Here is a 144179-nt window from a genome sequence, read left to right as displayed (position 1 = left end):
GGGCAGCTGCATCTGCTGCCACATCTTCGCCAGAAATCACCGAATTTTGTAAAGGACATTTCCTTGTCATAGGAGGCACTCTGCGAAACCAAGGGAGTCCGATATATTATTCGGCACAATGTGGACGGTGACTCTGCCGGATCAGCGCACGCGCAGATACACGATGCGCCCAGTACGTGACTCGCTTATATATATATGGGTGTTGAACGATCGATGCCGTTTTCTATGTATGCGCACCCGACGAGCGGCGAAGGGGCGTAATTTGACGCTTCGCTAGCCTAAGCCTGTTTCTCCGCGACACTTGATCCACATTTGCGCGCGTGCGGGCGCGCACGCAAAGGTTCGCATATTCGGGAAAACGTGCGAATTACGCATGCGCCTGCATTTCAGTTGCTATACGCACGTTTGCGCGCGCAGTTGCCTGTATAGCTGCCTGCATACCTGCTCGAGCTACTAGTGCGTCTGTCTGCGCATGTTTACCTTAACGTGTCTGCATCCGGATGTGAGCGTCATGGCGCTTCGTGCAGCTTGTGGTGCCTAGCATATACACCGATTTCCGGCCGCGCGGTGGCTTGTGGCTAAGGCGGTCTGCTGCTCCGATCGAGGGTTCGGCTCCCTGTCGCGACAGTTTCGTTTCGATGGGCGAGAAATGCGAAGACGCCTATGTGAGCTTCAATTGAGGTGCTCGTTAAAGAAAGCCAGTTGGTCAAGACTTATTTCCTTCTGTACTACGACGTCTCTCATGCACCCGATGTTGCTTTGGGGCGTCAAAACCCGTAATTCGCATATGACCTATATACCACGAAGCGAGCATACTTACACTTAATTACAGTCGTTTATATGCGCAATTTTCAAGCCGCACTCCCTACGTACGTTTAAAAGATCAATCGGCAGGCAAAAAATACCCGCGGTCTGATGTTCTCCGTTTGTTTTGTATTCTTACGTGAGGAAGCAGAAATTAAAATTAATATATGCAGCCTTACATATCGGAACCACGATCTGATCACGAGGCACGCCGTAGTGGGGGATACCGGATTCATTTTTACCAGCAGGGGATATTTAAGGGGCAGCTTAATCTAACTTAGACGAGTATTTTTAATACGTATAAATATTCCTTCGCGTGCAGCCCAGCAAAATCTGTATGTCACGCGAGAAGTGTCCGCAGAACATGCGTAATTTACGAAGACATTTAATCGCTATAATAGTCTAAATGTATATGATCGGTAGCTTTATAAGCGATAAGTAACAATTGAAAACTAAAAATTAATTGATCAAAGAGAATTTTGTTAACAAAATTGTGTCCATAACGCGAGAAGCGTGACACCTTACTCATAGGGATACATAGAGCTCCATAGAAAATGGATGGGGAAGCCTATAGTAGGGGTAGGCCAACTTGACATTTGGGGTTGGGCTAACTGAAATTCGGGAAACAAAAGCAAAAGCTAACAGCCGCGAGCAAAAGAATGCTTACGCATTTGTAGACAGTTCTCAGTATTTCGGCATACCTTTGGATTTCATACCCGTCTAACGAGGCAGCTGCGGCCGGAATAACACCCGCGACCTCAGCAGCGCAATGGATGCCACTAAGCTATATTGCTGTGGGATAAGGAGAAATAGCGGCCGTGGTAAGCAAGTTCCGCATGGGTATCCAAATGGGTTCCATTTGAACCTCGACCCTCTCTATTGTGCAGTTCGCGAACCAGTCGACGAGGGACACACCTAAATATAAGTGCATTTCTGTCTCCAAAGTATGCACTACAGGAACGTAGTTCAGAGATACAACATACACAGATGCTGGACGTCAGCATATCTAAATACCTCGAACGAACTATTTTGGCATTTCATGTGGGCCCAGTGTTGATGATGGCAGAGCCAGTCCCTATACGTTGGCTTTTTCTTCTTCTTGGTTTTAGCCGAAAAAATAAACGCGCACACCTTGCAGAACTGCCCCAATACCCGCCGCGGTGGACCAGTGGCTCAGCTGCTGGAGACGAGGTCGCGGTGGCCGCGTTCACATAGAGGCGGAATGCAAAAAAAAAAAGAAAAAAAAATAAGGAAAACGCTCGTGCAGCGTGCTTTGGGTGCACGTGATAGAACCACGAGTGGTTAAAATCAATTCGGGCAGGCCTCCACTACAGCGTCTCTCGCAACACACTGTGCAGTTTTGGGACGTTCAAGCGACAGAATTTACACCGCACCGACGAGCCGACGTGGCCAGCCACGGCTCGTGATCAAATGAGGAGCAAAAGAAATCACGCGAACCATTGCTCCTGGTGCATATAGCGGGCAACATAACAGAACACACTTGCGCGGTTTAGCTGCGTGCCTTACGTCAGAGGTTTTGTTCCGTTCTTACCGAAAGATTAGGCTGATACTGCAGGACTCGTTGCGTATCGGAGGAAAATTTTACTACGAAGGTGAACTTGTCTCTGCAAGGACAGAAGAAAAGCTGTAATGAGAATTGGTTCGCAGCAAGTCGGCACGAATTGCATGTGGATTGCACGAACAGTAGGGAAGACGACAGAAAATAGGTGCAACAACAGAGTGTTCAGCTCCGCTGGCCCCCTGCCGCCATCACAACTCTGGCAACAAGGATCTAAGCACCTGATACAGCTTAATCATAGCCGAGTTATAAGACTGAAATATTTCTGCCTCTCTCTCGCGTTCACATGTGTTTTCAAAGGCGCCGCACCGCGACTCGGAACTATGATGATGGTTACAGAGGGGCGGGGGGGGGGTGCCAGATAACTTTAGCCGAGGTATAAAAGGGAGAGAGACACGTTTATATATATATATATATATATATATATATATATATATATATATATATATATATATATATATGTGTGTGTGTGTGTGTGTGTGTGCGTGTGTGTGTGCGTGTGTGTGTGTGGAGAGAGAGAGCTGTTGATGATGAGGATGCTCGGGTGAACTTGAGCCTTCAATATTCTTCCCACTCTCAAATCTAGTCCGCTCTGGTGCACGAATTCGATTATAGCCTTGTCATGATTTGGGGCTCAAACGCTCGTCCAGTCATTGTAAACATGCCGCCTCTCCCCGGGACGGCTTAAACACACACACGCACACTCACAAAGGGGCTGACCCCCGCAGCGCGGCCGGGTGCCCCTTTGTCTTGCGTCTCGGACGGCGTGTGGGAAGGAGCCGCAGACGACGTTCCCGCGGCATCTCCTCCGCTCGCGGCCGACCCGGTTGGCGGTGTCGTGTTGCGGCACAAAGCCTGCTTCGTCGAACTCATTCAGTCAGTACGGCGACGAGGCTAGAGCGTAACGCCAAGGAAAGTTGCCGGCCCTGTCGCAAGTGGCTGGCAAAACTTGCACTTCAGCTGGCCGTTCTTAACAGTCTTTACAACATCGCGCCGACAAGAATGCGGCCAAAAAGTACGCTCAAGCATTCTAGGAAGATGCGACCACGTTGTTAGCTATATTGTATGTAGCAAGTCACGCTACTTTTGGCATTTTGCCTAATTGAATAAATAGTCACTTCGCAACTTCGCCAAGGCCACTTCGCAACTATTAACGTTATGGTCAATATTTCAACGATACAGTTGTGCAGCGTTTTAAAATTATCCAATTGAAAAGCTGCTACCGCCCTACTTGTTAAGTGTTAATTTCTTCTGCGTCGTAAAGAAAGTCCGCCAAATATGAAAAAAATTAAAATAAAACAAAGCATGTGCCGTACGTGCGCGGATTGCGCGCGGCGAATGCAGTGCTCTCAAGCGTGCATGCGTATGAACGAACACCGCATTCATCCTGGTGCGCTGCCTGATCTGCGTGTCGTCGCTGTTACGAACCGCTGCGAGCGAAGCACATCACTGGCGTAAATTGCGCAGTCAACGCTGTTACGTTTCGCCTAAGACGCGCGGTTTAGCCGGCGCGGCTGCAACGGACGCCGGGGCTTCGTTCAAAGCGGCAGACATTTTGGCCCGTTCGGCGCCGCCGCTACGCCAAGCGCGTCCAGCCCTGTTCCAATGCCATGTGTCTTCATGTGCGTGTGTGTGTGTATGTGCATGTTGGTGCCCACGCTTGTCGAAGCGCGGCAGCCGGGGAGAGGAGCTCCCCCAACTGTGAAGCGAGGGGGTCTGACCGGCGCCGACACGACGTATGCGCCACCTTCTCTTCACATTGTGCCCGAACGGCGCCGGCACGACGGCTGCGCCACCTTATCCCATTGTCCCCGAGCGGCACAGTCACGTGCTCGTCTATAGAGGGGTTCCTTCTTGCCCTCAACTGCGAGAGTATAAAAGCAGCTGCCCCCGGACGCCAAGAGGCTCCGATTTCTTCTGTTGAGTAACGTGCACTCCCGTCTCTCTACTTCGGTCGACCTGACCGCCAACTCTTTGCGATGTTAGAATAAACAAGTTGTTTTGTTGTTACCAGTCGACTCATGCTTTGCCGGGACCTTCGGATGCTTCCAGTTGTGCCCCAGGCCGCCAGGCCAACGCTACCCTTGGGGCTTGCGACCCAGGTGCAACAACGGGCGTCAGCGCCGAGTTCCCAAAAACTCGTGCCACCGGTGCGATTCCAAACAACTGTCTGCCAGCGGTGAGATCGCGACAACGGAGGCCAGCAGCAAAGATATGCAGATGACTGTATGCTAAGTAGCTCAACGACCATCCGGGAGCAGTGCAACGAGCCCTGTGTGATGACTGTTTGCCTGCAGCGGAACGACTGCGCTGAATTCTTGGCTGCGAGGTTTGGTGAGTGCGGGACTTTCTTCTTCTGAGCTTTGCCAGGCTTTTGTTAGTGTCAGAAACAGAGCTGGTAATTGTGGTTGTCGTTGCTGCCGGGTTAGTTTGCGGCAAGACAATAATAGGCAGTAGAGAAAGCAGCATTCAGAGCAGCCATGGATTTGAAGTCGTTGCGCAAACCGAAATTGCTGGAGCTTGCAAGAGAGTTGGGTCTGGATGTCTCGGACAAACTCATAAAACCAGAACTGCTAAGGGCTATTCTTGAGTTAGAAGCTGAGGATGACGAGCTGTCGGAATGCCTTGAGACCATTGAGGAAAGGGAGACTGCAAAAAGACAGGAGCACGAACTTAAAGAACAAAAAGAGAAAGAAAAAGAAGAGCGCGACTACGCTTTGGAAATGAAGCGTCTCGAGGTAGAGATGGAACGCGCTCGTAATGGAAGTCAGGCACACGGTGCAGGATAACGCGTATTGTTCAATATGACTGACCTGATGCGGCCGTTTAAGCTTGGAGAGGACATTGGTTTGTTCCTGGTTAACTTCGAGCGAACGTGCGAGAAGCAGGGGTTCTCTCGGGAAACGTGGCCACAGCGCTTGCTCACTTTGTTACCCGGCGAGGCGGCCGACGTAGTCGCTCGCTTGAATAGAGAGGAGGCAGAGGATTTCGACAAAGTGAAATCGAGTCTGCTAAAGAAGTACAGGCTGTCAGCGGAGGCGTTCCGTCGGAAGTTTCGGGAAAATGAGAAAGGCAGAAGTGAGTCATACACAGAGTTTGCGTACAGGCTTATGTCAAACATGCAGGAGTGGCTCAAAGAAGAGAAAGCGTTTGGTGACCACGAGAAAGTTCTGCAGTGTTTCGGGCTAGAACAGTTTTATAGTCGGTTACCGGAGAACGTGCGGTACTGGGTCTTGGATAGGCCAGACGTTAGTACAGTGGCTAAAGCCGCCGAGCTAGCCGAGGAGCTTGTGACGCGTCGGGCTCGCGGAGCTAAGGACGGTCAAAAGGGTGAATTTGGCTCCAAGTTTGAGAGGCCAAAGTTCACACCCGTGAGAGCAAAGGGGAACACACGTAGTGCGGATGCGAGTGAAAGCAGTGCGACCGAACCTAAGGAGACGGCGGCAGCCGAAGCCGAACGCAGAAAGCGGTTCGAGACGAGGCAAGCGCGCGTTTGTTATACGTGCCAGAAGCCGGGTCACTTTTCGGCGCAGTGTCCGGAAACAAAACCAAAAGTTGTGTTTTTGTCAATATGCAGCACTGACGAGAACATGAAGCTTCTCGAGCCTTACATGCGAGACCTCCTCGTGAACCGGAAAGAGTGCCGAGTGCTTCGCGATTCCGCAGCTACGATGGATGTAGTTCACCCCTCCTACGTAGAACCCGATATGTTCACGGGCGAGTGTGCATGGATCAAGCAAGCCGTGGAAGCTCATAGCGTGTGTCTGCCGGTAGCAAAAGTGCTTATTGAAGGACCTTTCGGAGCGCTTGAGACGGAGGCGGCAGTGTCATCTATGCTGCCCCCCCAGTACCCGTACCTATTTTCGAACAGGTCCGATCACCTCCTGCGCGAGAAGGGGCTTTTGTTTGGTGAGGCTAGTGTTCAGGCCTTAACCAGATCGAAGGTTCGGGAGCTCGCTGCAAAGGCGGTAGTTGCGGGGCCGACGTTATCAAACAATGAAAAAGGGTCAGAGGCGCAGCAAGCCGATATTCAGAGCACGCCCGAACTGAATAAAATTGAGCCTGTAGCGTTGAAGGCGCCAGATACTGGAGAGGAAATGCCCGACACGGGAAAGTTAGAAGAGCTATCTACAGATTTGCTCATCGCGCCTACGTCAGACGGACTTAATAGGTTGTGTTGCGTTTCGCCTGCGACACGTGGTTTTGCCGGCGCGACTGCGGCGGGGCGGCAGACATTTTGGCCCGATCGTCGTCGCCGCAACACTCATCGCCAGGTGTTTCCAGGCGCGACTGCGGCGATGCGACCGCCTAGGGATCATCCTCGCATTCCAGTCATTGTGCCCGAAACAGGCGATGCCAAAGCAGGGATCTCATTCCAGTCATTGTGCCCGAAACAGGCGATGCCAAAGCAGGGATCTCGTTCCAGTCATTGTGCCCGAAACAGGCGATGCCAAAGCAGGGACCATCCTCTCATTACAGTCATTGTGTCCGACCGGCAGCGCCACGACAGGGTGCTACGAGATCGTGCTCGACATGGTGCTACGGCATCGCTACGACAGTGTGCGTCACCATTAGCCCATTGTACATTCACGTGCTCGTCTTTTGAGGGGTTCCTTCTTGCCCTCAACTGCGAGAGTATAAAAACAGCTGCCCCCGGACGCCAAAGGGAGGGCTCCGATTTCTTCTGTTGAGTGAAGTGCTCTCCCGTCTCTCTACTACGGTCAAACCTGACCGCCAACTCTTTGCGATGTTAAAATAAACAAGTTGTTTCGTTGTTACCAGTCGACTCATGCTTTGCCGGGACCTTCGGATGCTTCCAGTTGTACCCCAGGCCGCCAGGCCAACGCTACCCTTGGGGCTTGCGACCCAGGTACAACCACGGGCGTCAGCGCCGAGTTCCCAACAGATCGTACCAGCAGTCCGGATCCAAACAGTTGCTAAAAGTCAGCCGGTCGGCTTTGATAGCCGAGCAAAAGAAGGATGGCAGCCTAGAAAACATACGCTGCATTGTCAATTAAGGTATCGCCAAGAAAAATGCTCGCTTTGTGGAAAGAGGTGGGGTCCTGTACCGGAAGTATCTAGACCGCAGGGGAGTGGAGTTCGATCAGCTGATCGTGCATCAATGCTATCGTCAGGATCTGTTGCGCTTGTCGCACGGGGGTTCGTGGTCCGGACACCTAGGAGTTAAGAAAACTAAGGACCGTCTCTTGCAAGAGTACTATTGGCCAGGGTGTTTTCGGGACGCAGACCACTTCGTGAGGTCATGTGACACTTGTCAGCGGGTGGGCAAACCAGGGGACAAATCGAGGGCGCCGTTGAGATTGGTACCTATCATTACGGAGCCTTTTAGACGGCTCGTTATTGATACAGTGGGACCTCTGCCGGTAACAGCCACGGGGTACAGACACATTTTGACTGTGATCTGCCCAGCGACAAAGTTCCCTGAAGCAGTGCCGCTTAAAGAACTCAGCTCAGTTGAGATAGTCAATGCACTACTGTCCATATTTGCACGAGTTGGTTTTCCTGCGGAAATCCAATTAGATCAGGGCACAGTGTTTACTAGCGCTTTGACGACAACTTTTCTGCTGTTACACAGCTCAGTGTACCACCCACAGTCGAATTCCGTTGAGAAGCTCCACTCCGTCATGAAGCGCGTGTTGAGAGCATTGTGTTTTGAACATCAAACTGACTGGGAGCTGTGTCTGCCTGGGGTGATGTTTGCATTACGGACCGCGCCGCATGCGGCTACGGGGTTTTCGCCAGCTGAGCTGGTGTACGGTCGCTCGCTGCGATCTCCGCTTCGCATGCTTCGAGAATCGTGGGAAGGCAGGGGCGACGACCCAGTCGTGGTGGAGTACGTGCTTAAGCTCCTCGAACGCTTAAGAAGGGCACAGGAGTTGTCAGGTGAAGCAATGGCAAAGGCCCAGCAGAGGGCCAAGGTTTATTATGATCGGACCGCCAGGGCCCGTCGTTTTGAGGTGGGCGATGAGGTCATGATATTGCGCACATCGCTAAACAACAAACTAGACGTGCAGTGGGAGGGCCCAGCACGAATTGTTCAGAAACTGTCGGACGTTAACTACGTGGTGAATCTGCCACGAAAGCAGAAAGCACAGCAAGTTTACCACTGTAATCTGCTCAAACCTTATAGACAAAGGGAAGCAGTGGTGTGCATGATGGTAAACGTTCCTGAAGAGCTTCCGGTCGAGCTTCCGGGACTAGGCTCAGTGACGAACAGGGAAGACACCGATCAAGTCATTAGTGACTTAATCAGTAAGGCATCGCTGTCGCCTGAGCAGAAAACCGAACTACACCAGCTCTTACAAGAGTTTCAAGGTCTGTTCTCTGAGAGGCCTGGTAGGACTTCTGTACTTACTCATGATATAGAACTTACCTCCCCAGAGCCAGTACGATCCAAGGCGTACCGGGTGTCACCCCGCCAGAGCGATATTATGGAGGCTGAGGTAAAGAAAATGCTACAGCTCGGCGTTATTGAGGCAGGTGAGAGTGATTATACCTCCCCTTTGATTTTAGTTGAGGTACCGGGCAAGGAACCTCGTCCTTGCGTCGACTACCGCAGGCTTAATTCCATCACTAAGGATCAAATTTATCCGATCCCTAACATCGAGGAGCGCCTTGAGAAAGTTAGTAGCGCTCAGTTTATTTCCACCCTAGATCTTGTCAGGGGTTATTGGCAGGTTCCACTTACAGAAGAGGCTAGTAGGTATGCGGCGTTCATTTCACCAATGGGAACATTCCGTCCTAAAGTGTTGAGTTTTGGTTTGAAGAACGCGCCATACTGCTTTTCAAGCCTCATGGATAAAGTGTTGCGGGGACAGCAAGAATTCGCTTTACCGTATCTAGACGACGTAGCGATATTCTCCGCATCCTGGTCTGAGCATATGGCACACTTGCGGGCAGTATTAACCCGCCTGCGCGAAGCGGGCTTGACAATCAAGGCTCCCAAGTGCCAGTTAGCACAGGCCGAGGTTGTCTACCTCGGTCACGGGATTGGTCAGGGTCGTCGCCGCCCCTCAGAAATAAAGGTGGCCGCTGTGCGAGACTTCCCGCAACCGCGCACGAAGACCGATATTCGGTCGCTCTTAGGTGTCGCCGACTACTATCAGAGGTACATCCCCAGGTACTCTGATATCGCGGCTCCCCTGACGGATGCTCTAAGAAAAACAGAGCCCCAAACAGTCGTATGGGACGAGACAAAGGAAAGAGCTTTTAGCGCCCTAAAGAGTGCCCTAACAAGCCAGCCGGTGCTACGATCGCCAGACTATACAAAAGGGTTCGTTGTTCAGTGCGATGCTAGTGAGCGAGGCATGGGCGTTGTACTGTGCCAACGGGAAAATGGAGAAGTAGAACACCCCGTCCTGTATGCTAGTCGTAAGCTGACCAGTCGTGAGCAGGCGTATAGCGCCACCGAGAAAGAGTGTGCGTGTCTCGTGTGGGCCGTTCAGAAATTGTCATGCTATCTAGCCGGCTCGAGGTTTATCATTGAGACGGATCACTGCCCTCTCCAATGGCTGCAGACCATCTCTCCCAAAAATGGCCGCCTCCTGCGCTGGAGCCTCGCTTTGCAACAATATTACTTTGAGGTGCGTTACAAAAAGGGGAGTCTCAACGGTAACGCCGATGGCTTAAGTCGAAGCCCCTAACGTAGGAATCAGCCTCAAAATTGTTTGTTACTGATGTTTTTCTTCCTGAGGCAGGATTTTTAACATATTGCTTTTGTGTAGTGTTTCAAAGTGATGATATGCTTTCTAGTGCAATTTTCCAATTTGTGGACGCGTTCTGAGTGCTGCTGGACTACTGTAAGGAACTAGGCAGTGGTATAAAAGGGGAAAGAGCCTGGCAGGGCTTAGTGAGGGTTGTGCCGTGCTTGCTGACTGAGCGGTTGAGTTTCAGCGTAGTTCTAACGCTTGCCGGGAACGAGAACAAAAATGTGAACTCTCCCGAAGTCACTTTGCAGTGTCCTGTGCGAACCTGAACGAGAGAACGAGGCCTTCTCTGTGCGCTGCGCTCAAGAAACGTCGAGGGACGCCCGACTTCGGTTATGAGCATCATCGAGCGACATCCCTCCGGACAGCGGATGCAGTCCCCTGACCATCGGGATCTCCTTCCCCCGGCGGGGCGGTCTGTTACGTTTCGCCTACGACGCGCGGTTTAGCCGGCGCGGCTGCAACGGACGCCGGGGCTTCGTTCAAAGCGGCAGACATTTTGGCCCGTTCGGCGCCGCCGCTACGCCTCCCCGCCAAGCGCGTCCAGGCCTGTTCCAATGCCACGTGTCTTCATGTGCGTGTGTGTGTGTATGTGCATGTTGGTGCCCACGCTTGTCGAAGCGCGGCAGCCGGGGAGAGGAGCTCCCCCAACTGTGAAGCGAGGGGGTCTGACCGGCGCCGACACGACGTATGCGCCACCTTCTCTTCACATTGTGCCCGAACGGCGCCGGCACGACGGCTGCGCCACCTTATCCCATTGTTCCCGAGCGGCACAGTCACGTGCTCGTCTATAGAGGGGTTCCTTCTTGCCCTCAACTGCGAGAGTATAAAAGCAGCTGCCCCCGGACGCCAAAAGAGGGCTCTGATTTCTTCTGTTGAGTAACGTGCACTCCCGTCTCTCTACTTCGGTCGACCTGACCGCCAACTCTTTGCGATGTTAGAATAAACAAGTTGTTTTGTTGTTAACAGTCGACTCATGCTTTGCCGGGACCTTCGGATGCTTCCAGTTGTGCCCCAGGCCGCCAGGCCAACGCTACCATTGGGCCTTGCGACCCAGGTGCAACAACGGGCGTCAGCGCCGAGTTCCCAAAAAGTCGTGCCAGCGGTGCGATTCCAACAACGCATGCGCCGTTGACCTGACGCTTTGTTGTAGCGGCAGTGCTCGTTGTCGAGCCTCAAGTGAGCGCTGTTTGTACTGTTGAACAAGAGCCAGGGCGCAAGATGGCTGCACCGAGATCTAGCATGGGATTTCCTTGCGCCGATCCGACGGCTCACCAATCGTGACACCCCGTGAAGGGACTCTCCTAAGGGCGCGAGCTTTAAATTGCATTCATTATCGCTCTTACTTTGTGAAATGCCTCAAACTATGAATTTAGGGTTCAATGAATGATATTTTTTTCTTCTTCGAAAGGGGCAGGTCATCAGCGCAGCAAGTGTACGCCTCGAAGCGCATCATTCATTTCAGAGGAAGCGTTGGCCCGGGGGTTCGTGTCTAAATACACGGGAACGGAGAAGTCGTTTTTATCGGCAACCACTTCTCCGAATTTGATGAGGTGTCTAGCATTTAAAAGCAAAAGTTAAAATCAAGTTACTGTAGGAAAGGCATTCCTTAATCTAAGCCATCGAGTTTTTTTTTTTCACAAGTATTGTTCAAAATCACGAATTTGAAAAAAAGTAACGTATGGCGTTTACAAGTCTAAATCAGCAATAAAAGCGATATTACAATTTTGTCAACTGCACCGAATACTACGTGTGAAGCGCACAAATAATAAGACTGATGTATTGCAGGCTGCCCTACGATATGCCACTAATTTGTGAGCGGAACTTTTGCAAAACCCTCGTAAACACTGTAAAAGTTTTAGGTAAGCTGCAAATTCAGGTATAAATTTTTTCTCTTGAGATTGTTTAACAGATGCTGCTTATAGAACTGCGAAATCAGTTTCTTGGTGCGGAGTTACAGCTTCGTAAATTTCGTGGTTCAATTTCTTTTCTTTATTTAGAGCTTACCGAAGTTTAGGAATTTTCGCGAACCCTTTAAACCCCGAAATCAAAATTTTCCAGGCTAGAGTCAATAGAACTTATGTTTTTTTATTTATCTGAAGTAGAACACACTTCATTTAGATGGTTCCAGCGGATGTCTAACAAAAGCATTTGTACGTTTCACATTAGCTTGAGCAAGGAAATTGGAGTTGGCATTGGAGTTGAAGGTTCCTCTTAATTAAAGTTGAAATTCGTGCTGGTTGGTTTGTCATGATCTCCAAATACCAGCGCGTAAAAAAAAAAAAAGGGACGAACGTAAGGAGATATACTCAGCGCCGTGTATGCGTCTTAATATTAAGCGATCTTGCATGTGCCATCGTATACAGGGTGTTTGTCGCGTCTGCTGGGTCGTTTTCGCGCCGATTAAAGCGGGCCAAACCCAGAGATGGTGCAAAGGCTACACGTACACATATATAGGCCGATCCCGGAGATGATTTAATGAAAACTGGGACGATAACCAGAGACAGTTAAATCCACGGGCCCGTGGGTCGCTTGAGTCATCTGATTTTGGTAACCGCGTTCTTGCCGCCTTGCAAGGGTAGGCACGCACTCGCTGTGCTCCTAGACTTGGTGCAAAACAAGAACAGTTACACGCATGTTATCGCGATGACAAATGACACAATAATACTGCGACTAAATAGTAAAGCGCGAAGTAACGTTAGAAGTAAATTAAATTTGCACACACCAGTTGTCTCTTTTTGCACGGCATATAACTGAAACGAAAGCAAAAGTGATAGAGCGGCCATAATTTTTTGTATGTCTGAGCTATTCAGCACTGCTGCAACATCAGCCACGACCAGCAAAGCTCAAAAAGGGTTCTCAAAGAAAGCTTCGCTTTAAAATTTCGGGACCAGGGATTGAATTCACAAAGCTTTCCCCTCTTAATTAACTGGTATTTTCCTGTCCGCCTTCGCTAATCACATATTTCCAACATCACGAGTGACTGACAGCTCAGTTCTAGCGTACGAACTTTTCTGCGAAGAGATTGCCTCAACGGCAACGCCACCACCGTCGGCAAGGTGCCGGTTGCATGCAACCGGCACGTTGTTACACGAGTCTCCTTTTTGATTCATTACGGTGTTGGTGTTGTGTATTGTGATGTTTATGCGGGAGGTGTGCATCATGTGGGAGCGTGTCTTATGCTGTGTGAGTGTGGGCGCAACGGTCCAAAGACCACCCCGGCATCTTATGGTACCCACCGTGTGGGTGGCGCTCGAGATGCGCCTGATGCCGGGGCGAATGGTGAAGGCCGTCACCAGGCTAGCACCAGTGTGTGTCGTGGGGGTGAGTGTGTTCGGTCACACGACCCACCCCGCATTGTATGGTACCCATCGTGTGGGCGGCGCTCGAGATGCGCCTCGTGCAAGCGGCCTGTGTCCAATGCATGGACAGGCTCATTAGTGTTCATCGCCATCATCAGGCAGTGAAGCATGGAGGCTCCCAGCTATGCCGTGCGCCTTTTATAGGCTGGCTCAGCTCACGCATTTGATGGTGTGCTCCGAGTCTGCGTGTGCCCTTGTGTAGGCTGGCTCAGCTCACGCATTTGATGGTGTGCTCCTAGTCTGCGTGTGCCCTTGTGCTGCCGGGTTCTCGCGCTGCCTCGCTCGTTCCGCGGCTGCGCTCGCGCGCTCACGTTCGGTTGCGTGCACGTGATGGTACACTCACTTCTTCCTTCTCCTGAGCGCACACCATTGTGGGCGAAGAACTGATTTTTGCATGTGTCGTACGGAATGACGCAGTGATTAATAGATGAAAGCTAAATGTGCTCATCACTACAAAATATACGTCATCAAGAGCAGAATTCTTTTAATAAAGCGAACCTTCGTGTGCCTACTTTGCAGGGTTTGGGGCTTGTCTATCTACTTGATCGGTCTTTCGGCGAATAAAGTGCACTTTACTGTTGCTCTATCTCCAGGATCGGGGGCTCTAGTCGGCGCGCCGATCCTGGATGCGCTGTCATAGCAAAGGCGGCCACTACCGGAGACACTATATAGCGCGTGATCACGTGACTCACGTGGCGAGGGATCTCCGCGTCTTGCCATCTTCACTGGCAGGTAGATAGTCGTTATGGCTCAATAGGCTGTGTGCAATATAATCAGAAAATAAAATACGTTATGGGGTTTTACGTGCCAAAACGACCATCTGATTAGGAGGAACGCCGTAATGGGGGCCTCCGGAATAATTTGGACAACCTGGAGTTCTTCAAGGTGCACTTAAATTTAAATACACAGATGTTGTCGCATTGCCCACTCCCTTCTTAAGTGCGTCCGCCGAGGCCGGGATGCAATACAATTAGTTGCATGGCATTTATGTTACCGCTTAGCGAAAGCTTTATTTCAACACCTTGGTTAAATATGCATAATGTTCTTGCAAGCGTGTAAACGCTTATTTGAATGCCATTTAGCGAGTTTGGAGAGCTCCCATGTAACACATAAGGTATTGCAACAGCTAAAATGTTACACTGCTATACCGGAAATTTTGAATATCATGCGGTTTTACGTTAACACCGACAGGTATATGCCTTGGAAAGCATATTTAACGCCGGCGAACAAGACAGAAGGGAGACGACACCACAATACGCTGTTCTTGGACTTGGCCCCAAGTAACGCATTGTGATGTCGTCTCCCTTCTGTGCTTGTTCGCTGGCGCTAAGTATGCTTACCAAGTCAGTTTACCAACACGCCCAACAAATGGCAAGGTATGCCTGCTTTGGATAAACCTAAGGTGGTGGTGTTGCAGGAGGCGGGGTCAGCCTGGCATACATAGCCGGCAATTGTTCCGCCTGAGCCTCCTATGAGCGTCACAGTGTGTGTCACCAGGTGTCGAAGATCCCTGTGCCTCGAATGAAGGCAATCAGCAGTCGTTGCGCCCGCTTCCTGATTGCCGCAGGCCCTCCGGGAAAAAATGAAAAATATTACGGGGTTTTACGTGCCAAAACCACTTTCTGATCAGAAGGCACGCCGTAATGGAGGACTCCGGAAATTTCGACCACCTGGTGTTCTTAACGGGCACCTAAATCTAAGTATACGGGTGTTTTCGCATTTCGCCCCCGTCGAAATGCGGCCGCCGTGGCCGGAATTCGATCCCGCGACCTCGTGCTCAGCAGCCCAACACCATAGCTACTGAGCAACCACGGCAGGTACCCTCCGGTGAAAACGACGTCTTCAAAGGTCCTGTGCGCAATACCATTCTTTTGCAGGCTGTCGAACATCGCTTTCCTTTTTGTGTCGAACTGCGGGCGTATCCAAATGTGATGTTCGATGTCGGCGATCTCGCCACAGAAGGCACAGGACGCGGAAGCGCATCGTCCAGTCTTGAATAACCAAGCCGGGGTGAACGCGGATTTGGTTCATGCAGATGCGGCACAACAGCGTTGCTTCTTCCCGAGTAAGTCCATGAATCACACAGGCTGAGTGCGGAGCCTGGTAGATCGCCCTAAAGTGATTGCGGATTACGTTCTTAGAGTTCTGGAAAGTCTTTGGCGCTCTTACTTTTGGGACACATGTCAGTGCCCTGCGTGCAAGAGCGTCAGCTTTTTAATTTCCTTCAATTCCTACGTGGGATAGGATCCATTGAAATTTTATGGTAAATCCCTTGCTCATTAAAACTGTGATCAGTGCCAGATATTGCCTCGTAAATTTGTCTCGAGGTAGGCCACGGTGTCACTACGACACGCGATCCAGGCGGCCAGGCCAGGACACATTAAGGGAGGGTATGCCGAATGCCGCTGCGCAGCTGTCTGTCTGTGCACACAGCGACCCGTCTGTGTGCACTTGTAGGTGGCCTTGAAACACTACATGTGCTGAAGTGGTCTAGCACAAGAAACTTTGCTTCGGCAGTTGGAATGGTGCGTTTAGCCGGTAGATGGGGTACACTGGGGCTGCAAATAACGTCCGATAAAGACAATGGCGGGTCGAGGCGACTCCGTTTAGGCCACTCCAATCCTAAAAACCGAAAGGTGTTCAGCGCCGCATGGAAATGATAGCGAGTTATTGCTAGCCACCGGAGAAGCGCCGCGCCTGCGGAGGACTCGCCCAGCCTTGAAAGCTGCATCAGCAATGCCTGAGATGCCAAAATGCGGATTGGAAGAGACTCCGCTTCATTATTAACCTTCTTGTTTGAAGCCGCCTGAGGAACTCCCATCGCCAAGCGAAGTCCCTTTCTGTAACTGCCTCCAAGCACTCGAATTAGCTCGGTGACGGTGATATCAGCGACAGCTGATATCGCCAAAAGGTGAAAAGAATTTAGTCAAATCTTAGTTGCCGGAATGACATCGTTATCAAGGAAGCAGATAAGGGTGGAAGTATGGCTATTTGCCCAGTAGTAAAGTATAAGCACGAGGCTTACAGACAACTAAGTAGGCTATGTAACGATGCGACATTATCCTACACACTGACAATTACCAACAGGCTGAAATCACTTTTTGCTGATGAATTAATAACACCGTCAGAATGCACATTTCTTAAACCAAGGAACAGAACTGTCGGGCGCTTCTACCTCCTACCAAAAATGCATAAAATTTCATCCACAGAACTATGCACCACTACTATCGCAGTACGCCCGATAGTATCAAACAACAACACTCCGACAGAAAGCGTCTCCACATTCCTTCACTACTTCCTCGGTGAATTTCCGAAAACACTTCCGTCATTTGTACACGATACGCCCCACCTACTGAGAATTACAGATGACATTAATACTAAATGTACACTACCCCAAAACCTAATTCTCTCAACACTAAACGTCACAGCCCTGTACACCAACATTCCAATCCCCGATGGTTTATCTTCGATAAAAGAAACGCTGTCCAAACACAATGCACAACACTCTATTGAAGACGACTTCTCTCTCCTTGAATTAGTTATAACACATGGCTACTTCGAATTTGAGGAGAGTTACTGTCTACAAATACATGCGACAAGTATGGTTATGCCTTTTGTACCAACCTACCCGAACCTATTTATGGGAATTCTAGAAACAGATTTGCTATCGCGCTCCACAGACAAGCGCCATACATACCCATGGTACATAGACGGCATATTCATAATATGGGGACAGGGTCAAGACAGTCTAGATAAATGTGTAGCATTTCTAAATTCTTTTCACGCAATAATAAAATTCACATTATAATTTTCGATGGAGTGCTTAAACTTTCTGGACACAACAATACACATTGACAATAGGACACCAAAGACAAAGCGGTATAGGAAACTTTTAGGCAAACAACAGTACCCAGAATATACGAGCCAGCATCCCGAACATTGAAAGCAAGGCATCTTTAAAGGCCAAGCCACACGACTACGTCGCATTTGCGTTGAAAACCAAGACAACAAACAACAGACAACAAACATCTAATTTAGCAGCTGCTATCTTCCTACTTGGCATGTATTGATATTTTTCTGCTTCGTCAAGAAAACCCGCGAGATATGAAAAAAAATGCACGTGTTCAATGCGTTCAATGCATAATATTTTTTTTTTTTTTAAATGAGCTGGTCATCACTGCAGCAAGCGTGCGCCCTGAAGGGCATCATTCATTTCAGATGGAGCGTTGGCTCGGGGGTTCCTATCTAAATACATGAGAACGGAGAAATCGTTTTTCTCGGAAGCCACACTGCAGCGAACTAGATTAGATTTGTTGCATTTAAAACGGAAAAAAAGTGAATCTAGTGACCGTAGACAGTGAATTTTTTCACTTACGCCATCAATTTTTTTTACTAAAATGTCTGAAAATCGCAAAATTGAAAAAAAAAAACAAAACACGTATGGAGTTTACAAGTCTAACTCACCAATAAAATCGATATCACAATTCTGTAAACTCCACCTAATGCTAAATCTGAAGCGCATAAGATTGATGTAATATGCCCAGTTTTCAGATCAGCCACTATATTTGAGCGGAACCTTTGCAAAACCCTCGTAAACGTAGTAACCGTTTCAGGTAAACTGAAAATTCATATATCAAATTGGTTCTGTTTAGATTATCTGACAGATGCTGTTTACGAAACTGTGATATATATCACAGTTTCTGCACCAAAAAGTGATATCACTTTTTGGTGCAGAGTTACAGCTTTGTAAACTTCGTGGTTGAACTTTTTCTTTTGCACTTGCCCGTTACTAAGAATATATATATATATATATATATATATATATATATATAGATATATATATATATATATATATATATATATATATATATATATATATATATATATATATATATATATATATATATATATATGTGTGTGTGTGTGTGTGTGTGCGTGTGTGATGGGCTACACCTTTCATTTAAATCGGGCCAGCGGATGTCTAACGAAAGCACTTGTACGTTTTACATCTGTTTGAGCAAGGAAATTGGAACCCGCCGTGGTTGCTCAGTGGCCATGGCGTTGGGCTACTCAGCACGAGGTCGTGGGATCGAATCCCGGCCACGGCCGCATTTCGATAGGGGCGAAATGCGAAAACACCCGTGTACTTAGATTTAGGTGCACGTTAAAGAACCCCAGGTGGTGGAAGTTTCCGGAACACTTCACTACGGTGTGCCTCATAATCAGAAAGTGGTTTTTGCACGTTAAAAACAAAAAAGGAAACAAGGAAATTGGAGTTGGCGATGGAGTTAAAGGTTCCTCTGAATTAAAGTTGAAATTCGTGCTCGTTGGTTTGTCATGATCGCCAAATACCAGCGCGTAAAAAACAAGGGGCGAACGTAAAGAGATATACCCAGCGCCGTGTATGCGTCTTAATATTAAGCGATCTTGCATGTGCCATCGTATACAGGGTGTTTGGCGCGTCTGTTGGGTCGTTTTCCCGCCGATTAAAGTGGGCCAAACCCAGAGATGGTGCAGAGGCTACACGTATATTCCGATCCCGGAGATGATGTAATGAAAACTGGGACGATAACCAGAGACAGTTAAATCCGCGGGCCCGTGGGTTGCTTGAGTCATCTGATTTCGGTAACCGCGTTCTTGCCACCTTGCAAGGGTAGGCACGCATTCTCTATGCTGCAAAAAACGCGGTGCAAAACAAGAACAGTTACACGCGCGTTATCGCGAATTCGAATGACACGATACTGCTGCGACTACATCGCAATGCGAGCAGTTGTTTGGGCAGTGCTTGGAAGTAAATTTGCAAGCACCTCTTTGCATAGCGCTTAACTGAAAGGTTCCATGAGAGCTTCGGTTAACGTTGATTCCAGCAGAAGTGACACGGAGCTCCCAGTGACGTTCGCGAACGCCTTTCTCCAGGACTGACCGCTACTGAGAGAGCCGGCTCTTGTACGGGTCACTGATGAAAGGAGACTCAGACTGGAGTGAATGCAATTCGTTTATTGCACGATGCGCCCTCGGCGCATTCTGAAATTCGCCTCCGGAGACTCTCCCCTAATGTCTGCTTAGAACCCCCCCCCCCCCCGCCCAAGCCATGCGAGAGGTCCTCTCCAGTTCATTCACGGCTCACTCGAGCTAGTCACGGTCACACGCTCAAGGCACGGTACAGGAACGCCTCCAGCCGCAGTGATGTACGCCCATCGTAGTCGTCGGGCCATGACGCTCGGCAGAGTCGCAGTCTGTGACGCGCACTCGAACACCACGCCGAAGCAAGCCGTGCCTTGTGCCTGCCACGGCATTCCGTCCGTAGCTCGGGTTCGTTTACGGGAGTCGCCAGCATCGACGCCTGTGCCGCTGTGTTCGGATATTGTCACAGACGTCCCATCGCTCTGCCCCACACTGTGCTTAGAAAACGTTTATTTCGACTAGAGACGATACGAACACTGAGCCACCAATCACGTCATAATTCCACCAGGACGATAACATATAAAAAACGAAACACGGCACGTTTTGAAAGTGATGTCCGAGTCCTCACTCACCAACATATAATCACATAGACCCACGAAAAGGCACAGTTACACATAAACTAAATGTCACATGCACTGCCCTAATTTTTTTTTCTGTGTCGAAGCTATCCGCAGTACAGCAGCAGCGACCAGCAACCGCCACAATCAGCAAAGTCCCTGGGGTTTCGCAAAGAAAGCGTCGCTTTAAATGTTTCGTGTCCAGGGACTGAATTCCCACAGGTTTTCGTTCGTAAGTGGACTTTTCCATCGACCGACTGCCTTCGCTGATCATGTATTTCCAACATCGCGAGTGGCTGACAGCTGCTCTTGGGAACAGGTCTAGCTTAAGAACTTTTTCTTGTGTGTGAATAGATTTCTCCGGTCAACGGAAACGCCACCACCGCCGGCAAGCTGCAGGTTGCATGCAACCGACAGGTGGTTACCCGAGTCTCCTTTTTGATTCATTACGGTGTTGGTGTTGTGTATTGTGATGTTTATGCGGGAGGTGTGCGTCATGTGGGAGCGTGTCTTATGCTGTGTGAGTGTGGGCGCAACGGTCCAAGGACCACCCCGGCATCTTATGGTACCCACCGTGTGGGCTGCGCTCGAGACGCGCCTGATGCCGGGGCGAATGGTGAAGGCCGTCACCAGGCTAGCACCAGTGTGTGTCGTGGGGGTGAGTGTGTTCGGTCACACGACCCACCCCGCATTGTATGGTACCCATCGTGTGGGCGGCGCTCGAGATGCGCCTAGTGCAAGTGGCCTGGGTCCAATGCATGGACCGGCTCATAAGCGTTCATCGCCATCATCAGGCAGTGAAGCATGGAGGTTCTCGTCTATGCCGTGCGCCTTTTATAGGCTGGCTCAGCTAACGCATTTGATGGTGTGCTCCTAGTCTGCGTGTGCCCTTGTGCTGCCGGGTTCTCGCGCTGCCTCGCTCGTTCCGCGGCTGCGCTCGCGCGCTCACGTTCGGTTGCGTGCACGTGATGGTATAATCACTTCTTCCTTCTCCTGAGCGCACACCATTGTGTGTGAAGAACTGATTTTTGCATGTTACCTACGGAATTACGCAGTGATTGAAAGATGAAAGCTAGATGTGCTCATCGCTACAAAATATACGTCATCAAGAGCAGAATTCTTTTAATAAAGCGAACCTCTCTATGCCTACTTTCCTAGGTTTTAAGGTGTGGCGCATCTGCTCGATGGGTATTTTGCAGTATAATGTGTACTTAACTGTTGCATAATCTCCAGGATCGTCTGGCTGTAGTCGGCACACCGACCCTGGATACGGCCAATCCCGGTGTCACTACAAAGCGCTGCCACATGGTTCAGCTGGTGGGGTTCTCCGTGTCTTGCTGTCTTCACAGGTAGGCAGGTAATTGTTATGGTTAAATAGGCGGTGGAAAATATAATCAGTTGCATGGCACTTATTTTACCGCTTTGCGAAAGCTTCGCTTCTCGGATTCCGACATCTTAGTGGGATGTGCAGAATTTTTTGTATGCCTCTTTGGATGCCATTCAGCGACTTTGACAAGTTCCTGACACTGACAAGTACCTAAGGTTTCGCAACAGCTGAAATGTTACTCTTAGGTAATGAAACCGTTCAATATCACGCGCTTTTACGTTAATACTGACATGTATGTGTGCCTTAGGTATACCTATCGACCGACTATATATATACAGATATTATTAGGTTTCCTTGTTTCTCCAGCAATATTTGAGTAAACTACCCGTTGACGACCCGTTTCGCGGGAAGAATTCTGAACACGACGTAAGATATCTCGCACAGAATGAAAACAAAATCTTATCCGCCTTTTCAGTAGACATAAAAGACTTGTATTACTCGATACCACAAAATGAATTGATGGAATCCGTCACTGATTGTATCGATAAATTTGGAGCTGTGCTTTCCAGAACGCTTCTGGCATAGCAGAAGGTTCTTGTTTGGAACTATTGTCCATGAGCCTGAAGTCTGCGCACATACAATGGAATGGTGACATCTTTCTACAGAAAGAGGGTGTGTATAGGTTCATGTATAGCGCCTGTTTTAAGCGACAGCTTTTTAGCTTCAAAAGACAAGGTGTTAAAGCAGTGCTTATCAGGGACAAATGTGATGCAGACCTTTAGATTTGTGGTGTTCTTTTTTTTAGTTTAGTTAGATTTTTTTAGTGTTCTTAGATTGTAACAGTCCAGAATTGGAAACACAGTCATCATTAGTACTGTCAGAGTTTAAAACAGCCTTGCATCCTCTAATCCTGACTCACGAGCTTCCGGCCGATAACTGTTTAATGTTTTTAGATTTGGAAATTACTTTCTCATCATGTCTTGTTTGCTGGCAGTTCAAGCCAAGGGCTAGCAACCCATACCGTCCCTCAATTCAGCTCACTCAAAAGTAATAAAAAGAAGCATAATTCAATTATGTCTAACCAACGCACTTAACAAGTCATGTGTGCATCGGCTGCAAAGAAGTTTTCATTATCAGGTCAGCCGCCTCAAAGGGGCACATAACCTCACCATGTGATCATATCTGTTGCAGTAAAAATGGTCAGGCAACTCAAGGAACCTAACATTGTAGACCAGGGTCGAGCAGACACTTCTGGAACCAGGTTTGCTATTATCTCATATGTCCATGGCATATCTCACAATGTGAAAAAAGTAGGCAAATTAACAGCTTTTCGGGTTTTATTTTCCCCTCCGAAACGTCTTGCTTTGATGTGTGCCCACATGAATGCAGGACATCATGAAAATAACCAGGTGTGTGCAAAAAAACATGGGCAGAAGCAGGTCGGATGTGTAAAGAAAGTAGTTTATTCTGGTCCCTTGTCGTGTGGTTCATCATACGTTGGCCAAACGGCCAGATGTCTGAATGACAGATTGTATGGGCATCAATATAAGATGGAAATCCAGCTCTCGGGTCACATTAGTGCTCATTGTAAGGCTCACAAGTGCACTCCAGATTTTGATAGAACCTGTGTTTTGAACAGGGCAGATGATGAACTGACTAGGGAGATATTGGAAGCGCTTGAGATCAAGAAGCGTGGTGATGCTTGTATCAGTGAACCCTCAGTTTCTGTATCGACAAAGGAACTGGCGTATCTTGGGAACGGCGCTTAAGAAGCTGTTGTGTATCGTGTTTTCGTTACGTGATGCTCATGACGGCACTGTTTTTTTTTTTCTCTGATGTTTTGATTCCTGGCAGCAGCTATTTATTCCCGTGTCAAGAAATAAAACGCTCAGTCGCTCGTGCGCCTTCGTGGTTGTCCCGTGTCGTCTTCCTTCGTCCGTCGTTTTATTTGGCGCCTTCGTTGCAAGCAGCTATTATGCACGGATTGTTTCATAACGAAGAGCAAACATGCCCTCACGCGCTCTCTATACTTGTAATGCGAAAAGCCGGCACATTCGAGCAGCCCTCGCACGTTTCACATCTGCTCCCTCACCTGCTTGGCTCATGTGAACAACCAAGTCGGCAAGAAGGCTACGTATATGTGCTCGACCCTTGTGGAAAAGAAAACACTCGCGGTCGAATTGACGCGGCAGATTATCGCATTGTTTTCTGACGCACGCCCGCAGCACAGTGTTATTTCAGATATCAGTGAGGTCAAGGTCAAAATACCTAAGCGAACTGTTCGCTTTAAAAAAAGTTTCGATGATACTCCCTAATGCGAAACTTGGTCAGAGCTTGACACGTATTTTAAATGAATTAAATTATCGTGTTCTACATGCTAAAACCGCTTGCTGGTTATGAGGCACGCCGTAGTGGGGGGACTCCGTAAATTTGGACCACCTGGGGTTCTTTAGTGTGCAACTAAATCTAAGTATACGGATGTTTTCGCCCCCATCGAATTGCGGCCGTCGTGGCCGGGATTCCAAGCCGCGACCTCGTGCTTAGCAGTCCAACACAATAGCCACTAAGCAACCACGGCGGGTGATACGTGTTTTCATTTCGCAATATATTGAGACAAAAAATTTGAGACCGAAATCGCCGCACCGACTGGCAGCGGGCCATTGCCGTCAGTGCCTTCGCAGAGAGAGGGGCAGTATGGGAACGCTGGCATGATGAGCGGCATCGGAGCCAGCGGTGGAAGAAGACGACGACGAACGCGCGAGAATTGGCATGACCGTGTAAGCGTGTTCACGCCGAGGGACGGCGACGCTCAACCCAGGAACGGGCGCCTAATAACTGCGCTCTAAAACAATTAAAATCATTAATGTGTGATATATATAGAATGCAACACCATTAGTTCCATGTGCTTTATGCATGGGTAATGTTATGACACAACTCATTATTTACCCGTTCATTACATGCACCAACCAGCCCAAATTATCACTGTACTAGAGCTTATGGACGCATCGCAGTGCACTGCTTTGCACTTTATTGTAGCACAGGGGTTTGCTATCGCCAGTAGCGAATGCTTTGGTTGACCTCCCTGCCTTTCAGCTTTTTGAATTCTCTTTCCCTTTGTATAAAACGCACTAACTTGTGGGAGAGAAAGCGTTCTCCTCTTTTAGAATTCAATTAATTGTCAAGCAATTATATTGCAGTTCGAGTAACTAGAGCACAAATGCGAAAACGAAACCGATTCTGTTCGGTTCTCCGCGCTCAGAGTGCGGCACCAGGGGGCAGCACGCGCTGCGCGTCCGTTGGAGTGGCGGACGGAGCTGCACATGTGTAGTCAGCCGGCATTTTTCGAGTCGTGTTGTAAGTGTTGTTAATTCGCCGTAAATATCTCTTGATTTGTACTCAAGAGTGGAGCAAGACCCCAAGGAAGAGAGATTGACGCATCGGGAGCGAAGAACAGAAACGATGGATGGTTACGCTGCTTGGGTCTCGGCACGTTCGAATTGGCAAAGTTTCGAATTTGTCGCTGTGTCGTGTACGCTTGTGCGCTCGTCATTTGCCGTCATCGCGCGGAGATATTTGCGCTGGATGTCTTTCACTTCGTGTACAAAACTCTGCACGCTGCGGCATCGAAGAAGTTGTCCTGTGTTTGGGTGCACGTATGCGCTTGGACACGGATAGCCTGCTTGCTCTCAACGGGTGTTCAACAGTCTACGCGCGCTCGTAACTTGCTCATGAGGTATGCCCATTTTAATCTTATTTGGTTTGCATAACGTAGGTGTTAAAATGATGTGTGGTAAGCCGGTGTCGCGAACAGAAATATTGTTTCAAAAGACCACTATGCAACGTCTTAGGGCAAAAATGACGCATGAATGGGGAAAGGGATCACCCTATCTTTTCAGATCGATTCCAGTCGTAGCGCGATTGGCTCGATCGCAATTTCCGTGAGGTACTTCTAACCTTTTGTTCACTCGCGTTAAAAGCGTAGAATAAAACTGCGTTCAGTTGAGCTCTTGTATTGACGCTTGTATTGGCTTGAGAGCATACTGTATCCGATACAAGAACTTCTGTTAAAATACGGAAATAAATGTTCGAGGCAATAGCAGTCGCTCACTACCTGTGATCGTTACTTTCTTGCTTGGGTGCACGTTTTAATTGTGACCAGAAAAAAAAGTTCTTTGCTCTGCTGTGTTTCCTTGGTGCAACTTTTTGCGGTGCAGCAAGACGTGTTCCTTCGAATGATGTCTGGGCAGTCAAGGCATTCGTGTCAGTAAGCAAGCAGTAAACGGGGTATCAGTGCGAAAAAATTTGGACCTACAAGAGAAGCGAATGGTATCATCATAGACTCTTTTATTTGACGAATAATTCAGTTGTGTTACTAAAGCGGAGAGTGGATATGCATGAAAGTCAGATTGTATTGATACTCAGCAAAAACAAGGTAACTTATCATTACTAATCAATCCTTTTCTTTTACTGAAAGGCAAGTTGCTGTTGTGCTGGAGCTGAGAAGAGGTCTGCTGCCTGCAATGGGTCCATCTCTCTCAAGTTATTGCAGTATTGTAGCTCTCAAGGTGAGTGGATTTTTTTTCTCTTAGCTATTTGCCACCTGAATCATGACCGTTTACTTAGCTGTGTAGGTGATCACTGTTAGTGACATTGGAGTGCTGGTGGACCAGCACTCCTTTATGATTGCAACGCATATAACAGAGTGCAGCTGTGGCAGTATGCAAAGGTGTTAATCTATAAGCCAAATTAGGTTCTTTGAGGTAATATGTTAATATATTGATGACATTGGATTGTGGTCTAGCAGGCAAAAATGCTAAGCAAGAAGAAATTTTAATTTGCACTTGGTAAGATGTGCAAGCAATTCAGGCTGTTATACATGAAATGGGACATTTGTAGATGTCTTCTACAGTGCTGCAGTCCTGAATTGCTTCAGAGTTGAGTGATACCACTATAATTTCTCTGTAGAGCATGCAGCACAGTTTAGCATTGGGGGAGGCTGGCATCAACAGGCATCTACTTACTGTGAAGTTCAAATGAGGTGTTGCTGTTAGGGTGAATATATATAATTTATGGTTTAATTCTAATCTTGTGTCAGGCAGACATAGTTTACCCACTTGGTTAAACAATAGAGATGTAATATCTATGTATACAAGTATTACCCATTCATTTATGCCATTTAGACAATGGCATAAATGCGTGGGTAATACTTGTGTACATAGACAATACATCACTATTGTTTAACCAAGCGGTGCCCCTGCATGCTAAATTTTACAGGGCTATTATTAAGTAATGTCAGCTTTTGTTGTAACATTAAGGCACCTTTTATATTATTACAGATTACCACCATTGTGCACCATCATAGTGTGATATTTACACTAAATGTAATTGACTTTGCTATAAAACCCTGCACAGCAGTGCATCATGAAATTTTTTTTTTATAGTTTCTGGCCTCAGAATGCACTTCACGTTATATTCTTGTTTGCAACAAGACTATAATGCAGGTTTCTCTCCTTATGTTTTGTGGCACTTCAAACTGCGGCGAGCTAAACCACTGGGCAGCAATACTGGATACGCTACTGCGTGTGGAGCTGTCTTCAAACTCACACAAGGAATACATCATTGCTTTTTTAGCTCAAAACAACGGACACAAGAAAGACGACAGAACAAGGTGCTACTCTCAACTGACATCACTTTATTGCGTCCCTCCTTTGTAGACAGCAGAATCTAGAAGAACATGCGCTGTGAACACCCATGTGCAGCAACCACCAACATCTGATCAAAAAAGCACACTCATGCGACAGAATCCAAAAAAAAAACATATTGAGCACTGTACGAGGTTAAAGAAAGCACACTAATGCACTGTGACCCCAATGACTGTATGAAGAAAACTTCCGATAACTCTCTGGCGGAGGTATCACGGCTCTTTTTCAAAATCATAGCATCACGAAACATTGCGAACCTAAGCGATCCATACCAACAGGCACAGGTTCCCATTTGGCTCAACATTGTAAAATATGGAAGTGCAAAGCCATGTTTCGTGATACTTCGATTTTGAAAAAGTGCTGTGATACCACCGCCCGAGAGTTATCGGAAGCCTTCTTCATACAGTCATTGGGTTCACAGTGCATTAGTGTGCCTTCTTTAACCTTGTGCAGTGCTCAATATGGTTTTGTGGATCCCGTCGCATGAGTACACTCTTGTGATTGGTTGTTGGTGGTCTCTGCACATGGTGCTCACTGCGCATGTTCTTCTAGATTCTACTATTCATAAAGGAGCGACGCAATAAAGTGATGTCAGTTGAGTGTACCGCCTTGTGCTGGTCGTCTTTCTTGTGTCCATTGTTTTGCGCTTAACAAAGTATTTATGGATTCACACCAACTAGCCCGCCAACACATTGTGTTGCGGGCACTTCTGAAGTACTGTCTGTCCAATAACCTTGGTGGCATGGAAGCGCCGTCCACTTCTATGCGTTGCTTTCTGTTTCATTGTGGCATCACATCACATTATAATCATAATGTGTATGTACTTTTTCCAAGAGACCCATATTCCTATCCTTGTGTTATATTTGCTGTCGCATTATTTATGTGCAAATGACTGACCAGTGCTCCAAGCTCCATTTTATCGCAAAGTAAACTACTGGTACCTAAACAGTTCTGTATATCAGAAAACCAAAGCTGAACTGCCGAACAGTACCAAGCGGCAGCCTTAGTGCAGTGTCAAGTAGTCAGATTTTATTGGTCATGCAGAGGTGCACAGGATAGCTCTTTATTACTTGCTGAATAATTAAGCTGTGTGAAAACTGAGTATTTACGTAGCTTCAACCACATGCTATTGGCCATTGCTCCTGCCCTCATCAAATGTGGAAGATTATCACGGCATTTCCTATTCTCTTTTTCCTTATTACAGTGGGATTACTGCATGCGTAAGTAGGAAACGGATCACATAGGCAATCAAAAGCCAACAATGTGTAAACATGGAACATTGATTGTACAGTTTGATGACCCAGAATAAGTAGAAATACACCATAAATGATTGACAATTAACTTTTACTTGACACAGGGCTAGAGCATACAGTAAGCATACTGTATGCTCATACGGTGTCACATCAATTTAAATTTTAGTGTAGCTTTACAGTGTACGCTTCTATTGTTGCATTCTGTCAGAGGAATGGTAATGTTTCGCGTGTATAGCAACTAGACTGTCTATATACAGTAGTAAAAATGTGTGAACTGTATTTTTTAATGATTTGATAGAATGTGTAGCACAATAAAGCCAGACAATCAATGCACAGTGATGTGACTTTCTCTGCACATGTTGCAGGTTCAAAAAAAGTATGGTGGAAGCTGTTGCCAAGGTTCCGACCAGAAAAGACAGCCAGTATAAAAGGGTACACGCCACTGATCTCTACTACAGGGGATGAACAGCACATTGAGCGCCCTCGACTGAAGCTGGCCTTGTCCCGGAAGTTGGTGCTTCACAACTTTGCGGCAGCACTTTGTTGCACGGGTGTGTGGCATTTCTTCCCCTAACATGCCTGCCTGATGTGCCATAACCTACCCAAGCAGTGTTTCGAGGTGTCCAGAATTTTTCCATTGTAGTGTCTACAGTGTCGCTAACATAAGTGGCTTGCAATGGAAACACTGGTAAATCAGAAAAAACTTGATGTAAGAGAACACTATCGTATACGGGTTCAGATTGTCATAAAAGTGCTTACCAGACATGTAGAGACCTCCTAAAATGTGAAAAACCACAAAGAAAAGTTTTTCGGCAGCAATATTATCTGATCGCACGCACTAGTTAGTCCACCATATGCCCTGCTTCCAGGACAAGCGACTGCATGACATCACATTTCCACTGGCTTCACCTGCATCCGGTGCGGTGTGCTGCATCCAGCGAAACATGTTAGAAATCAGTGGTGCACAGTGTTTTCTGTCCCCTTTCTCGACGCCTACTGAACACATGTTAAACTGTTTCCAAAGCAGACAAACAGAGGGAAAGGGCTCTGAACACATTGCATTTTAAAGCGGCTGGTACTGGGTAACGCAAGTACTGTGGCATAGTAGATTTGCACCAGGCAACCTGGGCGCCCAAAAAGGCTGCTGTTTACTTGCAAATGGCCAACATATTGTGAGCATGTTGAAGTACTTTTTTTATTCTCATCGCTTATTTAGCTAATGGAGACAGCTTTCACAACTGAAGAAGCCTTGGAAGCATGAAACACTTCACAAAACCAGCTTCAATATATCGTGTCTGCATCACAATTTCATGGCTGCATGAGTGAACCCTCTGGTTAACATGTAAGAGAGTTCATGATGTTTGCCATGTATTATCCACTTTATTTAGAGGTCAACCCTATCTTGAGAATTAAGCTGATGTTGCGTTTAGAGAAATTATGGCCGAGAGCCAGCTTTTGAGAATACAGATTGAGCTTGACAGATTAAATGCCAGAACAAGTCGTTGAAGATTTCAGATCAAGAATCTTCAAAGGCCAGTTCATTTAGTGGTGTTAATATTCTGCTCGAAGTTGTTGATTGTTACGTTCATATGGTGCCCAAGCATTGCGGTAACAACTTCACTTGGAGTACATAGCAAGGGTGTATTCGATGTAAGCTTCTGGCTTTTTTTCTGTGTTTTCAAAAACTGGTTTCTTGTTCAGTTTAAATTTTCAAATTTTGCATTGTTGATTAGGTGTTGTGTCCTGTAGGTGTTGTGTCCTGTTTCCTTTTCCTGCAGCTTCTTAGTCTGAATAGTGAACATCTGAACAGTGAACATCTGAATAGTGAACACAACTTGACCTTTTGCTTGATTGTCTAGATTACATGCCCTCGATGCAAAACAATTTCACTTCAAAACTGCTTGTACCATACTGAAAGAATAACTTTGAAGCAGCCATAGCCACCAATAACACGCAAGAGATGATTATGAAAATTTTAATATTGTTTTTGAGGGTGTCTTAACTATCATGCACCAAGATTTAGAAATATGTAAATGCGATGTAACTAGACAAAATGAAGGTGATGTTTGCCATCGCTTGGAGATACTCTGATTATATTGTGCATTCTGCCTAATTACATAATTCTTAATTAGTTATTAAATATCTCATATAATTAAATGAAATGTGTCAACGAAAAGTTGTAGAGCAATATGAAAGCCTCCTGATACACTTTTTTGTTACTCTTACTCATTGTGTGCTACATAAAAGTGTTTTTCCAAGGAATAAGCCTGCGAATACACATAAAGTGTCTTGAGTGGCCAGTCATGTGTCAGTTTTGTGGTGCAAAGCCACGAATACAACTTAAATGGGTTCTTTTAAGAAAAAGACTTAGCTCAGCAAATTATCTTTCTATGTGCAGCCTGTGGAGACAAGGTTTCTTAGACATGGCCATGGCCCTCAAGGAAGATGCCGAGGCCACAGGCAGTTCCTCCAGTGACCGTGAAAAGGTCCCCTGGGGCACAAGTCTGGTTTGGCACCCCCACCTTTCTCCTGCAGCTTTTCTGTCTACTTAGCTAACCAGGTGGGTCAATGATGGCAAAGGGAAAAAAGAATCAACAGCATCAAACGCAGAACTTGCTCAAGCTCAATGCATTTTTGGTGTGAAGTGTTTCCCTTATCATTTATCAAAAAACGGGTAATAAGTATATGATATGGTCTTCACACGGACACCTCTTTCCCACAGAGAATTAGCTGTAAAAAAAAGCAGCTTATGAAAGCTTGAATATTAGCGAAGATGATGTGGCATAGATAGGATAATGATTACGAATGTTTCTAATGAAGGTAGTGGCAGTAGAGTGAATAATCAGAGTTTATATATAGATTGAAAGACATTTCATTCCAATGCCAGAATTTTAAATCATCCCAAATAATTCTTGCATTTTATAGTCTTCATTTTATAGTTCTTGATGCTTGCTTCTTGCTGACATCATTCTTATGCTGCATAATTCACCTGTTATAAATTCCCTATTTCTCCCGTTCAAGCAACTTTACATTCATCATAAGAAACCTCGTAGATGAGTTCCAGAAACTTGCTGATGAGATTAGGGGGCGGCGTGTACCCCAGGCTTAGATATGCATTCAAGAGCCTCATATCTTGCAAATGTTAGAAATACTCCTGCTAAGCAAGTTCTTGGTGTCATACAAGGTTATTTGCGAATACGAATTTGCCTAAATTTAGGAAACAGTCAATATAAAACATGTCAAGCGATATCGCTGACGATACACACACATTCCAACTGAACTAAATACAAATAAATATAGCACCAAATGCAGAATCATTGGCATGATGCCATTCTTTCAGTGGAATAAAATCTGTCCTGCATTGTAAATCTGGAATCCTTTATAATCCAGACTACTAAATACTTATAAGGGTTGTGACGTAAAAAATGCATGTATTTATTCCTCGTTTTTTTACTTTAGGACCCGATAATGCTTAAACAGCAGTGAAAGAACTGGGATCACAGTACCTAATACTTTATATTGCTCCAGAAATCCGTTTCTCTGCCGATCGCAGCATTCGACACTAACAAGAAGGCACATAACACTTAGGGTGGTGCTATTCACTTTGATTGTTTGGGAACGAAACCCATAATGTACATGTTATGGCCCTGCGTGTCATTACGTTTGAACAACAAAAAGGTAGGGGGTTTGTGTTTTGCAAAACTGCGTGGAGGTTTTCACTGTGTGCAATTAAAATTAGGAACCTTCCCAGCTCATACTAAATGCATTCTCCAAAGCTTTAGGTTATACAGGTGCACTACTTTACACAGAACACACTCTTTTCCCTCGTCACGGCTCACACTCTTAGGCAGAGTTACACCCTTTGAAGTGCCCCTTCTTCCACACAACGATAATTGTCATCTGCCTTTATGCATTTCCTTTCTTTAACGCTGCGAGCCCTGTGCTTTCCAGTAACGAACGGCATGCGCGTTATCAGCATGATAGCATTCCCGACAGCAAAGTAGCGGGCGTGGCGTTTTCAAGAAAGGAAACGCATCAAGGCAGATAACGATTATTGTTGTGTGGCAGAAGGGGCACTCCAAAGGGTGTAACTTTGCCTAAGAGTGCAGGTGGTGATTCAGATTCTTCAAAGGTGTTTCATTGTATGGGATGGCACATCGCGCTTCACTTATTTGCAGAATATTGCATTCCAATTGTGTCATATGAGATAAATCCATTAGAGAGCTTTAGCTTGGCCTAAATTTATTACAGCTGTGTACTGGTAAACTGGCCGCAGCTTGCAGTGCTTGTGGAAAAACAATTGTAACTGCCATATTATATGTAACTGTTAGTGCACAGGCATCGGCAGCAGCAATGGTTAGGGTACACTTGTTTCTTCTATTCTGCGGTATGCATCCTCCACCAGAAAGTAGTTTTTTTCGTCTTCCTCTTCTACCATATTGGAATGTGAAATGGGGTGTAATTTGTAGGATATACTCTTGCATAAACTTCATGAGCATTTATTCTTGTCTGTGCCACAGATCATTGTTGCTACCACTGTAAAAGCAGGGTGCCTGTTTACAGCACCCGTAGGGAACAATCTGTGAATCTTTAACGAACAGTAAGGATAATGAATAATCGAATAATTTTTAGTAATTTTCAACAAATTTAGCACTCTTTGCTTTCCACTATGGTGTTTTTAAAACTCTGATCTTGGCACAAGGTTTGAGTGCAGGATGTCATTTTGTGTGAAAGAGTACACTTGTGCGCATAACACCTCATCGTCAACATTCTGCTGCACAGAATGTCATTAGCTTTCGTATGCATTGGTCACTATCTCACAAACCGGTTGCTCCTTTGTTAGTTGGAATGTAGCATTTATGTAAACCACATTTGATGTTCTAACAAAAAGCATTGTGCTCTCTTATCCCCTAATTCACCTCATTTGATGCCTAGTGTTGTAATAGCATGATTGACACCATAAGAGTCAGTGTGGTGAATAATTGTGTCTGGTGGAGTAGGGGGTGTACGTTAACTTAAGCAACTTTTCTAGATGACTTGAATCAGTATTGTGGAATGCTGTTCTTTTTGTTCAATCACTGTTACCAAGTTTCACTTTGGTTGTGGCAACAAGTATAATGTAGTTCGCTAGCACTCCTGTCAACACATATAATGTGCAGGCATCTGTGTTGAAAAAAAGACCAGCTAATGGTTCGCCAGGAGCTAAGGTCCATTTAGACCATTAAATTTTGAACTTACACTGGTGGAAATAACTGGTGAATGAAAGCACACCCAGGAGAGCTGACCATAATATTTTCTTTCATTATAACACTGCTGAAGCTTTGAACCGCATTTGAACTGGCTTGTTTAAAAAATGACCCATTTCCTTGTTCAAGTAAGACAAAGGTTCCACAGGAAGACAGAAACTTGAAGCCGTTAACAGCAGCATGAATATAAACAGCGTTCGACGTTTTGCAATCTTGCACCTGGTTATATTATCCATCCCATTTTTTCCCACGGGCTGTTCTTTACTGTTTTATGGTCATACCTAGTTTAATTTTAATGTCCCTATTTTTTAATATTTGGTTAATATATCTGTTCTTCATTGGCTTTCAACAAAATATATATTCATAATGTGCCTTCATTTACCATTTGCAGTGATCTTAACCAGATGCATCTTGATACAAAATTTATTTTCCTTAATTCTTCGTTTTCCTTTTCCAAAAGTGCAAACTGTTTATCTTGATACCTATTTTGTCTTCTGGGAAGATTGGGTCTACTGGATTAATGACTGCTTACATGTGTACATCGTTTTCTGTTTTGGTCACCCCTACTCTTGGCAAGTACTGACAGCATTGCTCATACCCGCTCCATCACAATCACCACTGCTAAGCACACCCTTCCTTCCTTTATTTTAACACTTTGGCTTCTCTTGACCTATTATATGCACCAGTTACTTCTCCCCCAATGAGGCTAGGGGCCAGTGAGATATGCACAATCCAAAACAACACAGCCAAGGAAAACATTTGCTACCCTAATGACAAGCACCTATGTCGAAATGTTGGCTACAGCAACATCCCTTGTTCCAACAATGTTGATCTACTTACATGTTTTTCTAACACAGAAGTTACTGCTTTGTCGTGTTCTGTGATTATACTTTTTTGCCGCTTTCTTTAGGATGGATATTCACGAATACTATTTGTTTCTCCTAACAGCAGCAAGTTTATCCTTGCAAGCATTTGGAGTCAAGAACAACTTTCACCAGGAAGAAGTGCAAGACGAGTGATTGAAGAAAATAAAGTTGCTTCTGTGATCTAAGAACTTGACGACTGAAATGTTGCACCTTTTTGTATATATGCTATGCCGTGCATTCATATCACTAAGTGCAAAGTGTTTTATCTCTGCAGCCATGTCAGTGTGTTGGCAAGACAATTTTCTCAATGGTAACCTGCTGCTTTGACTATGAGCTGCCTTCATGACATTTGCATTAAAGCAGATGTACTATCGTGGACAAAAGTACCCTGGAAGTGCGAGCGTTGACCAAATTGCATTTCTGCTCAAGACTGCTGAAAACAGTGGGTCACGTATGCACATTCCGAACGCAGATGGTGGCACGGCTGATGCCAGCAAATAGCACACCAATAAAATTCGGTCAACTCTCGCACGTCCTGGGCAATTTTGTCCCCGATGGCACATTCTTCGAATAATGGATATGCTCTGCAAGATGAAATACGGGAAGCACCTGTACTTTAACGGATATAGTACAGATTTAGCATACGGAGTCTTTCGTTTTCTGAATACGGCAAGCACCTGTTTTTTAACGGTTATAGTACAGATTCAGCTTACAGTGTGTTCCGTTTTCTGAATACGAGAAGCACCGTACTTTAACGGTTATAGTACAGATTCAGAATACAGAGTCTTCCGTTTTCTAGATACAGAAGCACTCGTATGTTGTATTACGGTCTCTTTTCTACAGTTGTCCGTTCTACGGAAATGACCGTTCTTAATTTACGGAAGAGTGTTCGGTCACAAATTACCAGCAAATTTTCTGTAAAGTAAGGCAAATTTTTTTTACAGTGTAGTACGCTAAGTGCAGTATGAACGCACCTCACTGCATGGACACCAAAAGTGCGGGAGGAGATCACTGTTTCCGCGATATCGATCTGACGAATCCAAGTAGGACTCTTTCCAACCAAAATCATGAGGTCGCTAGCTTTCTCAGTCATAAAGGATGATTGATGTACTTAAGTTAGCTTTCCTGCATAAACTGCTGCAGATATAGTAAATTATTCGTGGGGACGTTGAGGCCAACTGCTGTGTATGACTAATTTTGTAAGTGCTAATTTGGCTATATACTCCGTACGCTTTATCGCGAAGGGATAGTTATTTGACAAAACTGGGAGGCAACTCAGGTGAAGCGGTTGCTGTAAGGCTGACGCCTGATGCCTATGCCGTGCACTGACTCATGGAACAACCCCGCTTCCGCGCTTAGGCGATATATTCAGCGAATGAGGCAGAGACTCGGAAAATTTTTAAGTGAGCATCTTTCGTACTACTACGTTTTTTTTTCACTTCCTTTTCGGTTGTGTATTGTTCTCTCCCCCCCCCCCCCCCCCCCATAAAGTCGGATATCGTATCTCGGGACAAGCGATGCGCTTGTTGAACTTGTTGATTAGGGGGACGAACTTCGTGGCTATGACACACAACTTGAGAATAAGTATATACTATTGCATGAAATGCTGGTTGCCTCGAGCATTTATACTCAAAAAGTGTCGATAGTACCGGCTTCACATTGCTGATGGGCATCGTTGCATGGAATGAATTGATTTTTTTTTTGCCGCTTTTGATATCCAAGAAAAGCAACCATAAACCGCTTTCTTGTTTTTATTTCGCCCAGACCTCGCATCTCTACTACTAACCTACGTGTATAAACAGGACCTTCCAATGTCAGTGGGTAAAAGCCGTTAACTTGAGTATGTCGAGCCCCTAACTGCGCGAAGAAGGCAGATTTTCGCCGTGATTGAGAACACGTTCTCAAACTCTGACCAGTGTTGGTGCCGACCGACGGAAGAACTTCACGGGCGCCCACTTTAACCCGCATATCAAATTTATGATTTAACTTATTAGAAATATTTATCCAGCAATGAATAAATAAATACAAAATACTGCAAGTTCAACTGGGCCCAACCATAAGGCTGTAAAAGTACACAACAAGAAAAATGCAGAGGGGCATTCAGAGAACAAACAAGTCACATTCTAATTGAAAAAGTGTATCATCAATAACTAATGCGCTCTGAAGAATCAGTATCGCTTAGCAATGAGAATGGTAGATCGTTTCATTCCCATATGGACCGTTTTATCGGCGAGGAGGAACGCAGCTTGGAACCAGCGCGGCGCCTCGGTCTCCTCCTCGCACTGGTATGCGCGGACGGCCGTTTCTCCCAGCGGCAGCTTGGAAAGGTAGCGGTGTCACTGGAAATTGGTGAAATTCTAACGTGTTTCGTCTGTGATTGCTGCGATGGCTACCAAGGTGAAGAAGAATAAGAAGAATAAGAACTATTCATTTACATGTCACAAAATACCGGCAAGCAAACACTTGTTGGAACTGTAGCCAAATGCTAGTTGAAGGTCCGATAAAGAAAATACAGGCAACACCTGTATTTTGTATCTACAGGGAAACCTGTAGGCTGCATTTGGCTGGATAATTAGCTTCTGGAAGCGATTGTGAAGTGCATCTTCAGCCGCGCTGGCTCGGTGGACTCCGCCACTGAGGTTGGAGACACGCGTCGGCTTTGGAATGCTAGCATAAACAGAAAGCACTTGAAGTCGTGAGCTTCGTCACGTGTACGTTCAGAAGATTTTGCTTCCGGTGAAGCAACGACGACGAACTCTGCACCTATGACCAAACTAGGACGTGAACGAAAGGTGCGTGTTCGAGTCGGTGAACTTGTGCCAATGGACGAAGTCAACTGTTCATTCGTACGAGCACATTAAAAATTTTCTGTTAAAATGTGTTCTAAGATTATTATGCTTGGCAACAAAAGTACTGGCGGAAGTTGAGTGGGAACGTAATATGGAAATAGTACGTGCCGACGAAGAAAGTGAAGTTGTGTTCTTTTTCGCTCTGCATGTGGCACCACGGCGAAGAAATTCTCGTTAGATTCGTAGGACATAATAATTAAGCTCATCCATCATTCTCTTTCACACACAGTTGTTATAAATCAGCTCTAAACTTTCTTGACGTCGCTGTACAAATTATAGATAATCGAATATTCACAACCTTATGTAAACAACCAACAGACCACGAACATTACCTTCATTTCAAAAGTAGCCATCCACAACATTGCAAGAAAGCCATCCCGTATTATCGACATAATGTAGCGCGAAGACACAATTACACAGAAGAGACACAGAAAACGTCACAGGCGCTACTAACTTTATTTGAAGGGCAGCGAGAAAAGTATATATTCTCTTTCCCACACGTAGGCGCACCTACCACTACCGAGGGCGACTATCTTATTAGCTCACTTATTAGCTTATTATCTTATTAGCTATTAGACATTAGCTCACGCGCAGTTTTATATTTACTTAGTAGTAATCTCTTTAGCTCGCGACCCTCTCCCTCAGGTGCTTTCTTCTTCGTGTTTTAAATTTTTTCCGTTTTTCTCGTTGTGTACACACACGCACACACACACACGCATATATATATATATATATATATATATATATATATATATATATATATATATATATATATATATAGATATATATATAGGGTGTTTCAGCGAACACTTTCAAAAATCTTTAATAAAAGTTGCCTGTGGCAGATGATCACAATTTTAGTTCGTGAGCTGGTCTACCCGAAGTGGCGGACGATACTAGCACAAAAAATTTAGATGAGAAATTGACTAATTCATAAAAAATTCACTTATTACGTTTCAACTAATTACATTATGGCCCGTATTGCAATTTACAAATTATAGCCGTGGAGTTCGCAAGGCGAATCCACTTGGAACCAATTTCCAAGATGAGACCAGCTTCGAGATATAAATTCCCGAACTTTGCGGCGAAATGCATTGGCGCTCCAGTTAGTTTGTTAACAAAACGTCGTTTCTAATAAAGGGAAAATGAGTCATCCACCTAACCGTAGCTAAGTGCTACAAAGGAAACCCATACGGGTTCTTCGAAAGAAAAGCTTCGCAGTTGAAGAAAAATTAGTCCTGGTCCGGAACCCGGGGCCACCGCTTTTCCGGGGCAGCCCATCTGAGCTAACCAGGCGGCTAGCAGATAGCAGGCGAAGTCGAATTTATCGACCACTCAGAATCAAAGGCGGGAGTTTGACGTAATAGTTCTGCGGAAGCCCTCAAGGTGGAGAGAAGTAATATCCCGGCACCAGAGGACCATTCACACACTAACTACTGCAGAACAGAAGTACTCGATTAACAGAGCAGGAATGTCTATCTGTAGGTTGGGCCGTACAAAAATTCCGGCCGTCGGTTGGGCGGTATATAGCTCCGCAGTAAAATGTTTCAGTGTGGATATCCATCAGTTTATTATGTGCTATAAGCAATTGTAGAAGCATGAGACAGCGCTGCTTGCTTGCTCAGAGCAGTTCGTTCAGTTTCGCAAAAAAAAAAACGAAAAAAAAAACGCGGCAGCTGTTTCACAAAGTGCATTCTTCCTAGTCACACAGCCGAGCGTTTGAGGCGTACAACCGCGAGCGTGCGCGCTGCTTGATCTATGCGTGCGGATATAGCGTTTCGCCGTCCTCCAGCCGACGTCAGCTGCGTGAGAAGGCCTCAGAAGCGTTGCTTCAGCCGGAAGACCCTCACGGCATCGTCAGCTGCCTTCACTCTGCACAGAAGGAAAGGGTGCAAACGGACGCATCTGCAGGCCAAACGTATATACGCTTACATGTGCTCGAAACAAATGTTTTACCTGAGGATCGCACAGGCCCAGTACTGGCCCTTTTTATGCTTCTCTTTTTGTCACACTGTCATAACAAGTGTCATATTTATTTATTTCTCTCTCTCTCTCGATCTCGGTCTCCCTTCGTCGTTCTCTTCCGCTTCCAATGCATATTAATGTGCGGAACCATCCATAAATGTAAAACAGGCAGCAAAAAAAAAAAAAAAAAAAGGTTACAACCGCTAATGTACTTATCAACGGCGCTGATTAGCAAATCAAATTGATTTATTTTGACGTAGAATCTAATATAATGCGCAGTGGGCGCGACAATTTTCGTATCGATTTTTCACTGGCACAGGAATGCGTACCGTATAAAGCAGGCATTAAAATTAATTTTAATTATTTATGTCAAAATTATTCGTTGAAAAAGTTTATACTTCAAATATTCCATTCCACTTTACCGGGAAAAAAAGACAGAAAGGTGAAAGTTATATATGGGGTCTGCATATAGACAAAGACATAATATAGCGCCAGATTTAATTTCTTCTTAGTCGAGCAGTACGCATTTGCTAATAAAAAGATCGGGAACTATTTTATTATGGAGAAAACACTGTTGTACTGCTGCTGATCGAGTTACGGCTCAGCTGTGCAATGACGCCTGAGACGACCTTCTACCTCAGCAAGGTCGGCAGTTGGGCCATTCGGTTGACATCCGTTTCGCTTTGGCCGTGAAACGGGGACATAAGCAAACATATGAGGAAAGGGGACAGACGCTAACTGACATGTTTTTTAAATGAATCGCGGAAAGCAAATACAAAACTAGAGCATGCGCACACATACACATTCAGAGCAAAGCTTGCTCCGAAAATCTATTTCCCATTCGGAATAATTGACACTGATGCCAAATTATCAGAGTTTCTTTCCAATGTGGAAACGCTCGCGCGATCTCGTTGCCACGCCCAGTTATTTTTCGTCTCTACATGTAGTTAACACACACGTGTGCACAAACAAAACGACGTATAATCGGCGCAGAGATGCGAACAGGGTATTATAATTTCAATTTGTTGTAATGTTCGCGCTAGCCGCTCATTCAGGCAACACGCTCTTCGCCCAGTGGAAACATTTCCACTGGGCGAAGAACCCTTCCATATCTATACATCTATATCTATACCTCTATATATATCTATACATCTATACACCCCCTTCCACAAGAAGGGGGTGTATAGATGCACACTATATGTATACACTTGCAACCACAGGATACAAGATAATTTCTGTGCTTCACATCATAATGACCGCCAGCCGAGACGTCCTGCAGCAAATGGTAAGGACACCACTCACCTCTGCATTCGCTTCGCTGATATTTTGGCCACGTGCGCTTCAAGATTAAGGAGCACCGATAGCAACGAGAATCCCAGCCATATTCCGATGTATCCTCCGAAATAGCCGAAAGCTTCTACTATCTGCAGTTTACAAGAGAAAGGGGGATAAAAGAAAAAAAAAAGCTGTAAAATAGATGAGGTGTATAAGTTGGCAAAAATAAACAGCCGCACTCCCTCAGACTAAAATGTACCAGAAATCGGAATCAGGCAGGACCACTCACACTCGTGGGCTAACTCACACGCACGGAATCGTGTGTTCAGACTAAGAGCTTTATGAATGTGATGGACTTTAAAAAAGAAAGTTACCGTGATCTTTCACTTCCCGAGAGCAGGTTGCGCCCAAGCGTGCGGGTGATAATCCCCTTTTCTCTACTGTGCGTAGAATGTTTTAAAGCTGCTTTGATCGTGTGTAAGTGTGGTGGTTTTCTTCAAGGCTTATTCTTTGTTTGTTTTATTTCCGTTTTTCAATCTTTATGAAGTGTAAAGTAGCATTAGGAAAGATGAGGCACTGTAAAAAAAAAAAAACAGTCTTGATTATTAGCAATTTGTACTATTCGCACTATTCATTTTCCCTTACTATCCTTCTTCCTCTTCTGGAGTCTCCTGGGAAAGCCAAGCACGCGCCTTATGCCGGACTTGTTCAGCTCGTGCTCTGCGATTGGCGACCACTTCAGGGTCGGTACGCTGGCGCTCGGCCTGCCGCCGCTTGCGTCGCTACTCCGCCTTTTTCGCTCGGCGTCTCGATGACGAGACAAACCCGGTAGAACCCTGTGCGCCATTCCCTCCTCCACCTCCAGGCACCTTCCTGCTGTAGCGCTAACTTCGCTCGCGGCAACGCGCATAATTTCACCGATTTCACACACGGGGCATGTACATTTGCGCGTAAAAAAAATGCATAGGAATTCCTCAGGATCAAATCAAGTTCGTCGTCTGTCTGTCTGCGATAGGAATTATACGAGTGCTCGAGAGGCAATCGCACCGTCTTGCTTTCACGGTATCAAAGCGCATGTGTGACCCGCGCGTGGCGAATTAGGCCTCCAGAGACGCGGCTGCAAATGCGGCGCACCATACCATACGCTCCGCTGAATCGACTCTATACCCGAACCAGGGCAGCGTTCTGGCTTCATATGCTGGACGCACATGTGACATTATCGTTGCTCCTGAACGGTTGTGCGCGCACCACACTTGTGCTACACACATTAGTCTGAGCGGAACAGACAGTAGTGTGAACGTCGAGCTAAATCTATCGAATCTTTTCTTTGGGCGCTGACCAAGGCCAGCAGTTTTCCTTCGGTCTCGTCTTCGTGCATCGTAGAGACGCGACGCCCATACGACGTGGCTGGCAGGGGACAAATCAGTGACAGACGGTCGCTACACCTTGCTGCTGCTTTCAGTGCTTCGCCATCGGGGTGAAACTGCCATTTTTGTAATGTAATTGATAAGTTATCGATTACATTTTTATGAATTATTCAGCTATATTTATGGCAGTAGCAGGCGACTGCGAGCAATTGCATTTCAAGTTGAACGAACTAATTGTAATTGGTACTGAGTAAACTTTTTCCCTGTAACGTCTACAAGATTGCACAGGGCATAAGAAAGCTCCGAGCACACACAACGTACACCGACATGGCACAAACATATTGATGAAACTGATGATGATGAGCGGAACAGAGAGTAGTGTGAACGACGAGCTAAATCCATCTAATCTTTTCTCTGGGCGCTGACCAAGGCCAGCAGTTTTCCTTCGGTCTCGTCTTCGTGCATCGTGGAGACGCGACGCCCATACGACGTGGCTGGCAGGGGACAAATCAGTGACAGACGGTCGCTACACCTTGCTGCTGCTTTCAGTGCTTCGCCATCGGGGTGAAACTGCCATTTTTGTAATGTAATTGATAAGTTATCGATTACATTTTTATGAATTATTCAGCTATATTTATGGCAGTAGCAGGCGACTGCGAGCAATTGCATTTCAAGTTGAACGAACTAATTGTAATTGGTACTGAGTAAACTTTTTCCCTGTAACGTCTACAAGATTGCACAGGGCATAAGAAAGCTCCGAGCACACACAACGTACACCGACATGGCACAAACATATTGATGAAACTGATGATGATGAGCGGAACAGAGAGTAGTGTGAACGACGAGTTAAATCCATCTAATCTTTTCTCTGGGCGCTGACCAAGGCCAGCAGTTTTCCTTCGGTCTCGTCTCGTGCGTCGTCGAAACGCGACGCCCATATATAGACGCCTTCAGAACAACGCCAAACCATGCTATCACTTTCAGTGCTTCGCCATCGGGGTGAAACTGTCATTTTTTTTTTACATAACGGATAAGTATGTCGGTTGCATTTAATTACTCAGCTATATTCAAGGCCGTAAAAGGTGACGGAAATCAATTACATTTCAAGTTGGGAGAACTTATTGTGATTGTAGCCAATTTCTTCTGCTGTGCAACACGTGTACGAGACTGCACGGGGCACGCAGAACACTTCGAGGACACATACCCACACCGCGAGGACATTTTATACACAACGCACGCCGACAAATGCATGCAACATTTTGCTGAAACTTCACGAGAAAACCATATAACATAGCTTTTTTTAAAAAAAAAACTCTTATCTAAAACTGCAATCGAATTTCATAGCACGTATTTATCTATGCCGAGATCACTCCGTGGCCGAGATGGAGGAGACAGTGGGCATTTTGGTGGGTCAGAAATGTTTTACAAGACGCTTTCTTTAAAAGCGCGCATTTCACGTGTGGCGGACATCGTCGCAGTTGATTGCTTTCGCTGCAGCACTCTGTGTTGCGGAGGATGGCATTTTAGTTGGACAACCCGCAACACGACTTGTGTGCGCGTGTGTGAGTTGAGTTCAGTTGAGTTTATCTACTACGTGTATAGAGCCGTACATAAGCGGTTGGGACGGGAGAGAAAGCTGCATTACAGCAGCTTGACTAGATCCAGGTCACCGTTTTCCGATGACAGCATCGCAGCAATAAAAAAAAAATGATATGTATGTGGAATAACACAATAGGTATTGTGCGCTTTTGTTCGATGAAAGAAACCATTGTTGTCTGTACATCTAGAGAAAATAAAAAAAAAGCTCGGTGCTGCTTCAGCAACAATGAAAATAAAAGCGAGCAAGCACGCATGCGTGATAACTGTGCCGAAGAAAATAAATGAAAACAAAATTATAGGTGCTGAAAACAAAACCTAATGGCAACCAATGTAGATGCTACTGACCTTTGCTAAACTCTCCATTTCACAAAAATGGGCCTGCAAAGCTGACTACACAATGCGACACTTTGTACATATATATATATACAAATTTTGATCTAAAGAACACGAGTCTTTTTTTGACATGACCTCGCTCAGAATTCGTATTACCAACTGTCCTCGCTCTTAGATGCACAGAATGAGATTCACGGGGGTTCACGTGGAATGAGCTTATAATATGGCAATGCATGCTGTCTTGCGGACTCGAAAACAATTGGAATCACGCGTGATCCAGGTTTACTTGAACTCACTGAAGCTTGCACAAGCACCAATTCACTGCGACTCATACAGACCCGGGCTCACGCCCCCTCGAACTCAATGGGGCTCAGACGTCGGACTCGGACTAGCAGTTGGCTGGGAGTCTAAGTGAATCGAGTCTACGTGTGACCGAGTCCCATGCACTACTTGGAGGTGTATGTCGATGTGCATACATGTGTATACAGGCGTATGTAGAGACGAATCAAATTCAACCACCCGATGTTAATTGCACTGCATGTAAAGTATGGCATGAGCGTGCTTACATTGCGCCCCCATTGAAATGCGGCCGCCGTGGTCGTGAGACGAACCCGCGACCTCGTGTTCAGCAGCAGAACGCCTCAGCCGCTGAGCCACCGCGGTGGGCCGGCGCATGCGCGCAAGCGTGGTTTCATTATGCGCTTTAAAAAAAATTATTATTATTATTATTATTATTATTATTATTATTATTATTATTATTATTATTATTAGTAGTAGTAGTAGTAGTAGTAGTAGTAGTAAATGTCCGACTCGACTAGCGTCTGTTTAACTGCGAGTTCCACAGAAGGCTACCAGGTAACATTGACCTTTCCTCGTTTCTGCCTCTTTCAGCAGGCACTTGTCTCTCCACGTGATTGAAAGTCTGTATAACTCATTTTTCTCCATTTTCATGTATTTCAAAACGCGTTGTCTTCTTTCTGTTCCGAGCTTCGCACTTTTTCTTGAGCCTTCTTTCTAGCTGCACTCCCCTCTTCTGTCTTCACATAGTTTCTCTCCCCTTCCGCATGTTGTCTACTCCGTCCAGAAATTATGTGTTATTGGTTCATTGTTGCTTAAAATGTAGTTGTTTATCCAGTTGTTCTTTTGTGCCTTTTTGTTTCGTGAAATTTTCTTATGTCTCATCTCTTGTTGCAGTTGTCTTACATTCCGACATATTTTGTTTTTGTTTCACTGTGTCCCTGCACTAAGACTTTAATGTTGTTCTAGGGCACATAAATAAGCTACCGATCGATAGATTGATTGGTTGATTGATTGATTATGCTATTTCACGCTGTCGTATCTCTCGGTAGACACTCGGAATTCCACAGCATTCCTTTATATCTGGTGAAACGGGTTGTCTTCGTCCTGTTCCCAGCTTCGTGGTTTCTTTCGGGCCTTCTTTTTATAGTTGCACTCCTCGCCGGTCCTCTCACTTGATCTCTCCTTTTGTATTTGTCACCTCGCAGAAGGTGCACTATTAGCTATCGACTGGTGTTCAAGCACCATTATTCACTGTGCCTTATAATATACATGTCTCTTCTCCGTCTCTCAGTTTTGTCTCCTTGCTGAATTCGTGCTGATTATGTACCTGTTTCTCCTGCCATTCTTGTTATTTTACCGCTCATCTCCACTAGACCGAGTCCCTCTCAGTCCTGCGCGCCTGGACTCGGAGTAGGAGCGCGAGCGACTCAAGCTCCAATCAAAACGAGATCTGAATGCGAAGGTACCGCACAATGCCCGCCATTTCGCCAATGGGCTTCTTCGGGGAGCGCATGTCCTGGTGGGCAAGGCCACGACGGGCGCAGCCCTCAGAGAAGACGTCCTGGGTGAGTGAAGTGCTTACGCCGATTCAGGAAAGATGCGGGCGCATCGAGGAGGAGGCAGAGACAGAGCCGAACGCGGTGTGCTTATATATAACATAATGCTTTCGCATTAAAATAGATTGGAACAGTATTTCGTTATACTGGCCCACACGTGCAACGTCACGCGGCAAACGACGGCGAACGGCAACGTCACCACCGTCGGCAAGGTGTGGGTTGCATGAAACCACGAGTCTCCTTTTTGATTCATTACGGTGTTGGTGTTGTGTATTGTGATGTTTATGCGGGAGGTGTGCGTCATGTGGGAGCGTGTCTTATGCTGTGTGAGTGTGGGCGCAACGGTCCAAAGACCACCCCGGCATCTTATGGTATCCACCGTGTGGGCGGCGCTCGAGATGCGCCTCATGCCGGGGCGAATGGTGAAGGCCGTCACCAGCCTTGCAACAGTGTGTGTCGTGGGGGTGAGTGTGTTCGGTCACACGACCCACCCCGCATTGTATGGTACCCATCGTGTGGGCGGCGCTCGAGATGCGCCTCGTGCAAGTGGCCTGGGTCCAATGCATGGACCGGCTCATTAGTGTTCATCGCCATCATCAGGCAGTGAAGCATGGAGGTTCCCTTCTATGCCGTGCGCCTTTTATAGGCTGGCTCAGCTCACGCATTTGATGGTGTGCTCCTAGTCTGCGTGTGCGCTTGTGTAGGCTGGCTCAGCTCACGCATTTGATGGTGTGCTCCTAGTCTGCGTGTGCCCTTGTGTAGGCTGGCTCAGCTCACGCATTTGATGGTGTGCTCCTAGTCTGCGTGTGCCCTTGTGCTGCCGGGTTCTCACGCTGCCTCGCTCGTTCCGTGGCTGCGCTCGCGCGCTCACGTTCGGTTGCGTGCACGTGATGGTATACTCACTTCTTCCTTCTCCTGAGCGCACACCATCGTGTGCGAAGAACTGATTTTTGCATGTTTCCTACGGAATTACGCGGTGATTAATAGATGAAAGCTAAATCTCCTCATCGCAACAAAATATATGTGATCAAGAGCACAATTCTTTTAATAAAGCGAACCTTCGTGTGCCTACTTTGCAGGGTTTGGGCTTGTCTATCTACTTGATCGGTCTTTCGGCGAATAAAGTGCACTTTACTGTTGCTCTATCTCCAGGATCGGGGGCTCTAGTCGGCGCGCCGATCCTGGATACGCTGTAATAGCAAAGGCGGCCACTACCGGAGACACTATATAGTGCGTGATCACGTGACTCACGTGGCGAGGGATCTCCACGTCTTGCCATCTTCACTGGCAGGTAGGTAGTCGTTATGGCTCAATAGGCTGTGTGCAATATAATCAGAAAATAAAATACGTTACTGGGTTTTACGTGCCAAAACGACTATCTGATTAGGAGGAACGCCGTAATGGGGGCCTCCGGAATAATTTGGACCACCTGGAGTTCTTCAAGGTGCACTTAAATCTAAATACACAGATGTTGTCGCATTGCCCACTCCCTTCTTAAGTGCGTCCGCCGTGGCCGGGATGCAATACAATTAGTTGCATGGCATTCATGTTACCGCTTAGCGAAAGCTTTATTTCAACACCTTGGTTAATTATGCATAATGTTTTTGCAAGCGTGTAAACGCTTATTTGAATGCCATCTGGCGAGTGTGGAGAGCTCCCATGTAACACCTAAGGTATTGCAACAGCTAAAATGTTACACTGCTATAACTAATATTTTGAATATCATGCGGTTTTACGTTAACACCGACAGGTATGCCTTGGAAAGCATATTTAACGCCGGCCAACAAGACAGAATGGAGACGACACCACAATGCGCTGTTCTTGAACTTGGCCCCAAGTAACGCATTGTGGTGTCGTCTCCCTTCTGTCCTTGTTTGCTGGCTCTAAGTATGCTTACCAAGTCAGTTTGCCAACACGCCCAACAAATGGCAAGGTATATGCCTGCTTTGGAGAAACCTATGTTGGTGGTGTTGCAGGAGGCGGGGTTAGCCTGGCATACATAGCCGGCAATTGTTCCGCCTGAGCCTCCTATGAGCGTCACAGTGTGTGTCACCAGGTGTCGAAGATCCCTGTGCCTCGAATGAAGGCAATCAGCAGTCGTTGCGCCCGCTTCCTGATTGCCGCAGGCCCTCCGGGCAAAAAGGAAAAAAATTGCGGGGTTTTACTTGCCAAAACCACTTTCTGATCAGGAGGCACGCCGTAATGGAGGACTCCGGAAATTTCGACCACCTGGGGTTCTTTAACGGGCACCTAAATCTAAGTATACGGGTGTTTTCGCATTTCGCCCCCGTCGAAATGCGGCCACCGTGGCCGGAATTCGATCCCGCGACCTCGTGCTCAGCAGCCCAACACCATAGCTACTGAGCAACCACGGCAGGTACCCTCCGGGGAAAACGACGTCTTCAAAGGTCCTGTGCGCAATACCATTCTTTTGCAGGCTGTCGACCATCGCTTTCCTTTTTGTGTCGAACTGCTGTCGTATCCAAATGTGATGTTCGATGTCGGCGATCTCACCAGAGAAGGCACAGGACGCGGAAGCGCATCGTCCAGTCTTGAATAACCAAGCCGGGGTGAACGCGGAGTTGGTTTATGCAGATGCGGTACAACAGCGTTGCTTCTTCCCGAGTAAGTCCATGGATCACACAGGCTGAGTGCGGAGCCTAGTAGATCGCCCTGAAGTGATTGCGGATTACGTTCTTAGAGTTCTGAAAAGTCTTTGGCGCTCTTACTTTGGGACACATGTCAGTGCCCTGCGTGCAAGAGCGTCAGCTTTTTCATTTCCTTCAATTCCTACGTGGGATAGGATCCATAGAAATTTTATGGTAAATCCCTTGCTCATTAAAACTTTGATCAGTGCCAGAGATTGCCTCGTAAATTTGTCTCGAGGTAGGCCACCGTGTCACTACGACACGCGATCCAGGCGGCCAGACCAGGACACATTAAGGGAGGGTATGCAGAATGCCGCTGCACAGCTGTCGGTCTGTGCACACAGCGACCCGTCTGTGTACACTTGTAGGTGGCCTTGAAACACTACATGTGCTGAAGTGGACTAGCACAAGAAACTTTGCTTCGGCAGTTGGAATGGTGCGTTTAGCCGGTAGATGGGGTACACTGTGGCTGCACGTAACGTCCGATAAAGACAATGGCGGGTCGAGGCGACTCCGTTTAGGCCACTCCAATCCTAAAGATCGAAAGGTGTTCAGCGCCGCATGGAAATGATAGCGAGTTATTGCTAGCCACCGGAGAAGCGCCGCGCCTGCGGGGGACTCGCCCAGCCTTGAAAGCTGCATCAGCAATGCCTGAGATGCCAAAATGCGGATTGGAAGAGACTCCGCTTCATTATTAACCTTCTTGTTTGAAGCCGCCTGAGGAACTCCCATCGCCAAGCGCAGTCCCTTTCTGTAACTGCCTCCAAGCGCTCGAATTAACTCGGTGACGGTGATATCAGCGACAGCTGATATCGCCAAAAGTTGAAAAGGTGAAAAGAATTTAGTCAAATCTTAGTTGCCGGAATGACATCGTTATCAAGGAAGCAGATAAGGGTGGAAGCATGGCTATTTGGCCAGTAGAAAAGTATAAGCACGAGACTTACAGACAACTAAGTAGGCTATGTAACGATGCGACATTATCCTACACACTGACAATTACCAACAGCCTGAAATCACTTTTTGCTGATGAATTAATAACACCGTCAGAATGCACATTTCTTAAACCAAGGAACAGAACTGTCGGGCGCTTCTACCTCCTACCAAAAATGCATAAAATTTCATCCACAGAACTATGCACCGCTACTATCCCAGTACGCCCGATAGTATCAAACAACAACACTTCGACAGAGAGCGTCTCCACATTCCTTCACTACTTCCTTGGTGACTTTCCGAAAACACTTCCGTCATTTGTACACGATACGCCCCACCTACTGAGAATCACAGATGACATTAATACTAAATGCACACTACCTGAAAACCTAATTCTCTCAACACTAAACGTCACAGCCCTGTACACCAACATTCCAATACCCGATGGTTTATCTTCGATAAAAGAAACGCTGTCCAAACACAATGCACAAGACTCTATTGAAGTCTACTTCTCTCTCCTTGAATTAGTTATAACACATGGCTACTTCGAAATTGAGGAGAGTTACTGTCTACAAATACATGCGACAAGTATGGTTATGCCTTTTGTACCAACCTACGCGAACATATTTATGGGAATTCTAGAAACAGATTTGCTATCGCGCTCCACAGACAAGCGCCATACATACCCATGGTCCATAGACGACATATTCATAATATGGGGACATGGTCAAGACAGTCTAGATAAATGTGTAGCATTTCTAAATTCTTTTCACGCAATAATAAAATTCACATTATAATTTTCGATGGAGTGCTTAAACTTTCTGGACACAACAATACACATTGACAATAGGACACCAAAGACAACGCTGTATAGGAAACTTTTAGGCAAACAACAGTACCCAGAATATACGAGCCAGCATCCCGAACATTGAAAGGAAGGCATCTTTAAAGGCCAAGCCACACGACTACGTCGCATTTGCGTTGAAAACCAAGACAACAAACATCTAATTTAGCAGCTGCTATCTTCCTACTTTGCATGTATTCATATTTTTCTGCTTCGTCAAGAAAACCCGCGAGATATGAAAAAAAAAATGCACGTGTTCAATGCCTTCAATGCATAATATTTTTTTTTCGAAATCAGCTGGTCATCACTGCAGCAAGCGTGCGCCATGAAGGGCATCATTCATTTCAGATGGAGCGTTGGCTCGGGGTTCCTATCTAAATACATGGGAACGGAGAAATAGTTTTTCTCGGAAGCCACACTGCAGCGAACTAGATTAGGTTTGTTGCATTTAAAACGGAAAGAAAAGTGAGTCTAGTGACCGTAGACAGTGAATTTTTTCACTTACGCCATCAATTTTTTTTACTAAAATGTCTGAAAATTGCAAAATTGAAAAAATGAAACACGTATGGAGTTTACAAGTCTAACTCACCAATAAAATCGATATCACAATTCTGTAAACTCCACCTAATGCTAAATCTGAAGCGCATAAGATTGATGTAATATGCCCTGTTTTCAGATCAGCCACTATATTTGAGCGGAACCTTTGCAAAACCCTCGTAAACGTAGTAACCGTTTCAGGTAAACTGAAAATTCATTTATCAAATTGGTTCTGTTTAGATTATCTGACAGATGCTGTTTACGAAATTGTGATATATATAACAGTTTCTGCACCAAAAAGTGATATCACTTTTTGGTGCAGAGTTACAGCTTTGTAAACTTCGTGGTTCAACTTTTTCTTTTGCACTTGCCCGTTAGTAAGAATATATATATATATTCTTACTAACGGGCATATATATATTTATATATATATATATATATATACGTGTGTGTGTGATGGGCTACACCTTTCATTTAAATCGGGCCAGCGGATGTCTAACGAAAGCACTTGTACGTTTTACATCTGTTTGAGCAAGGAAATTGGAACCCGCCGTGGTTGCTCAGTGGCCATGGCGTTGGGCTACTCAGCACGAGGTCGTGGGATCGAATCCCGGCCACGGCCGCATTTCGATGGGGGCGAAATGCGAAAACACCCGTGTACTTAGATTTAGGTGCACGTTAAAGAACCCCAGGTGGCGGAAGTTTCCGGAACACTTCACTACGGCGTGCCTCATAATCAGAAAGTGGTTTTGGCACGTTAAAAACAAAAAAGGAAACAAGGAAATTGGAGTTGGCGATGGAGTTAAAGGCTCCTCTTAATTAAAGTTGAAATTCGTGCTCGTTGGTTTGTCATGATCGCCAAATACCAGCGCGTAAAAAACAAGGGACGAACGTAAAGAGATATACCCAGCGCCGTGTATGCGTCTTAATATTAAGCGATCTTGCATGTGCCATCGTATACAGGGTGTTTGGCGCGTCTGCTGGGTCGTTTTCACGCCGATTAAAGTGGGCCAAACACAGAGATGGTGCAAAGGCTACACGTACACATGTATAGGCCGATCCCGGAGATGATGTAATGAAAACTGGGACGATAACCAGAGACAGTTAAATCCGCGGGCCCGTGGGTCACTTGAGTCATCTGATTTCGGTAACCGCGTTCTTGCCGCCTTGCAAGGGTAGGCACGCATTCTCTATGCTGCAAAAAACGCGGTGCAAAACAAGAACAGTTACACGCGCGTTATCGCGAATTCGAATGACACGATACTGCTGCGACTACATCGCAATGCGAGCAGTTGTTTGGGCAGTGCTTGGAAGTAAATTTGCAAGCACCTCTTTGCATAGCGCTTAACTGAAACGTTCCATGAGAGCTTCGCTTAACGTTGATTCCAGCAGAAGTGACGGAGCTCCCAGTGACGTTCGCGAACGCCTTTCTCCAGGACTGACCGCTACTGAGAGAGCCGGCTCTTGTATGGGTCACTGATGAAAGGAGACTCAGACTGGAGTGAATGCAATTCGTTTATTGCACGATGCGCCCTCGGCGCATTCTGAAATTCGCCTCCGGAGACTCTCCCCTAATGTCTGCTTAGAACCCCCCCACGCCCAAGCCGTGCAAGAGGTCCTCTCCAGTTCATTCACGGCTCACTCGAGCAATAGTCACGGTCCCACGCTCAAGGCACGGTACAGGAACGCCTCCAGCCGCAGTGATGTACGCCCATCGTAGTCGTCGGGCCATGACGCTCGGCAGAGTCGCAGTCTGTGACGCGCACTCGAACACCACGCCGAAGCAAGCCGTGCCTTGTGCCTGCCACGGCATTCCGTCCGTAGCTCGGGTTCGTTTACTGGATGAGTCGCCAGCATCGACGCCTGTGCCGCTGTGTTCGGGTATTGTCACAGACGTCCCATCGCTCTGCCCCACACTGTGCTTAGAAAACGTTTATTTCGACTGGAGACGATACGAACACTGAGCCACCAATCACGGCATAATTCCACCAGGACGATAACATATAAAAAACGAAACACGGCACGTTTTGAAAGTGATGTCCGAGTCCTCACTCACCAACATATAATCACATAGACCCACGGAAAGGCACAGTTACACATAAACTAAATGTCACATGCACTGCCCTAATTTTTTTTTCTGTGTCGAAGCTATCCGCAGTACAGCAGCAGCGACCATGGCAACCGCCACAATCAGCAAAGTCCCTGGGGTTTCGCAAAGAAAGCGTCGCTTTAAATGTTTCGTGTCCAGGGACTGAATTCCCACAGGTTTTCGTTCGTAAGTGGACTTTTCCATCGACCGACCGCCTTCGCTGATCATGTATTTCCAACATCGCGAGTGGCTGACAGCTGCTCTTGGGAACAGGTCTAGCTTAAGAACTTTTTCTTGTGTGTGAATAGATTTCTCCGGTCAACGGAAACGCCACCACCGTCGGCAAGCTGCAGGTTGCATGCAACCGACAGGTGGTTACCCGAGTCTCCTTTTTGATTCATTACGGTGTTGGTGTTGTGTATTGTGATGTTTATGCGGGAGGTGTGCGTCATGTGGGAGCGTGTCTTATGCTGTGTGAGTGTGCGCGCAACGGTCCAAGGACCACCCCGGCATCTTATGGTACCCACCGTGTGGGCTGCGCTCGAGACGCGCCTGATGCCGGGGCGAATGGTGAAGGCCGTCACCAGCCTAGCACCAGTGTGTGTCGTGGGGGTGAGTGTGTTCGGTCACACGACCCACCCCGCACTGTATGGTACCCATCGTGTGGGCGGCGCTCGAGATGCGCCTCGTGCAAGTGGCCTGAGTCCAATGCATGGACCGGCTCATTAGTGTTCATCGCCATCATCAGGCAGTGAAGCATGGAGGTTCTCGTCTATGCCGTGCGCCTTATATAGGCTGGCTCTGCTCACGCATTTGATGGTGTGCTCCCAGTCTGCGTGTGCCCTTGTGCTGCCGGGTTCTCGCGCTGCCTCGCTCGTTCCGCGGCTGCGCTCGCGCGCTCACGTTCGGTTGCGTGCACGTGATGGTATACTCACTTCTTCCTTCTCCTGAGCGCACACCATCGTGTACGAAAAACTGATTTTTGCATGTTTCCTACGGAATTACGCAGTGATTGAAAGATGAAAGCTAAATGTGCTCATCGCTACAAAATATACGTCATCAAGAGCAGAATTCCTTTAATAAAGCGAACCTCTCTATGCCTACTTTCCTAGGTTTTAAGGTGTGGCGCATCTGCTCGATGGGTATTTTGCAGTATAATGTGTACTTAACTGTTGCATAATCTCCAGGATCGTCTGGCTGTAGTCGGCACACCGACCCTGGATACGGCCAATCCCGGTGTCACTACAAAGCGCTGCCACATGGTTCAGCTGGTGGGGTTCTCCTTTCTTGCTGTCTTCACAGGTAGGCAGGTAATCGTTATATTTAAATAGGCCGTGGAAAATATAATCAGTTGCATGGCACTTATTTTACCGCTTTGCGAAAGCTTCGCTTCTCGGATTCCGACATCTTAGTGGGATGTGCAGAATTTTTTGTATGCCTCTTTGGATGCCATTCAGCGACTTTGACAAGTTCCTGTGTAATACCTAAGGTTTCGCAACAGCTGAAATGTTACTCTTAGATAATGAAACCGTTCAATATCACGCGCTTTTACGTTAATACTGACATGTATGTGTGCCTTAGGTATACCTATCGACCGACTATATATATACAGATATTATTAGGTTTCCTTGTTTCTCCAGCAATATTTGAGTAAACTACCCGTTGACGACCCGTTTCGCGGGAAGAATTCTGAACACGATGTAAAATATCTCGCACAGAATGAAAACAAAATCTTATCCGCCTTTTCAGTAGACATAAAAGACTTGTATTACTCGATACCACAATATGAATTGATGGAATCCGTCATTGACTGTATCGATAAATTTGGAGCAGTTGCTTTCCAGAACGCTTCTGGCATAGCAGAAGGTTCTTGTTTGGAACTATTGTTCGTGCGCCTGAAGTCTGCGCACATACAATGGAATGGTGACATCTTTCTACAGAAAGAGGGTGTGTGTATAGGTTCATGTATAGCGCCTGTTTTAAGCGACAGCTTTTTAGCTTCAAAAGACAAGGTGTTAAAGCAGTGCTTATCAGGGACAAATGTGATGCAGACCTTTAGATTTGTGGTGTTCTTTTTTTAGTTTAGTTAGATTTCTTTATTGTTCTTAGATTGTAACAGTCCACAATTGGAAACCCAGTCATCATTAGTACTGTCAGAGTTTAAAACAGCCTTGCATCCTCTAATCCTGACTCGCGAGCTTCCGGCCGATAACTGTTTAAAGTTTTTATATTTGGAAATTACTTTCTCATCGTGTCTTGTTTGCTGGCAGTTCAAGCCAAGGGCTAGCAACCCATCCCCTCCCTCAATTCAGCTCACTCAAAAGTAATAAAAAGAAGCATGATTCAATTATGTCTAACCAACGCACTTAACAAGTCATGTGTGCATCGGCTGCAAAGAAGTTGTCATTATTAGGTCAGCCGCCTCAAAGGGGCACATAACCTCACCATGTGATCATATCTGTCGCAGTAAAAATGGTCAGGCAACTCAAGGAACCTAACATTGTAGACCAGGGTCGAGCAGACACTTCTGGAACCAAAGTAGGCAAATGAACAAGTGTTCGGGTTTTATTTGTCCCTCCGAAACGTGTTGGTTTGATGTGTGCCCAGATGAATGCAGGACATCATGAAAATAAACAGGTGTGTGAAAAAAAACATGGGCAGAAGCAGGTCCGATGTGTAAAGAAAGTAGTTTATTCTGGTCCCTTGTCGTGTGGTTCATCATATGTTGCCAGATGTCTGAATGACAGATTGCATGGGCATCAATATAAGATGGAAATTCAGCTCTCGGGTCACATTAGTGCTCATTGTAAGGCTCACAGGTCCACTCCAGATTTTGATAGAACCTGTATTTTGAACAGGGCAGATGATCAACTGACAAGGGAGATATTGGAAGCGCTTGAGGTCAAGAAGCGTGGTGATGCTTGTATCAGTGAACCCTCAGTTTCTGTATCGACAAAGGAACTGGCGTATCTTGGGAGCGGCGCTTAAGAAGCTGTTGTGTATCGTGTTTTCGTTGCGTGATGCTCATGACGGCACTGTTTTTTTTCCCTGATGTTTTGATTCCTTGCAGCAGCTATTTATTCCCGTGTCAAGAAATAAAACGCTCAGTCGCTCGTGCACCTACGTGGTTGTCCCGTGTCGTCTTCCTTCGTCCGTCGTTTTATTTGGCGCCTTCGTTGTAAGCAGCTATTATGCACGAATTGTTTCATAACGAAGAGCAAACATGCCCTCACGCGCTCTCTATACTTGTAATGCGAGAAGCCGGCATATTCGAGCAGCCCTCGCACGTTTCACATCTGCTCCCTCACCTGCTTGGCTCACGTGAACAACCAAGTCGGCCAGAAGGCTACGTATATGTGCTCGACCCTTGTGGAAAAGAAAACACTCGTGGTCGAACTGACACGGCAGATTATCGCATTGTTTTCTGACGCACGCCCGCACCACAGTGTTATTTCAGATATCAGTGAGGTCAAGGTCAGAATACCTTGTTAGCTTAAAAAAAAAAGGTTTCGATGATACTCCCTAACGCGAAACTTGTTCGGAGCTTGACACGTGTTCTAAATGAATTAAATTATCGGATTCGATGTGCTAAAACCGCTGTCTGGTTATGAGGCACGCCGTGGGGGGGGGGGGGGGGGGGGGACTCCGTAAATTTGGACCACCTGGGGTTCTTTATCGTGCACCTAAATCTAAGTATACGGGTGTTTTCGCCCCCATCGAATTGTGGCCGTCGTGGCCGGGATTCGAACCCGTGACTTCGTGCTTAGCAGCCCAACACAATAGCCACTAAGCAACCACGGCGGGTGATACGTGTTTTCATTTCGCAATATATTGAGACAAAAAATTTGAGACCGAAATCGCCGCACCGACTGGCAGCGGGCCATTGCCGTCAGTGCCTTCGCAGAGAGAGGGGCAGTATGGGAACGCTGGCATGATGAGCGGCATCGGAGCCAGCGGTGGAAGAAGACGACGACGAACGCGCGAGAATTGGCATGACCGTGTAAGCGTGTTCACGCCGAGGGACGGCGACGCTCAACCCAGGAACGGGCGCCTAATAACTGCGCTCTAAAACAATTAAAATCATTAATGTGTGATAGTACGCTAAGTGCAGTATGAACGCACCTCACTGCATGGACACCAAAAGTGCGGGAGGAGATCACTGTTTCCGCGATATCGATCTGACGAATCCAAGTAGGACTCTTTCCGACCAAAATCATGAGGTCGCTAGCTTTCTCAGTCATAAAGTATGATTGATGTACTTAAGTTAGCTTTCCTGCATAAACTGCTGCAGATATAGTAAATTATTCGTGGGGACGTTGAGGCCAACTGCTGTGTATGACTAATTTCGTAAGTGCTAATTTGGCTATATACTCCGTACGCTTTATCGCGAAGGGATAGTTATTTGACAAAACTATGGGAGGCAACTCAGCTGAAACGGTTGCCGTGCACTGACTCATGGCACAACCCCGCTTCCGCGCTTAGGCGTTATATTCAGCGAATTAGGCAGAGACTCGGAAAATTTTTAAGGGCGCATGTTTCGTACTACTACGTTTTTTTTTCACTTTCTTTTCGGTTGTGTATTGTTCTCTCCCCCCCTCCCCCCCATAAAGTCGGATATCGTATCTCAGGACAAGCGATGCGCTTGTTGAACTTTTTGATTAGGGGGACGAACTTCGTGGCTATGACACACAACTTGAGAATAAGTATATACTATTGCATGAAATGCTGGTTGCCTCGAGCATTTATACTCAAAAAGTGTCGATATTACCGGCTTCACATTGCTGATGGGCATCGTTGCAAGGAATGAATTGATTTTTTTTGCCGCTTTTGATGTCCAAGAAAAGCAACCGGAAACCGCTTTCTTGTTTTTATTTCACCCAGACCTCGCATCTCTACTACTAACCTACGTGTACAAACCGGACCTTCCAATGTCAGTGGGTAAAAGCCGTTAACTTCAGTGTGTCGAGTCCCTAACTGCGCGGAGAAGGCAGATTTTCGCCGTGATTGAGAACACGTTCTCAAACTCTGACCAGTGTTGGTGCCGACCGACGGAAGAACTTCACGGGCGCCCACTTTAACCCGCATATCAAATTTATGATTTAACTTACTAGAATTATTTATCCAGCAATGAATAAATAAATACAAAATACTGCAAGTTCAACTGGGCCCAACCATAAGGCTGTAAAAGTACACAACAAGAAAAATGCAGAGGAGCATTCAGGGAACAAACAAGTCACATTCTCATTGAAAAAGTGTATCATCAATAACTAATGCGCTCTGAAGAATCAGTATCGCTTAGCAATGAGAATGGTAGATCGTTTCATTCCCCTATGGACCGTTTTATCGGCGAGGAGGAACGCAGCTTGGAACCAGCGCGGTGCCTCGGTCTCCTCCTCGCACTGGTATGCGCGGACGGCCGTTTCTCCCAGCGGCAGCTTGGAAAGGTAGCGGTGTCACTGGAAATTGGTGAAATTCTAACGTCTTTCGTCTATGATTGCTGCGATGGCTACCAAGGTGAAGAAGAATAAGAAGAATAAGAACTATTCATTTACATGATACAGCACTTCTAGCTCAGAAGGAAGAAATATTAAACAATTTTGAAAATAAGTTAATGACATTGGGTATACTCTTAGACTTTAGCAAAGCCTTCGATCGAGTCAACCATCCAATATTGTTAGATAAATTAGAGCATTATGGGTTTCGTGGCACAACACTACAACTTATTAAATCTTGCTTGAGTGCGCGCCATCAATACGTCGAACTAAATAAGCATAAATCTCACCTACGGTCTATTGAATTTGGAGTTCCACAGGGTTGTATACTGGGACCAATTCTCTTTCTTTTCTATATTAATGACATTGTAAAAATATATGAGGATTGTAGATATGTTATTTATGCCGATGATTGCTCGGTGCTCGTTAAGGGAAAAAAACATTGATACTGTAAGACAAAAGGGAAGTGCGTTCTGTCACAACTTGCTGATTTGGTGCCAGAACAATAGGCTCATTCTTAATGAGTCAAAAACTAAGTGTGTGTTGTTTCGCACCCCAGGTACCTTAGAAAATATAGACGACCATATTGCTCTCGGGCCATTCAAAATTAAAATAGAAAGGTTTGTTAAAATTCTAGGTGTCATTTTTTCAGAAAACATGTCTTGGAATGAACATGTGAAAACTTTATTACCAAAATTAGGTAAAGCCGCCGGTGTATTAAGCCAGAACCGTCGCACTTTTCCTGTCAGCATTAAAAAGATGTTATATTTTGCACTCTTTAACTCTCACTTACATTACTGCATGCTAATATGGGGAAACACGACAGCATTGAACTTGCAGAAACTCTTCCTTATTCAGAAAAAAGCACTTAGATCAATAGAAAATTCCTCGTTCTTAGAACACACAGAACCACTCTTTCACAAACATAAAATTCTAAAAATCCACAATATATACAAATACAAATAATTAAGAACCTATAAAAACGCCACATTAGGTAGGGCGGAACTATTCCAAGAATTATCAAATCTCAGGAAAAGTACAATTTCCTACCCATTCCAATATCAACCGCCATACTACGTTCCCTCCTCGCGCACCCATTATGGGAAACAAAAACTTGACTACGCCCTGGCAACTACACTAAATGAGCTAGACCGGAAAGGTGTGAACGTTCTGGCCCTTACTAACAAAACCTTATTTGACCTGTTTGTTTGACTGTATTGAAACTGCTTATGCTTCTAATTGTTCTTGTAATTGTCATTTGTGATCGGACTGCCTGATCGTTTATTTGCTGATATGTTTATATAACTGAATCAAGATAATAAATCGTCGTGTCACTGCTGTTGTACGGGTGGCTAGAGCTTAGTCAAGCTGCACAGATGCAGCTTTTTTCTCTGGCCCCCTATTTTCGCAGTAACAATGTATTGTCTGCGGCGAAAATAAAACTTGATTGATTGATTGATTGATGTCACAAAATACCAGCAAGCAAGCACTTGTCGGAACTGTAGCCAAATGCTAGTTGAAGGTCCGATAAAGAAAATACAGACAACACCTGTATTTTGTATCTACAGGGAAACCTGTAGGCTGCATTTGGCTGGATAATTAATTTCTGGAAGCGATTGTGAAGTGCATCTTCAGCCGCGCTGTCTCGGTGGACTCCGCCACTGAGGTTGGAAACACGCGTCGGCTTTGGAATGCTAGCATAAACAGAAAGCACTTGAAGTCGTGAGCTTCGTCACGTGTACGTTCAGAAGATTTTTGCTTCCGCTGAAGTAGCGACGACGAACTCTGCACCTATGACCAAACTAGGACGTGAACGAAAGGTGCGTGTTCGAGTCGGTGAACTTGTGCCAATGGACGAAGTCAACTGTTTATTCGTACGCGCACTTTAAAAATTTTCTCTTCAAATGTGTTCTAAGATTATTATGCTTGGCAACAAAAGTACTGGCGGAAGTTGAGTGGGGACGTAATAAGGAAATAGTACGTGCCGACGAAGAAAGTGAAGCTGTGTTCTCTTTCGCTCTGTAACCAAAGTCATGTCTACCGCGTGCCGTCCGCTCCTATAGTTGACATGGCTCTCCCGCGTTACCGAATCTCGCCGGGAAGCTGTCTGGCCGATGTCGCGCATCACGCGCTGTATTATGCTTCGGCAAATAAAGTTGGTGTTGCAGAGAGCAGTTCTTCGTTTTTCCGCTCTCTCGAGTCGGGGAGGTGCCTTTGCACGGGCACCATACCAGACCTAGGAGTGCGCATGTTTTTTCAACGCGTCGCACGCGTCTGGTTGATCTCGCCATATTCGCAACCACTGTAACCAGGTCGTTCTCTCGTGTACTCTTTGTTAATGATTCTTCATTTGGAATTATTTTACAAGTCCTTACTTTGTAAAGCTTGATGCTGGGGTATCAGGTAAACAATGCTTGGAAAATCGTACTGCAGAAGCTTTAGGAGCACGAAAGCTACTAAAACTTGTTTCCTCGGAGCTTCGCCAGTTAAGTGGATTGGGATGTTTACGCTTGTGCGGCACACCGAATGGCACAGAGACACCTCCGACTGTTGTTACCCGAGTCATAGCATAGTAGTGTGCTATGCTATAGGCATACAAATATCGACACGTTGCACGTATGTTATGTATCGACAATGTTCAGGCTTGACTCTCCTCCGATTTCGAGTTGAGTTGAGTTGAGTTGTTGTAGGCTACTGGTGGGATTAGCCTTGCAGTTGCTGCCGGCAATTGCTCCACCATAGCGACACTTAAAATAAATAAATCACAAAAATCAGTCACAGACCTCCCAATTACAAATAGCCACGCCTAAGGTCACCATGTGGAGGCCAAATCCGTGTCCTGCAGGTAATTTATAAAAGAAGGGGAGAAACCTCCTTCCTACACAACTGGTTTCCGCGCGGGAAAACAATGTCCTGAAGAGAACTGTGAGGAACGCCTGTTGTCAGGGACCCGAATAACACACTCCTTTCCGCGTTATACAGAGTACAGCACATAAGGTAATGTTCTATGTCACCGCACACACCACACGTTGAACATAATGGAGACAACGCCAGGCCAGTCTTACACATCCACGCAGGGGTACGAACAGAGCCCGTGCGAATGCGGAGCAGTAAAGTGGCTTGGTTTCTTTTGAGGCCCTTGGTCACACATGGCTTGTGAGGTGAGCTCCACAAAGAACTGAAGTCCTCCGATTTCCATCGCGCGCAGCGCTGTGGCAGCGCCTTTAGGCCCGTCTCCTTTAAATATTGCTGCTAGTAACGGCACGCTAAGAAGTTTCCACATCGCAAAATCTTGCCGTTACCTCTTAGGAAAACTTGAATTAACTTGCCCGAAACACATTCCACAAGGCCTAAAATTCCCCCAATGGACCTAATATGTGGTGGTAATACGTGGGGAAGGTGATGTGCATCCAAGACCGCTAATATATATATTACGAATGATAAGCAATGATGATAAACAATGATAAGCCGTGATGAACTACGAATGATACGCACAAGTCATTGGAGTTGGTGAGCCGCCTATCAGACGTGGTAGTTAAACCTGCGGATAAAGGTTGCGCAATAGCAATATTGGATAAAGTGTACTAGCTGAAAGAATGATACCGACAATTAGAAAATAAGGCCTCCTATATGGAACCCGCGGAACTCCCGCTTTTCTGCGCTACAGCGCCGCAAGGTTCCGCGATGTTCCCGGTCTACTTAAACATGCGGCACCGACAGTGCCTAAGCTGCTGCTCCGTGAGGGAACCTTGGACATCGCGGACAATGGAGGGACTCAGGTTCTGGAAGAGTCAAAACAACTCATCAAGAATATTCGCCAACAGCGATCACACGAGGAGAATCTACTTGAGCCTCTGCCACTGCCCCGAGTTCTGAACCCCCGCCACCGAGGAGCGGACAAACGCTTCGTCCAACTGGTTCAACAGAGAAGCGTCCCGATTCCTGAGCCAGGGGCTCCGCTTCTGCCATGGGACAGAGCTGGGACGCGGGGTCTTCCACACAGACCACGTCTTCAAAGAGACGCCGCCTTGGGGGGTCCTGTCCGCCGACGGTCTTCATCCCAGCATTGAAGGCATGGCGATGCTGGCGCTTCATTGCAGGCGCCTGCTGACCCAAGCCGCTGGCACCCACGCCAGCAGACTCCACATCCTACCGGGAACGCGACCGCCACGGATACCGACTTGTCGCGCGCGCCACCTCCGCAGTCCCAGAAGCCGATCTCCCCTCCAGCACTGCCGCATACGGCCTACAGAACCTTCGCAGCAATGCCGACGTCTCTCGGTGACCAAGGCAGCCGCTTTGTAACTGACACTTGCAGGGTTCAGGTACGGTTCAGATATGCAGCCGCTAATTTGGTACCGACGGGCTCGTGCCTCAAGCTAAATCCGGCAATGAAAACACTATTTTATTTATAGATCGGGATGCAGAGGCAAAGTGGAACAAAACACTTCTAGATGCTATGCTAAATCACACGAAAATCATTATTGACCACCGTAGACGCAAATGTCACGAACTAGAACGAGCTGAACACTCCCTAAAATGAGGGTAACGACTTAGTTGAGTATGAAAAAAATTACCGACGATTACGTTACTTCCTAATGCGAAATTTGAGCGCAGCAAATAAGCTGTTTCGCCTTTTCGATAGATTGAGGCAAAGAAATCGAGCAACTCATGTATGCGCTATCACAGAATTTTTTTTTATATTTCCCGTACTCCTGGATCATCTCGACAGCGGCGACGGTAAGCTTCTGCTTCGGCGGCACGCACCTCTGGATTCTGACGGCGACGGCGCTGGGCCTCTGCTCTGGCAGCTCGTTTAGCAGCAGCAGCAGCAGCAGCAGACGGAGGACTTCCATCGATCGTCTCGCTCATGGCTCAGAAAGAACTGGCAGATAATTTCGCAGTGGCGAACGGCAGCGGCAATTTCGGCTCGGGCGGTGCACATATACAGATCCGCCGCCACCGATCTGGCTCTCTGATTGCCACCGCACAGGGCGAACGGCAGCGGCAATTTCGGCTCGGGCGGTGCACATATACAGATCCGCCGCCACCGATCTGGCTCTCTGATTGCCACCGCACAGGGGTTGCATTGGAGGAGGAGCGAAGAAAGGAATTAAGTTCGAGCCGGCGCTTTGACAACCGGAGACTCGCAGGAAGAGGGGGGAGGGGGGCGGCGTGTACACCCAGCGGCAAACGATGGGGGCAGAAGCGCGCGCAGCAAGCGGACAACACGATAAAGGGAGGACGGAAGAGATAGCAGCGACTGACTGATGCCGCTGACGCCGATAGTGAGTCAACCCCAGCTGCGGAGTTGGTTTCAGGGACAACGCCGCCGATGCCGACACAAACAATATGATACCCTCGCTTCCGCAGCGCTAAGAACCAGGTCTAGCCGTGGGAAGGTGGTCACGTATTCGTCGGCGTGCCGGGGCCTACGTGAAATAACCGGCGCGTCGGCAACTGAAGAGCACCCTATCCGCCACAAAAGAACAGGGGGGGGGGACCCTTTCCTCCTCTTTCTGCATGGCGGCGACGGTGTTCTATGCAGTCACGTTATCTTGACTCTCTAGCGGCGTCAGCGGCATCCAGCGGTATCAGTCGGTCGCTGCTAGCGCTGGGGGGATGAAAGGGGGGCGGAGCTGGTTACGAGGCCGACGACAACGCCGACGACGACGCGAAACCCAGGAACGGACGCCAAAGAGCTGCGCTCTAAAAAAGTAAGAGAGACAAAAGAGCGTAAGAGTCGAAAATTAGAGTGGGATGGCTTACCTCAGACAATTTCCATCAGCGCGAATGTGCCTGCCACCATCGGAAATGTAAACAATGGCGTAGAAACATCGGTGGCTAACCTTTCGTCTGCCCCGTTATCTGTTTCCGAAGTTATTCTACTTTCTAAACGCCTCACATTCTTTACGACAACTGGTAAATGTAATGAATTTCAATAATATCAGGACTCCAATAATAACAGCCTTCCCCGGAGCATAAGGAAAAACGTGGTCGCTGCCTAATCAGAGGGAAAGATATTTGGAAATGTATATATCTGCCGTCCAAAAACATATCATAGTGGCATGCTCAAAATTAAAACCCTTTTGACACAACTTGAGCAAAACGTGAACAAGGTGAATTCTCCGTCTTTTCTCTGGATTTTGACACAACTTCTCGCATGAAGAGCGAGTCATTGGAGTTGTGAGCCGCCGATCAGATGTGGTAAAATAACCTGCGGATAAAGGTGGCGCAGTAGTAATATTGGATAATGTTGACTATAGCTGAAAGAAGGATACCGACAATTAGAAAATAAAGCCTTCTATAAAGAACTCCCAGATGGCCCCACTAAATTGTTTGAATCAGAAATAGGCAGCGAATTAAGTTCACTGCATAAGGAAGGAAAAATATATAGAGCTATATAGCAATGCAGCCCATTCAGCCAGCCCAGGTCGTTTTGATTTGATTCCTAAAATCCACAATACTAACAACCCCGGTCGCGCCACTGTCTCAAGCAACGGCAAGGTAACGGAACCAATTTCAAGTGCCTTGGATTTCGTAATTAAGGAAATAGTTCCGACCATTCAGTCTTACAATAAGGATACCAACGAATTTCTTTGCGTAATAACTGGACTAGAGATTCCCAAAGATAGCTTCCTGGTTACAACGACGTTGTATCCCTATACACGAACCTACTACAAGCAAATGACATTGACGCGAGAGCGAAGGCAAACACACCTGGAAGTTTAGACGAGGACACGCTGTCAACACTACTGCGGTTAGTACTGGGTACAATTACTTCGAATTTGAGGAGAAACAGTTTCTACAGATAAGCGGAATGGCAATGGAAACAAAGACGGCTCCTAATTATCCGAATACTTTTATTGCATCGCCCGAACAACCCTTTCTTGCGGCCAGATCTTTGAAGACGCTCATCTACAAAAGGTTCTTAGGCAACATACTCCTTAGGTCGCACCACGGCGAAGAAATTCTCGTTAGATTCGTAGGACGTAATAATTAAGCTCATCCATCATTCTCTTTCACACACAGTTGTTATAAATCAGCTCGAAACTTTCTTGACGTCGCTGTACAAATTATAGATAATCGAATATTCACAATCTTATGTAAACAACCAACAGACCGCGAACATTACCTTCATTTCAAAAGCAGCCATCCACAACATTGCAAGGAAGCCATCCCGTATTACCGACATAATGTAGCGCGAAGACACAATTACACAGAAGAGACACAGAACACGTCACAGGCACTACTAACTTTATTTGAAAGGCAGCGAGAAGAGTATATATTCTCTTTCCCACACGTAGGCGCACCTACCACTACCGAGGGCGACTATCTTATTAGCTATTAGACATTAGCTCACGCGCAGTTTTATATTTACTTAGTAGTAATCTCTTTAGCTCGCGACTCTCTCCCTCAGGTGCTTTCTTCGTGTTTTAAATTTTTTTCCGTTTTTCTCGTTGTTTACACACATGCACTCACACACGCATATATATATATATATATATATATAGGGTGTTTCAGCGAACACTTTCAAAAATCTTTAATAAAAGTTGCCTGTGGCAGATATTACAATTTTAGTTCGTGAGCTGATCTACTCGAAGTGGCGGACGATACTTGCACAAAAAATTGAGATGAGAAATTGACTAATTAATAAAAAAATCACTAATTACGTCTTAACTAATTACATTATGGCCCGTATTGCAATTTACAAATTATAGCCGTGGAGTCCGCAAGGCGAATCCACTTGGAACGAATTTTCAAGATGAGACCAGCTTCGAGATATAAATTCCCGAACTTTGCGGCGAAATGCATTGGCGTTCCAGTTAGTTTGTTAACAAAACGTCGTTTCTAATAAAGGGAAAATGAGACATCCACCTAACCGTAGCTAAGTGCTACAAAGGAAACCCATACGGGTTCATCGAAAGAAAAGCTTCGCAGTTGAAGAAAAATTAGTCCTGGTCCGGGACCTGGGGCCACCGCTTTTCCGGGGCAGCCCATCTGAGCTAACCAGGCGGCTAGCAGATAGCAGGCGAAGTCGAATTTATCGACCACTCAGAATCAAAGGCGGGACTTTGACGTAATAGTTCTGCGGAAGCCCTCAAGGTGGAGAGAAGTAATATCCCGGCACCAGAGGACCATCCACACACTAACTACTGCAGAACAGAAGTACTCGATTAACAGAACAGGAATGTCTATCTGTAGGTTGGGCCGTACAAAAATTCCGGCCGTCGGTTGGGCGGTCTATAGCTCCGCAGTAAAATGTTTCAGTGTGGATATCCATCAGTTTATTATGTGCTATAAGCAATTGTAGAAGCATGAGACAGCGCTGCTTGCTTGCTCAGAGCAGTTCGTTCAGTTTCGCAAAAAAAAAAAAACGAAAAAGAAAACGCGGCAGCTGTTTCACAAAGTGCATTCTTCCTAGTCACACAGCCGAGCGTTTGAGGCGTACAACCGCGAGCGTGCGCGCTGCTTGATCTATGCGTGCGGATATAGCGTTTCGCCGTCCTCCAGCCGACGTCAGCTGCGTGAGAAGGCCTCAGAAGCGTTGCTTCAGCCGGAAGACCCTCACGGCATCGTCAGCTGCCTTCACTCTGCAAAAAGGAAAGGGGGCAAACGGACGCATCTGCAGGCCAAACGTATATACGCTTACATGTGCTCGAAACAAATGTTTTACCTGAGGATCGCACAGGCCCAGAACTGGCCCTTTTTATGCTTCTCTTTTTGTCACACTGTCATAACAAGTGTCATATTTATTTCTTTCTCTCTCTCTCTCGATCTCGGTCTCCCTTTGTCGTTCTCTTCCGCTTCCAATGCATATTAATGTGCGGAACCATCCATAAATGTAAAACAGGTAGTAAAAAAAAGGTGACAACCGCTAATGTACTGATCACCGGCGCTGATTAGCTAATCAAATTGATTTATTTTGACGTAGAATCTAATATAATGCGCAGTGGGCGCGACAATTTTCGTATCGATTTTACACTGGCACAGAAATGCGTACCGTATAAAGCATGCATTAAAATTAATTTTAATTATTTATGTCAATATTGTCTCGTTGAAAAAGTTTATACTTCAAATATTCCATTCCGCTTTACCGGGAACAAGAGACAGAAAGGTGAAAGTTATATATGGGGTCTATATATAGACAAAGACATAATATAGCGCCAGATTTAATTTCTTTTTAGTCGAGCAGTACGCATTTGCTAATAAAAAGATCGGGAACTGTTTTATTATGGAGAGAACATTGTTGTACTGCTGCTTAGTTACGGCTCAGCTGTGCAATGACGCCTGAGAGGACCTTCTACCTCAGCAAGGTCGGCAGTTGGGCCATTCGGTTGACATCCGTTTCGCTTTGGCCGCGAAACGGGGACAAAGCAAACATATGAGGAAAGGGGACAGACGCTAACTGACATGTTTTTTAAATGAATCGCGGAAAGCACATGCAAAAAGAGAGTATGCGCACACATACACATTCAGAGAAAAGCTTGCTCCGAAAATCTGTTTCCCATTCGAAGTAATTGACAGTAATGCCTAATTATCAGTTTCTTTCTAATGTGCAAACGCTCGCACGATCTCGTTGCCGGGCCCAGTTATTTTTCGTCTCTACATGTAGTTAACACACACGTGTGCACAAACAAAACGACGTACAATCGGCGCAGAGATGCGAACAGGGTACCATAATTTCAATTTGTTGTAATGTTCGCGCCAGCCGCTCATTCAGGCAACACGCTCTTCGCCCAGTGGAAACATTTCCACAAGAAGGGGGTGTATAGGTGCACACTACACTTGCAACCACAGGATACAAGATAATTTCTGTGCTTCACATCATAATGACCGCCAGCCGAGACGTCCTGCAGCAAATGGTAAGGACACCACTCACCTCTGCATTCGCTTCGCTGATATTTTGGCCACGTGCGCTTCAAGATTAAGGAGCACCGATAGCAACGAGAATCCCAGCCATATTCCGATGTATCCTCCGAAGTAGCCGAACGCTTCTACTATCTGCAGTTTAGAAGAGGAAAGGGCGAAAAAGAAAATAAGCTGTAAAATAGATGAGGTGTATAAATTGGCAAAAATCAACAGCCGCACTCCCTCAGACTAAAATGTACCAGAAATCGGTCTCAGGCAGGACCACTCACACTCGTGGGCTAACTCACACGCACGGAATCGTGTGTTCAGACTAAGAGCTTTATGAATGTGATGGACTTTAAAAAAGAAAGTTACCGTGATCTTTCACTTCCCGAGACCAGGTTGCGCCCAAGCGTACGGGTGTTAATCCCTTCTTCTGCATTGTGCGTAGAATGTTTTAAAAATGCTTTGATCGTGTGTAAGTGTGGTGGTTTTCTTCAAGGCTTATTCTTTGTTTGTTTTATTTCCGTTTTTCAATCTTTATGAAGTGAAAAGTAGTATTAGGAAAGATGAGGCACTGTAAAAAAAAAAAAAAAAAGCACAGTTTTGATTATTAGCAATTTGTACTATTCGCACTATCCATTTTCCCTTATTATCCTTCTTCCTCTTCTGGAGTCTCCTGGGAACGCCAAGCACGCGCCTTCTGCCGGACTTGTTCAGCTCGTGCTCTGCGATTGGCGACCACTTCAGGGTCGGTACGCTGGCTCTCGGCCTGCCGCCGCTTGCGTCGCTACTCCGCCTTTCTCGCTCGGCGTCTCGATGACGAGACAAACCCGGTAGAACCTGGTGCGCCATTCCTTCGCTCGCGGCAACGCGCATAATTTCACCGATTTCACACACGGGGCATGTACATTTGCGCGTAAAAAAAATTGCATAGGAATTCCTCAGGATCAAATAAAGTCCGTCGTCTGTCTGTCTGTATGTCTGCGATAGGAATTATACGAGTGCTCGAGAGGCAATCGCACCGTCTTGCTTTCACGGTATCAAAGCGCATGCGTCACCCGCGCGTGGCGAATTAGGCCTCCAGAGACGCGGCTGCAAATGCGGCGCACCATACGATACGCTCCGCTGAATCGACTCTATACCCGAGCCAGGGCAGCGTTCTGGCTTCCACTGCTGGGCGCACACGTGACATTATCGTTGCTGCTGAACAGTTGTGCGCGCACCAAACGGGTGCTACACACATTAGTCTGAGCGGAACAGACAGTAGTATGAACGTCGAGCTAAATCTATCGAATCTTTTCTTTGGGCGCTGACCAAGGCCAGCAGTTTCCCTTCGGTCTCGTCTTCGTGCATCGTCGAGGCGCGACGCCCATACAACGCGGCTGGCTGGGGACAAATCAGTGACAGACGGTCGCTACACCTTGCTGCTGCTTTCAGTGCTTCGCCATCGGGGTGAAACTGCCATTTTTGTAATGTAACGGATAAGTTATCAGATTACATTTTTAAGAATTATTCAGCTATATTTATGGCAGTAGCAGGTGACGGCGAGCAATTGCATTTCAAGTTGAACGAACTAATTGTAATTATACTGAGTAAACTTTTTCCCTGTAACGTGTACAAGATTGCACAGGGCATAAGAAAGCTCCGAGCACACACAACGTACACCGACATGGTACAAATATATTGATGAAACTTCAAGAGAAGGTCATATAGCATAACTTTTTTTTTTAAACGAAATCTCTTATGCCCCCATTGAAACGCGGCCGCCGTGCACGGAAAACGAACTCGCGACCTCGTGTACAGCAGGAGAATTCCACAGCAGCGGAGCCACCGCAGTGGATCTGGGCATGCGCACGCGCGTAGGTTCATTATGCGCTTTAGGAATTATTATTATTATTGTTGTTGTTGCTGTTGTTTAATGCTCGGATCTACTAGCTTCTGTTTCACTGTGGGTTCCACAGAAGACTATCAGGAAACATTGGACCCTTGCACGTTTCTGACCCTTTCAGCAGGCATTTGCACTTTCCACAGAATTGGAAGTCTGTATAACTCATTTCCTCCATCTTGATGTATTTCAAAATGCGTTGTCTTCTTTCTGTTCCGAGCTTCACCCTTTCTCTTGAGCCTTCTTTCTAGCTGCACTGCTCTCCTGTCTTCACATAGTTTCTCTCTTCTTCCGTATGTGTACTCCATCTAGAAATTGTGGGTTATTGGTGCATTGTTGCTTAATTATGTAGCTGTTTATCATGTTGTTTTTTACTTTTGTGCTTCGTCAAATTTTTCTTACCCCTTAAATTTTGTTGGAGTTGCCTTAATTGCTACCTTCTTTTGTTTTTGTTTCACTGCGTCCTAGCACTCAGACTTTAGTGTTGTTGCTTGGCACACAAATAAGTTATTGACCGATCGAGCGATCGATGTCGCCACGCGCCGCGGTGGCTTAGCGGCTATGGTGTTTGGCTGCTAAGCACTAGGTCGCGGTATTGTTGGCACTCGGGATAGCGTTTAGGCCAGGGATCCTCCATGCCATAGGGGTGACTACGTCCGAGAGTAAGAGTGAAAGATAAGGGATTTATTTTACAATATTTACGTATTGAGACATGTATGTAGTCAGATTCTAGTCAGGACACACATGTCTGCAGACGTCATCACGCACACGTCTGCATACTTCAGGGCTCGTCAGCACACCTCAAAGGTGTCTTCTTTTAAGCAGTTCTTCCTTCCTAGTTCTCTACACAAGGGGATTCGACGACCGTGTTGTGCCCAATCAAAGGGGTCGCACATTTCGCAGAACTCCACCTCCGATTCTAATCTGCGAAGCAAGGACGAGACAGCCTGGAAACAGATATTCGTGCTCCTTCCACGAAAGTCGTGAAGCTAGTACCTTGCTCTCAGCGACGCTCTTGTCAGGGTGAGGAGACTGGTCTTCACGCTCGATACCGCTTCCACGGAGGGCGGCGGATGTTGTCGCTTCTGAGCTTCTTTGCCTGTGCGTCACAGTCGGTGTTGGGCCCCGTCTCCACGTATAGGCGGGCGCTGATGAATCCGCGAGGGAAGCAACCCAAAGAATGCGCACTGACGAATCGCGGCGCTCGTTTCTCGACTGTCGCCGTCTGGGCTGCCTCGGGGGAAATGTCCAAGGAATGCTCATCGCCGACGTAACAGTGTCAAATCCCGGCCGCGGTGGCCGCATTTCGATGTGGGCGAAATGCTAAAACGGCCGTGTCCCATGCATATGGGGACACGTTAAAGATCCCCTGGTGATCAAAATTAATCTAGAGACTTCCACCACGGCACGGCTCATAGCCAAATCATGGTTTTGGCACGTAAAACTTCATACTTTAATTCAATCTATCGGTTGATTGACTACGCTATTTCACGCTCCTGCACCTTTCGGGAGGCACTCGCCGTTCCAGAGACTGCGAAGTCTGTACAACGGTAATATTGTCCGTCTTTATATCTGTCGAAACGGTTTGGCTTCGTTCTGATCGGAGCCATCCTTTTCATTTAAGTTCGTTCTCCCTCGCTTTTTACTCTATTTCATTATCCCATAGTTTCGTCGCACAGCTTTCTTACCTTTATTCTTTATTTCTCTGTGCATCAGTATATTCAGACCTCCGGATGTTCTTGAACACAAGAATAAAAGATTTATTTATTTATTTATTTATTTATTTATTTACGCAAAGCATATGGACAGCTGCATCTGCTGCCACATCTTCGCCAGAAATCACCGAATCTTATAATGGACATTTCCTTCTCGTAGGAGGCACTCTGCGAAACCAAGGAAGTCCGATATATTATTCGGCATGATGTGGACGGTGACTCTGCCGGATCAGCGCACGCGCAGATACACGATGCGCCCAGTACGTGACTCGCTTATATATATATATATATATATATATATATATATATATATATATATATATATATATATATATATATATATATATATATATATATATATATATGGGTGTTGAACGATCGCTGCCGTTTTCTATGTATACGCTCCCGACGAGCGGCAAAGGGGCGTAATTTGACGCTTCGCTAGCCTAAGCTTGTTTCTCCGCGACACTTGATCCACATTTGCGCGCGTGCGGGCGCGCACGCAAAGGTTCGTATATTCTGGAAAACGTGCGAATTACGCATGCGCCTGCATTTCAGCGGCTATATACGCACGTTTGCGCGCGCAGTTGCCTGTATAGCTGCCTGCATACCTGCTCGAGCTACTAGTGCGTCTGTCTGCGCATGTTTACCTTAACGTGTCTGCATCCGGATGTGAGCGTCATGGCGCTTCGTGCTGCTCCTCGTGCCTCGCATATACACCGATTTCCGGCCGCGCGGTGGCTTGTGGCTAAGGCGGTCTGCTGCTCCGATCGAGGGTTCGGCTCCCTGTCGCGACGGTTTCGTTTCGATGGGCGAGAAATGCGAAGACGCCTATGCGAGCTTCAATTGAGGTGCTCGTTAAAGAAAGCCAGTTGGTCAAGACTTATTTCCTTCTGTACTACGACGTCTCTCATGCACCCGATGTTGCTCTGGGGCGTCAAAACCCGTAATTCGCATATGACCTATATACCGCGAAGCGAGCATACTTACACTTCATTACAGTCGTTTATATACGCAATTTTCAAGCCGCAGTCCCAACGTTCAAAAGATCAAGCGGCAGGCAAAAACACCCGCGGTCTGATGTTGTCCGTTTGTTTTGTATTCTTACGTGAGGAAGCAGAAATTAAAATTAAATTCTGCAGCCTTACATATCGGAACCACGATCTGATCACGAGGCACGCCGTAGTGGGGGACACCGGATTCATTTTTACCAGCAGGGGATATTTAACGGGCAGCTTAATCTAACTTAGACGAGTATTTTTAATACGTATAAATATTCCTTCGCGTGCAGCCCAGCAAAATCTGTATGTCACGCGAGAAGTGTCCGCAGAACATGCGTAATTTACGAAGACATTTAATCGCTATAATAGTCTAAATGTATATGATCGGTAGCTTTATAAGCGATAAGTAACAATTGAAAACTAAAAATGAATTGATCACAGAGAATTTTGTTAACAAAATTGTGTCCATAACGCGAGAAGCGTGACACCTTACTCATAGGGATACATAGAGCTCCATAGAAAATGGATGGGGAAGCCTATAGTAGGGGTAGGCCAATTTGACATTTGGGGTTGGGCTAACTGAAATTCGGGAAACAAAAGCAAAAGCTAACAGCCGCGAGCAAAAGAATGCTTACGCATTTGTAGACAGTTCTCAGTATTTCGGCATACCTTTGGATTCCATCCCCGTCTAACGAGGCAGCTGCGGCCGGAATAACACCCGCGACTTCAGCAGCGCAATGGATGCCACTAAGCTATATTGCTGCGGGATAAGGAGAAATAGCGGCCGTGGTAAGCAAGTTCCGCATGGGTATCCAAATGGGTTCCATTTGAACCTCGACCTTCTCTATTGTGCAGTTCGCGAACCAGTCGACGAGGGACACACCTAAATATAAGTGCATTTCTGTCTCCAAAGTATGCACTACAGGTACGTAGTTCAGAGATACAACATACACAGATGCTGGACGTCAGCATATCTAAATACCTCGAACGAACTATTTTGGCATTTCATGTGGGCCCAGTGTTGATGATTGCAGAGCCAGTCCCTATACGTTGGCTTTTTCTTCTTCTTGGTTTTAGCCGAAAAAAGAAACGTGCGCACCTTGCATAACTGCCCCAATACCCGCCGCGGTGGACCAGTGGCTCAGCTCAGGGAGACGAGGTCGCGGTGGCCGCGTTCGCATAGAGGCGGAATGCAAAAAAAAAAAAGAAAAAAAATAAGGAAAACGCTCATGCAGCGTGCTTTGGGTGCACGTGATAGAACCACGAGTGGTTAAAATCAATTCGGGCAGGCCTCCACTACAGCGTCTCTCGCAACACACTGTGCAGTTTTGGGACGTTCAAGCGGCAGACTTTACACCGCACCGACGAGCCGACGTGGCCAGCCACGGCTCGTGATCAAATGAGGAGCAAAAGAAATCACGCGAACCATTGCTCCTGGTGCATATAGCGGGCAACATAACAGAACACACTTGCGCGGTTTAGCTGCGTGCCTTACGTCAGAGGTTTTGTTCCGTTCTTACCGAAAGATTAGGCTGATACTGCAGGACTCGTTGCGTATCGGAGGAAAATTTTACTACGAAGGTGAACTTGTCTCTGCAAGGACAGAAGAAAAGCTGTAATGAGAATTGGTTCGCAGCAAGTCGGCACGAATTGCATGTGGATTGCACGAACAGTAGGGAAGACGACAGAAAATAGGTGCAGCAAAACAGCGTTCAGCTCCGCTGGCCCCCTGCCGCCATCACATCTCTGGCAACATGAAACTAAGCACCTGATACGGCTTAATCAGAGCCGAGTTATAAGACTGAAGTATTTCTGTCTCTCCCTCGCGCTCACATGTGTTTTCAAAGGCGCCGCACCGCGACTCGGAACTATGATGATGGATACGGGGGCGGGGGGGGGGAGGTGCCAGATAACTTTAGCCGAGGTATAAAAGGGAGAGAGAGACACATTTATTATGATTGAAAAGCAGAGACGTCGTCCTCAATCAAAGTTCCTGCTACCCAGCATGGGTGAAGGGAGCCTTATTGAGTGAAAAAATTTCTCTCTCTCTCTCTCTCTCTCTCTCTCTATATATATATATATAGGTATATATATATAGGTATATATATATATATATATATATATATATATATATATATATATATATATATATATATAGAGAGAGAGAGAGAGAGAGAGAGAGAGAGAGAGAGAGAGAGTTGATGATGAGAGTGATCGGGTGAACTTGAGCATTCAATACTCTTTACACTCTCAAATCTAGTCCGCTCTGGTGCAAGAATTCGATGAAAGCCTTTACAACATCGCGCCGACAAGAATGCGGCCAAAAAGTACGCCCAAGCATTCTAGGAGGATGCGACCACGCTGTTAGCTATATTGTATGTAGCAAGTCACGCTACTTTCGGCGTTTTGCCTAATTGAATAAATAGTGAAGCAAAATCAGGCCACTTGGCAAATATTAACGTTAGGGTCAATCTTTCAACGATACAGTTGTGCAGCGTTTTAAAATTATCCAATTGAGAAGCTGCTACCGCCCTACTTGTTAAGTGTTAATTTCTTCTGCGTCGCAAAGAAAGTCCGCCAAATATGAAAAAAAAATAAAATAAAACAAAGCGCGTGCCGTACGTGCGCGGATTGCGCGCGGCGAATGCAGTGCTCTCAAACGTGCATGCGTATGAACGAACACCGCATTCATCCTGGTGCGCTGCCTGATCTGCGTGTCGTCGCTGTTACGAACCGCTGCGAGCGAAGCACATCACTGGCGTAAATTGCGCAGTCAACGCATGCGCCGTTGACCTGACGCTTTGTTGTAGCGGCAGTGCTCGTTGTCGAGCCTCAAGTGAGCGCTGTTTGTACTGTTGAACAAGAGCCAGGGCGCAAGATGGCTGCACCGAGATCTAGCTTGGGATTTCCTTGCGCCGATCCGACAGCTCACCAACCGTGACGCCCCGTGACGGGACTCTCCTAAGGGCGCGCGCTTTAAATTGCATTCATTATCGCTCTTACTTTGTGAAATGCCTCAAACTATGAATTTAGGGTTCAATGAATGATATTTTTTTTTTCTACGAAAGGGGCAGGTCATCAGTGCAGCAAGTGTACGCCTCGAAGCGCATCATTCATTTCAGAGGAAGCGTTGGCCCGGGGGTTCGTGTCTAAATACACGGGAACGGAGAAGTCGTTTTTATCGGCAACCCCTTCTCCGAATTTGATGAGGTGTCTAGCATATAAAAGCAAAAGTTAAAATCAAGTTACTGTAGCAAAGGGATTCCTTAATTTAAGCCATCGAGTTTTTTTTTCACAAGTATTCAAAATCACGAATATGAAAAAAAATAACGTATGGCGTTTACAAGTCTAAATCAGCAATAAAAGCGATATTACAATTCTGTCAACTGCACCGAATACTACGTGTGAAGTGCACAAATAATAAGACTGATGTATTGCAGGCTGCCCTACGATATGCTACTAATATGTGAGCGGAACTTTTGCGAAACCCTCGTAAACACTGTAAAAGTTTTAGGTAAGCTGCAAATTCAGGTATAATTTTTTTCTCTTGAGATTGTTTAACAGATGCTGTTTATAAAACTGCGAAATCAATTTCTTGGTGCGGAGTTGCAGCTTCGTAAATTTCGTGCTTCAATTTCTTTTCTTTTTTAGACCTTACCGAAGTTTAGGAATTTTGGCGAACCCTTTAAACCCCTAAATCAAAATTTCGCAGGCTAGAGTCAATGGAACTTATATTTTTGATTTATCTGAAGTAGAACACATTTCATTTAAATGGCTCCAGCGGATGTCTAACAAAAGCATTTGTACGTTTCACATTAGTTTGAGCAAGGAAATTGGAGTTGGCGTTGGAGTTAAAGGTTTCTCTTAATTAAAGTTGAAATTCGTGCTCGTTGGTTTGTCATGATCGCCAAATACTAGCGCGTAAAAAAAAGGGGGACGAACGTAAAGAGAGATACCCAGCGCCGTGTATGCGTCTTAATATTAAGCGATCTCGCATGTGCCATCGTATACAGGGTGTTTGTCGCGTCTGCTGGGTCGTTTTCGCGCCGATTAAAGCGGGCCAAGCCCAGAGATGGTGCAAAGGCTACACGTACACATATATAGGCCGATCCCGGAGATGATGTAATGAAAACTGGGACGATAGCCAGAGACAGTTAAATCCGCGGGCCCGTGGGTCGCTTGAGTCATCTGATTTTGGTAACCGCGTTCTTGCCGCCTTGCAAAGGTAGGCACGCATTCGCTGTGCTCCTAGACTCGGTGCAAAACAAGAACAGTTACACGCATGTTATCGCGATGACAAATGACACAATACTACTGCGACTAAATAGTAAAGCGCGAAGTTGGAAGTAAATTAAAGTTGCACACACCATTTGTCTCTTTTTGCACGGCATATAACTGAAACGAAAGCAAAAGTGATAGAGCGGCCATAATTTTTTGTATGTCTGAGCTATTCAGCACTGCTGCAACAGCAGCCACGACCAGCAAAGCTCAAAAAGGGTTCTCAAAGAAAGCTTCCCTTTAAAAATTTCGGGACCAGGAATTGAATTCACAAAGCTTTCCCCTCTTAACTGGTATTTTCCTGTCCGCCTTCGCTAATCACATATTTCCAACATCACGAGTGACTGACAGCTCAGTTCTAGCGTACGAACTTTTTTGCGAAGAGATTGCCTCAACGGCAACGCCACCACCGTCGGCAAGGTGCCGGTTGCATGCAACCGGCACGTTGTTACACGAGTCTCCTTTTTGATTCATTACGGTGTTGGTGTTGTGTATTGTGATGTTTATGCGGGAGGTGTGCATCATGTGGGAGCGTGTCTTATGCTGTGTGAGTGTGGGCGCAACGGTCCAAAGACCACCCCGGCATCTTATGGTACCCACCGTGTGGGTGGCGCTCGAGATGCGCCTGATGCCGGGGCAAATGGTGAAGGCCGTCACCAGCCTAGCAACAGTGTGTGTCGTGGGGGTGAGTGTGTTCGGTCACACGACCCACCCCGCATTGTATGGTACCCATCGTGTGGGCGGCGCTCGAGATGCGCCTCGTGCAAGCGGCCTGTGTCCAATGCATGGACCGGCTCATTAGTGTTCATCGCCATCATCAGGCAGTGAAGCATGGAGGTTCCCTTCTATGCCGTGCGCCTTTTATAGGCTGGCTCAGCTCACGCATTTGATGGTGTGCTCCTAGTCTGCGTGTGCCCTTGTGTAGGCTGGCTCAGCTCACGCATTTGATGGTGTGCTCCCAGTCTGCGTGTGCCCTTGTGCGGCCGGGTTCTCGCGCTGCCTCGCTCGTTCCGCGGCTGCGCTCGCGCTCTCACGTTCGGTTGCGTGCACGTGATGGCATACTCACTTCTTCCTTCTCCTGAGCGCACACCATTGTGCACGAAGAACTGATTTTTGCATGTTTCGTACGGAATGATGCAGTGATTAATAGATGAAAGCTAAATCTCCTCATCGCAACAAAATATATGTGATCAAGAGCACAATTCTTTTAATAAAGCGAACCTACGTGTGCCTACTTTGCAGGGTTTGGGCTTGTCTATCTACTTGATCGGTCTTTCGGCGAATAAAGTGCACTTTACTGTTGCTCTATCTCCAGGATCGGGGACTCTAGTCGGCGCGCCGATCCTGGATGCGCTGTCATAGCAAAGGCGGCCACTACCGGAGACACTATATAGCGCGTGATCACGTGACTCAAGTGGCGAGGGATCTCCGCGTCTTGCCATCTTCAGTGGCAGGTAGGTAGTCGTTATGGCTCAATACGCTGTGTGCAATATAATCAGAAAATAAAATACGTTATGGGGTTTTACGTGCCAAAACGACCATCTGATTAGGAGGAACGCCGTAATGGGGGCCTCCGGAATAATTTGGACCACCTGGAGTTCTTCAAGGTGCACTTAAATTTAAATACACAGATGTTGTCGCATTGCCCACTCCCTTCTTAAGTGCGTCCGCCGAGGCCGGGATGCAATACAATTAGTTGCATGGCATTTATGTTACCGCTTAGCGAAAGCTTTATTTCAACACCTTGGTTAAATATGCATAATGTTTTTGCAAGCGGGTAAACGCTTATTTGAATGCCATTTAGCGAGTTTGGAGAGCTCCCATGTAACACCTAAGGTATTGCAACAGCTAAAATGTTACACTGCTATAACGGAAATTTTGAATATCATGCGGTTTTACGTTAACACCGACAGGTATGCCTTGGAAAGCATATTTAACGCCGGCGAACAAGACAGAAGGGAGACGACACCACAATACGCTGTTCTTGGACTTGGCCCCAAGTAACGCATTGTGATGTCGTCTCCCTTCTGTCCTTGTTCGCTGGCGCTAAGTATGCTTACCAAGTCAGTTTACCAACACGCCCAACAAATGGCAAGGTATGCCTGCTTTGGATAAACCTAAGGTGGTGGTGTTGCAGGAGGCGGGGTCAGCCTGGCATACATAGCCGGCAATTGTTCCGCCTGAGCCTGCTATGAGTGTCACAGTGTGTGTCACCAGGTGTCGAAGATCCCTGTGCCTCGAATGAAGGCAATCAGCAGTCGTTGCGCCCTCTTCCTGATTGCCGCAGGCCCTCCGGGAAAAAAATTACGGGGTTTTACGTGCCAAAACCACTTTCTGATTATGAGGCACGCCGTAATGGAGGACTCCGGAAATTTCGACCACCTAGGGTTCTTTAACGGGCACCTAAATCTAAGTATACGGGTGTTTTCGCATTTCGCCCCCGTCGAAATGCGGCCGCCGTGGCCGGAATTCGATCCCGCGACCTCGTGCTCAGCAGCCCAACACCATAGCTACTGAGCAACCACGGCAGGTACCCTCCGGGGAAAACGACGCCTTCAAAGGTCCTGTGCGCAATACCATTCTTTTGCAGGCTGTCGACCATCGCTTTCCTTTTTGTGTCGAACTGCGGGCGTATCCAAATGTGATGTTCGATGTCGGCGATCTCACCACAGAAGGCACAGTACGCGGAAGCGCATCGTCCAGTCTTGAATAACCAAGCCGGGGTGAACGCGGATTTGGTTCATGCAGATGCGGTACAACAGCGTTGCTTCTTCCCAAGTAAGTCCATGGATCACACAGGCTGAGTGTGGAGCCTGGTAGATCGCCCTAAAGTGATTGCGGATTACGTTCTTAGAGTTCTGAAATGTCTTTGGCGCTCTTACTTTTGGGACACATGTCGGTGCCCTGCGTGCAAGAGCGTCAGCTTTTTCATTTCCTTCAATTCCTACGTGGGATAGGATCCATTGAAATTTTATGGTAAATTCCTTGCTCATTAAAACTTTGATCAGTGCCAGATATTGCCTCGTAAATTTGTCTCGAGGTAGGCCACGGTGTCACTACGACACGCGATCCAGGCGGCCGGGCCAGGACACATTAAGGGAGGGTATGCAGAATGCCGCTGCGCAGCTGTCGGTCTGTGCACACAGCGACCCGTCTGTGTGCACTTAGGTGGCCTTGAAACAATACATGTGCTGAAGTGGTCTAGCACAAGAAACTTTGCTTCGGCAGTTGGAATGGTGCGTTTAGCCGGTAGATGGGGTACACTGGGGCTGCACGTAACGTCCGATAAAGACAATGGCGGGTCGAGGCGACTCCGTTTAGGCCACTCCAATCCTAAAAATCGAAAGGTGTTCAGCGCCGCATGGAAATGATAGCGAGTTATTGCTAGCCACCGGAGAAGCGCCGCGCCTGCGGGGGACTCGCCCAGCCTTGAAAGCTGCATCAGCAATGGCTGAGATGCCAAAATGCGGATTGGAAGAGACTCCGCTTCATTATTAACCTTCTTGTTTGAAGCCGCCTGAGGAACTCCCATCGCCAAGCGAAGTCCCTTTCTGTAACTGCCTCCAAGCGCTCGAATTAGCTCGGTGACGGTGATATCAGCGACAGCTGATATCGCCAAAAGGTGAAAAGAATTTAGTCAAATCTTAGTTGCCGGAATGACATCGTTATCAAGGAAGCAGATAAGGGTGGAAGTATGGCTATTTGGCCAGTAAAAAAGTATAAGCACGAGGCTTACAGACAACTAAGTAGGCTATGTAACGATGCGACATTATCCTACACACTGACAATTACCAACAGGCTGAAATCACTTTTTGCTGATGAATTAATAACACCGTCAGAATGCACATTTCTTAAACAAAGGAACAGAACTGTCGGGTGCTTCTACCTCCTACCAAAAATGCATAAAATTTCATCCACAGAACTATGCACCGCTACTATCCCAGTACGCCCGATAGTATCAAACAACAACACTCCGACAGAGAGCGTCTCCACATTCCTTCACTACTTCCTTGGTGACTTTCCGAAAACACTTCCGTCATTTGTACACGATACGCCCCACCTACTGAGAATTACAGATGACATTAATACTAAATGCACACTACCCCAAAACCTAATTCTCTCAACACTAAACGTCACAGCCCTGTACACCAACGTTCCAATCCCCGATGGTCTATCTTCGATAAAAGAAACGCTGTCGAAACACAATGCACAACGCTCTATTGAAGTCTACTTCTCTCTCCTTGAATTAATTATAACACATGACTGCTTCGAATTTGAGGAGAGTTACTGTCTACAAATACATGCGACAAGTATGGTTATGCCTGTTGTACCAACCTACGCGAACATATCTATGGGGATTCTAGAAACAGATTTGCTATCGCGCTGCACAGATAAGCGCCATACATACCTACGGTACATAGACGACATATTCATAATATGGGGACATGGTCAAGACAGTCTAGATAAATGTGTAGCATTTCTAAATTCTTTTCACGCAATAATAAAATTCATATTATAATTTTCGATGGAGTGCTTAAACTTTCTGGACACAACAATACACATTGACAATAGGACACCAAAGACAACGCTGTATAGGAAACTTTTAGGCAAACAACAGTACCCAGAATATACGAGCCAGCATCCCGAACATTGAAAGCAAGGCATCTTTAAAGGCCAAGCCACACGACTACGTCGCATTTACGTTGAAAACCAAGACAACAAACAACAAACATCTAATTTAGCAGCTGCTATCTTCCTACTTGGCATGTATTCATATTCTTCTGCTTCGTCAAGAAAACCCGCGAGATATGAAAAAAAAATGCACGTGTTCAATGCGTTCAATGCATAATAATTTTTTTTTTCGAAATGAGCTGGTCATAACTGCGGCAAGCGTGCGCCCTCAAGTGCATCATTCATTTCAGATGAAGCGTTGGCTCGGGGGTTCCTATCTAAATACATGGGAACGGAGAAATCGTTTTTCTCGGAAGCCACACTGCAGCGAACTAGATTAGGTTTGTTGCATTTAAAAGGAAAAAAAAGTGAGTCTAGTGACCGTGGACAGTGAATTTTTTCGTTTAGGCCATCAGTTTTTTTTACTAAAATGTCTGAAAATCGCAAAATTAAAAAAAAAGAACACCTATAGAGTTTACAAGTCTAACTCACCAATAAAATCGATATCACAATTCTGTAAACTCCACCTAATGCTAAATCTGAAGCGCATAAGATTGATGTAATATGCCCTGTTCTCAGATCAGCCACTATATTTGAGCGGAATCTTTGCAAAACCCTCGTAAACGTAGTAACCGTTTCAGGTAAACTGAAAATTCATATATCAAATTGGTTCTGTTTAGATTATCTGACAGATGCTGTTTACGAAACTGTGATATATATCACAGTTTCTGCACCAAAAAGTGATATCACTTTTTGGTGCAGAGTTACAGCTTTGTAAACTTCGTGGTTCAACTTTTTCTTTTGCACTTGCCCGTTAGTAAGAATATATATATATATATATATATATATATATATATATATATATATATATATATATATATATATATATATATATGTGTGTGTGTGTGTGTGTGTGCGTGTGTGTGTGTGTGTGTGTGTGTGTGTGTGTGTGTGTGTGTGTGTGTGATGGGCTACACCTTTCATTTAAATCGGGCCATCGGATGTCTAACGAAAGCATTTGTACGTTTTACATCTGTTTGAGCAAGGAAATTGGAAATTGGAACCCGCCGTGGTTGCTCAGTGGCTATGGCGTTTGGCTACTGAGCACGAGGTCGTGGGATCGAATCCCGGCCACGGCCGCATTTCGATGGGGGCGAAATGCGAAAACACCCGTGTACTTAGATTTAGGTGCACGTTAAAGAACCCCAGGTGGTCGAAATTTCCGGAGCACTTCACTACGGCGTGCCTCATAATCAGAAAGTGGTTTTGGCACGTTAAAAGCATAAAAGAAAACAAGGAAATTGGAATTGGCGATGGAGTTAAAGGTTCCTCTTAATTAAAGCTGAAATTCGTGCTAGTTGGTTTGTCGTGATTGCCAAATACCAGCGCGTAAAAAACAAGGGACGAACGTAAAGAGAGATACCGAGCGCCGTGTATACGTTTTAATATTAAGCGATCTTGCATGTGCCATCGTATACAGGGTGTTTGGCGCGTCTGCTCGGTCGTTTTCACGCCGATTAAAGTGGGCCAAACCCAGAGATGGTGTAAAGGCTACACGTATATTCCGATCCCGGAGATGATGTAATGAAAACTGGCACGATAACCAGAGACAGTTAAATCCGCGGGCCCGTGGGTCACTTGAGTCATCTGATTTCGGTAACCGCGTTCTTGCCACCTTGCAAGGGTAGGCACGCATTCTCTATGCTGCAAAAAACGCGGTGCAAAACAAGAACAGTTACACGCGCGTTATCGCGAATTCGAATGACACGATACTGCTGCGACTACATCGCAATGCGAGCAGTTGTTTGGGCAGTGCTTGGAAGTAAATTTGCAAGCACCTCTTTGCATAGCGCTTAACTGAAACGTTCCATGAGAGCTTCGGTTAACGTTGATTCCAGCAGAAGTGACGGAGCTCCCAGTGACGTTCGCGAACGCCTTTCTCCAGGACTGACCGCTACTGAGAGAGCCGGCTCTTGTATGGGTCACTGATGAAAGGAGACTCAGACTGGAGTGAATGCAATTCGTTTATTGCACGATGCGCCCTCGGCGCATTCCGAAATTCGCCTGCGGAGACTCTCCCCTAATGTCTGCTTAGAACTCCCCCCCCCCCCCCCCACCGGCCCGAGCCATGCAAGAGGTCCTCTCCAGTTCATTCACGGCTCACTCGAGCAATAGTCACGGTCCCACGCTCAAGGCACGGTACAGGAACGCCTCCAGCCGCAGTGATGTACGCCCATCGTAGTCGTCGGGCCATGACGCTCGGCAGAGTCGCAGTCTGTGACGCGCACTCGAACACCACGCCGAAGCAAGCCGTGCCTTGTGCCTGCCACGGCATTCCGTCCGTAGCTCGGGTTCGTTTACTGGATGAGTCGCCAGCATCGACGCCTGTGCCGCTGTGTTCGGGTATTGTCACAGACGTCCCATCGCTCTGCCCCACACTGTGCTTAGAAAACGTTTATTTCGACTGGAGACGATACGAACACTGAGCCACCAATCACGGCATAATTCCACCAGGAGGATAACATATAAAAAACGAAACATGGCACGTTTTGAAAGTGATGTCCGAGTCCTCACTCACCAACATATAATCACATAGACCCACGGAAAGGCACAGTTACACATAAACTAAATGTCACATGCACTGCCCTAATTTTTTTTTCTGTGTCGAAGCTATCCGCAGTACAGCAGCAGCGACCAGCAACCGCCACAATCAGCAAAGTCCCTGGGGTTTCGCAAAGAAAGCGTCGCTTTAAATGTTTCGTGTCCAGGGACTGAATTCCCACAGGTTTTCGTTCGTAAGTGGACTTTTCCATCGACCGACCGCCTTCGCTGATCATGTATTTCCAACATCGCGAGTGGCTGACAGCTGCTCTTGGGAACAGGTCTAGCTTAAGAACTTTTTCTTGTGTGTGAATAGATTTCTCCGGTCAACGGAAACGCCACCACCATCGGCAAGCTGCAGGTTGCATGCAACCGACAGGTGGTTACCCGAGTCTCCTTTTTGATTCATTACGGTGTTGGTGTTGTGTATTGTGATGTTTATGCGGGAGGTGTGCGTCATGTGGGAGCGTGTCTTATGCTGTGTGAGTGTGCGCGCAACGGTCCAAGGACCACCCCGACATCTTATGGTACCCACCGTGTGGGCTGCGCTCGAGACGCGCCTGATGCCGGGGCGAATGGTGAAGGCCGTCACCAGCCTAGCACCAGTGTGTGTCGTGGGGGTGAGTGTGTTCGGTCACACGACCCACCCCGCATTGTATGGTACCCATCGTGTGGGCGGCGCTCGAGATGCGCCTCGTGCAAGTGGCCTGAGTCCAATGCATGGACCGGCTCATTAGTGTTCATCGCCATCATTAGGCAGTGAAGCATGGAGGTTCTCGTCTATGCCGCGCGCCTTTTATAGGCTGGCTCAGCTCACGCATTTGATGGTGTGCTCCTAGTCTACGTGTGCCCTTGTGCTGCCGGGTTCTCGCGCTGCCTCGCTCGTTCCGCGGCTGCGCTCGCGCGCTCACGTTCGGTTGCGTGCACGTGATGGTATACTCACTTCTTCCTCCTCCTGAGCGCACACCATTGTGGGCGAAGGACTGATTTTTGCATGTTTCCTACGGAATTACGCAGTGATTGAAAGATGAAAGCTAAATGTGCCCATCGCTACAAAATATACGTCATCCAAGAACAGAATTCCTTTAATAAAGCGAACCTCTCTATGCCTACTTTCCTAGGTTTTAAGGTATGGCGCATCTGCTCGATGGGTATTTTGCAGAATTAAGTGTACTTAACTGTTGCATAATCTCCAGGATCGTCTGGCTGTAGTCGGCACACCGACCCTGGGTACGGCCAATCCCGGTGTCACTACAAAGCGCTGCCACATGGTTCAGCTGGTGGGGTTCTCCTTTCTTGCTGTCTTCACAGGTAGGCAGGTAATCGTTATATTTAAATAGGCCGTGGAAAATATAATCAGTTGCATGGCACTTATTTTACCGCTTTGCGAAAGCTTCGCTTCTCGGATTCCGACATCTTAGTGGGATGTGCAGAATTTTTTGTATGCCTCTTTGGATGCCATTCAGCGACTTTGACGAGTTCCTGTGTAATACCTAAGGTTTCGCAATAGCTGAAATGTTGCTCTTAGATAATGAAACCGTTCAATATCACGCGCTTTTACGTTGATACTGACATGTATGTGTGCGTTATGTATAACTATGGACCGACTATATCTACACTGATATTATTAGGTTTCCTTGTTTCTCCAGCAATATTTGAGCAAACTACCCGTTGACGACCCGTTTCGCGGGAAGAATTCTGAACACGACGTAAGATATCTCGCACAGAATGAAAACAAAATCTTATCCGCCTTTTCAGTAGACATAAAAGACTTGTATTAATCGATACCACAAAATAAATTGATGGAATCCGTCACTGACTGTATCGATAAATTTGGAGCAGTTGCTTTCCAGAACGCTTCTGGCATAGAAGAAGGTTCTTTTTTAATACTATTGTCCATGCGCCTGAAGTCTGCGCACATACAATGGAATGGCGACATCTTTCTACAGAAAGAGGGTGTGTGTATAGGTTCATGTATAGCGCCTGTTTTAAGCGACAGCTTTTTAGCTTCAAAAGACAAGGTGTTAACGCAGTGCTTATCAGGGACAAATGTGATGCAAACCTTTAGATTTGTGGTGTTCTTTTTTTAGTTTAGTTAGATTTTTTTAGTGTTCTCAGATTGTAACAGTCCAGAATTGGAAACCCAGTCATCATTAGTACTGTCAGAGTTTAAAACAGCCTTGCATACTTTAATCCTGACTCACGAGCTTCCGGCCGATAACTGTTTAAAGTTTTTAGATTTGTAAATTACTTTCTCATCGTGTCTTGCTTGCTGGCAGTTCAAGCCAAGGGCTAGCAACGCATCCCCTCCCTCAACTCAGCTCGCTAAAAAGTAATAAAAAGAAGCATCATTCAATTATGTCTAACCAACGCACTTAACAAGTCATGTGTGCATCGACTGCAAAGAAGTTTTCATTATCAGGTCAGCCGCCTCAAAGGGGCACATAACCTCACCATGTGATCATATCCGTTGCAGTAAAAATGGTCAGGTAACTCAAGGAACCTAACGTTGTAGACCAGGGTCGAGCAGACACTTCTGGAACCAGGTTTGCTTTTATCTCATATGTTCATGGCATATCTCACAATCTGAAAAAAGTAGGCTAATGAACAGGTGTTCGGGTTTTATTTTCCCCTCCGAAACGTCTTGGTTTGATGTGTGCCCAGATGAATGCAGGACATCATGAAAATAAACAGGTGTGTGCAAAAAAACATGGGCAGAAGCAGGTCGGATGTGTAAAGAAAGTAGTTTATTCTGGTCCCTTGTCGTGTGGTTCATCATATGTTGGCCAAACGGCCAGATGTCTGAATGACAGATTTTATGGGCATCAATATAAGATGGAAATCCAGCTCTCGGGTCACATTAGTGCTCATTGTAAGGCTCACAAGTGCACTCCAGATTTTGATAGAACCTGTGTTTTGAACAGGGCAGATGATAAACTGACAAGGGAGATATTGGAAGCGCTTGAGATCAAGAATCGTGGTGATGCTTGTATCAGTGAACCCTCAGTTCCCGTATCGACAAAGGAACTGGCGTATCTTGGGAGCGGCGCTTAAGAAGCTGTTGTGTATCGTGTTTTCGTTGCGTGATGCTCATGACGGCACTGTTTTTTTTCCCTGATGTTTTGATTCCTTGCAGCAGCTATTTATTCCCGTGTCAAGAAATAAAACGCTCAGTCGCTCGTGCACCTACGTGGTTGTCCCGTGTCGTCTTCCTTCGTCCGTCGTTTTATTTGGCGCCTTCGTTGTAAGCAGCTATTATGCACGAATTGTTTCATAACGAAGAGCAAACATGTCCTCACGCGCTCTCTATTCTTGTAATGCGAAAAGCCGGCACATTCGAGCAGCCCTCCCACGTTTCACATCTGCTCCCTCACCTGCTTGGCTCACGTGAACAACCAAGTCGTCAAGAAGGCTACGTATATGTGCTCGACCCTTGTGGAAAAGAAAGCACTCGCGGTCGAATTGACACGGCAGATTATCGCATTGTTTTCTGACGCACGCCCGCACCACAGTGTTATTTCACATATCAGTGAGGTCAAGGTCAGAATACCTAAGCGAATTGTTAGCTTTAATAAAAAAAGGTTTCGATGATACTCCCTAATGCGAAACTTGGTCAGAGCTTGACACGTATTTTAAATGAATTAAATTATCGGGTTCTACATGCTAAAACCGCTTGCTGGTTATGAGGCACGACGTAGTGGGGGGACTCCGTAAATTTGGACCACCTGAGGTTCTTTAACGTGCAACTAAGTCTAAGTATACGGATGTTTTCGCCCCCATCGAATTGCGGCCGTCGTGGCCGAGATTCGAACCCGCGACCTCGTGCTTCGCGATTAAGCAACCGCGACCTCGCGACTAAGCAACCACGGCGGGTGTTACGTGTTTTCATTTCGCAATATATTGAGACAAAAAATTTGAGACCGAAATCGCCGCACCGACTGGCAGCGGGCCATTGCCGTCAGTGCCTTCGCAGAGAGAGGGGCAGTATGGGAACGCTGGCATGATGAGCGGCATCGGAGCCAGCGGTGGAAGAAGACGACGACGAACGCGCGAGAATTGGCATGACCGTGTAAGCGTGTTCACGCCGAGTGACGGCGACGCTCAACCCAGGAACGGGCGCCTAATAACTGCGCTCTAAAACAATTAAAATCATTAATGTGTGATAGTACGCTAAGTGCAGTATGAACGCACCTCACTGCATGGACACCAAAAGTGCGGGAGGAGATCACTCTTTCCGCAATATCGATCTGATGAATCCAAGTAGGACTCTTTCCAACCAAAATCATGAGGTCGCTAGCTTTCTCAGTCATAAAGGATGATTGATGTACTTAAGTTAGCTTTCCTGCATAAACTGCTGCAGATATAGTAAATTATTCGTGGGGACGTTGAGGCCAACTGCTGTGTATGACTAATTTCGTAAGTGCTAATTTGGCTATATACTCCGTACGCTTTATCGCGAAGGGATAGTTATTTGACAAAACTATGGGAGGCAACTCAGCTGAAACGGTTGCTGTAAGGCTGACGCCTGATGCCTATGCCGTGCACTGACTCATATGGCACAACCCCGCTTCCGCGCTTAGGCGTCATATTCAGCGAATTAGGCAGAGACGCGGAAAAATTTTAAGTGCGCATCTTTCGTACTACTGCGTTTTTTTTCACTTCCTTTTCGGTTGTGTATTGTTCTCTCCCCCCCCCCCCCCCATAATGTCGGATATCGTATCTCAGGACAAGCGATGCGCTTGTTGAACTTGTTGATTAGGGAGACGAACTTCGTGGCTATGACACACAACTTGAGGATAAGTATATACTATTGCATGAAATGCTGGTTGCCTCGAGCATTTATACTCAAAAAGTGTCGATAGTACCGGCTTCACATTGCTGATGGGCATCCTTGCATGGAATGAATTGATTTTTTTTTGCCGCTTTTGATGTCCAAGAAAAGCAACCAGAAACCGCTTTCTTGTTTTTATTTCACCCAGACCTCGCATCTCTACTACTAACCTACGTGTATAAACAGGACCTTCCAATGTCAGTGGGTAAAAGCCGTTAACTTCAGTATGTCGAGCCCCTAACTGCGCGAAGAAGGCAGATTTTCGCCGTGATTGAGAACACGTTCTCAAACTCTGACCAGTGTTGGTGCCGACCGACGGAAGAACTTCACGGGCGCCCACTTTAACCCGCATATCAAATTTATGATTTAACTTACTAGAATTATTTATCCAGCAATGAATAAATAAATACAAAATACTGCAAGTTCAACTGGGCCCAACCATAAGGCTGTAAAAGTACACAACAAGAAAAATGCAGAGGAGCATTCAGGGAACAAACAAGTCACATTCTCATTGAAAAAGTGTATCATCAATAACTAATGCGCTCTGAAGAATCAGTATCGCTTAGCAATGAGAATGGTAGATCGTTTCATTCCCCTATGGACCGTTTTATCGGCGAGGAGGAATGCAGCTTGGAACCAGCGCGGCGCCTCGGTCTCCTCCTCGCACTGGTATGCGCGGACGGCCGTTTCTCCCAGCGGCAGCTTGGAAAGGTTGCGGTGTCACTGGAAATTAGTGAAATTCTAACGTGTTTCGTCTGTGATTGCTGCGATGGTTACCAAGGTGAAGAAGAATAAGAAGAATAAGAACTATTCATTTACAAGTCACAAAATACCGGCAAGCAAACACTTGTTGGAACTGTAGCCAAATGCTAGTTGAAGGTCCGATAAAGAAAATACAGGCAACACTTGTATTTTGTATCTACAGGGAAACCTGTAGGCTGCATTTGGCTGGATAATCAGCTTCTGGAAGCGATTGTGAAGTGTATCTTCAGCCGCGCTGGCTCGGTGGACTCCGCCACTGAGGTTGGAGACACGCGTCGGCTTTGGAATGCTAGCATAAACAGAAAGCACTTGAAGTCGTGAGCTTCGTCACGTGTACGTTCAGAAGATTTTGCTTCCGGTGAAGCAACGACGACGAACTCTGCACCTTTGACCAAACTAGGACGTGAACGAAAGGTGCGTGTTCGAGTCGGTGAACTTGTGCCAATGGACGAAGTCAACTGTTTATTCGTACGAGCACATTAAAAATTTTCTGTTCAAATGTGTTCTAAGATTATTATACTTGGCAACAAAAGTACTGGCGGAAGATGAGTGGGGACGTAATATGGAAATAGTACGTGCCGACGAAGAAAGTGAAGCTGTGTTCTTTTTCGCTCTGCATGTGGCACCACGGCGAAGAAATTCTCGTTCGATTCGTAGGACATAATAATTAAGCTCATCCATCATTCTCTTTCACACACAGTTGTTATAGGAGGTTTGTTGTATTCATATAGGAGGTTGTGGCCAAGTACTGCACCAGGGTGGCCAATCCTGCTCTGGTGAGAGAGTGCGTTACCGGTTCTGGTCACCGGGATCAGGCCGCACTCCAGGCCTGTTTGTGCAATTTTCTCAACACACGGTTTTTTTTTTGTATTTCCCGGTGGAGAATTGCGCGGCACCGGGATTTGAATCACGGTCCTCTTGCACTGGAGACGGATACTCTACCGTCCCCGCAGGAGTTAAATTAAAAATTGAATTATGGTGTTTTGCGTGACAAAACCACTTTCTGATTATGCACGCCGTAGTGGAGGACTCCGAAAATTTCGACCACCTGGGGTTCTTTAACGTGCACCTAATTCTAAGTACACGGGTGTTTTCTCATTTCGCCCCCATCGAAATGCGGCCGCCGTGGCCGGGGTCCGATCCCGCGACCTCGTGCTCAGCAGTCTAACACCATGACCACTGAGCAACCACGGCGGGTCCCGCAGGAGTTGTACGCCTCATTTAACCTACAGTGGTGCCCTATTTGATCAGTCAAGGTGGACCAATCTGAGCTCGGTTATACCGCATGGATGGCACTCGGCTAGAGAACCTGGTATTTATGACCTGCACATGTGTGGCCACACATAATTGAGGATATATAATTTTTTTTTTAAGAGGGTTTCCGTACAGTGATAAAAGGAAGGAAAATACATTAAAAGAAAAAAAAAAGGAACATAACATGTGATTTGAACTCGTGATCCTTCAATGTTGCCCGGAAAGGTAGCTCAGTCGGTTGGTTCGTCAAGCCAAAGGCCACTTTCAAGCGCCAAAGCTCCTGCTCCGAGCCTCATACTTATGTGGAAAGGGACTGATGATTTGGTTTTAAAGCGCAACCGTGGTAGGGAAACGGAAGGCGATATAAGCATGCGTGTCCATGATACGCACACGAGAAACTGCCTTACAATATTTAGAATTGATATATATATACACACACAAAAGCCAATATAGGCTGCTTGACACTATCTCGCGCGGACCCGCCGTGGTTGCTCAGTGGCTATGGTGTTCGGCTGCTGAGCACGAGGTCGCGGGATCGAATCCCGGCCACGGCGGCCGCATTTCGGTGGGGGCGAAATGCGAAAACACCCGTGTGCTTAGATTTAGGTGCACGTTAAGAACCCCAGGTGGTCAAAATTTCCGGAGTCCTCCACTACGGCGTGCCTCATAATCAGAAAGTGGTTTTGGCACGTAAAACCCCAAATATTATTATTATACTATCTCGCGCGTTTTTATAGCGAAGTACATCAGAACCGACTCGTCGTTCCACAACAACCATTTCCTGAGTGATCGCCAGATATATGCCGAATAACTTCCTGTCATTCAATAAGAATGTCTCTCTTTCATGCAGCCTACCAATTCGTGCTGTTTCGGTTTAGACAAAATTTATCATTCGAGGCGCACTTGCCAAGTTTGCCTCCAATTAAAACTGCCTGCGATGCCTATAGTGCAGCTCTTATCTCACTCAACATACACAGTTCTATATACGTGCATCCGGTGCAATGCTTTCCGTTGTATCAGCAATTTCAATGTCATGGCCGATCATGTAAGCAAAAGTAGCTGTTTACTATTTACAATATCCAGAATTGATCAAACGTGAAGTTGTCACCGGCATTCTGAGTGGTTGGAAGGCATAATTTCTTGGAAAAATGGCCGCCAGAGGAGCAGCGTGAACTCGAGCGGCTTTATAGACTAGGAAAACTGCCTTAAAATATTTAGACTTGAGGGGAAGCTTCGTTAACAAACTATAACACGGCAATCAGCACTCGTATACGACGAGAGAAATTATTGAGACGTGGGAAATTCCCTTGAAATAATAATAATTGTTATAAATCAGCTCTAAACTTTCTTGACGTCGCTGTACAAATTATAGATAATCGAATATTCACAACCTTATGTAAACAACCAACAGACCACGAACATTACCTTCATTTCAAAAGTAGCCATCCACAACATTGCAAGAAAGCCATCCCGTATTACCGACATAATGTAGCGCGAAGACACAATTACACAGAAGAGACACAGAAAACGTCACAGGCGCTACTAACTTTATTTGAAGGGCAGCGAGAAAAGTATATATTCTCTTTCCCACACGTAGGCGCACCTACCACTACCGAGGGCGACTATCTTATTAGCTCACTTATTAGCTTATTATCTTATTAGCTATTAGACATTAGCTCACGCGCAGTTTTATATTTTCTTAATAGTAATCTCTTTAGCTCGCGACTCTCTCCCTCATTTGCTTTCTTCTTCGTGTTTTAAATTTTTTCCTTTTTTCTCGTTGTTTACACACACACACACACACACACGCATATATATATATATATATATATATATATATATATATATATATATATATATATATATATAGGGTGTTTCAGCGAACACATTAAAAAATCTTTAATAAAAGTTGCCTGTGGCAGATATCACAATTTTAGTTCGTGAGCTGGTCTACCCGAAGTGGCGGACGATACTAGCACAAAAAATTTAGATGAGAAATTGACTAATTAATAAAAAATTCACTTATTACGTTTTAACTAATTACATTATGGCCCGTATTGCAATTTACAAATTATAGCCGTGGAGTTCGCAAGGCGAATCCACTTGGAACCAATTTCCAAGATGAGACCAGCTTCGAGATATAAATTCCCGAACTTTGCGGCGAAATGCATTGGCGCTCCAGTTAGTTTGTTAACAAAACGTCGTTTCTAATAAAGGGAAAATGAGTCATCCACCTAACCGTAGCTAAGTGCTACAAAGGAAACGCATACGGGTTCTTCGAAAGAAAAGCTTCGCAGTTGAAGAAAAATTAGTCCTGGTCCGGAACCCGGGGCCACCGCTTTTCCGGGGCAGCCCATCTGAGCTAACCAGGCGGCTAGCAGATACCAGGCGAAGTCGAATTTATCGACCACTCAGAATCAAAGGCGGGAGTTTGACGTAATAGTTCTGCGGAAGCCCTCAAGGTGGAGAGAAGTAATATCCCGGCACCAGAGGACCATTCACACACTAACTACTGCAGAACAGAAGTACTCGATTAACAGAGCAGGAATGTCTATCTGTAGGTTGGGCCGTACAAAAATTCCGGCCGTCGGTTGGGCGGTATATAGCTCCGCAGTAAAACGTTTCAGTGTGGATATCCATCAGTTTATTATGTGCTATAAGCAATTGTAGAAGCATGAGACAGCGCTGCTTGCTTGCTCAGAGCAGTTCGTTCAGTTTCGAAAAAAAAAACGAAAAAAAAAAACGCGGCAGCTGTTTCACAAAGTGCATTCTTCCTAGTGACACAGCCGAGCGTTTGAGGCGTACAACCGCGAGCGTGCGCGCTGCTTGATCTATGCGTGCGGATATAGCGTTTCGCCGTCCTCCAGCCGACGTCAGCTGCGTGAGAAGGCCTCAGAAGCGTTGCTTCAGCCGGAAGACCCTCACGGCATCGTCAGCTGCCTTCACTCTGCAAAAAGGAAAGGGGGCAAACGGACGCATCTGCAGGCCAAACGTATATACGCTTACATGTGCTCGAAACAAATGTTTTACCTGAGGATCGCACAGGCCCTGTACTGGCCCTTTTTATGCTTCTCTTTTTGTCACACTGTCATAACAAGTGTCATATTTATTTCTTTCTCTCTCTCTCTCGATCTCGGTCTCCCTTCGTCGTTCTCTTCCGCTTCTAATGCATATTAATGTGCGGAACCATCCATAAATGTAAAACAGGTAGTAAAAAAAAAAGGTGACAACCGCTAATGTACTGATCAACGGCGCTGATTAGCTAATCAAATTGATTTATTTTGACGTAGAATCTAATATAATGCGCAGTGGGCGCGACAATTTTCGTATCGATTTTACACTGGCACAGACATGCATGCGTACCGTATAAAGCATGCATTAAAATTAATTTTAATTATTTATGTCAATATTTTCTCGTTGAAAAAGTTTATACTTCAAATATTACATTCCGCTTTACCGGGAAAAAAAGACAGAAAGGTGAAAGTTATATATGGGGTCTATATATAGACAAAGACATAATATAGCGCCAGATTTAATTTCTTTTTAGTCGAGCAGTACGCATTTGCTAATAAAAAGATCGGGAACTGTTTTATTATGGAGAGAACACTGTTGTACTGTTGCTTAGTTACGGCTCAGCTGTGCAATGACGCCTGAGACGACCTTCTACCTCAGCAAGGTCGGCAGTTGGGCCATTCGGTTGACATCCGTTTCGCTTTGGCCGCGAAACGGGGACAAAGCAAACATATGAGGAAAGGGGACAGACGCTAACTGACATGTTTTTAAATGAATCGCGGAAAGCACATGCAAAAAGAGAGTATGCGCACACATACACATTCAGAGAAAAGCTTGCTCCGAAAATCTATTTCCCATTCGGAATAATTGACACTCATGCCAAATTATCAGAGTTTCTTTCTAATGTGGAAACGCTCGCATGATCTCGTTGCCGGGCCCAGTTATTTTTCGTCTCTATATGTAGTTAACACACACGTGTGCACAAACAAAACGACGCACAATCGGCGCAGAGATGCGAACAGGGTATTATAATTTCAATTTGTTGTAATGTTCGCGCCAGCCGCTCATTCAGGCAACACGCTCTTCGCCCAGTGGAAACATTTCCACAAGAAGAGGGTGTATAGATGCACACTACACTTGCAATCACAGTATACAAGATAATTTCTGTGCTTCACATCATAATGACCGCCAGCCGAGACGTCCTGCAGCAAATGGTAAGGACACCACTCACCTCTGCATTCGCTTCGCTGATATTTTGGCCATGTGCGCTTCAAGATTAAGGAGCACCGATAGCAACGAGAATCCCAGCCATATTCCGATGTATCCTCCGAAGTAGCCGAAAGCTTCTACTATCTGCAGTTTAGAAGAGGAAAGGGCGAAAAAGAAAATAAGCTGTAAAATAGATGAGGTGTATAAATTGGCAAAAATCAACAGCCGCACTCCCTCAGACTAAAATGTACCAGAAATCGGACTCAGGCAGGATCACTCACACTCGTGGGCTAACTCACATTCACGGAACCATGTGTTCAGACTAAGAGCTTTATGAATGCGATGGACTTTAAAAAAGAAAGTTACCGTGATCTTTCACTTCCCGAGAGCAGGTTGCGCCCAAGCGTACGGCTGATAATCCCTTTTTCTGTATTGTGCGTAGAATGTTTTAAAAATGCTTTGATCGTGTGTAAGTGTGGTGGTTTTCTTCAAGGCGTATTCCTTGTTAGTTTTATTTCCGTTTTTCAATCTTTATGAAGTGTAAAGTAGCATTAGGAAAGATGAGGCACTGTAAAAAAAGAAAGCACAGTCTTGATTATTAGCAATTTGCACTATTCGCACTATTCATTTTCCCTTATTATCCTTCTTCCTCTTCTGAAGTCTCCTGGGAACGCCAAGCACGCGCCTCATGCCGGACTTGTTCAGCTCGTGCTCTGCGATTGGCGACCACTTCAGGGTCGGTATACGCTGGCGCTCGGCCTGCCGCCGCTTGCGTCGCTACTCCGCCTTTCTCGCTCGGCGTCTCGATGACGAGACAAACCCGGTAGAACCCGGTGCGCCATTCCCTCCTCCACCTCCAGGCACCTTCCTGCTGTAGCGCTAACTTCGCTCGCGGCAACGCGCATAATTTCACCGATTTCACACACGGGGCATGTACACTTGCGCGTATATATATATATATATATATATATATATGTTAAAGACTGCGTTTCTGGTACACTGGAAGTGCACTCAGGGGTGCCACAGGGGTCAGTTCTCGGTCCCTTGTTGTTCTTAGTTTATATCAATGACATCTATTTATCTGTTCAATCGCCTGTGAAGATCCGGTTGTTTGCGGACGATTGTGTTATTTATACTAGTGTAAACCATCACTCCGACCAAGTAAGACTTAATGACGCGTTGCACTCAATTAGCGTATGGTGTGAAACATGGGGACTGAAGCTAAACACTTTGAAGACGGCAGCAATTACATTTACCAACAAGAAAGAACCCTTCGATTTTGCTTATATTATTCATAATTCTTATATACATAAAACCCAGCGAGTGAAGTATTTAGGTCTTACACTCACAAGCAATTTAAGTTGGGAACCCCATATAGAAAACGTTTGCAGCAACGCGCTAAAAAAGCTGGCATTTTTGAAACGGAAATTGCTCCGTACTTCATCGACCGTTAAGTTAGCAGCATACAAAGCTCTTGTTAGACCAAAATTAGAATATGCGGATTTGATCTGGAGCCCTCATCAAAAATATTTAATCAAGAAAATAGAGAGGGTGCAAAATTTAGCTTTGCGGTTTATATACTCCACATACTCGCGTTTTTCTAGCGTGTCCGTTCTTCGCGACAGGGCGAAATTGAAAAAACTAGCTCATCGCAGAATTGTATCTCGCATCAAATTTTTATATCAGCTGTACCATGGTCATTACAAAATAGCGCGTGATTGTTATTTACCTGAGCCCCCCATGCGCTCTGCTCGTACAAACCACAACAAAACAGTTAAGCAACCATTTAGTAATCTTAACATCCATCAATATTCTCTTTTTCCCCATGCAATTTCACTATGGAATAAATTACCCGAAGAAGTAGTTAACGCTAATACAACAGAATCGTTTGTTCAGCTTTCAAATACCCTTTTCTTTGATCTCTAAATTGCCGCAATGGAAGCAGCTTCTTTTGCGTTACGCTTTTTCATTGTTATTTTGTTTACGTATGGCACTGTTGTATGTTCATGTTTATTCCTGTTACGTATAGTGTTACAATGATGTATGTACATGTTTTGTTGTGTTCTTAATTGCTAATTGGCAGTTGTAACTTACGTTGTTGCATGTACCCACTCCTGCTTGGGCCCGAATAGGGCCTGCAGTATTTGTAAATAAAAGTTATATATATATATATATATATATATATATATATATATTGTATAGGAATTTCTCAGGATCAAATAAAGTTCGTTGTCTGTCTGTCTGTGTGTCTGCGATAGGAATTATACGAGTGCTCGAGAGGCAATCGCACCGTCTTGCTTTCACGGTATCAAAGCGCATGCGTGACCCGCGCGTGGCGAATTAGGACTCCAGAGACGCGGCTGCAAATGCGGCGCACCATACCATACGCTCCGCTGTATCAACTCTATACCCGAGCCAGGGCAGCGTTCTGGCTTCCTATGCTGGACGCACATGTGACATTATCGTTGCTGCTGAACAGCTGTGCGCGCACCAAACTGGTGCTACGCACATTCGTCTGAGCGGAACGGACAGTAGTATGAACGTCGAGCTAAATCTATCGAATCTTTTCTTTGGGCGCTGACCAAGGCCAGCAGTTTTCCTTCGGTCTCGTCTTCGTGCATCGTCGAGACGCGACGCCCATAAGACGTGGCTGGCAGGGGACAAATCAGTGACAGACGGTCGCTACACCTTGCTACTGCTTTCAGTGCTTCGCCACCGGGTTAAACTGCCATTTTTGTAATGTAATGGATAAGTTATCGATTACATTTTTAAGAATTATTCAGCTATATTTATGGCAGTAGCAGGTGGCGGCGATCAATTGCATTTCAAGTTGAACGAACTAATTGTAATTGGTACTGAGTAAACTTTTTCCCTGTAACGTGTACAAGATTGCACAGGGCATAAGAAAGCTCCGAGCCCACACAACGTACACTGACATGGCACAAATATATTGATGAAACTTCAAGAGAAGGTCATATAGCATAATTTTTTTTTAATGAAATCTCTTATATGCCCCCATTGAAATGCGGCCGCCGTGCACGGGAAACGAACTCGCGACCTCGTGTACAGCAGGAGAATTCCACAGCAGCGGAGCCACCGCGGTGGATCTGGGCATGCGCACGCGCGTAGGTTCATTATTATTATTGTTGTTGTTGTTGCTGTTGTTTAATGTTCGGATCTACTAGCTTCTGTTTCACTGTGGGTTCCACAGAAGACTATCAGGAAACATTGAACCTTGCACGTTTCTGACTCTTTCAGCAGGCATTTGCACTTTCCACAGAATTGGAAGTCTGTATAACTCATTTCCTCCATCTTGATGTATTTCAAAACGCGTTGTCTTCTTTCTGTTCCGAGCTTCACCCTTTCTCTTGAGCCTTCTTTCTAGCTGCACTGCTCTCCTGTCTTCACATAGTTTCTCTCTTCTTCCGTATGTGTACTCCATCTAGAAACTGTGGGTTATTGGTGCATTGTTGCTTAATTATGTAGCTGCTTATCATGTTGTTTTTTACTTTTGTGCTTCGTCAAATTTTTCTTGCCCCTTAAATTTTGTTGGAGTTGCCTTAATTGCTACCTTCTTTTGTTTTTGTTTCACTGTGTCCCAGCACTCAGACTTTAGTGTTGTTGCTTGGCACACAAATAAGTTATTGACTGATCGAGCGATCGATGTCGCCACGCGCCGCGGTGGCTTAGCGGCTATGGTGTTTGGCTCCTAAGCACGAGGTCGCGGTATTGTTGGCACTCGGGATAGCGTTTAGGCCAGGGATCCTCCATGCCATAGGGGTGACTACGTCCGAGAGTAAGAGTGAAAGATAAGGGGTTTATTTTACATTATTTACGTATTGAGACATGTAGTCAGATTCTAGTCAAGACACACATGTCTGCAGACGTCATCACGCAGACGTCTGCATACTTCAGGGCCCGTCAGCACACCTCAAAGGTGTCTTCTTTTAAGCAGTTCTTCCTTCCTAGTTCCCTACACAAGGGGATTCGATGACCGTGTCGTGCCCAATCAAAGGGGTCGCACATATCGCAGAACTCCGGCTCTGATTCTAATCTTCGAAGCAAGGACGAGAAAGCCTGGAAACAGGTGTTCGCGCTCCTTCCACGATAGTCGTGAAGCTGGTACCTTGACTCTCAGTGACGCTCTTGTCAGGGTGAGGAGACTGGTCTTCACGCTCGATACCGCTTCCACGGAGGGCGGCGGATGTTGTCGCTTCTGAGCTTCTTTGCCTGTGCGTCACAGTCGGTGTTGGGCCCCGTCTCCACGTATAGGCGGGCGCTGATGAATCCGCGAGGGAAGCAACCCAAAGAATGCGCACTGACGAATCGCGGCGCTCGTTTCTCGACTGTCGCCGTCTGGGCTGCCTCGGGGGAAATGTCCAAGGAATGCTCATCGCCGACGTAACAGTGTCAAATCCCGGCCGCGGTGGCCGCATTTCGATGTCGGCGAAATGCTAAAACGGCCGTGTCCCATGCATTGGGGACACGTTAAAGATCCCCTGGTGATCAAAATTAATCTAGAGACTTCCACCACGGCACGGCTCATAGTCAAATCGTAGTTTTGGCACGTAAAACTTCATACTTTAATTCAATCTATCGGTTGATTGATTACGCTATTTCACGCTCCTGCACCTTTCGGGAGGCACTCGCCGTTCCAGAGACTGCGAAGTCTGTACAACGGTAATATTGTCCGTCTTTATATCTGTCGAAACGGTTTGGCTTCGTTCTGATCGGAGCCATCCTTTTCATTTAAGTTCGTTCTCCCTCGCTTTTTACTCTATTTCCTTACCCCATAGCTTCGTCGCACAGCTTTTTTACCTTTATTCTTTATTTCTCTGTGCGTCAGTATATTCAGACCTCCGGATGTTCTTGAACACAAAAATAAAAGATTTATTTATTTATTTATTTACGCAAAGCATATGGGCAGCTGCATCTGCTGCCACATCTTCGCCAGAAATCACCGAATTTTATAAAGGACATTTCCTTGTCATAGGAGGCACTCTGCGAAACCAAGGGAGTCCGATATAGTATTCGGCATGATGTGGACGGTGACTCTGCCGGATCAGCGCACGCGCAGATACACGATGCGCCCAGTACGTGACTCGCTTATATATATACGGGTGTTGAACGATCGATGCCGTTTTCTATGTATACGCACCCGACGAGCGGCAAAGGGGCGTAATCTGACGCTTCGCTAGCCTAAGCCTGTTTCTCCGCGACACTTGATCCACATTTGCGCGCGTGCGGGCGCGCACGCAAATGTTCGCATATTCTGGAAAACGTGCGAATTACGCATGCGCCTGCATTTCAGCGGCTATATACGCACGTTTGCGCGCGCAGTTGCCTGTATAGCTGCCTACATACCTGCTCGAGCTACTAGTGCGTCTGTCTGCGCATGTTTACCTTAACGTGTCTGCATCCGGATGTGAGCGTCATGGCGCTTCGTGCAGCTTGCACTCTTAAATAAAAGGTAGTCGCAAGCGACTCTTTTCGGAGTGTATCTGCTCGTCGCACATATGATGACCTTCTGGGTGGTAACACGTACTTTCTTGGAAATACAGTGCGGGCGACTCCCTCACAGTACCAGTGACTCTCTCCCGCAAGACCTACTGAGGTGTATGTATTACTCCCAAAGCAGGAGTTGATGCGAGTACCTCGGTGTTCCATGCAAGTACCCCTTGGTAGTCAGCGGTACCCCTTTGGAATGGCAACAGTGACCCATCCTAAGGTAGTCATCTTAAGACTCACAATGGTGGTGTACATGACTACCATGGCGAGAGTTGGTTGAACTACCATTTGGGTGGTAACACGTACTCTCTTGGAAATACAGTGCGGGCGACTCCCTCACAGTACCAGTGACTCAGTCCCGCAAGACCTACTGAGGTGTATGTATTACTCCCAAAGCAGGAGTTGATGCGAGTACCTCAGTGTTCCATGCAAGTACCCCTTGGTAGTCAGCGGTACCCCTTTGGAATGGCAACAGTGACCCAGCCTAGGGTAGTCATCTGAAGACTGACAATGGTGGTGTACATGATTACCATCACAAGAGTTGGTGAAACTACCTCGTGGTACTTAACCAGACCCTTTGCAGCAACTGCTGTGACCTCTGCCTGGGTAGTCAATAGACTATCTCTACACTAAGATGGAAGCTCACAACATAATAGATTTTAGTTTGCACGTGCAACAAATACCTAGTTATTCAGCCACCATTATATGTTATGATAAACTGCAATACTATAAACAACTAAAAAAAAACACTGAGCACATAGCACTACAGTGAGTGAAACACCAAGAGCAAATATTTCACTACTATCACTGTATTAACCTCAAATGCATCAATGGACTATACCTGGCAAAAACAGAAGACAACAGTCTGATTTGCTGAATTGGAATCAATGGCCAACCTTGAGAAACATTATGCTTCAGTTTACAAGGCATACTAAACAGCTGCAATATGTCCAAAGTTATGAGGTAAGGATGGATAGTTGGGCGTGTTGGTTAAGCATGATCTGAAGTGAAGGCGCTAAAATGACGGAGGACAAAGAAGAAACACACACACACACAGGGCGCCACTTCCAACAATGCTTAATCAGGAAAAAACGCCACTGATTTATACTATAAGCGCAATCACAGTTTCTCAGGGTGCATTCGCGTTCAGGTAAAGCAGTTCTTTGTGTGACAGTGATATGGATGCAACACTTACGCAGTTATCAGCTGCTTCAATGATTCTTTTGGCCTCAATTATTAATCTAACCCATTTGTCACGCCTTCTGGCAACCACAGCGCAGGCGTGGAAGTCTGGCTTACATTTGCTATTTCTACAATGAATTGCCAGGTGGCCCTCCCTCCCATTGTTCACTTTGTTATTGTGTTGCCTCAGCCTGTCATTCAGGCACTGCTCTGTTTGGCCCACGTACTTTTCACCACAATCTAAAGGAATCTCATAAACAACTCCTGCCTGACCATCTACAATCTACGTATTTGTTATCGTGTTTAGTAGCACAGGCCGGTGCCTTGCGGGAATAAGGGTTGGCCATTCTACAGAGCTTAGAGAGCTTGCACGAGGCAGAAAACGCGACATTTACGTTAGCTCGCTTTGCAATCTTTTTCAAATTATGCGACATGCGGTGTATGTAGGGTATGACAGCAACTTTTTCTTTTTCGCGGGGTGACTTGTGCCTGCTGAATGTTTCTAAGTCCTGTCCACATCGAGCTGCGGCGAGTTTTCTTAAGCAGATTGACCGCCTGGAAGAGGCAGGCTACCCGCAACCTGTTTTAGTGTCCGTAGCGGAAACAATTCTGAAGAAGTCGCGAATCCGCCAACCGGACCAGGAGTCGCCCCGCGAAAAAGAAAAGTTGCTGTCATACCCTACATACACCGCATGTCGCATAATTTGAAAAAGATTGCGAAGCAAGCTAACGTAAATGTCGTGTTTTCTGCCCCGTGCAAGCTCTCTAAGCTCTGTAGAACGACCAACCCTTATTCCCGCAAGGCACCGGCCTGTGCTACTAAACACGATAACAAATACGTAGATTGTAGATGGTCAGGCAGGAGTTGTTTATGAGATTCCTTTAGATTGTGGTAAAAAGTATGTGGGCCAAACAGAGCAGTGCCTGAATGACAGGCTGAGGCAACACATTAACAAAGTGAACAATGGGAGGGAGGGCCACCTGGCAATTCATTGTAGAAATTGCAAATGTAAGCCAGACTTCCACGCCTGCGCTGTGGTTGCCAGAAGCCGTGACAAATGGGTTAGATTAATAATTGAGGCCGAAAGAATCATTGAAACAGCTGATAACTGTGTAAGTGTTGCATCCATATCAATGTTACGCAAAGAACTGCTTTACCTGAATGCGAATGCACCCTGAGAAACTGTGATTGCGCTTCTAGTATAAATCAATGGCGTTTTTTCCTGATTAAACATTGTTGGAAGTGGCGCCCTGTGGGTGTGTTTCTTCTTTGTCCTCCGTCATTTTAGTGCCTTCACTTCAGATTATGAGGTAATTTAGCATTTCAGGCATTTGAATAGGGATTTAATCATTTGCCACGACAAAGGGCTCATTTATTTCGATATGCCATGGAGGCATACATGGACAGAGGAATTAAATTTCAATATTGATATTAAGCGACAAATTTACAATCTCACCAAAACAAAGCAATCATACAGCATCGATGCTAACGGAGAAAAAGAAATATGCCTAAAGGCCAGATAAATGCAAAACTGGACATTATAAATAGCGCCAGTTCAACATCCCCGTGGTGCCAGCATAGTAAGTACATCCCATGTTTCAAAAGTGCAACTTCTTGGCCATCATTTCATCCAATTTGTCAAAAAAGACTGTTGTCTCACCTCCTAAATGTTTCCATTAGCACTGCCTCCATGTTTGCGTGAAATGCTGCCTGCTCCGGTTAAGATCTGAAAGAACAGCACAACTGTTAAAACTTTGTAAACATTTTATTCAATAAGAACATGAACACATCACAGTAACCTTTAGCAAGGGCACATATAGTAATCACAAAGAACACTTATTTCTTATAAGCAGAGAATCCAGTTTACAGCAGGAAGAGAGGAGCCTGAGAATAGCTATAATGCATCCGTAAATGTTCTCTTTGAACGAACCACAAATGGCCTTGCCATCAGGGCATATCACAAGCCCACACATGTGGATACACAATAGGCAGAACATATTTAAATAAGTATAAGGATATAAGTATAAGTTGATTTTCCAGATTCAACTGGAGGGTAGGTATTTGGCAAAAAGCTGCCTGCACAGCTTGACCGTGTCCAGGAAACCCCTACAAGCAGTAGCACACGAGTGGTGCAGGAAATCTTCAACAGACACACATAGAATAGTCACATTCAATAAAGAGAAACATTCACTATTTATGCATACAGAGTCTAATAATCTTTGCACAAAATTTGAACAGTAAAATCGAAACGCTGAAATGGTCACTCTTATGTTCAGAAATAATAAAAGTAATAACCAAGCAAACATGCAGCATCTACTAGCAAAGACATAAAATCACATTTCAACACATAAAATCACATTTCAACAAAATATTTCCGCAGCTCAGCTTTGGTATACCCTTTTAGAACATGGGGCAGGTTATAAGACAACATTTGCAATTTATAATTAGTGCGAAAACATGGTATAATCTATGTATTAATAGGTCTTGTGAGTATGTTAGCACGACGCATGTCCAAAGATGCCAGAGTAGAATAAAAATCGGCAGTGGATGCCATTGAGAAATAAATTTTTTGTAACAACTTAAAGTTATACAAATGATTGCCGCGGACAATGTTATGTGCTTCAAAAGCACACTTGGAGGTAGCTGTATTATCAACATTAGCGATTATTCGAACAATTTTCTTTTGCAATATGAGAACCTTATTTATGTTTGTTTTGGTCATTGTGGCCCATACTAAACTGCAGTAGTTAAGGCGAGAATGTACATGGCTTCACTTTGCTGTAAGTAATTTGAGACAACAGCTGTCTTCCAATAATGGGGCTCACTGCTGTGAACTTATAGCATAATGACCTCCAATGTCACATTTTCACATGAAATCTACAGACTGTTTCTATTATACATGAATGAAATGCAAGCTGTGATTCTATGGGGGAATGGCACTGAGCTAATGCCTACTAAACAATCTGCGTAAGTGTGAATGACAGCATCATTAACAGAACTACCCTGCTGCTTTGCAAAGAGTCACTCCATCTCAGCAACATCAAAAGCGGGTTGCGCGCATCACAGAGATGAGACAAAGTTCCAAATAAGGGCCAGAATTATGTAGTATTGTTTATTGATCAAATAATGCTCACTATGTTCTGTCAAGTTAACAATGCCACAGAAAACAGCTAATTATAATGGCCGCCGGCAACTCAGTGCTGTGACATACCACGTCTAGCAACTGCCTCATAACACATGATCCTTATGTAATACTCTAATGGCACTTTCCTTTTGCAGCAAGCAGTTAAAGTATTAAAGTACTGCAATGCACTTGCAAAGCAGAGTTATTTCCCCATAGTGGGATCAAGACCACATAATAAAAAGGACACCACAGGTACAGCATAGAAGAAGTGTATTCTGCAGTACTGTATAAGTGCTGAAGCTGCCTTCTTGGTACTGCTGAGTGATTTTCATGCTGCCTAGTTCCTGTTTCGTGCTCTCACAAAGATTGTGGAATGATCAACACATTGCGACTAGAGTCGCTAAAGTTATACATTCACATTCATTGGAACCACTTTATTTGTCTAACCCTTTAATGACCACGCATATAAATACAAAACAAATTATTTTCCTAAATGTGCAAATGACATTGAGAATAAGCATAATCAACAAAAATAAAGGATATTTTGTAGAAACTCCGTTATAGTATAGGGGAAGAAGTGGGCTTCTCCCCAAGCGACATATGGCTGTGTTTGGAATCTATACAGAGAGCTCTTTGCATTGTGTGTCTGAGGTCACTACAGCAGATCTTGCACTGGTCTGTCTCCCCTGACCGTGCTTTCCAAAGAAAACGAGTCCCTTGTCTTTTTTTTCCCATCCTGTGTTTCTGCTCTAAACCGACAAATGACACTAGCTGCCAGTGATTCAGTGTTGGCTCAATACATTTAACAAGAAACTTCTTACTCAATGCCAAAAATCAGCAAGAAAAATTATAATTTTTTGGTATGCTGTATGCAGAACTCATCAATGAAAGGTTAAAACAACTGAAGTGTCAGAGCAGCATAGCCACACACTTTTCGCTACATCTTAGCATGTATATCAATATACATTACAGTATGAATGCTGTATTACCAGTCTATAAATGCACCTACCACTACATCTTGAACTAATGTTTCACTCTAGGTTCAAGGTGCGATGCGATATGATATTTTGGTTCTTTGATCACCTACAAAATCTCTGGTGACAGCATTGCAGATATAGTTGCTATAGCTGGATTGCATGTTTGCATTTTTTAAAGAAAAAATGTAAATGAAACGAACAAGTACATCAAGAGAAGCAACTAAATGTTTCAACTAAGCCACATAACAAAGAAAGGAGAGTCAGTTTATCTAGTGAAATATGCATGCAAACTTGCAGCTGATCACCCGTCTTCAAAATCCAGATTTTGAGCATGTGTCACAATTTCGCTTGCCTTTCTTGCTTTCACTTCTGCATCGACTTCAGGGCATCCTGGTGGCATTCACTTTCGCATGTTTTTGTACTTGTTTCTTAGGCACATATACCATGAGAACTGGAATGAAATGAAAGCAATTGACTTTACATACCTAATCAACAGTTCAATGACTGCAATCAAAGCAGAAAGCTGGGCTAGTTGGTGTGTCATGATTATTCAAAAGAATCATGATTATGCAAAATATTCTCGTCGTCCTCTGTCTTTGTCCCTGCTACTTTGCGCTATTCTTTTGAATAATCAGTTCAATGACTTCCAGTTGTCAGGTTTTGAAAGAAACTGCAAACACAGTACAGTTAAACGTGGAGTTGCCCTGACCTTAGCTTGCTTTTTGCACTGTTTCCTTCATGTTCCAGAATGTACCAAGTGAGTTGTTTTAGCACACCTTCCAACACAATATCTGAGAATTACTTTCAGTATTGGTGTTGGTCAAAACGGCTACAGGTACAAAAATATATTATTTAACCAAATACATATTTAGCTGAGCATGCAATTAATTTTACAAGAGGTGGCCATATGCATGCCAGGTGCAGAGGTGCTGTTGATATCTTCATATTTAGTTAAGCTGCAAAGCTTTAAAACCACCAAATCTCTACTCAATCACAAGCACACAGACCTGAACAGCTGCAAGCAAGGATGGCCATAAACTTTACAAAGTACTAAGAAAGCCTTTGGCAGCATGCTTAATGTAAAAAAAAATATGGGGCTTTATGCGCCAAAACCATGATCTGATTAAGAGGCATGACGTAGTGGGGCACTCCGGAAATTCGGATCACCTGGGGTTCTTTAACATACACCTAAATCTAAGTACACGGGTGTTTCTGCATTATGCCCTTATCGAAATGCGGCTGCCTTGGCCTGGATATGCTTAACATCTAAAAGTGCAAAAGAAATAAAAAAAAGTTATAAGAAAATGCTCTTACATGGCCAAGGTGCAATGTGTCCCTAAGTGCTGGGTACTGGTTTACGAGGCTCCTTGCAGCAACATTGCACAATTTACTTGGGTACCTGATGTTTAAAAAAGCATGCATCAACCTCCGACATCAAACAATACACAAGAAACAATATGCAACAGCATTGAAGCGCAACCATTTCCATGAAATAATATCAAACAGTTGAACAGTGAGTCATCAGATGGGAGAATTTAAGCAAACTGCACCATGAAAGCATTAGGTGCGTGACAAGACCGAGGTTAGAGAATTGATCAGATGGATTTGACACAGGACAGGGGTAACATTTAATCCTTTTGTCCTGCAATAGCCAAGATAAACAGATAATCATGACCAGAGTTCACAAACTCTTAAAGTACTTTCACCAAACAAGATGTTATAAAAGGTTTTAATTAACATTTCAAATTAGCTTATTACTAAAACATGCACACAAGGGAAAATTAGCCATGAATACAAACTTGAAGGAGCATCTCCTATAAGAATTTACAAGGGCAGCTTATTAAGCTAGTTGTTGATCCATTATCGTGAGTGTACAGTGCAAAGGTTAAACGAGGACGTAGACACAAGCACTGACTACATATGGAGGTTTTATTGCTGAATACACAAAATAGTGATACAGCTATCTGAAAAATAACTACTAAAAAAGAGAACAAAGCAGACCATCAAGAGGCACACGAAGAAATGTAGAGTTTCGTAAAAAATGCTCGCTGTAGGTTTGACTTCCCAGAAACTTGAGCTCTCTTTCTGATAAGGCAATGGATGGCTTGCTGATGCATGCACTCTGCTCCCATGCCAATTGTGCTACTTCAAGTATGATATGGGTAAGACCATCCCTGTGCTTGTGAATAACTGACATTCTTTCAAACAAAGGAGTGCAGCCACGCATGCTAGTATGATGTGCCAAAAAAAATTTCTCTGTCATTGCGCACATTATATGCATGTTCGCACAACCTCTCATGAAGGCATCTGGCAGTCTGCCCCATGACAAGCGCCGCATGAAAGAGAAATTTCGTACACAACCTTTTATGTGGAGTCAACATGCCACATCTTGCGCTTGACGTTGCAGATACCTTTCTGACTGCCCTATCAGAAAAAGAGCTAAAGTTTTTCTGGAAGTCACGTGGACGGCCTCTATTTGTGATGCAATCATATTTTTTTTGTATCTCAATTTCCAGCGTAGTTCATTTTTTGCCCACTCATCTGCTTTTCTTGTTCTATCTTCAGAAGTTAATGTTTTTCAGATAGCTCTTTCACTTGTTTGTGTAAATTCGGCACATTGAATAATAACATCTCAGTTGACAGTCGGCACTTCTGTCTATGTACCGTTTACCTTTGTGGTGTACACTACCTATAAGAACTGTAACCAGCAGCTAAAGAAGCTTTATTCAACGCGTCATTCTAGCACCCTCGCCCACTCATTAACCCAAGACTCATGGCAAGGAAACCACGGAGGATATTGCTCCATTGAAGCATGACATAAATTATGACTGAGTGTTAACCTTTCTGTAGCTTTCATGACTTTTTTGTGAAGGAAAAGGAATGGAAGTAGAAGAAATGCTGCTGGTGGTAACCGAACCCACAAATTTGACATGATGCATGCAGCGCTGCACCAGTTCATCTAGCCATGACTGTCTTTCCCTCCTGGTAGCCTAACCCCCATATTTCACATGAAACACGCAGCACTGTACGAATTCATCTAGCCACAACTGTCTTTCCATCCAATTCACTTGGTATTTGTATACCCGCATAAAATGTAGCGCTGCTAGTGTCAGGGTTCGTGTTGTTAGCCAGAATAAAGAAAATGGGGTCAGGGCTGCAATGTCGACATTGCCATTGAATATTTAAATCTCGAGGTCATGAGTGAACTGTAATCCAGAACTAGTCAACGATGTATCAGTGATAAAAACATTTCGAACCAACAATGCTATATACACTGCTAAACACTTAAAAAAGCACTACACAATTTGCGCATTGTTCACTGCCCCAATGCAAAGCTTTAGGAAAACAATTTTTTTCCCCTCGGTTATCGAGCGTTTTCAAGGGGAACTATGCAGCAACTAAGTTATAATCATGAATTAGACAACAAAAACTTGTTTTGATTATAGACACCTCCCACTTGCCTTAGTGACATAACCGCATGAGAATGGAGGGTAATACGCTTTCTAATTAACATTGTGCTTACCATGCATATTGCAATACAAGGTTGGGAAAAATACACGACTGAACATAATTGGGACATTTACTGTGGAATGAATTCTCATTAAGTACATTCTATCCCAACTTTATTTACATCTGGCATAGGTTGGCAAACTGATGCATGAGTCGACTCACTCAGACTGATCTCGAAAGTGAGTCTCAGTGAGTCCGACTGAGACGAATTTCTGTAGGTCTTAGCCCGATGAACCCGGCTGAATAGAATTTTTGTGAGTGTGTTCTCATTATTTTGCTGACCAATGCATCCAGGTAATTGTTGTGACTTACATTGTCTGAGATGACGAATTGTAGGCAATCCATTCAATTTTCTTTTGAAGATTGTCAGGCATGCCTCCTGCTGTAATATTTCAGAGGTGTGCAGCAACATCAATGGGCATCAGAGGCAGTGTGTACGTTGACAATTCCTTGTACTGTCCTTTGACTGCATTCCCCGCATGTCCAACCGCACTACCAGACAGCCTTAAAAAGAGAAGTATTCATTGAAATCAACAACAAAATCCAGTGCTAGAAAAACAAAAGATGTGGTATCACAGACTATCACTCCACATGCTCAAATTTACCTACTATATAGTTAGTGACGCGCTAAGAATACAGGAAGGGCTCTTGATAAATATGGGCACATTTGCCATGGCAAATGGAGCCCATTGCTTTTCAAGGATAATGATGTACGAACAGCAAAAATCACTGACTGAGACAAATGACTCGTTACAGCATGAATGGGCTGTTAAAACGAAATTTAAAGAGGAATTTTATCACCCCCTGTACAGATACCTCCTTAACAACACACCATGATCCCTCTCCCCCTTTTCGCATTGGTACCATGCACAAGGAAGGTGCATTATTGGGCCCTTCACAGACATTGGTACCATGAGCAAAAAGCTCCCCCACCAAGGTGAAATAGGCAACCATAGTGACGCACCTGCAAACATTCCTTCTGAGGAAAACTTGTTGCTAGCTACATCGTCTACAGGGGTATTGCTTTGTGAAGGACAAATACTGGGCCATAGAGTGCCAAGTCCAGACTAGCATTGTCTTGGGGCCAGAAACAGAGAACAAAAGCAGGTCAGATAAAGGCCAAGGATGATTTGATAGAACAAAAATATACTAGAAGATCCTGGTTCTCAAATACACAAACTAGACCGCTTGTGTTTATCCAAACATTATTAACTCCCCATCACATTTCTGGTGGCTAATGAATTAATATTTCAATGAACGTATTTTTTCTGATAACTTCTTGGTGCCTTTGCTTATAAGCTTTTTTTGTGAAACATGGCTATCATTTCAAACAGGAAGTCAAATTTTTCCTCAGCATTACATAAATCTGAGCTACTGAGATAGATACAAATGTCAAGGCCAGATAAGACTTTGAAAGGTGATATGGAAGGATTGACGAGTCACAACCATGATTGTGCTTCTTAAGCTCTTCATATATCATCAGTTAATGTGGGCTGTCTAGACTGCACAAAATATTAAAAAAAATATTTTGCAGCTTTTTGTTTTATGTTTTCATAAATACACCTCATTTGTCATATCTATTAGTAGCAGAGCATTCCAATATTTAACAAGGACAGTGGTATGCTACAAAAGTGGAACTAGGACTATATAGATACATAAAGATATTAGGGGGAAAAAACGTTTTATTTTTACATAGTGGAATTGCCCCTATGGCATGCATTTATTTGTTTACGAAATTCCCATGAGCTTATTCCCCAAAGTCAAGACACAACCAGGGGCAGAAAAAAGCTTTAGGACAGGAATGAGTGTCACTTGCTACTACTTTACTGAAAGCAAACAGGTTCATATTTATAGGTGAAGGTGGCCATGTGCACACATATGTTTCCACACAATACTCAAACAAGTTTGCCCATTATTATTCAGTCATACAGTGCAGAAACTGTCGTTCAATTCAGTTCAAGCCACAGATGTATCACTGGCATAGACGTCACATTTCATGTTGATGAAACAGGCCTCCATTAATTCTCATGCAGACAATCTTTGCTTTTACCAAGAATGCGGATATGGAAAAGATATGGCTCACGCGTGCGGTAATTGCAGTGCATAGGCAAATGTGCATTAATCTTATTCCTGGCAGACAGCTCATGTTCCCTTGCCAAATCGTTGGTGCAACAGCCTGTCTGGCTGATATGCACCTTGCCGCAATTAAGTGGAATTTCGTACAGCATACCGACTGCGCAAGTCACATATGGCCTTGTATGATTTTTACCACAAAGGGTCAGCTTCTGTGGGTCTGAGATGCGTGGGCACAGGACAGTAAGCTTCCGTGGACCCAAGAAAATAATAGGTACTTTGTACCTGCTGGCCACTTTCTTTAAATCGTGGGCCACTTCATGCATGTATGGAACAACATGCAGCCTTTTCTCCACTAGTGGCTTGGCAAGGGGCATCCAAGCGTTCTTTTTGGCTGTGACGCTCGCCTCTTTAAATCATGGGTTTGCGGAACTGCAATATTTCTATCTCAGCTATTAATGAGCCAATTTGAAAATTTCTGCAGTAGAATGCTCCCAAGAGGGCACCTAACAACTTCCAGCATATAATTAAATTAGCTATGTGGCCTGGTGAGGGGCTCTTTAAAGCACTGCTTAAATACCGGTATTATAGCTTTCCAGCATACGACAGGTTTTAATGTTATACAGAGTTAATGCATGAGTACAGATTAAATAAGATCGGGTGCATACGGCTTTTTTTGTGCCTCTGATGCTTCGGAGTGGCTTGGGGAGACAACCAAGTTAATCAATGCTCCATCACACACCGTCGTGCTTTCACCCATGTCGACGTAGCACTGCAACCGGTCGTTGGAAGATCTGAAAGCACACCCAGATGGTTTATCAATAGTTTTGCACATTAGAAGTGAAGCTGTGGACATTGAACAGGCATTGATTAATTAAACAGCCTTTCTTTATGGTTGCTGTACTGTCCCAAACAGGTTTGTTATTTAGAGCCATCACAGCACAGCACAGCACAGCACTAATCCTGCTGCCCATATGTGATCTAAGTACAGGACGCATTAAGCTAACAAGGCTAAGCTTATTTATGCAATGTCAGCAACCATCAATGTATAAGAACAGATGATTTCACAAAGATAGACCTATATTGCTGATTGCCCAAGGTTTTCATAGTCCTATTGCTGAACATGCCAGCAATTTTTTTTCCTCAGTTGGTTCAATTTAACTTCATTGCTGCGTGAATGTTGCAGCGCAAAAATGACGACAAAGATTGAACAGGCAAACAACAAGTCCGTTTTCCTCGCCTTGCCTGTTTTATTAGTTAAACGTTGCAGAAGTTTGCAGAATATGGCATACTGCGACCAGTTATGCTAACTAAAGCACCATTACATTGACTGAAGCTGTTACTACTCCCTCTCCTACCAGAGATAGGGAAGCGATTGCACACCTGACCTCAATATCAGTAGTAAACCAACTGCACAAGTTTTCAGAAGATGGAAGTCCTGGAAAGGCTAGTTTCCTTGCGGCTTCTCGACACGCCAATAATTATAGTTGAGCAACGTTGTGTTCGTACGGGCAAGTATGCACTACACTTCTCAATTTAAGGTCAAGTGCATTGGCTGCGACGACACAAAAATATTAGTAGTTGGCAGCACAGTGAAGTGACACAGAGCAATTTCGTAACACTCGATCTGTCAGTTCAACGCGCGGCAACGGAATAGTTATTAATTGTGCTCGACATTTCCGCTACGCATACTGTTGCTACTTTGCCCATATGAACCAAACAATGACCAAATCCTCTTTGCGCTCCATAACGCGCAGTACATTTACGCTCACCTGTATTAGAAGATCGTTGCCTGTCATCAGGTACACGAACCCTCCCGTCCGCAGGCTTTCGTGGAGGTCGGCGAGTTTCCGGGCGCCTGTGAGCTTCACGATTTTCTTTGATGGCCCCTGCGAAACGAGGCAAGCCGCTTCTTCCGCACCAGTCGGCGAGCGTTCAGTTTAAGCCGGATCGGACGACATGCTGCCACCGTTGTCACGTTTCACAGGCGCACCGCAAGCAAGAGGCAAACCGCTCCTTCCGCATCAGTCGGCGAGCGTTCAGTTGAAGGCGGATCGGACGACATGCTGCCACCGCTGTCGGATTTCACAGGCGTAACGCAAGCAAGAGAGGAATGCCACTCGCGTTTAGATACTCGTTCACCGCCGTAGATTGCAAGGTGCCGTCAGAGCCATTGCCGCGTGGCCGGCGTTGCGCGTACCCGGTGGTTCGAACGGGTGCGTTGCGTTCACCCAAATAGCCAACTTGTTACTGATTTGGCTTGGCTCCCGTTGGATTTTTAAAAGGCGGCGGTAGTGCCGCTTTGGACATTTCTTGAATTTCTTGTGAGCGTCTGTGAAACAGGGCGTAACCTTTCTCTATGGTGAAACCTTTTCGAGGTGTTTCTGCGTTGTATTTTCGATTTAAGTGGTATTCGCTGCCGTGGTTAGTTTGTTTGGCTGGTTAGTACATGTGCAAACGGTCTTTTGTGATGTTCTGGAGTTGTGGAAGGTCGTCGCCCCTATTGCAAGTACTTGCGTTGTCGCGACATCATTCGAACACTATACGATCAGAGCAGAAACAAGTGACCCCGGTGGTTGTGTAGGCGTCAGCTGTCAAAGTATTGGGCAATGCACGGTGGGAGCCGTTTTATCTGCGGATGTGTGCTTGCACCAACTCTGACGAAACTCTGATCCTTCGGGACCTATGAAAGCAGTGCTGTGTTTTTGTTCCCTGCTTAGTTCGCCTGTTTACATACTCGCCTGAATGTGTGCTATTGTGATTTGTAAGTTTTCCCCCGTCGGTCTGTACCAGATACCTCGCATTCAGCTGCTTGTCACCTGTGGTCGTTTTATAACTTTGCTGCAGAATTTGGGAAGGAACTTGGGAAGGAAATCGTGAAGCTTTACTCCCGAAAAGCGCTTGTACGTCCATAGAATTTACAGTTCAAATGCAACACATATCCTCATTTAAATTTTAGGAGAATTTATAATTTCAGTAAATTGAAATTGCAGATAAACAGAATACAATAAATTGAAGATTTCTGTATGCACACCAAATAAGTTCTACAAAGTAAAACGGTTTGTTACATTAAAGTTCAATATATGGAGGTCTAATTGTACAAAATTGATTGATATAGGGGTTGATTGGTTACAGGGTGTGCATATTCACATGCCTGCTTCCTTAGTCAGTCGTTGGTCTACTTGGGCAATAAACCAAGCAACAGTGTTAATGTTTTCGAACTGTTCATATATCGGGAGCACACCAAGAAGGTTATCTAAAACCTCCAGGCATATGGTGACTTTCTGTTCCAAAAGAAAAAAAAGTAATAGTAATAATTTGTACAGTGGCATAGCAGAGTGAACAAACAAAAAAGCTGTCTTTTTAAGACAATGCTACATTTTTCTTTCCTAATTGCAGCAGCCGTGCAAGGTGTTCTAGATCAGTTACAATATTTGAAAATTCATTGTGATGAGCCAGTCTGTTTCCCTTAGTGTTATAATGGCCTCATATTCTTGCAAAGTTAATCATATTACTCCTGTATCCTTACTACATTGAACTCCTGAAATGTTTTATCCCAGCCACTGCTCCTCATCCACCATGCTGCTTCTGCTTAATAGTTCTTAAGGCAATTATATTGCCCTCCTCTCCCTATTATTCAGGCAGAGAAACAGATCCACATGGCCATCACAAACTAATTTTCACTTGCACATGCCCTGACATTCAAAACATTGCAGTTGAGCTAGAAGCTAGAGGGAAGCTAGAATTAGCACTAGTGAAATGTGAAGGTTGTTAGCAAAGGTGCCCACAGTGTGTGAGGCCACAGTTTATGTGAAGATAAAAGTTTTGAGAAAAATTATATAAATTTTGCAGTTGATATTGTTGTTTTATTAATGCTGCTCTTGCTTTAGTTATCCTTTTTTTTTAGTTACCATATGTGTTAAATGTCACAGCATTTGATATTATAGCATTGACATATATCAGTGGGTGGGGGGTCCTCATCTGGATAGTTCATTTCTAATGCATACACTTTGCATGGCTTGTTCGCGTTGCCAACACCTACTGTATTACTTTGCAATTAAAACCTTCACAATTGTTTTTCGCACAAAAATAAAACAAGCAGTCTAAAAATGTTCCTTTGTCTCATGCAATATAGCGCTCCTCTCACCTAAAGCTGTATGTTCTCGAGACACAAGTAAACAGCTACATGTTAGCTGCAAAACCTCTTAAATTTGCAACAATATCGAATATATTGAGACAAAAAAAATATCTTGGTGAACATATTGCTGCAGATGCTGACCAGCACATGAGTAGTGCTTTTTTATTACAAACATTTAATCACATTGCAGAGAGTGTGTACCACTTAAATCACAATCATTTTATTGAGATATTTTTGTGTCATTTGCATGTGGGAGAAGCAGGAAATAGTAAGCTGACTCTGCCTTAAAGCAAACATATGCATGAGAGAGCGCTTAAAGCATTACTTGTTCAAACCGAGGCTTTGGTGTCTAGACTTCACGACGAAGAGAGTAAAATGTGAGGTCACTTACCCTGTATTCTGAAACCATCTATGACTGGAAGCTTCATTCCACTGAGCTGAGCGCAGTGCCACCCCTAGACTGAAGACGACGCTGTGTTTCACAGTAATTGACATGAAGTTTAATTAAAGCTAAGCAACCGCCTCTGTCAAGGAGCGGGGCTGCTGTGCATTTGAATCCAGGTGGAGTGTTGAGTGGAGAATACGGGAGTTAGTCATCTATACCTATCCTCAAGCCTCTTAAGAGATTTCCTACAACATTTAAGCTCAGCCTTTCTGTTTTTTCTTACAGCATGGTTATTACAGGTGGTACAAAACATTCCATTGTACAGTTTATATAATTCTTTGGGAAAACATCCATCATCTCACTAAACAGGAATAGGCTCGATAGGTTCACTGGTATTATCTATTGTGTTTCCATCCAAGACCTGTTGCTATTACAAGGCATTGCAGACATTCAGTGACGTAGCCAGAAATTTATTTCAGGGAAGGATTCTCCACTGGCCACTACCACTCCCCCATCACCTCTCTCTCTCGCACTATATAAATGTGTGGAGGGTTTTACATCACACCAAGACAAACTCCTAGCACTCCCCGGACAGGAATGCTTTAGCAATGAGGATGCACATTTTTACGTTGCCAAAACAACTTTGCTTAACTTCTGACAAAAGTTTTTCATTGCTAAGGCATGCAGCCACTACGCCTAAAATTATGCTATCATCCTTGTGCTGTTTTTAAAAATGACTATATTAAAAATCACATTTTGTTTACAAATTGATGTATTTATATAATGTATATTATGACCTTGTTGGTACATTACTTAGGAAAGCGAGCTGTGCTAAAAACATGACAGCGCTCTGTCTTGTGTCTTCTTGTTTGCAGCCCAGACTTGTTGCAGCCCAAATAACAGTGGAGGTCAGCATTATTTTCTTACCAGATTTGCTAGTGAGTGGTTCAGCCATGGCTGTGTATGGAAGAGAGCGGGCACTATTTTGCAAGTCGCCTATTACTTACTTGCAGGCATTATGGGCATGCTTCCCTGACACCTGCCTATTTTAAAGACAGCAGAGCAGCAAGCACAGCACATGCTATGACAGGGTAGGTGAATCTCGGCTAAAGCAACTGGCCACGGCTATCTGGTGTAGAGCGATCGAGCAGTGATGAGACAATCCCCCTATGATCCATAATTTTTCACTTCATTCTTGATGCCCTTAATGCGCGTCACCACTCTAGCCCCCTTACCGTGTCCATCTCCCCACTCCCTGGAGCTCTCTGAAACTCTTTTCAGCTAATCACTGTCCCACTTTTCAACATTCGCGGGGTTGTTGAATGACACAGCATTCTCTAACATGCCTATATTTATGTTTCTGTGTGGACATCGAAGCCATTTACCTAGCTCCCCTAGTTTGTTGTGGCGGCTTCTTAGCTTCCCTGGTCCAGCACCCCATCCTTGATATAAATTGCCGCGCGCAAATCAGCATTCTGTAGGCCTTTCTTTCTTGTCCCAATTTCTCTCCATTTTTTCATTCTTAGCAGTGTGTACAAACTAGCCTGAGAGCAAGCTCTTCTGAAGTTTATTAACATAATGAAAGTCAGAGTCAATTGAAAGTAAAAGAAGAAAAAAAAAGGTGGGGGGAGTGTTTTTTATGAGTTTTCTAAACAAGCAAGTTGTAATATAAGTAAGTTGTATAATAGCAAGCACCAAGTATGAAAGAATAAAAAACGCATTTGCACTTCTCGTCTGATGAAATTTACTGTGCTTTTACAGAAATGAAAATCATTGAAAAGGAAGTTAGTGTTTACATTGAGATACGAGCACGTAATCTGTAGGCCTCGTAAGCTTATGTCAAGTAAAACAACATGAAATCCTGAGAGATTGAGCTTCTCAAGTACACGTGTTATAATAGGAACACCAACCTTCTTCAGGATGATAAAAGCACTGTAGATCAAGGTTCTCCACGTAGTGGAAACATTGTTAAATCTGTTAAGATGTGAATGTGGGCAAGTTGGTAACAAATTTCTAACTTGCTAAAGCACATTACTGTCCTCATCGAACTAATAACTATAGTTTCTTGTACATGTGTCTTGATCACATTCAGCACAACACTATGCATTTTTATCTTTCTTTAATACATTCTGTAGCCCCTCAATGGATTCAAGATGCTAGAAACCTATGTTGAACTACAAAGTGCTTGCCATTAGAAAAGACAAGAAGTCAGTTCCTGTGTTAGAAATATTTATTAGTTAGAGAAAGGCTAAAATTTAGTATGAACATTAGCCATGTCTTGAAGTTTTCATCCTACTCATTTTACAGTTGAAGCTAGCTTGCTTCTCAGGTTACTTGTGCTTAGAATTAAAGCATAACAAACAGATGAATGGCTTGCCGAAGCGTTATTCACAGAAAGTGGTCACTTTTCTCACTCTCACCGTAGTGTTTGGGCTATTGCTGGTACTGTTGGCCGCATAGCAGCCAGTGCAGTGCCACTGAGTGTCGTGTGCCGATGTGCCAGTTTTTCTTAGCATGTGGACACTTCTCCCACGAGTTTCTTCGATGTTGTCTTGACGAGGGCCGAACAGTGAATGAGCCAGTTCATCTTGAAATTTTATAATTGGCGTAGAGTTTCCTTCAAGCATGCCACGAATGTTCCACGCATTTATGATGGCACTTCCAACAAGCAACTCAACAGCTACCTTTCTGTACCACTTGAGTCCTTTTCTAAAGCAGTTGTGGTATAACGTCATTTGGTCACTATAGTCGACGCCCTTTTTTGCTGCATTGTAATCGAGACCGGCCTGATGTTTCATGATTGGTGCGCCGTCCCTTGTTTTCTTCCCACTGTCCACCAAAGTTGCTTCATATTTGGCGACAGGTGTGAGTATCAGAACAGGCCTCTTGTCCATCCACTTCAGTGCCTTCACTCCATTTTTGGACTGAAGTCCGGTAACACTGCCATTTGCAACCTTTACTTCAGTGAGATCTTTTGGCAGCCCTTTCCTCACTGAGCGAACTGTGCCACGAATGAAAGTGTCTTCCTTTAGAAGGCGAAGAGTGAGCGGCAAGCTCATGTAGAAGTTGTCTACGTACAGCGGGCACGCGACTTCCTTGTAATTTTGCAGGAGTTTCAAGCATACATCTTCGGCATGTCCGATGCCAACTGTTCAGTCACACTTTCCGGCATATACATCAACCTTTAGCCTGTAACCGTCTTTAGTACATGCCTTGAACAGCCTGACTCTGTAAGAACGAAAGTCTGCCACGCCATGGCACTATTGTTTCATCTATCACAACCTCCTTTCCCGGCTCAAGCACAGTGGCAAATATTTTGGTTCAATTTCTCTACCAGAGCATGAATCTTAAAGACATGATCCTGCAACTCTGCAACCAGTTAATTGTCCGCAAAGTGCCGGAACCTCAAAAGTAGGGAAAAGGCAGTCACGGCTCATATTTTGACGAATGAGTTCAACACCATAGTTACTTTTTGCCCAGTAGTGACTCAGATAGGAAGATGGACGAGATTAATACAAATTGGTTTTCCAACAAATGCTTTCGTTTGTTGGAGATTGGTTTCCATCCAATTTTTCAACTTTGATTTAGATTTGGGAGTAGGAAGACCGAGGAGACCAATACAAATCAGTATTCGAATAAATGCTTTCATTTCTTTGGCATTGGTTTCCGTCCAATTTTTCAACCGTGATTTAGATTTAGGAGTAGTTGACTTCAACACTGGTTGTGTGAACCTGTTTGTTCCATTGACCATCATTTGCCAAATGTCATCCGTAATAAACAGTGAACATAAAGATGGGGCATAACGGCTAGATGGCAACTGAATGATAGTGGGCGGCCTAGAGTGTGGTGTCACACTAGGCGAAGTGGTTGTTGCCGGTGTCCATTTCTCTAGAGATGGGCTGAGAGAAATGAGAGCATCGTATCCTGAATCATTCACCTCAGAATCATCAGTCAGGTCTGGCTCTCCATTCGACATGCTGGCTGAGGTCTGTGATGGTTCGTAAACACTATCTTTCTCACTGATTTCACTGTCTGTCCACTGCTGAACATCTGACACTGAAGCACTTGACTCATCCGCTGGTGATCGCGAAGTTGCTGGTGCATTCTTCTGGCCCAAAACGAAGTTTATTTGTTTCCTCTGCATTGTCCTTTTTTTTTGCATCCATAAGGGGCATGAGGATCTATCTATGAGACACGCTGAAAAGTTTGGGAGTAGCAAGAAAAATGCAGGTACTTATTCCAACAGCACGTATTTCAAGAACTGCGGCGAAAAGTTTGCAAGAAACCCAACTGAGAAATGTGCCGCCACTCCACTCTCCGAAACAAACATGCCACCCCATGTCCAGTGCAGTAAAAAGATATATTAGTTGCAATTTCAAACCTCAGATGGCAACACAAGAGCGAGAATTCTTGCGGGTGGGTCACTGGTGAGTCACGCCGCACACAGCATAAAAACGTTTTCATTGAGTGCATCGTGGATTGCCAGTGGGTCATAGCATTTAACATCAGACAAGTAGCCTACTGGCTATCTATAACCTCACACAACAAAAATCGTACCTCTGAGTTCAAGTGTCATAATGTTATCGCAGCAGCAAGCAGATGAATGCCCGTAACTGTGCTGCTGCATAGGAGCACAGGCTGTGCTGTGATGGCACTCAGAGTAACATGTGACTTAGATTCAAGGCAGCATCAGTTATTTGTTGAATCTGTTGCTTCAGTGGACTAATTAAAGTTTAGAGAAATAATGAAAAATACAACCCGAATGTCTGGGTGCTTTTGTTTTACTTCGCACTGTAGCAAGAGAGATGAATTTCCGTTTCGTCTCCTTTTTCCGACGTTTGCACGCGCGCAGAGAACGAAACTATACGTCATTGTCTACTGTGTTCCAGCATTGCGATCATGCTCTTTCATCCTCTCGCGTTTGCCTCAGTGCTGGGGCACTGACTTATACCGCTAATCACGTGTTTTCGTGTAGAGTGCGCATTATCGTCCGCTACAGGAAACGAGACAAGCGCAAGAGCTCGCGCGACACCGTCACCGGAAGTGTGCCGGTGACGGTGAAAAAAAGAAGACGGCAGGGTATACCCGCAGCGCGACCCCTCGGCTCCGGTATGGAAGAACGCAGTGAAGGAAATTTGCTTACACAGGCGAAACGGGGAAAGTCGAGAGAGTGTTTATATAGGCGGCGACGTTCGCCTCCTGAAATCATGTGTTCGCGGCACTTCAATCATTCTCTCTCTGCTGTTAATGAACCAATTTGAAAAATGCTTGCGGTAAAACACTTCTTAGAGGGCACGTAACAACTTTCAGCGTATAACCAAAATTTGTTATGTAGCCTATGAGGGGCTCTTTAAAACAAACTCGGTAAAAATCGGGTGGACCGTGGGATGCTGTTACAGCTGCGTCGAGCTTCACAGCCCTCTACACAAGTATTGCTGTGAAGCCTGTGGCAGAAATAGAGTTTTATTAAATCAAATGACTGCATAGAGCGCGCTCTCGTGTTGTGCTACGTGAATTAAATCATTCGTTTCCTGCCTGCACAAACGTTTGCATCTCGAGTGGATTTCGAGCACACCGTATAATAATGTGCAGTTCCGTCGTGCTTCGCAGCACTATACACAAGCACTGCCGTAAAGCTAGTGGCAAAAGTACGATGTCATGAAACCAGATCAATGCATATACCACGCTCTTTTGGTGCGCTGCGTGAATGGAAACATTGCTTGCCTGCCTGCACAAACGTTTGCATCTCGAGTTAATATCAAACAAACCATATAATATGTGCAGTTTTGTCGAGCGCTTCACCGCACTGCATGCAAGCATTGCCGTAAAGCCTGTAGTATAACTAGGGTTTCATGAAGTCAAATTAATGCGCAAACCTCGCACTTGTGGTTTACAACGTAAACAAAGAATTCGTTGCCATGTCTCCGCAGTAGTTGGTCACGTTGATTTGTGTGAGCATATAGGTTCATGTGCCCCATCTACCTCTGTGATGAGAAAATAAGCAAGAATATATCAGCTGCTATGTGTCGATGCATATGCTTTTTATTACAAAGTGTAGGAAGAGTACATCTTACTGCATGAGTAAACCACTCATGGAAACAGTACGTTCCTTGAACATTGTAGCTATTTAATAGCCTAGGAAGCGCGCTATATTGGAAGTTGCAATTTTTTTTCTGTTCGCAAAATTCAATAACTCGATGCTTTTTCTAAAAGCAAAAAATTATAAATTTCGCAATGATACGTATGCTGCGTCAGTAAGTAGGCAGCACATAATTAGGCTAAACCAGAGGAATATCTGCAGGTAGGGATTTATAGAAATGTACAAAGTATTTAAAAAAAATGTTTTCTCAAATGTTTTCAGTGTGGAGTAAGGAGTTGCATATGCGTCCAGCGCTGATTTCCAGCGCTTAATTTTTGTTGAACCTTGATGTAACAAAGACCTAACACTCAGCACTCTACTTTGTTACATCAAAATTTTTTTTTTACAATGGAACACTGCATTCTACTATACGTGCCGCTCATACGCCCCAAAATTTTGGCCCCTCTAAGGAAGTCACTGTTTTAAGTCACTGTTCTCTAAGTTTCGTCAGAAACTTAGATAACGCTACTTCCAACACTCGTGAAACCAGCAGCCACGTCGGCTTGCCGCCTTTACACCGACCGCAAATTACTTTAAAAAATGTGGCACGCGCGGGCCGTGTATATGCACTCTGCTGCGCGCGGACAGCCATATGCACGGGCACGGCCGGGCAAGAGACGTCGCGCGCTCTCCTACCCTAGCGCGCGCTAGGGTAGGAGAGGGTTTATGCGCGCTGTCCACGGGACGTGGACAGCGCGCATAAAGCTGCCATCCTTCTCGGCTCACCCTCGCACCCTTTCATTCGCAATTAACCCCAGCATGTGGGATGCAACGGGGCACTATAATTTTTGTCACACTTGAACTTTAAACCAAACATCAGGGCGATGGCGAAAATTCGCTTGGGGTGTCCAAAAATTGCTATCGCAATAATACACTATGGAGAAAGGTATTATGGAAATTATCTGTGGATGGGTCGAAACCCCTTAATTTCCCAAACACGCACCCATCCACTGGCATGCTGCACACATGGATCCCGCGCGGCACGCTGCATCATTAAGGCGTATCGTTCTTCTCTAGCTCTATGATCATTTCTGCAGTAGTCACTTGTCGAGAAGCTTAATTTCCAACCTATGCGCAAGTGTCGTACCTGAATTTCGAAAGTACACGGACCATATATATGTTGGAAAAATAATCGGAACTCCCTATCTAGACTCGCCAGAATTATACTTAGCTGCTCACTTGAACTCATAAGAATATACTACGCAGCCGAGCTCACTCGGGCTCAAACTCGCCAAAATACTGCTCAGCTGGGCTCACTCAGACTCATCGGATGATCTGAGGGAGTTGACTAATCAGTGAGTTTGCCAGCGTATGATGTGTGCTGAACCACAAACCTGGCTTTCTTGAATAAAAACAATTGGTCGCTGCAGCATATGGGTGCACACAAGTGTAATTCAGAGAGTGCGGCATTGTAAAGGCTGCCACAGTTACCATGCCATGCTTCAGCTCATTTCAATCATGTCAAATGCAATACCCCTGCCAGCTTTTAGTCAGTCGATCAAATGTGATTGCTATTTATCTCATCACAACACCTCATTTTCCTGCCTAAGGCTTTGGGTGAATTTTCCTTGGCATCCATTTTGTTACTCTAACAGGTTACCAGTTATCTGTTGCCTATACGAAATTTGAAGTTGTGCACATGTCATGTGAACTCCATGCCAAACTCGTAGTATTGCATGCATTTTTGCAGTTAGGTCTAGAGTTACAGAATCGCATGTGGGAGTTACTTTAGTTAGCAACTGTAGCTTTGAAACAAACATGTGCATGAGAGGGTTCTTAAGTGTTACCTGTCAAGACTGGGAGCACCAAGGCAACTTGTGCAGTAAAGGCATGGGCAGTACGAGCCCACAAATTTTACTAAGTGTGGCTGAGGTGATGCGTCCAGACTTCACTATGAAGAGAGCCAAATAAAAGGTTGCCTATCCATCATACCTATTCTGGAGCCTTTTCTTGAGCTTTTCTAAACCATTAAGCTCAGCGTGTACACTTTATCACAGCATAATTATTACATGTGATATAAAACATTGTATTGTGCAGTTTCTCCAACTCTTCGTGAAGGCATCTATCCATAGATTAAACAGGAACTGGCTCAATGTTGACATATCTCCACAGTAGCATCTCTAGGACCTCGTACTGTCACAATGCATCACACACACTATTTAAGTGAACTAAAAGTGAAGCTCTTCGTTAACATTGACTAAAATTGTATCTTTCTATAGCAAAATGATCATGCATAAATCTGTATGTCACGACAGAACACTTCATCGTTTCTCACAGACTTTAGTTTACGATTGTTTTCAGCATCAGGAAAATGGTGCAGTGGGCTAGTTGGTTCGACATACTTAACGCTGTTGTGCAGAGCGACGAAGGGACAGGACTTGAGCGAGAAAACAACACACGACACCTGAGCACAAACTATCAACTGGTGATTATCACAAGACAATGATTCTGCTGAAAAGTAGGAACCAAAGGAAAAGAGAAGTCGTGGAAGCATACAACATCCAGATGTACCTCAGGGCTCATGTGTCAGTGTGCCGTCTATTTCAATCAGCAATAAACAGACTAGCATAATCGCTGCCAATAGGTAGGTAGACTGTGAAGAGTCCTGTGCATGCATGTAGGCTTTATGTACGCTTCATTTGCAGAAAAGTAAACCAGTTTATAGTTTGTGCTCAGGTGTCGTGTTGTTTTCTCGCTCAAATCCTGACCCTTCATCGCTCTGCGCAACAGTGTTAAGTTTTCAGGTTGTTCGCTATGTGATGTAGGAAGGGTAAAATTGATGGGAAATCCCAATATTCTCAGGCATATCGGGAAAAATATGGCCCAAGTCAAGTGTCATTTTAGGCTCCACTGTCCCCTTTTATAGGGCAAATAGTAATAGTTTGAATTCTATGGACGCTGGTTGCTTTTTCTGACATAACCTAGGCGGTGCTCAGCTCTCAGTTGAAAGGAACAGGTAAACAGGAGGACTTGCCACATAAGTAGGAGGTAGCACTCCAGACTTAAGCTTAATATACTACGCGCTTCCACAGCCCTAGGGGGCCAGTCTGTAAGTGTTGACTAAGTGGACTGTCCATTCCAGTACACGCTGAATGAATAGAGCACAAGAGCCCACGGTGACGATTGCTGCTTGCTCTACCAACTTAGAGCGCTACCTAATCAGTGTGTGCTGAAATAGTCCACTTAGTGGATCCTTACAGAATCCTTCCCTAGACTGATGTTTCTGTTGGTAGGTTGCAAGTATTGCACTTTCTTTCCTTTCATGTGGGCAGTTCCCACATATGGATGTAATTTAACATATTGTATTCATATTGCCTTTGGTCTATAAATTTCTAATTCATGCTTATAACCAGGCCTACGAGCTCTTGTCCTGCATATTTATATAGCCTTCTCATTTCTGCATCAACACTGCACATATTTATAGCAAATTGGAGTCATTCTCCATAATACCCTCAAGCACTTGAAGTAGACACTGCCATAACCCTAAGGGAGGGGGGACAGTAACGCAAAAACCTTATTGGGCTTGTAGTGCTGCTGAAGGATGCACACATACCATTTATGCTAAAATTCTCAGCAGACATTCCAAAGCTTGTACGAGTTCGACTTTGGCTGGCTAAACTGAATGATTCATACTGAAGGCAATTCTTGCAACACTTGGTCAAACTGAATGAAACTGGACAGCACAATTAGCTGTGTTCATCTACCATTTATACGACTGCTGCCCCAAGCATTTTGCCTGTTACTTTGCCTTTCGTTTCTGTACTATCAAGTTCAAGTACACATGTACTTTATCACTGTACAAGTAAAATGGCTTCAAGGCTTTGGGCATTCAACAGTCACTATTTATTCCTATAAACCTTCCTGCATGTGAAGGCAAAAGAAACTTTATTAATTCATGCTGGAAGTATAAAAAGACAGTTATTTGCACAGAAAATGTTTATTTTGAGCACCGAGGTTCTTGCTGATGTAGATATGGTGCTGGCTCCCTCCTTGCCCGAAGCATGTGCTTGCTGTACACAGCACCAGATGATGGCTTCCTAGGTCAAAAGATCAAATTGAAATAAGAGGCATTTTGTTTAGCTCCGGAAAGAGAAAGCAGGATTGAGACATTAACATGTATAAAAAATACTTGCCTAAAGAAAAATTAATACACAAGCAAATTCACTAAAGAGGTTCACTTTCAAGAGCAAAAGTATGGTTACGATGAAAATGACAAGGACGCTTCACTGCTCATTGAGGTTTCGGTTCAGTAGTTGTTGAGCCACGAGGGTTAGCATGCTACATCTTGCATATTATGTTTTGTAGAACAATATTGCACTTTGAACAATGTAGTGCCTATTTAAATGAACTGACAAGGAACGCTGAAACGCCAGGCTAGTTTGGTCTGCACAAGATATGATACAGACACTGTACTGCATTCATTTAGTGTTTTTGTCACTGATCTCATGCACAAAGGTCATTCACACCTATCCTACATGAAATGCAGTTACTTCTTTGAAGCTTCATCTAGTCCTTGAATTTGCTGCATGCTTATGTCTAAGGGAGTTTGTTTGGTTCCTGTTAATGTAGTACATCTAAGCAACTGCTATCAAATGACCATAGTGTTCCCTTGCATGTACAAAACATTTTTGGCCCTTTCAATGCACAATACTCATTACATTTGACACTTGGGGCTCGTGCAAGGCGCCATTTAGTATTATATGCTTGTCCACATCTGATAATACCTTCATAGCTGGGTCATTCCCATGCCAAATGCCTTGGTTATTACTGTGACCATCTCACACTTTTCCTTTAGAATCTTCTTGTCCACTTTTAAGGAAGCATCCCACGACACAATGTCTCCATCCTAGTGGTGCTATGGAGTTAACTTATGTGCTAGTTGTAGCAGATGATGTCAACTGAAGGCCACTGAAGATAAAACTCTCTGCGAGAATTCCTTTTGCACAAAAAATGCAAACAATACAGAATAGTCAAAATGTAGTTATCTGGCAAGACTGGCTGCATCCATCATCTTTGTTTGGTGCAATTCTGAGGTGGCTCCCTGTTACAAGACGCTTGGCGATTATTGCCATGTGACTGTTCGGGACTCTATAAAACACAAGAATTGCCTTACTCCGGCCTTTCTCTTTGTGCAGCGGCCAACGTTATTATTCGTCCAATCGCACCGTGTACTGTTCGTGTGTCCATAGACTAAATTCTTCACCACATTGCTTTTGCGGTATTTCGTGAGTGACCCATGAACTCATCTTGGGGTGGGACTTCTTATCTTTGGCGTTCGCTTCTATCTCTTGTCGTCAGCACCTCACACAACTGGATGCCACTGGCAGTTCTCTTCCTAACCTCGAAGAACGCATTTGTCTCATCACCTCTTCCGATTGCGTTCTTTGGCCACCTAGAGAAGAAATTATAGGTGTCAACTCCTGTAACATTGTGGATGGCGGCGTATTCATTCTACCCTATGACCATACCCTATCTCGAGCAATTCTGATTACCCCTGGCCTTATTCGCTTCTCTGAGGGGTCTGCATTGCTTACTGCAATAAACCAAATCGAACCCCAACTGTTGCCTCGTGGGTCAACTGTCACGAAGACAGCTCAGTGTGTTCTTGCGTCTATTACTGTGCGCTGAACAAAATCGTGCGCAAAGATGTTTACCCCGTGTCACGGATGGATGATGCACTAGATTCACTCCACGGTGCTGAATATATTTCTAGCCTTGACTTTAGACCAGGCTACTGGCAAATACCGACGTCCAAATCCGACAAAGCAAAAACGACATTTGCTACCCCTGATGGGCTCTACGAATTCAGTGCGATGCCTTTTGGACTCTGCAATGTGCCTGCCACATTCGAACGCATGATCGATAAGTCTTGTGTGGCTTGAAATGGAAAACCTGTCTGTGCTATCTCGACGACATTGTGTTTTCAACCATGTTCTCACAACATTTGCAACATCTTGATGAAGTCCTTGCCTGTCTTGCAAATGCTCATTTGCAGCTCAGCACACGCACACGTGCGCATGCACACACACACACGCACACACACACAAATGCAGTTTGGCCAGCAAGGCCATCAAAGTTCTGGGGCACATAGTCAGCAAAGAAGGTATTCAACCGGACCCCGAGAAGCTTACTGCCATCCTCGAATTTTGTGTCCACTGCGTCAAAAAGACATGCACAGTTTTCCTGGACTTGCTTCTTCCGACACTTCATATGCAACTTCGTTACGTTTACGTCCCCGCTCCATCAACTCCTCGCCAGTAATGCGCCCTTTGTTTCGTCCGACGAATGTGAACATGCTTTCCTGCTTTTGCAACATGCCCTGACGTCAGACCCAGTACTGTGCCACTTTGATCCGACCGTGCCCACCATCTTTCACACCGACGCTAGCAGTCAGTCTCGGTGCCATTCTACTGCAATGTGACAACACATTCCGCGAACGAGTAATTGCTTATGCTAGTCGTGCACTAACCAGTGCAGAAAATTACTACACCATAACCAAGCAGGAGTGCCTTGCTGTTGGGCAGTGCAAAAATTTCACCCATGTCTTCATGGCCGCCATTTCACAGTCGTTACCGACCATAACACACTGTGCTGGCTTTCATCGCTAAAGAATTTATCAGGTCACCTGGGTTGCTGTGTGCTTCACCTACAGGAGTACGATTTCAATGTCACCTACAGGGCTGCAAAGAAGCATCAAGACACCAATGTTCTCTCTTGCTACCCTCTGCCGAATCATGACGATTCACCATAACCTCTCCATGATTGTGTACGTCCCGAGTCCTCTTCATCGGCTTTACCCATTGTAACCCTCGAATGGCTAAGACACGACAGCCCATCTGTCCTTGTGTCCCACTAACGCGTCGACCCGTACTGCTGAACTATTCTCCAACGCATGGAAGATTCTTCGTCGCCTCCAAATGCCAGACTTCGTCGACAACTTAATCAATTCAAGCTGCACAATGGGGTTTTACATCGTAACATTTATCAGATCGATGGCAACAAATGGGTCCCGGTCATACCATGTTCTCTGCAATGTGAGGTGCTTGAAGCCTTTCACGATCATGCGACGACTGGTCATCTAGGCTACCACAAGACTTACAACAGAATATGAAGTCGCTGCTCCTGGCCTGGCCCATCTTCAGCCGTTGCGAAGTATGTTGCACCCTGCGTTCATTGTCAAAGCAAACCCAACAGCTCCTTCTGGCTCTTTACAACCTCTGCATTGTCCCGCTTCGCCTTTTGAAGTAGTTGGAATAGACTTGTACGGTCCTCTTCCCATGACCTTACATGGAAATTGTTGGATTGCAATGGCCATAGACCAACACGCTATGCGGAGACAGCATCTCTACCATCCGGGACTGCTGCTGAAATCGCCAATTTCTTTCTATACAACATTATCTTACACTGCAGCGCTCCGCGCGTTCTCCTCAGTGACCGCAGCAGTCTTCCTCTCTTCTATCCTTACGGAAGTTCTGTGTGCCTCTAACACAATTTGCAAGACGACTTCCAGTTACCATCCGCAGACCAAAAAGGTTGACGGAGTGTTTTCACCATACCCTCTCTGACATGATTGCGATGTACGTACATCCACCCTGGCCACACGAACAGGGATGCAATCCTGCCGTTCATGACATTCGCCTATAACATGGCTACGCAACGTACTACTGGCTTTTAACATTTTTGCTTCATCTATGGCTGTTCACCAAGTTTCATTCTTGATGTATCATTCCTTTCGACTCCTGTACCCCCATCAGTTCCTTTCTTGGAACAGTTTGTGTCTCGCCTCGCAGAGTGCAGACGCCTCGCCCCGCTTAACACCGGTGTCTCCCAGGACGCTCGCAAGTTTAGTTATGACTGGACCCACTGTGCTGTGACTTTTTCTCCTGGTGACGAAGTTCTGTGGACTCCTGTGTGCATTCCTGGCTTATGCAAAAAATTTCTCGTGTTTTATTCGACTTTCCACGGTCATTGAGCAGACATCACCTGTCAATTACCATGTCTCGCTTGTTAGAACGCCACCCAATTCCCGTTGCTGTGGCACAGAGATAGTGCATGTCTCCCGCTTAAAATCAAATACTTGACGCATTTTATAGTACTTACGCGCTGCCAGGCGGCCGCTTCCACAGCGAGAGAGAATTAGCATGGGCACAACACATGCCTGACTTTCAACTTCATCATCTGCACATCTTTTCCATCTGCATATATCATCACCAGCAGCACAGTTTAATCCTCGAGGTAGCAGTCCGAGCTTGGCTGGAATAAAGCAGTTCCTTACGATATATATATATATATATTTCTTGCACTTCAAGAAACTGCGCTTGACCTCGAAGACTTGAGCACTGAAGTGACGGCGCTAAGTATATACAAGACCTCATAGTAGGAGACAGTTCAATTTCACAGCCTGAGTCCCCTTGCTGGTGTAATCTTCCTCCGTGTAATTGTCGCATCCTTGGCTATCACTAACACTGCTTCGCCTTTCTGGAAAACTGCAGCCTCTCTTATTTTTCTGCTAGTTCGAGCATAAGTGCTGCCGCACATGACTGCTGTTGATTCTGATTTCGAGTGAATCTGGCTTGGCTTCATTACGGTTACTGAGTGAATTATAGAGAGAGAGAAATAGAAGAGAGGAAAGGCAGAGAGGTTAACCAGACACATGTCCGTTTTTCTACCCTGCACTGGGGAAAGGGGTATAGGGATGAAGAGAGAGAGTGTTCCACAGCTATCATGCACTAAGATTAAAAAAAAAAAAAAACAGTTCCATTACTCGAAGAAAACCTAGTGCATATTGTTTCCAGTAAAGTGGAGTAGTAGCCAGTAATTCTTTCGTTACTGAGATTTAATTTGGTAATTACAATTATCTAACTCGAGAAGTACTCTCATAATTTTCAAAGTGTCAATGAGGCATTTGTTGGCATCCCAAAATGACATCTAACTGCAGTGTTTTCAGCCACATACTAATTGCGTACAATTTTACCGACTGGAAAATAACCTCACGAACTATGAAAAACACCATGTGAGTGAACTCTCACCCGCATCATAAAGCAGTGCCCTCAAATAAGCTGATTGAAAGTAACTGCATTGCCTATCGCGAACCCGAAGAGACAGCGCACCACCTTGATAATGGTACGGAAGGAGCCCCAACAGCAGGTTTCGCAGCTTCGCAGCTACTCCTTTCTCTCTACGTCACACTTATTATCTCTCTCTAAAGGCCGACTGATAAATGATAACAAAAGCACCTTGATAACGCAGCCAAAGTGCAGCTCTGACCACACACGAAATGTGAAGAGCAATGTAATAGGCACAGAATGTTTCAAAATCCAGACTTTGCTCGCACCGCATCGAAAGAGTGCGGGCGAAGTTATATTTCACACCAGAAACTTGCTTCGGACCAAAGCCAATATAAAGTGAGCGTCTTATTTTTTATGAAAGTGTATACGTGCTGCAAAAACAGGTTCGTGTCAACAAATAAAAGCGAAATAAACACACTGGAAAGCGACCAACTTGTAGAGAAAAGGCAAAACCAATGCGTTCACGAAATTAAATATACCGCTTCTATGAGCCGAACTGGCAATCAGAATGTCGGCACACACACACACACAGACAAAAAAAAAAAAAAAAATTAATAACTGTGTGCTCTTACTATCTATTAATTCATAAGCCCCGTTGAACACCAGCCTAGCGGACGTGTTCAAATAGGTCTCCTTTTGCAGCTACGCAGTACTGTCTATTTTATCACACCTTTAGTGGCTTTCTTGATGACCGATGCCGGAATTCTATGGCAGACATCCATTATCCTTACCTTGAACTAATCTGACATTCGTCTAATCTGACGTCCGGCACAATCTTTCACATAACCCCAAAGAAAGAAACTTAACGGAGAGAGGTCAGGTGACCTAGCCGGCCTATTTACAGGTTCGTGCCTTCCAATCTATTTGAAAAGTAGCACCCAACCAGTTTCGTGCTCGGCTGCTGCTGCATGCAGGTGGCCCATCTTGCTGATACAGCAGAAGTGGAAGATGTGACAGCGGGACTTTGCTGAGAAACTCATCAACCACTCCTTCAAGGATATTGTTCACATAACGCTGTCCAGTCAGTGCGTGATTGAAGATGGTACTGATTATTGCACTGGCGTAAATTCCAAACCACACATTGAGCAACCACTGGTACTGGCGCCGATTGCGCTGTACTTAATGTAGATTGGAGTCCCTCCAATAGTCTGCGTGAATGACAATGAATGTATATATGATGGCACCTACACTGTTCTTTTGCGCAAACTCATCATGCCACAGGTTCTTAGTTTCAAGATGTAAAACTTACCAGACCCAGCTTGTCAGTTAACAATATACACTATAGAATTAACGTCTAAGGTTATCACTAAGAGGAGTGCTAAAACCCCTTAATGCTTACATTAGGACCAGAATTCACAAGTGGCTGTAATATCAACTTGTAAGCGCTGAGCGGGTTCCTGAAGCACTGTTGAGCACATGAACATAACTTCCAGCCGGGATATACACGTGCGATGGGAGACAATGTCACACTCTTAAAAGTCACTCGTTACAAAGCAATACACAACACCCTTTCTCACAAAACCTTATAACACTAGTAAAATTTGTTGGCCACGTTTCCATTTATCCTACTTTGAAGCAAGCACATAAAGAGAACATCCCAGTCTTCATCCACGATTAAATCACCAGTATTAAATGGACCCACCATAAGGGTTATTTGGCAACAGCATGTGTATGTCCATGCTTGTATCGTTTATTGATTGTCCCGCTCTAGTAGAATGGACGACCACGCAGCCTGATCATGCACTTTGTAATGAAGCTTCTTTCTAGAAAATCACAAATACCGACCGCATACACAACCTTTGTCACATCTGCACAGAGCACTCGAGCGTTACGCTGCGGAGAAAGGTTACCAGAGAATGGCTGTTGACAGCGCAGCGATATTGCTATGTAAAGGCTCATATTATTATGTAAACGAACGCTATTTCCCGCGCGTGCAATGACGCCGCAAAGCACTCATTTAGCGACTTCATTCACTACCGCCCTTAGTCGGCGGACGGCAGACCTGAACCATGAGTCAGGAATGTGCGTTTACATTGCGAGATAAATGATGAATACTCTTTATTTTCTCTAAACAAGTGCGCGCACATGACGCACTTGGGTCATCTGCCATTTACACATTCTGCCGTGTAGCAGCACCGTAACCAGGTAATGTTACGTTTAAGTGATTGTGAAAAAGGCTCTTACCAGTACAATGTAGCACTGGCTGATCGGTGCGGCGGTCCGCGGGATGCGTCACAAGGAAAATAAGCTGGTAAGGAACCTGGAAATGAAGTATCAGGCAGCCGAAAGCGTAGGTTTGCATAGTAGAGGCACATCGAATGGAAAAGTGAAGTACTTACGATAGCTTACGCTAGCACAAGCCCCAAAAAATAAACGATCCACATCTTTGTCCAGTTGTTTGAGCGTAGCTCACCTTTGAGCTTGCCATTCTGGCGCCAAAAACCAAAGACGGATGTGACATCACGGACGCGAAAAACAAAGAATAAATGCGACATCCCGGACGTGACGTTTGGGTGAACCTAACGCCTGCGTTCCGTCGACCGGGTGAACGCAGACACTTTCTTGCCGCGTTTCTCATAGTTGCGAATCCAAAGTCGAAGTAAATATCAAAGCCGTAAGTCATGTGCTGGGTCCTGAATATTTCGCTGCGCGCGTTCGCAAAACATTTTTCGCTCACCGCTGCGCTATCCTTGCTCAAATTTGGCAGAACGACCACATTTTGGTGTCTACTTCGTTTAGTATAACACTCAGCACAGTTAATTGCCTGATCTTTTTTTTTAATGCAAACTTACCGGCGCTCATGAAAATGCGAGCTGCTGACGCAACGGCGCAAGCATAAACTTGTGTCGCCGCCTGTCGTCAGCTGCAGAAAGCAGCATATCAAGGAGCGCTGCCGCGTGTTGCCTGCTCCTGGTACAGGCGACCGTCCTCCGTAAGACGCTGCTTTTTAAAGCTGACGGCAGGCGGCGACACTGGTTTATTCTTGCGTAGTTACGGCAGCTGTTTGCAGCTTCATGGGAGCAGGCAAATTTGCGTTTTTCTTACAAACAAGGCACGTAACTGTGCCAAGTGTAAAGTCGACGCCAAAATGCGATCGCTCTACAAAATTTGAGCAAGAACAGAGCAGCGGTTTGCACGTTTTCTTGCACAGGGGTTTGCAGAACAGTGCACGAAGTTTGCACATTCCATCGTGGCCGCAATGATTGCACAAACAGACCACAACGTTTTTAGATTCTAAATCTAAAGCGTTGACAGACAACCACGACCGACAGAAGCCTTCGTACGAGGCAATACCCCTCTAAAGGGCACTGCTTCACAGAAGTGGTGCCTTTCCGGACTGTTACCTCAGATTTTCGCTTCTAAAATTCTAGAGGGAAACGAAGGCTGGGAGGTTTACCTCCTATTCGGAGAAGTTGTAGGCATGCTTTCGTCTGATGAGCTTCCCTAAGAGTCTCTTGTTTATATTGTTACGTAGGAAGACACCGACGAAAAGCTATTTACAAGTATATTTACAAGGCAATACGCTGCAGTTGGCCAAGAGGCAACAGCCCGCGCTAGCTTCCAATCGTCGTCGTCGTCTTCTTACTGCTCGGCTCTTCGTCATTGGAAATACTATCCCGTAGCAATATGGAGGTGAAAATTCAAGAATTTCTCCGTTCATTCGTTACCCGCTACCCAGAAGCCCGCATAATCCCTAAATGACATTACCTTAATTGTGCACTACCCACGCATGATCTCTCTTTTCGTACCACTCAAACAAATCTGGCGTATGAGGTTCAAGGCATCAAAGATGAAAAACTTCAAAAACAAATGTAAAACACTTGCAGAGCTTCACCAACTTTCGCAAAGCTATGAATTCCGTGAGATTGTCTTCAACCAACCCCACACCATGTCAGGCCTGAAACCTGTGCGAAGATCTGTTTTACATACGTGCATTGAGGAGCGCCTGCCTGCAGGTAACGTATGGCAGGCAAAGTCAGTCACTATGCCGCAAATAGCATACCATGTGGGAGATGTGCTTTTAATGGCCAAGGGAGACGAAATTGACTTATGGTGGTTTTACGTTCCAAAACCACTTTCCGATTATGAGGCACTTGTAGTGGACGACTCCGGAAATTTCGATCACCTGGGGTTCTTTAATGTGCACCTAAATCTAAGTACACGGGTGTTTTCGCATTTAGCCGCCATCGAAATGCGGCAGCCGTGGCCGGGATTCGATCCCGCGACCTCGTGCTCAGCAGCCTAATACCATAGCCGCTGAGCAACCACGACGGGTTAGGCAGACGACGCACAATTTGCACAGATTGCAGGTATTTTTGCGGCTCAGGATGAGGTTCTGTTCTTGTTAGACAAGATGGGACTTGTTGAATTCAGGAGACATCGATAAGCATTTAAGGTATCTAAACGCAATGTAGTCTGTGCGGCGCAGCCAGAAGATGAAGTATTACCAGAGTTCCTCGATCTTTATCTGGCAGGGAAAGTGGTACCCAGATGTGAATTAGTGTTGTTTCATAAAAAAAATAGTAATATTTGCTTAGCTTTAGTTATGAACTCTAAGTGGTGTCCACCCGCCGTGGTTGCTCAGTGGCTATGGTGTTAGGCTGCTGAGCACGAGGTCGCGGGATCGAATCGCGGCCACGGCGGCCGCATTTCGATGGGGGCGAAATGCGAAAACACCCGTGTACTTAGATTTAGGTGCACGTTAAAGAACCCCAGGTGGTCAAAGTTTCCGGAGTCCTCCACTACGGCGTGCCTCATAATCAGAAAGTGGTTTTGGCACGTAAAACCCCATAATTTAATTTTTAATTTTCTAAGTGGTGTACTTCACAGTTTGTGTTCTGGTGACATTGTGTGTATATTCGTGTTGTATTTTTTTCTTCTTTTTTCCATTCTGTGCATGGTCAATCAATATTGTGCACTCCCCCCCCCCCCTTTTTTTTTAAAGGTATCTTTATATACAAAATACATATTAATGTACAGTGTGTTGCATAAATATACCAACCAGTGTTATTACTTTTGGAGTTTGGCGTTGTACCACCCTGCTTCAATTACTTCTTACTGAAAAATTGAAAAAAAAAGAACAATTTGCTTTTCTTGCTATCCTGATTATGCTGTAATACAGCACTGCATGAAACGCATTTTACTTTTTGCGGCTATAGAGTTGAACTCGGGTAGTTACATATCATGCTGTTTTCTTTGGTACAGTCGATCAGTTATTTGATTGAGTGAACCAACGAGTCCACTTTCGCTGCAACCTATAACATCATACGTGCCTTTCACTGACTCCCTTCAAGCAGCACGGGAGTCATCCATTTCATGCGTCATTCCCGACTTCGTTTTGTGACTACCCTTGGAAAAAAAGGTGGTCAGCGACTGAAAAAAGAGAGTCGAGGTAGTCGTGACCCTCTTTTGACTCTCTTTTTTTTAAGAGTGTGTGGTGCCTCGCATATACACCGATTTCCGGCCGCGCGGTGGCTTGTGGCTAAGGCGGTCTGCTGCTCCGATCGAGGGTTCGGCTCCCTGTCGCGACGGTTTCGTTTCGATGGGCGAGAAATGCGAAGACGCCTATGTGAGCTTCAATTGAGGTGCTCGTTAAAGAAAGCCAGTTGGTCAAGACTTATTTCCTTCTGTACTACGACGTCTCTCATGCACCCGATGTTGCTTTGGGGCGTCAAAACCCGTAATTAGCATATGACCTATGTACCGCGAAGCGAGCATACTTACACTTCATTACAGTCGTTTATATACACAATTTTCAAGCCGCACTCCCTACGTTTAAAAGATCAAGCGGCAGGCAAAAATACCCGCGGTCTGATGTTGTCCGTTTGTTTTGTATTCTTACGTGAGGAAGCAGAAATTAAAATTAAATTCTGCAGCCTTACATGTCGGAACCACGATCTGATCACGAGGCACGCCGTAGTGGGGGACACCGGATTCATTTTTACCAGCAGGGGATATTTAAGGGGCAGCTTAATCTAACTTAGACGAGTATTTTTTAATACGTATAAATATTCCTTCGCGTGCAGCCCAGCAAAATCTGTATGTCACGCGAGAAGTGTCCGCAGAACATGCGTAATTTACGAAGACATTTAATCGCTATAATAGTCTAAATGTATATGATCGGTAGCTTTATAAGCGATAAGTAACAATTGAAAACTAAAAATGAATTGATCAAAGAGAATTTTGTTAACGAAATTGTGTCCATAACGCGAGAAGCGTGACACCTTACTCATAGGGATACATAGAGCTCCATAGAAAATGAATGGGGAAGCCTATAGTAGGGGTGGGCCAACTTGACATTTGGGGTTGGGCCAACTGAAATTTGGGAAACAAAAGCAAAAGCTAACAGCCGCGAGCAAAAGAATGCTTACGCATTTGTAGACAGTTCTCAGTATTTCGGCATACCTTTGGATTTCATCCCCGTCTAACGAGGCAGCTGCGGCCGGAATAACACCCGCGACCTCAGCGGCGCAATGGATGCCACTAAGCTATATTGCTGCGAGATAAGGAGAAATGGCGGCCGTGGTACGCAAGTTCCGCATGGGTATCCAAATGGGTTCCATTTGAACCTAGACCTTCTCTATTGTGCAGTTCGCGAACCAGTCGACGAGGGACACACCTAAATATAAGTGCATTTCTGTCTCCAAAGTATGCACTACAGGTACGTAGTTCAGAGATACAACATACACAGATGCTGGACGTCAGCATATCTAAATACCTAGAACGAACTATTTTGGCATTTCATACGGGCCCAGTGTTGATGATTGCAGAGCCAGTCCCTATACGCGCACACCTTGCAGAACTGCCCCAATACCCGCCGCGGTGGACCAGTGGCTCAGCTGCTGAAGACGAGGTCGCGGTGGCCGCGTTCACATAGAGGCGGAATGCAAAAAAAGAAAAAAAGGAAAACGCTCGTGCAGCGTGCTTTGGGTGCATGTGATAGAACCACGAGTGGTTAAAATCAATTCGGGCAGGCCTCCACTACAGCGTCTCTCGCAACACACTGTGCAGTTTTGGGACGTTCAAGCGACAGAATTTACACCGCACCGACGAGCCGACATGGCCAGCCACGGCTCGTGATGCAATGAGGAAAAAAAGAAACCACGCGAACCATTGCTTCTGGTGCATATAGCGGGCAACATAACAGAACACACTTGCGCGGTTTAGCTGCGTGCCTTACGTCAGAGGTTTTGTTCCGTTCTTACCGAAAGATTAGGCTGATACTGCAGGACTCGTTGCGTATCGGAGGAAAATTTTACTACGAAGGTGAACTTGTCTCTGCAAGGACAGAAGAAAAGCTGTAATGAGAATCGGTTCGCAGCAAGTCGGCACGAATTGCATATGAATTGCACGAACAGTCGGGGAGACGACAGAAAATAGATGCAGCAACACAGCGTTCAGCTCCGCTGGCCCCCTGCCGCCATCACATCTCTGGCAACATGAATCTAAGCACCTGATACGGCTTAATCAGAGCCGAGTTATAAGACTGAAGTATTTCTGTCTCTCCCTCGCGCTCACATGTGTTTTCAAAGGCGCCGCACCGCGACTCGGAACTATGATGATGGATACGGGGGCGGGGGGGGGGGGAGGTGCCAGATAACTTTAGCCGAGGTATAAAAGGGAGAGAGAGACACATTTATTATGATTGAAAAGCAGCGACGTCGTCCTCAATCAAAGTTCCTGCTACCCAGCATGGGTGAAGGGAGCCTTATTGAGTGAGAAAATTTCTCTCTCTCTCTCTCTCGCTCTCTCTCTCTCTCTCTCTCTCTCTCTATATATATATATATATATATATATATATATATATATATATATATATATATATATATATATAGAGAGAGAGAGAGAGAGAGAGAGAGAGAGAGAGTTGTTGATGATGAGAGTGATCGGGTGAACTTGAGCATTCAATACTCTTTACACTCTCAAATCTAGTCCGCTCTGGTGCAAGAATTCGATGACAGCCTTTACAACATCGCGCCGACAAGAATGCGGCCAAAAAGTACGCCCAAGCATTCTAGGAGGATGCGACCACGCTGTTAGCTATATTGTATGTAGCAGGTCACGCTACTTTTGGCGTTTTGCCTAATTGAATAAATAGTGAAGCAAAATCAGGCCACTTGGCAAATATTAACGTTAGGGTCAATCTTTCAACGATACAGTTGTGCAGCGTTTTAAAATTATCCAATTGAGAAGCTGCTACCGTCCTACTTGTTAAGTGTCAATTTCTTCTGCGTCGTAAAGAAAGTCCGCCAAATATGAAAAAAAAATTAAAATAAAACAAAGCACGTGCCGTACGTGCGCGGATTGCGCGCGGCGAATGCAGTGCTCTCAAGCGCGCATGCATATGAACGAACACCGCATTCATCCTGGTGCGCTGCCTGATCTGCGTGTTGTCGCTGTTATGAACCGCTGCGAGCGAAGCACATCACTGGCGTAAATTGCGCAGTCAACGCATGCGCCGTTGACTTGACGCTTTGTTGTAGCGGCAGTGCTCGTTGTCGAGCCTCAAGTGAGCGCTGTTTGTACTGTTGAACAAGAGCCAGGGCGCAAGATGGCTGCACCGAGATCTAGCTTGGGATTTCCTTGCGCCGATCCGACAGCTCACCAACCGTGACACCCCGTAACGGGACTCTCCTAAGGGCGCGCGCTTTAAATTGCATTCATTATCGTTCTCACTTTGTGAAATGCCTCAAACTATGAATTTACGGTTCAATGAATGATATTTTTTTTTTCTTCGAAAGGGGCAGGTCATCAGTGCAGCAAGTGTACGCCTCGAAGCGCATCATTCATTTCAGAGGAAGCGTTGGCCCGGGGGTTCCTATCTAAATACACGGGAACGGAGAAGTCGTTTTTATCGGCAACCACTTCTCCGAATTTGATGAGGTGTCTAGCATTTAAAAGCAAAAGTTAAAATCAAGTTACTGTAGGAAAGGCATTCCTTAATCTAAGACATCGAGTTTTTTTTTTTTTTCACAAGTATTGTTCAAAATCACGAATTTGAAAAAAAAATAACGTATGGCGTTTACAAGTCTAAATCAGCAATAAAAGCGATATTACAATTTTGTCAACTGCACCGAATACTACGTGTGAAGCGCACAAATAATAAGATTGATGTATTGCAGGCTGCCCTACGATATGCCACTAATTTGTGAGCGGAACTTTTGCAGAACCCTCGTAAACACTGTAAAAGTTTTAGGTAAACTGCAAATTCAGGTATAAATTTTTTCTCTTGAGATTGTTTGACAGATGCTGTTTATAGAACTGCGAAATCAATTTCTTGGTGCGGAGTTACAGCTTCGCAAATTTCGTGCTTCCATTTCTTTTTTTTTTAGACCTTACCGAAGTTCAGGAATTTTGGCGAACCCTTTAAACCCCTAAATCAAAATTTCCCAGGCTAGAGTCAATAGAACTTATATTTTTGATTTATCTGAAGTAGAACATATTTGATTTAAATGGCTCCAGCGGATGTCTAACAAAAGCATTTGTACGTTTCACATTAGTTTGAGCAAGGAAATTGGAGTTGGCGTTGGAGTTAAAGGTTTCTCTTAATTAAAGTTTAAATTCGTGCTTGTTGGTTTGTCATGATCGCCAAAAACTAGCGCGTAAAAAAAAGGGGACGAACGTAAAGAGAGATACCCAGTGCCGTGTATGCGTCTTAATATTAAGCGATCTTGCATGTGCCATCGTATACAGGGTGTTTGTCGCGTCTGCTGGGTCGTTTTCGCGCCGACTAAAGCGGGCCAAACCCAGAGATGGTGCAAAGGCTACACGTACACATATATAGGCCGATCCCGGAGATGATGTAATGAAAACTGGGACGATAGCCAGAGACAGTTAAATCCGCGGCCCGTGGGTCGCTTGAGTCATCTGATTTTGGTAACCGCGTTCTTGCCGCCTTGCAAGGGTAGGCACGCATTCGCTGTGCTCCTGGACTCGGTGCAAAACAAGAACAGTTACACGCATGTTATCGCGATGACAAATGACACAATACTACTGCGACTAAATAGTAAAGCGCGAAGTTGGAAGTAAATTAAAGTTGCACACACCATTTGTCTCTTTTTGCACGGCATATAACTGAAACGAAAGCAAAAGTGATAAAGCGGCCATAACTTTTTGTATGTCTGAGCTATTCAGCACTACTGCAACAGCCGCCACGACCAGCAAAGCTCAAAAGGGTTCTCAAAGAAAGCTTCGCTTTAAAATTTCGGGACCAGGAATTGAATTCACAAAGCTTTCCCCTCTTAACTGGTATTTTCCTGTCCGCCTTCGCTAATCACATATTTCCAACATCACGAGTGACTGACAGCTCAGTTCTAGCGTACGAACTTTTTTGCGAAGAGATTGCCTCAACGGCAACGCCACCACCGTCGGCAAGGTGCCGGTTGCATGCAACCGGCACGTTGTTACACGAGTCTCCTTTTTGATTCATTACGGTGTTGGTGTTGTGTATTGTGATGTTTATGCGGGAGGTGTGCATCATGTGGGAGCGTGTCTTATGCTGTGTGAGTGTGGGCGCAACGGTCCAAAGACCACCCCGGCATCTTATGGTACCCACCGTGTGGGTGGCGCTCGAGATGCGCCTGATGCCGGGGCAAATGGTGAAGGCCGTCACCAGCCTAGCAACAGTGTGTGTCGTGGGGGTGAGTGTGTTCGGTCACACGACCCACCCCGCATTGTATGGTACCCATCGTGTGGGCGGCGCTCGAGATGCGCCTCGTGCAAGCGGCCTGTGTCCAATGCATGGACCGGCTCATTAGTGTTCATCGCCATCATCAGGCAGTGAAGCATGGAGGTTCCCTTCTATGCCGTGCGCCTTTTATAGGCTGGCTCAGCTCACGCATTTGATGGTGTGCTCCTAGTCTGCGTGTGCCCTTGTGTAGGCTGGCTCAGCTCACGCATTTGATGGTGTGCTCCCAGTCTGCGTGTGCCCTTGTGCGGCCGGGTTCTCGCGCTGCCTCGCTCGTTCCGCGGCTGCGCTCGCGCTCTCACGTTCGGTTGCGTGCACGTGATGGCATACTCACTTCTTCCTTCTCCTGAGCGCACACCATTGTGCACGAAGAACTGATTTTTGCATGTTTCGTACGGAATGATGCAGTGATTAATAGATGAAAGCTAAATCTCCTCATCGCAACAAAATATATGTGATCAAGAGCACAATTCTTTTAATAAAGCGAACCTACGTGTGCCTACTTTGCAGGGTTTGGGCTTGTCTATCTACTTGATCGGTCTTTCGGCGAATAAAGTGCACTTTACTGTTGCTCTATCTCCAGGATCGGGGGCTCTAGTCGGCGCGCCGATCCTGGATGCGCTGTCATAGCAAAGGCGGCCACTACCGGAGACACTATATAGCGCGTGATCACGTGACTCAAGTGGCGAGGGATCTCCGCGTCTTGCCATCTTCAGTGGCAGGTAGGTAGTCGTTATGGCTCAATACGCTGTGTGCAATATAATCAGAAAATAAAATACGTTATGGGGTTTTACGTGCCAAAACGACCATCTGATTAGGAGGAACGCCGTAATGGGGGCCTCCGGAATAATTTGGACCACCTGGAGTTCTTCAAGGTGCACTTAAATTTAAATACACAGATGTTGTCGCATTGCCCACTCCCTTCTTAAGTGCGTCCGCCGAGGCCGGGATGCAATACAATTAGTTGCATGGCATTTATGTTACCGCTTAGCGAAAGCTTTATTTCAACACCTTGGTTAAATATGCATAATGTTTTTGCAAGCGGGTAAACGCTTATTTGAATGCCATTTAGCGAGTTTGGAGAGCTCCCATGTAACACCTATGGTATTGCAACAGCTAAAATGTTACACTGCTATAACGGAAATTTTGAATATCATGCGGTTTTACGTTAACACCGACAGGTATGCCTTGGAAAGCATATTTAACGCCGGCGAACAAGACAGAAGGGAGACGACACCACAATACGCTGTTCTTGGACTTGGCCCCAAGTAACGCATTGTGATGTCGTCTCCCTTCTGTCCTTGTTCGCTGGCGCTAAGTATGCTTACCAAGTCAGTTTACCAACACGCCCAACAAATGGCAAGGTATGCCTGCTTTGGATAAACCTAAGGTGGTGGTGTTGCAGGAGGCGGGGTCAGCCTGGCATACATAGCCGGCAATTGTTCCGCCTGAGCCTGCTATGAGTGTCACAGTGTGTGTCACCAGGTGTCGAAGATCCCTGTGCCTCGAATGAAGGCAATCAGCAGTCGTTGCGCCCTCTTCCTGATTGCCGCAGGCCCTCCGGGAAAAAAATTACGGGGTTTTACGTGCCAAAACCACTTTCTGATTATGAGGCACGCCGTAATGGAGGACTCCGGAAATTTCGACCACCTAGGGTTCTTTAACGGGCACCTAAATCTAAGTATACGGGTGTTTTCGCATTTCGCCCCCGTCGAAATGCGGCCGCCGTGGCCGGAATTCGATCCCGCGACCTCGTGCTCAGCAGCCCAACACCATAGCTACTGAGCAACCACGGCAGGTACCCTCCGGGGAAAACGACGTCTTCAAAGGTCCTGTGCGCAATACCATTCTTTTGCAGGCTGTCGACCATCGCTTTCCTTTTTGTGTCGAACTGCGGGCGTATCCAAATGTGATGTTCGATGTCGGCGATCTCACCACAGAAGGCACAGTACGCGGAAGCGCATCGTCCAGTCTTGAATAACCAAGCCGGGGTGAACGCGGATTTGGTTCATGCAGATGCGGTACAACAGCGTTGCTTCTTCCCAAGTAAGTCCATGGATCACACAGGCTGAGTGTGGAGCCTGGTAGATCGCCCTAAAGTGATTGCGGATTACGTTCTTAGAGTTCTGAAATGTCTTTGGC

The 144179-nt window shown here is 45.4% G+C and overlaps 3 protein-coding genes and 2 long non-coding RNA genes across 7 annotated transcripts in view; 2 read left to right on the top strand and 3 right to left on the bottom strand.

Moving 5' to 3' along the window:
• The window catches only part of LOC142571434 (uncharacterized), a 9943-nt gene extending 6757 nt beyond the window's left edge, over positions 1–3186 (bottom strand). The window contains exons 1-2 of the mRNA XM_075679817.1: positions 3104–3186; positions 2357–2429 (exon numbers count right to left, since the gene is read on the bottom strand). Coding sequence (XP_075535932.1) covers positions 2357–2429; positions 3104–3186 — 156 coding nt within the window. The remainder of the gene's footprint in view (positions 1–2356; positions 2430–3103) is intronic.
• LOC142576389 (uncharacterized) overlaps positions 1–34582 on the top strand; it is a 40052-nt gene extending 5470 nt beyond the window's left edge. The window contains exons 2-7 of one of the 3 annotated variants that reach the window (XR_012826835.1): positions 14066–14204; positions 21227–21342; positions 25795–25885; positions 28641–28826; positions 30674–30835; positions 34470–34582. Coding sequence is in view for 1 of the 3 variants with exons in the window: in XM_075686511.1 (XP_075542626.1) it covers positions 14099–14204; positions 21227–21342; positions 25795–25885; positions 28641–28826; positions 30674–30696 (522 nt within the window). In the remaining 2 variants the exon portion in view is untranslated. Of the gene's footprint in view, positions 1–14065; positions 14205–21226; positions 21343–25794; positions 25886–28640; positions 28827–30673; positions 31084–34469 lie in introns of those variants that run through there. The other 2 variants (XR_012826836.1, XM_075686511.1) reach the window with 2 other exon arrangements.
• A 5820-nt stretch (positions 34583–40402) lies between these two features.
• Positions 40403–46906, top strand: LOC142576401 (uncharacterized). The gene is made up of 3 exons (XR_012826839.1): positions 40403–40486; positions 45449–45640; positions 46784–46906. It is a non-coding gene; the product is annotated as an uncharacterized LOC142576401 (long non-coding RNA).
• A 19554-nt stretch (positions 46907–66460) lies between these two features.
• LOC142571375 (uncharacterized) lies at positions 66461–77998 on the bottom strand. The gene is made up of 4 exons (XM_075679709.1): positions 77940–77998; positions 74148–74220; positions 68055–68176; positions 66461–66765 (listed from the first exon to the last, which is right to left on the bottom strand). The coding sequence occupies exons 1-4, from the start codon at positions 77996–77998 to the stop codon at positions 66711–66713; spliced, it is 309 nt and encodes a 102-aa protein (XP_075535824.1). The 3' UTR covers positions 66461–66710.
• A 25684-nt stretch (positions 77999–103682) lies between these two features.
• On the bottom strand, positions 103683–114200 carry LOC142576385 (uncharacterized). Its single transcript, XR_012826834.1, has 5 exons — positions 113393–114200; positions 112289–112414; positions 109860–110051; positions 107352–107436; positions 103683–106488 (listed from the first exon to the last, which is right to left on the bottom strand). It is a non-coding gene; the product is annotated as an uncharacterized LOC142576385 (long non-coding RNA).
• Positions 114201–144179: the final 29979 nt, after the last annotated feature.

This window comes from Dermacentor variabilis, chromosome 1, assembly GCF_050947875.1.
Source record: "Dermacentor variabilis isolate Ectoservices chromosome 1, ASM5094787v1, whole genome shotgun sequence".
In the NCBI taxonomy this organism is placed as follows: Eukaryota; Metazoa; Arthropoda; class Arachnida; order Ixodida; family Ixodidae; genus Dermacentor; species Dermacentor variabilis.
The sequence above is the reverse complement of the archived record's forward strand: the minus strand, read 5'-3'. Positions and strand labels throughout refer to the sequence as shown.

Bases quoted from the DNA above. Each gene is read 5' to 3' on its own strand.
- LOC142571375 (XM_075679709.1), bottom strand. From the start codon at position 77,998: ATGGTGTGCGCTCAGGAGAAGGAAGAAGTGAGTATGCCATCACGTGCA. The intron at 74,221-77,939 runs GTGAGAGCGCGA...CTGTCCTTGCAG, and splicing joins TCACGTGCACGCAACCGAAC to AGACAAGTTCACCTTCGTAG. The intron at 68,177-74,147 runs GTAAGAACGGAA...TCTAAACTGCAG, and splicing joins AGTATCAGCCTAATCTTTCG to ATAGTAGAAGCGTTCGGCTA.